The sequence below is a fragment of the Furipterus horrens genome, unplaced genomic scaffold (genome assembly GCF_987537825.1).
Source record: "Furipterus horrens unplaced genomic scaffold, mFurHor1.1.pri manual_scaffold_17, whole genome shotgun sequence".
Lineage (NCBI taxonomy): Eukaryota > Metazoa > Chordata > Mammalia > Chiroptera > Furipteridae > Furipterus > Furipterus horrens.
Genome location: NW_028327187.1, coordinates 11,904,905 through 12,049,083, shown reverse-complemented (window position 1 = coordinate 12,049,083; position 144,179 = coordinate 11,904,905). Strand labels below are relative to the sequence as shown.

The following is a 144,179-nucleotide window of genomic DNA, read 5'->3' as shown; positions in this document are numbered from 1 at the left end:
AAACATATAATGCTGAGCCAAAAAACCCCACATTTTAGACAGTTATTTCATGTAGAATATCACTCATGGCAAATGTTATACAAAAACTATTACATACGATTTATGGACACATAAACCTGGCCTGGACACATATCGTGGTCACGACAATGAACCACAGGACTGGGGGGAGGGGAGCCAGCGCAGGGACATTGGTGGTACCTGTAATGTGTTATTTCGCTAGGAAAAAAGATCTCAGGCAAACAATGCAAGTGTTAACATTTGTTCATTTTTGGTAGAGGGTACATGGGCATTTGCTTGCTATATCACCTTCTCACTTTTTTTTTAGTTTTTTTTTTTTTTTAGTAAAAAAGAAAGAAAGGAGGGGGAAAATGAAAGACAGAGCTGGCCATGACCACGTCTAGCAACTAGAAGCCTACAGACCCCTACCGAAGTGTACCACAGCCACAATAAGTAAAAATAACAGGAAAAATGACCACACAGCTCCCAATAAATGCTACATCACAGAGCCTGGGCTCAGTGCCACTCTTGCCCATACCCAGCCTCACTGGCTTTCAGTCAAGAAAAGAATAAATGAGTCGTGCACAAAAGTGACCCAAGGTGGAGAACAATGATTTGGAGCTTTTGCCAGGCCTGGATGCGAAGGCACTTGGAGAGCGAAATTTACACATGTGTTCCCCACATGAGAAACAGCTCATTACTGCAGGGTGCCCAAGTGCCACAGCCAAAGTGTCAGCTCCAGCCTTTGCGAGGGACCAGGAGGGGGCCTTCCAGAGGAGAGGGAGAGGAGGAGGGCTGCTAGGACATCAGAGCAGGAAAGAAGGACAGTGAAATCAAAGGGAATGTAATCTCACTAGGACGGGAACTTAAGCTCCAGGAGGACTTATTGGGGCCTGCTTTGCTCACTCCTGTGTCCACAGTGCCTACAACAGTGTGTGGCATGTAGTAGGTGCTCACTGTGTGCCAAGTGAAAGGGAGCAGTGAGTGGCAGGGTAGAAGGGAGGAGCTTTGAGTTCCCCCCAGCTCTTCATCATCTAGATTGCTCAAGTGACCAGATTTCCATGTGCCAAAGCAGGCACGCCCAGCATTTCTAGTGAATGTATACTGCAGCCTGAGGTAGGAGATGAGGACTGGAATGGGGATGTTGGCAGAAGAAAAGACAATGCAGGCAGAGAGAAGTAAGGTTTCAGGAAGAGGACAGAGCCAGGAGGCTCAGACAGGAAACATCCCTAAAAAATGAAAATCCAAACAAGTAGATACAAGTGTAGGGAGGGTGTCTTTGGAAGCAAAGTGGACACCAGAGAGAATAAGGAAGGAGGAGGGGTCTCATTCCCGTTGGGCATTGCTAGCTCATAAGGCACCTTTGCACAATTTGAGAAAGGCGCCTCCCCCTGCAGAATGCACACACTGGAGAGTTGCCATGCCTTTGGGAGAATTGGGAAAAATGGCCCTGGGACATAGAGCTTGACTATTGGAGCTGAGGCTGGATTTCAGCCCTCACTCACTTGCGCGCCCTTATGCAGGGCACAATTTTCAGAACAACCAGGTTCTTTCTAGTCTCCCATCATTGTGCCACTGCCACCTGATGAGGACACTGCCTCTACCCTGTTGACATCCCTGCTTCGCAGCCCCTGCCAGTCCACCTTGCCCTGGACGACAGAAGGACCTTCCGGGCAGGAAGTATTCTGCGTGCAAGGACCCTGTTTCCATTATCTGGAACATCTCAACTGCTTCATTAGGGAGGAACACAGAGAGGTACATGGGGAGGGACACGCTTCTCTACACTCCGAACAGAGGTCAAGGAAAGTCCAAGAAGCCAGACTAGAAAGATGTTGTTGCGCCCCCTGGTGTTGCCTAAAGGAAATGCCGATGACGTCTCTTCTGTCACTCTGGAGGAGAAATAAAAGGCCCCCCCAACTGCTATCCCCGGGGTGAGTTATTCAGTCTGTCAGCAAACAGTGGGAATAGAGCATCGGTACTGTCCCCAAGCCCTGGTGGGATCATGTTGCCCCTTCTCAAGCAAAAGAATATAGCTTCGTAATTCTGAGCAAGTGGTGGCTATCAGATGGGAAGTGTCACTCTGCCTCTTCCACCAACACTTATCTGCATTTACTTTCCATGAGCTCTTTGCTCCCCAAGATGAAAGGTCTTTTGTCTTTTCTTGGGGTTACCCCCTTCCCACCCCTCCTCGGCATCGAGTTCCCATCTTATTAACTACCTCTCCTTGAACCCAAGTGTGGGAAAATCAATCTCTTCTCACCTCCACTTCTTCATCTGTATTATGGGGAGAAAATAGTATCCACTTTATGGAGTTGTGAGGATTGAGTGAGCTAATCCACATAGTGTTTAGCTTCGTGCCTGGCATATAGTAGGCACTCAATAAATGTTACCTGTTATTATTGTTGTTATTACCACAAGTGTGAAGGGCACAATTGAGGACAATTAAGTGTTAATGGCACTGAAACAGTCTGTACAACCAGATCTGGGTTGGATAGCTCAGAAACCAGGGTTTGTTTCAGGATGGAGGGTCTACAAAGAAGGCTTTTGGCTGCTGCCAGGCTGTACCCCGGAACCCTCAAGGTGCATTCTTCTGCATAGCAAAGTTGGCCACACTTTCCTCCTGACACTTGCGACTTCCCATCTTGCCTCCTCTTTGCCTTATTTAGACTGCACTCCTGATCTGAACTGATTGAGCAACCCCAAGGGCTGCTAGCACTAGAAGCTGGCCTCCGATGCCATGTTGCATCAAGGTATGAGGCATGCTTTCTCCATGCCCAGCCCAGCACACTGGGCCTCACCATGGTGGGGAGAAGTCTAATGATTCTCATCCTAAGACACTGGGGACATCATGGGACTCAATTTGGGGAGACAACTATTAAACTAAAAATCTTGCAGTTGGGATCAGACTCAATATAGGCAGAAAATATTTAGAGAGCAAACAAAAGACCCCAAAGTGGCTCCTTTGTTGTTCGCCACCATTGCCTACAATTCCACTATTAGAATGTTGCATTCTGCGGCCATAGCCATTGTTCTCAATGAGAATGCAAAGGCCCTGAGAATGGGAACACAGTTGATGGCTTCAATGGAACAGTTTACTAAGCAAAGTGTCTGCAAAACTGAGAAATACAACAGGTGTCAGCTCTTTTCTCCCCCTGCTCAGCCTGCCAACGCCTACTGTGAAATAGAAACTCAAACCCAGGTAAGAGAAGCACACTGCTGGAGAGCCCTTAGGGAAAGCATAAAAGCAACTAGGCTCCTGGATATGGTTTCAGGATGGTGGACAAAAAGAATGATGAACTGAGGTGTGTGTAATGGGGAGGGAACTAAGGGTGCAGCCATGTTTCAACTTCACCATCAAGGTGAACAACAGCTGTAGTATAGGCATATCACACTGCATTTTGAATTAAACCTGGGATCTTAATCCCAACTCTGCCACTTATGAGCTGTGTGACTTTGGAGAAGTCACTTAACCTCTCTGAACCTCAGTCTTCCCATCTGTTCAACCCTGATGATAATAATAATAATAATACCAAATCGGTAAAAGTTGTTTTGGGGTTTAAATGAGAAAAGATACCCAGTGTCTGACCCAGAGGAACTCATTTATTTACATCTGAATTTTCCTCTGGGCCAGCAATAGGGGCTTTGCCAGCAATGTAAAGATACTGATAAGCAGAAACACAGGGCAGATGTGACTCCTGAATCCTCTCTCTGCAGTGTGTGTCCTTGAAATGTCCTTAGAGAAGAGAGAAAATAATCCTCAGCCCAGGATTTGGGAGCCAGAATCCAGATGGCATGGCCCATTTATCAATGCCACCAGACTCTCCTAATAAGCTTTCTGTATTCGTAACCACAGGAAGAGGAGGAAATGGGCCAGATTCCTTAGTGATAATGAGCACTGCCAGCTCACTTTTATACTGGCAAAGTGCATCGGATCACTCCGATTAGTTCATTCTTACATCAGTCCTCAGGAGGCACAGGAGTCGTTTTTTCTTTGTTTAAAGACGTGAGAATTGGGAAGCATGAGCTTTCTGCCATTTCCAATTTCTGGTGTGGTCAAACCCCTCTTCTAAGTAGACAGAGTTTCCCGTGTTGCCGTTAGGATATTAGGGATGACTTTTTAGGGTCTAGCGCCATTTGATGTTTTTCCAGGAAGATAGGCTACCTGGTATCATCTAAGAGACTCTTGTCTTTTACCTATCAGTTGGGGCTGTGGGTCCGCCTAGCAGCAAAGAAACTCCAAACCTTAAAAGGTTAGGAATGCAGGGCCCAGGCAGTGAGGGGAAACTGGCCAATGAAAGCACTTAGCAACATCCAAGGACCAATGAGGGCCGAGCCGCTCTGTTTCCAAGAGGCAGCCTTGATTTTCATTGGCCGTGAACATGAAACCTGCCCCCTGAACTGGGGGATAGTGGGGGAGGGGTCTGGAGCTCTGTTTAGGTGCTTACACCTGTCCATGAAAGGGGGCTTAAGAAAACTGAGGGAGCTCCCACTGAACCTTTTGGCAAGTTTTCAGTCACATCAGAAAAACCAAGGCAGTTTCTGGCAGGCTTTTGCTTTCGCCGGGTTTGCACAAATGCAAGTTATGTGGGCCATAGGCATGTGGGCTCTGCACAAAATAAAAAGGCACACCTGGTCACCCTGGCCAGTGTGGCTCAGGCGTGGCTCAGTTGCTTGGAGTGTCATCCCATACACCAAAAGGTTGAGAATTCAACCGATGGTCAGGGCACATACCTGGGCTGTGTGTTCGATCCCCGATGAGGGCGCTTATGGGAGGCAACAAATCTCTCTCTCTCTCTCTCTCTCTCTCTCTCTCTCTCTGCCCCCCGTCCTCTCTCTCTCTCAAATCAATAAACATTTTTTTAAGGCAGACATGGTCATCTTAAACCCAAGTAAAGGAGAAGCTGTTTATATGTCAGTCCCTGCCTGTCCCAGGCCTGTCCCAGCCACCAAAGATGGTCAATGACCTGCTTGCTCAACCTTGTCTAGCTCAGGAATGGATGTGCTCAAACCTGACAGGGCCTCAGGGTTCTGTCCTTGGCAAGTGGTGTGAGGAGGCGTTGCAAATAGTGTGCGCTGCCCTGGGCGCTACATGTGAGGCTGGCAGTGAACTGAGCCCCTGATGCAGCCGTGTCTCCCGCCTCCCACTGCCCCTTGACCTCCACCCCGAGGGGCTGGTTTTCCTCACCAGCCATTGTGCTTGGGGCCACTCTCCTTGGTCTCTCCACCAGCCCCACACCACGAGGGATGTGACACCCAGTCCTGAGCCTCAGCTGGATGCTGGGGAGCCAGCTGGCAACTGTGGCTCCTGTCAGCCCTTCCCTGCCTTCAATGTTGGAACTCTGCTTGTGTGGGCCTGCGGGCCTGTGGGATAGGCAACTAGATTCCCAACAAACCCTATGTACTGCTATTGCACCCCACTCTCCGCACTCCCTAGGAGGTGCCATCTGTACTAAACTTGCTTTAAGATTTTCCCACACCCTTTACACATTGAACTCAAGACTGCTTCTCGTGCCCTGGCTGGGCTCTTCTTTAATTTTAGCTCCTACTCTGTGCTAGAAACTGGGAAGTTTCCTGAGTCTTAGTTGTCCCTGGCCCCTCTCTCCGGCGCCAGCTTGGATCCTGATGCCCCCTCTTCTCGTGTGAAAGCTTCCAGAATGCTTTACAGCCACCGAAATTTTATAGGCCACTCTCCTTATGCAAGTTCTAGAGTTCTGTGGGGGCCCAAACCATGCCAAGGGGTGGGTGGGAAGGACACCCTTATGACACTGATTGGTGCTCTGGCTGGGGAGGGCTTGAGCTCTTGTTTAGGAAGCAGTACCTTTCCTTCCATTCAACTAGGGAAAGAAAGAGTTCCAAAACTCAGAGGAATCTGAATTCAATTCCCTGTCTTAAATCCTGGTCTCTGGTTGTGTCAGGTGAGCCCCAAGCATGTGAGAATCCAAAAAGCCGTAATGTCTTCCACTGTTACCATACTGGCGGTGGATGTCCGCTTCCATTCTTAGAACTCCTGATTTGTACTTGCTTCCACCCCTGTGCCAGTAGCCATGCCTTGAGCTCCAGGCTGTGGGGCCTGAGATTGACCTGTCTCCCCTGAGCTCCACCTCTTTTCTTCCATGACCACAGCACTGGCTGTGCCCTTCTGGAACTAGCTCCCTGCCACCCTCCCAATGAGCCCGGTAGCTCCTTAAGGACAGGAGCTGGGCCTCATTCATCACTGTGTCCCCTTCACCACACATGGGGTATGTGACATAAAGGAGGGCTTGGTAAATGTTGGCAGAACAAATACACGCACTCAGTCTCGAGTGCAGGACTAAACCGGTTTCCTCACAGCTTCGTCAGTGTATTTTGTACTTGAAGAACCTGAACGCCTTTCTAAGAATGATCCTACCTAAAACTTGCATTTCCATTTGCCTGGAGTAGGGAAAGGACAAGGGGTTAGGAACACAGCCTCAAGGAAAGACAGAGAGTAAATATTTGCCAAAGTGACCAATAACTGGCATAGATTAATAATATCACTGATAACATGTGGTGCGTGATTAATACTGACACACAAAGTTTACCTGGATAATTTTGCATGTTGGAGGAGCATGAAGGAGGGGTGCCATGATGCGAGAGAAATCATGAAGGAGGGGTGCCATGATATAGGAGGTTAATGCAGCAGCCTTGTGGGAGGGAGCAAGCAGCTATGCAGTTTGCAGTCAGGACCCAGCCATGCAGCCTGGGCCAGTAAGAAAGCAGGCTCGCTGCTGCTTGGATCGTGCCCACTCCAGCTGACTCCAAAGCCACCAAGGACTCTGCCTTGCAGACACGGACTGTATCTGGACCCTTGGAACTCGTGACATTATGGAAATGACCTCCTCTTAGGACTCGTGCCTTTCCCGAACTTCACTATGACCCAGTGTAACACGGCATGTGCTTTCCTGGATTATTTACACGGAGGCTGAGGACAACGTACCCCGGATCCTGGAGGACAGAGCTGACAGGTAAGGGATGGGGAACTAGCGGTCATGGTTTTGGTTTACAGCCTTTTGGGGAGTCAGGGAAGTGCTACGTCTCCTGAGAGAGCAGGGCTTTGAGCAGGAGTGCTCCCAGCAACTCCCCGCCCCCGCCCCCACCAAGGTGGGACTATTATAAATAAAGACCGGTTTTTCTCAACACTAACTGTTGGGTCATACACCAAGGTGCCACCTGAGTGGGTCCCGGTTTGTTTGGTAACAGTAGTAAATGAAGTGACAGTGAATTTGCTATATGAAGAGATATTAGCTCTGGCTGCTATGGCTCAGTGGATTGAGCGTCGGCCTGCGAGCCAAATGTCGCTGGTTCAATTTCCAGTCAGGGCACATGACTAGGTTGCACATCAGGTCCCCAGTTGGGGGCGCAAGTGAGAGGCAACCACACAGCGATGTTTCTCTCCCTCTCTTTCTCCTTTCCCCTCTCTCTAAAAATAAAATAAATAAACAAACAAATAAAGAAATAATTTTTTTAAAAAAGAGAGTCATTAGGTTTGGTGGAGTTGAGAAGTACTGAGCAGGGAAATGGCATATCGTGTTTGCATGTTGTGTACACACATCTCCCCTAAGTCAACTGTGGGCACCCTACAGGCAGCACTGAGCCCAACTGCTCTCTCTTCTCTGCTCCACCACTCTGCATACCTAGTCTAGGCCTGGCACAGAGCAGATGCATGAGGGGAGAGGGTGACCACAGAATTCTGAACAGGAGCTATCTGACTTGGGTCTGTGAGAGCCTTGAATGTTATGCCTACATCTGGTTCATTCATTTGCCTATTCATGTTTTCTTTTTTCTCTTTTAAATAAATAAATAAATAAATAATTATTTGTTTGTTTGTTTACTTATTTATTTTTAGAGAGGGGAAAAAGAGGAAGAGAGGGAGAGAAACATCACTGTGTGGTTGCCTCTCACTTGCGCCCCCAACTGGGGACCTGACATGCAGCCTAGTCATGTGTCCTGCCTGGGAATCAAACTGGCGACACTTGGCTCGCAGGCCAACGCTCAATCCACTGAGCCACAGCAGCCAGGGCTCTTTTTTCTTTTTTGCTGCACTTAAGATATGTGGACTTTTTACGATTTTTAAAAAATTTTCAAATTATTTTTTCCATTACCATTTATCCAGCCTGCACCCTTTCCACCTCCACACAACCCAGTGCCCCCACACCATTCACTTTTTTCAGTAAAGCACCTAGAATGCACCAGGCATACAATAAGTCCACCCATGCAACCCAGGCCCAAAGTCTTTGTAGCTCCCCCTTTTTTGGGTCAGGGACTGTCTTCTTGGTTGAACACTCTGCTCAGCTTTGATTTTCAGCCTCTTTCTAAAGTCTGTCTCTTAAATTCTCCCCTTGCTCCTCCCATTTACTGCAAAGAAATAGGTATTATCCAGTTCCCAAACCCATTCCAGCTCCAGAACATCCTACCCCAGCCAGTCTCTAACACCCCAGGCTGCTACTGGACTGAAAAGTGGGTTGGGGGTGACAATCAACTCACAAAGAAAACAGAGCCACTGAGACCCGCTTTCAGGGAGGAAGTAGATGGGGAGCAGAGTAGGGCATGGAGAAACAGCAGGGCCAAGAAGTCAGCTAGTGACAGTCCTCTCCTAGACCCCTATCTGGGGTGAACTGGAACTGCCAATGTCCTACAGAGATCGCAGAGCAGGCCCACCACCCCATCACCATGCAAGCATGGAGTCCGAAGAGTGGAGGGGTTTCAGGCTTTTGTTTCTCACTCTGCGTGACCCTGTGGTTTGTAGATGTTTTCCTGCTGAAATCACAGGAACTAGGGATTAGAGAGATTGGGAAGGAAGGCTATAACACCCAGGGGCAGGGCCTGAGGGGATGGCCTCACCCATGACGCCTGTAAGGGCTTTGTTCCCAGGCAAGGCCTCCAAACTCCTCCAGTCTCCTCCCCAAGTCAGTCTACCTCCTTACCTGGAAGAAAGGACTTGGGATCTGCATCAGCTGTTTCTCTCAGGGCTGGCAGGCCTTGTAGCAAAGCCAGAAGGGAGGGGTGAGGGGGAGAGAGAAGTCAAGCAGTGTCCTTCAGTCCCGCTTGGGCAGCTTCTGAGAGAAGTTCTCCAGCCCCTTCTTGGACTCCCTTTGTTTTTCAACCCATCCCCACCCCTAGCCTGTTGCGAGTTGATAGTTGCGGGCCAGAATCAGATGAGTAAGTAAAGCCAGACACTAAAAGTTTCCACCCAGAAAGGAAAAGAGGGAGGTGACATAAAAGCTCCCCACATGTTTTGCTTCTCCAACATCTTGGACCTTTTCTGTGCTGTGTTCTGTTTGAAAGCCCATTTGGACGGTCAGGTGGATGTACTTCTGCATAACCCAGGAGCCAGGCTTGCACAGGGGAAGGGCAGGGCAACTGGCCCTGCTGTTTCTTTCCTGCTCCTTCTGCTCTCCATATTACCAGAGGCCACAAAGGAGTGGCCAGTAGACAGGTTTTGATGGTGTAGCTTACAAATTTGAAATAGTTGTCAATGTTGAAAAGTTGTAATGGGGTTCCCAAATTCCCCACAGCCTGTGGTTTGGAGGATGGGGGAAGGGGACAGCTTTCAAGGTACTTTGCTAATCTATGGCAGGTAGCTGTTTCTTAGTTATGCCAATAGCTATGGCCAAGCCTCAGTGCCAAGGAGATAGGAGGGGTTTTAACCTTTGAATGGTGACGAAAAAGCTTATGGGCCTGTGCAAGATTTCATGGGTGGCCATGATTGGTCAACCTACCCACTGTGTCACAGGCCACCATCAGGGTTTAAAAATAAGGCAGCAGCCATTTGTAGAGAAAGAGCCATGTAGTCTGAAAGAGGGAAGGAGCAGCTATGCAGTTCATAGGTATAAATCGGCCATGCGGCCTAGGCTAGTAAGAAAGCAGTCTCGCTGTGGCTTTACCTGTGCCAACTTCAGCTGACTCCAAAGCCACCAAGGACTCTGTCTTGCATACCTGGAATTTCTGGACTTTTACATGTGGAGAGGACTCTCTTGGGACTCGTGCCTTTCCTGGACTTCACCATAATCCAGTGTAACACAGCACATGCTTTCCTGGTCTGTTATACGGAGGCTGATGACATCGCACCCCAGATCCTGAAGGAGACAGCTGACAGATGAGGGATGGGGAACTTCTGGGCATGTTTTTGGCTTCTAGCCTTTTGGGGAGCAAGGGAAGTGCTGGGTCCCGTGGGAGAACAGGGCTCTGAGCTGAAGTGCTCACTGCCCTCCCCAGGTTGGAATACTATAAATAAAGGCCTGTTTTCCTCAACACTAGTTGTTGGGTTTTACACCAAGGTGCCATGTGAAAGAACCCCCATTTGCTCGGTAACAAAGTGACAATATTTTACATTAAAAAAAATCTAAATTTCTGGCATCTTGAAAAACTGGAAGATGTGCCAGCACTGGGCCAGTCATTTCATAAGACAATGAGCAGCAGAGCTTAGATGCAGCAGTCCCCTTAGACAGGGCACAGATTGTCCAATTTCCCATAGTCCCCGCACCTCACTGTGGTGCTCCAGATGAGAGAGGCGAGTAAGCCAGGACATGTGGACTAGGGAAACGGAGACAGACAGTTAAATGGCCAAGCAGGTTACAGCCACCTAATAAATTGCAAAATCCTATCTTCCCTGAACCAAGGACACTTACAGTAAATGGTTTACACTTCTCCCCAACCAGAGGATAAATAGCTTACTCTGAGAGCTAGATAACAAAATCCCAGTTAGTGCCATTTGCACCAGCCACACCCAAGGACTGATGAAGTCAGGGGCATAAATCTCATTTGGGTTAATCCACATAAAGTTGATGAATATTCTCTTGAGATCCTCCCCTAAACTTCAGCCTTTAAAACCCTCAAGATGAAGGATGCAGCGCACTCTGCCTCTCAAGAGCACGGCCACACCTTTCCCCTTCTCGCCTTCCGACCCCCACCCCACATGCATTACCTTTGCCTTTCCCTTTCCTAAGCTCAGTGGGCCCTTTTTTCACCTCTGTAACTTGTTTCCTGAGTCTACACAGCCCAGCTGGCTCACTTCTGCCACCTCTGTAACTTTTGAAATAAACTTTCTCTTATATTTTGAGTTCTTGGCTCTGAATTCCTTCTTTGCCAAACTCAAGGATAGACGTCCAACTTCTCTGGTAACAACTCGTGAGTTTCACCACCACCATCTCCCAGTAACACAGGCATGGAGAGCCACTTACCATCCTTGTGTTAGTATTTGTATGCATAGGACCTGCTTCACTCACTTATATGACCTTCCTGAGCCCTCTCAGCATTTCGTTTGAGACTTCCGATTTACATCCAGCTACTTGCATTTTCTAAAACACACCTCCATGCTTGCCTTTATTCTGCCCTCTATGTGCAATGCCACCCCAGAAAACGTCTACCCATTCTTCAGGACCCAAATGCAACCTCATCTACCCTGTGAAGCCTTCCCTAACTCATGCAAGCAGAGTTGGGGGGTTCCTGCCCTGGATTCTGAAGGCATCTAGTCTATGCTCCATCATTATCATTTACTCATTGGATGATAATTACATGTTTATTTGTCTGTTTCTGCTGCTAAACTGTGTGTGCCTCAAGAGCAGGGAGTGGGTTTTTCTAATCCTTGAATTGGTAGCTCCTAGGGTAGGGTCTGGCAGGAGACACTCAGTGCTTGAATAAATGATGGAATGACTGACTGAAGGGATGGAAAGGCAGTTATAAAGTGCTCACCCAATATAGATAGTGACTGTCCCTTGATGGGGACTAGAGGCACATTAGGTGGTATCAGAGCAATTTAGGTTCCCTGAACTCAATCTTATTCAGCATCAAGTGCTTGAAGCAGAGCCTGTCACAATCTAGGGGCTCACAGACTAAAAGAATGGAGCCCATCTAACCAAGGAGAGTGACACTTGAACTTCAGTTTGTAGTCAGAGTGCTCCGGTGGCCACTTCATATCACTCTGGTTTAGAATTCTGCTGCCAGCACATCCTATAGCTCCGGGACCCTGAGCAAGTGACTTAACCTCTCCGGGGCGCAATATCCAAACGAGAAAATAAAACAAAAGTAATACTTCATTACAGAGTATGTATAAGGAGTAAACACCTTGCAGACAGTTAAGTGTTTGGGCCCTTTGTTGGTCTGGGTTAGTAAGAGAGTATGTGTGTGTGAGAGTGAGTGGGTATGTTAAATGGCGTGAGAACTGCATAGATAAGACCTCTGTTTCTAGCCAGCTCTGACTCCCTGGGATACCTTCTCAAGAGAAGATTAAGGCACATGCTTTCAAAAAAGGAATCCTGTTACAGGATGATCAACAAAACCTCCAAAGAAAGAGCTAAGTCCAATTTTTCCATCAAAGGCCGCTTACAGGTGCAGTGGAGCTCTGCCCCACCCCAGCACCCATCCCATAGTGCCCACAACACCCATGGGTATCAGTGCTGCACTTGCTTAACCCAGTTGGCTGCAGTCCCCTCATCTCTATAATGGAAACATAACAGCTTGGAAGTGTGGGTGGGGCCACTAATGAGACCGGGTATCTAAAAGCACTTAACTTTGTCTTAGTGTACAGAGCAGATGCTCGATAAATGTTAAGTCCTTTCCCTTCCTGGGGTCACAAGATGGTAGGCTAATCAAGAACAGCATTGTTGTGTACTGAAGAGGTGGACATGAAAGTGGCAGGGACAGGACAAATTTTCATAGGGCTACAATGACATGAGACCAAGGAATTGAGAATGGGGGAAGGAAGACACATGTGGGGGTCCTAAATGTGTGCAGTCTCTAACTGAGTCCTGAATACCCACAGCTCCATATAGAGCCCAGCCAACCTGATGCTACCAGCTCACAACTAACCAAAAAGGGCCAGATTGTGGTTAACAGATCTTTCTGAGATTTCCCACAGACACCACGTGGGGATTACTGATTGGAAGTATACCTACCACTGAACTTGACTGAACTCAAAGTTAGAGACTTTTTTTTTAATGATTCAAAAGGCTTTTCAAGTGGCATTGTTTATAAACAATGAAAAATGAGAAGAGATCAAAATGTCTAACAACTGGAGAATGGATAAATTGTGATTTAGCCATTATATGAAATAGTATATACAGCAATAAAAAGAAATAAATTATAACTCATGTTGCAACATGAATAAATCTTAAAGGCATAATGTTAAAAAAGAAAGTTGCAGAAGGATATGCATGCACAGTACAATGCCATTTACATGAGATCTGTCCGGAAAAAGTCCAACCATTCTTAATATAACAAAAACAGTTTGCATGACATTGAGGTACCCTGGCAGTCAAGAAAAGTGGACCAGAATGTGCATGCATGAACAATGATGACTTCACTGTACTAGTCAGTGGGAGCAATAGGCGCCGCTGAGTGTGTTTACTGTGTGGCTGTGGTATTCAGAATGACTGAGCGAGTAGAGCAATGCATCTGAATCAAATTTTGTGTGAAGCTTGAACATTCCCCTACTCAAACTATTTGGATGAATCAGAAGGCTGCAGCTATGGGCAACTGGTGACTGGCAGCTTCATCACCACAACGGGCCCTCTCATGCATCACATCTCATGTAGAGTTTTTTGGTGAAATACCAAATCACCCAGGTGACTCGGCCCCACTACAGCCCAGATTTGGCACCCTGTGGCTTCTGGCTTTTCCCAAAATTAAAATCACCTTTGAAAGGGAAGAGATTTCAGACCTTCATTGAAATTCAGGAAAATACAACAAGGCAGCTGATGGCGACTGGGAGAACTGTGTGAGGTTTCAAGGTGCCTGCTTTGAAGGGGACTGAGGTGTCCTTGTCCTATGTATGATGTTTCTTGTATCTTGTATCTTTTTCAATAAATGTTTCCATTTTTCATACTGCGTGGCTAGATATTTTCTAGATAGACCTCATATGAAGTTTAAAAACACGCAAAATAATATGTATTGTTTACAGATACACGCATATGTGGTTAAGTAAAAATACATGCATGGGAATCAGAAACAACCAATTTGGGGTACTGGCTTCCTTTAGGCCAGAATGGGGTGGGGCTCACAGCTAGATCTGTAATGAGCTGTTTCTCAGAAAAGACCTGAAGCAAATGGGGCAAAATCTTGAGATTTGACATTTTTCTTTATACTTTGCTGTATGTTTGAGTTTATAATTTTGAAAATGTGGGGCAAAAAGGTGTTTCAGGCTTCCCTTGCCTCGTCCTTTTACACATATACCTTTGTTGAGGGCCTGCCTCAGCAGGTACGGGGCTGAGGGCCTATCACAGGTCTACCACAGACCATAGATCGTTTAAACCTTCACATAGTCTTGGAAAGGAGGTGCCACTTTTACCTCGCTTTATAGAGGAGACAGTTGTGGCTCAGACAGGTGAAGTGATGTGTGCAAGGACAAGACTTGGGATTAGATTCCAGGCTCTCAGAACCCCTGCTCATAAAGTGCATCTGGAAATACAAGTCCTATGCTGCCAAAGCATACTGGGGTTCTTTGAGTTTTTGGGCCGTTTGGATTGTGTGTTAAAAGGGATTGATCAGCATTTCTTGATCCTCAACCTAGTGGCAGAAGGCAACCCGGATTCAGCATCTCCCAGACCTCCACTCAGTGACAGAAGGTGGCCTACATAGGCCTTTTCTCCCTTGATAACACTAGCAGAGTTTGAGTGGGAGCTCTGTAGCACCACGCTCCCCAGAGAGTTGACTGGGTGAGGCACTCTCTGCTTTGTAGTCTGGTATCTCTTATTGCTTACCAAGAGGAACTCAATGAGAGGCTTGGAGAAGCACCTCTTGCCACTACGGGAGCCATCAGTAGGGATTGAGTGTGAACCTCAAAAGTATGTGACCTGAGGAGGGCCTTTCCTTCTTCACAGGCATGGTGTCTCCCACCCTCACCTAACAGTATCAGTCCTGGGGAAGTACATTCTGCTTCCATAGGAAGCACCAGTAGGGTGAACAGAGCAGATCAAAATAGCACTGCAAAGGCTCTGAAAACTAAATTGTAATTGGAACCACAGCTCACAGAAATAGGCCACGACCTACCTTTTAACCTAAACAGAATGACTGCCTGCTAAAATGTAAGACTGAAATAAGATGCAGAGTCTCCTAACATAATATCCAAAATGTTCAGGATACACTAAAAAAAAAAAAAAAATCACTCATCATACCAAGAAACAGGAAAAGATAATACATGCCAACACCAAGATGAATCAGATGTTGGCATTATTGAGCAAGATTTTTAAAGCAGCCATCATAAAGTGCTTCAACAAATACTCTTAAAAAATTTAAAAAATAGAAAATCTCAACTAAAGCAATAGAAGATATTTAAAAACCCAGTGGAAATTATAGAACTGAAAAATACAACAACAAAAACTCACTGGATAAGCTCAGTAGAAGAAATAATATGAGAGAGGGAAGGATCAGTGAACTTAAAGATAAAACAATAGAAATTATACAACCTGAACAACAGAGAGAAAACAGACTGAAAAAAAAAAAAAACATTAACAGAGTACCAGCAATCTGTGGGACAGTAACAAAAATAAGTTAAGATTTTTATCATCAGAACTCTCAGAAGGAAAAGAGAAATAAAGTGAGACTAGAAATAAAGAATAAAAACATCCCAAATTTGGTGGAAGCCATAAACCTACAGATTCAAGAAGGTGAGCAAACCCAAATAGGATACCCCATAATTAACACCAATATAAGTCATAAATAAACTTCTGAAAACTAAAGACAAAGAAAAAAACCTTGAAAGCAGGCAGAGAAAAATAATCCATTACCCACAATAGGCAAATAATTCAACTGAGAGAAGAAACCCACGAAGTTTATAAAAAAGTAGCACATTTTTCAAGTGCAGAAAGAAGACAGCTGTAAACCTAGAATACTATATCCAATGGAAATATATGTCAGGAATGAAGGAGAAATCAAAACATTATCACAGGAAGGAAAACTAACAGAATTTGTCATAAGGAGACCTAACTTGGAAGAATAGCTAAAGGAAATGCCTTAAACTTAAAGGAAATGGTTTAAAAGGGAACTTTGGAACGTCAGGAAGAAAGTACATGATAAGCAAAAATACGAGTAAATACAATAGAGTTTTCTTCTCTTGGAGTTTCTAAATTATGTCTTATGGTTGAAGCAAAAATTATAATACTGTCTTAAGTGGTTCTAAATGTATGTAGAGGAAACAGTAAAAACAATTATAAACAAAGGGAGGCCAGAGGGACATATAAAGAGGTAAGATATCTACACTTCACTTGAATTGGTAAAATGACAATACCAGCCACCATGATTATACATGTGTGTGTGCGCACATACATACACTTAAAGCAAAACTGTACAAAAAGATACACTCAAAGACACTAGATACATCAGAATGTAATTCTAAAATGTGTTCAAGTAACCCACACGAAAAGAGGAAAAGAAAAACAGAAAGCAAAAGATAAAGAAGCAGACTTAAGCCCTAACATAGCAATAATTACATTAAATGTAAATGGTCTATATACCAAAACTGAAAGATAGGTATTAGCAGAGTAGACTAAAAAATCATGACCCAACTATATTTTGTCCACAAGAAACTTGCTTCAAACATAAGAATATAGGTAAGTGGAAAGTAAGAAGATAGAAAAAGATATGTCATGCAAACATTAATTTTAAAAAGCAGGCAAGGCTATATTGACATCAGATAAAGTAGACCTCAGAGCAAAGAAAATTACTAGGGAAAAAAAGAGACATTACATAATGGCGAATGGATCAAACCACCAGGAAGACATAGCAATCTCAAATGAAGATGCATCAAATGACAGAGCTGCAAAATACAAGAAGGAAAAACTAATAGAGATGAAAGGTGAAATAGATGAATCCATCATTATAGCTGGGTACTTAAATATTCCACTTCCAAAAACTGATAGACTTACTAGACAGAAATTCAGAAGAACTCGGCAATACAATCAATCCATATGATCTAGTTAATATACGCAGAACACTCCCACCAATAAGAGCAGAATACACATTTTTCAAGCATTCACAGATCATTCACTAATGTAAATCTTATCCAAGACTATAAACAAATATCAATAGGTTAAAAATATTTGAAATCATATTGAGTGTACTCTCTGACCATGATGTAATCAAACTACAACTAAATAGAAAAAAATCAACAACAACAGAAAAATCTCCAAACACTTGGAAATTAAACAACACACTTCTAAACAATCCAAAGCCAAAGAGGAAGTCTCAAAGGAAATGTAAAAATACACAATCCACAGATTCAACACAATCCCTATCAAAACACCAGTGGCTTTTTTCACAGAACTGCAGCAAATAATCCAAAAAATTATATGAAATTACAAAAGACCCCAAATTGCTGCAGCAATCTTGAGGAAGAACAAAGTTGGAGGTACCATGCTACTTGATATCAAACTATACTACAAGGCTAGAGTAATCAAAACAGCATGGTACTGACATGAAAACATACATATAGATCAATGGAACAGAACAGAAACCCCAGAAATAAACCCACACTTAAATGGTCAATTAATCTATGACAATGGAGGCAAAAACTAACTACGAGTAAAGACAGTCTATTCAATAAATGATGTTGTGAAAACTGAACAGATACATGAAAAAAAAAAAAAACTAGACCACCTTCTTACACCATATACAAGAATACACTCAAACTGGATCAAAAACTTAACTGTATGATTTGAAACCATAAAACTCTTTGAAAAAACATAGGCAGTAAACTCTGACATTTTTCCTAGCAATATTTTTTTTCTGAAATATCTCCTCAAGCAAGGGAAACAAAAGAAAAAATAAATGGGACTGTATCAAGCTAAAAGAGTTTTGCCCACCAAAGGAAACCATCAACAAATAAAGAAGACAATCTACTGAATGGAAGAAAATATTTGCCAATAATACATCCAATAAGGTGGTTAATATACAAAATTCATAAAGAGCTCATACAACACAACACCAAAACAACAACAACAAAAAATCCAATTTAAAAATGGGCAGTGGACCTGAATAGATACTTCTTCAAAGAAGACCTGCAGATGGTCAATAGACATATGAAAGGATGCTCAATATCACTAGTTGTCAGAGAGATGCAAACTAAAACCACAATGAGATGTTGCCTTACACTTGTCAGAATAGCTATCATCAATGAATCAACAAACAGCAAATGTTGGCAAGAATGTGGAGAAAAGGGAATCCTTATGCAGTGTTGGTGGGAAATCAAACTGGTGCAGCCACTGTGGAAAAATAGTGCAGAGGTTCCTCAAAAAATTAAAAATGTCCCTGGCTGGTGTGTCTCAGTGGATTGAGTACTGGCCTGTGAACCAAAGGGTCACTGGTTCAATTCCCAGTCAGGGCACATGCCTAGGTTGTGGGCCAAGTCCCCAGTTGTGGGCACATGAGAAGCAACCACACATTGATGTTTCTCTCCCTCTCTTTCTCCCTCCCTTCCCCTCTCTCTGAAAAATAAATAAATAAACTCTTTAAAAATTTTTAAATGGAACTGCCTTATAACTTGGCAATTCCTCTTCTGGGTGTATATCTGAAGAAATCCAAAACACTAATTTGAAAAGACATATGCACCTCTATGTTCATTGCAGTGTTATTTACAAGAGCCAAGATATGGAAACAACCCAAGCGCCCATCAATTGATGAGTGGATAAAGATGTGGTACATATACACAGTGAAATATTACTCAGCCATAAAAAACCATACCATTTGTGACAGCATGGATAGACCTAGAGGGTATTATGCCAAGTGAATAAGTCAGTCAGAGAAAGACAAATACCATATAATTCCACGTATATGTAGAATCTAAAGAACAAAATAAATGGACACACAAAACAAAAACAGACTCATAGATGCAGAGAATAAACAGATGGTTGCCAGAGGAAAAGAGGTTTGAGGGGGATGAGTGAAAAAGGCAAAGGGATTAAGAAGTACAAATTGGTAGCTACAAAATAATCATGGGGCTGTAAAGTTCAGCATAAGAGATAGTCAATAATATTGTAATAACTATGTGTGGTATCAGGTGAGTAATTAAATTATCAGGGAATCAATTTGTAAATTATAGAATATTATTGTCTAACCCCTATGCTGTGCACCCAAAACTAACATAAAATAATATTGAATTTCAACTGTAATTGAAAATAAATTTTAATTACCTTGAGCTGAATAAAAATTAAAGTACCATATATCAGAATTTGTGGGATGCAGCTACAGCAGTTCCTAGAGGAAAATTTGTCGTGGTAAATGCTTACATTAAAAAAGAAGAAAGGCCTCAGAGCCATAATATAAGTTCCTACCCCAAAAAGTAGAAGAGAAAAATAGACCCAAAGCAAGAATAATGCAGGAAATAATAAAACTAAGAGCAGAAATCAATAAAATTGAAAATGAGAAAGCAATCAAACAAAACCCATGAAACAAAAAGCTTGTTCTTTTTAAAAAAATAAGAAAACTCTATAAACCTCTTGCAAAACCATCAAAATTCAAAGAGAGAGGAGACTGAAATCACCAATATCAGGAAGGACACAGGGATATCAGTACAGACGCTGACACCATTACGAGGGTAATAAGCAAATATTATAAACAACTTTGCACTTAAAGAGGTTCAACAACTAAGAAAAAATGGACCTCAAAACCACAAACTCTCAAACCTCAACCATGAAATAGATCATCTGACTAGTCCTATAATGATTCAGAAAATTGAATTCAAAATTTTTAAAGTTTCTAGAAAAGAATGTCTCCACTGCCAGATGGTTTCACTGGAGAATTCTTCCAAACATTGAAAGAAAAATTAACACCAATTTTTATAATCTCTTACAGAAAACTGAAAAGTAGAGAACACTACCCTAATTCATTTATGAAGTCAGCATCATACTAATACCAAACTAGGCAAAGACAGTACAAAAATGAAGTCTACAGAAAATGCTTAACAAAATATTAGCAAACAGAATTCAGTAATATATAAAAAGAATTAAACACCATGACCAAGTGGTTATTTTACTCCAGTGAGGGTTTACTCCAGGAATTCAAGGCTTGTTCAATATTTTAAAAAATCAATGTGAACCACCAAATCAACAGGCGAAAGAAGAAGTATATGATCACATCAATTGATGTAGCAAAATCATCTGGCAAAACACAATACCCATTCATGATAGAGACTCAGAAAACTAGGAAGAGATTGAGCCAAAAAGAAAAAAGGAGAAAGAACTCATTGACACAGACAACAGTATGGTGATTATGGGGGAACAGGGGGGTGGGTGGAGGTGAAAGAGGGTATAGGGTGGATAAATGGTAATGGAAAAAATACAATAAAAATAATAATGTAGAGCAGGTACTACTATTATGCTCGTTTTAAAGATGAGGTATCTGAAGTTCAGAGAGGTTAAGCAACTTTCTGAAAGTCACACAGCATGGAAGAGGTAAATCAAAATCCAAGATAGGCATGTATGAGCCTGCTGCTTCTTTCCTCAACTCCAAGGCACTTCCTTAAGTAATGTGGGGTAAAAAATACATTTCAGATTCCAAGGCAGAAATGGACCCTCTTCAGGGCCCTCAATAAATCCCACATAGTCTCCTGCCCCAACCCCTAGAACCATATACAAGGTCTGTCTGGAAAAGGTCCAACCATTGTTAATATAATGAGAATGGTTTGCGAGACATCGATGTCACCCGGCAGCCAAGGAGAGCGAACTGGAATGCGCCTGTGTGAAAAATGACTCCTTCACTGTACTAGTTGGTGGGAGTGGTAGACACCATTGAGTGAGCATGTGTCCTGTGTGGCCATCACATTCAAAATGACTGAGCGAGTGGAGCAATGAATCTGCATCACATTTTACGCAAAGCTTGAACATTCCTCCACGGAAACTATTTGGATAAATCAGAAGGCCGCAGCTGTGGGCAACTGGTGGTTAGCAGCTTCATCATGACAGCGTGCCTGATCATGCAGCACATCTCATGCAAGTCACCAGGTGACTTGGCCCCCCTACACCCCAGATTTGGTGCCCTATGACTTCTGGCTTTTCCCAAAACTAAAATCACCTTTGAAAGGGAAGAGATTTCAGATAGTCGATGAGATTCAGGAAAATATGACGGGGCAGCTGATGGCAACTGGGAGAACTGTGTGAGGTCCCAAGGTGCCTACTTTGAAGGGGACCAAGATGTCATTGTCCTATGTACAATGTTTCTTGCATCTTCTTCAATAATGTCTCTATTTTTCATATTACATAGCTGGATACCTTCTGGACAGACCTTGTACACCTCCACAGGTCTGCCTCTTACTCCAAGTGTTAAATTATGTAAGCTCCTTGAGAGACAGAATCGTGGTTTACTTATATTTGTGACCCTAGACCTTGCCACAAGGTGGGGGCACAACTGATGTCTGGTGAATGGATGACGGAAGTTAGAGATTGCTTTATATATTGTGAACAATTCTCACCTCACTAAGAATCTAGGTCTGGAAGTATTTGAGAGCCCACTCTTACCTGCACTTTTTAAAAAGATTTTATTTGTTTATTTTAAGAGAGAGGGGAAGGGAGGAAGAGAGGAAGAGAAACATCAGTGTGTGTGGTTGCTTCTTGTGCACCCCCAACTGGGAACCAGGCCCGCAACCCAGGCCTGTGCCCTGATTGGGAATTAAACCAGTGACGCTTTGGTTCACAGGCTGGTGCTCAATCCACTGAGCCACAGCAGCCAGGGCTGGGTTGGCTCTGTTTGATCCCACATCACAACCACTAGTGTGTTGGAGTCAGTTTGCTCTGGCCTAACCAGTCAATTGCTACATTTTCAGAATTTTGCAAGCCAGTTGTTAAAGTGTTCATAGCTTGAAATGAGCCATGGCAGGAGGAGTATTTACACCACAAAAAATTGGCCAACCCTGCAAAACAGGGCACCTCCCCTACACACACCAGAACTGGTTGTTAAACATTTACCAACACATCACTAACCACAAACACTCAGCTGCAGCACTTTGGTGCATGTACGTAAAGAACTTCAAGTGAGTCTCTGGAGTACTGAAAATGTTCTATATGTTGAGCTGGGTGGTGGTTACACACAGATGTATACATATGTAAAACTTCACTGAGCTGCACATTTATAACTTGGTGCACTTTATGTAATATAATGTATTATGCTTCCCTCAATAAAAAATAACTCTCAGACTATGCAAAGAGCTGTGGAGTGACCCCAAATGCCCCCTGCAGGGACCCCTCTTACCAAGATGTACCCTAGTTGTATTGATCTGCATCACAGATCATGCAGCCCAGTTCAGCGCATTATCTGTTGCACAGAAGGGGGCAAAGGTGGTCCAAATTGCTGCTGGCATCAGGAATCCGAGTCCCTTCATGTCTTTTCTTCTCCTTGGCTGCTGTCACCTCTCACTTACATTATTCCTGGCTCTGTGGCTAAGGATGGTATTGTCTGCTGAAGGGCAGCATGACTCACTACTCGGCGGATTATTTTTCTAATTAAGTGGAAAGATGGATGGATATTTTCCCATACTTGGGCAGAAGCCTCATTCACTTGGATCTTTTTACTGGCATTACTCAGCTTTACATTTAAGGAGCCATTTTCTCCACTTGAAAAAAATCGTACACAAACCCTGCCTCCCCCCGTCAGACAATCAGACTTGTAGAGAAAATGGAGAGGAAACTAAGCACTTCTGAAAACTATACCTCAGAAGGAGAGGAAACAACATTTTACTGAGCTTCTTCCATGAGTTCCTCTGGATGGGAAGGCCCAGCTCCCTATTTTATCTCTAGGATGTCAGCTGGCATTTAACCTTCCTGACACAACCCCCTATCCTCTGTCCCCTTCTTCCCAGCCATCCAGATGAATAACTTGCTTAGGGCACTTGATTTCTTCTGCGAAGGAGTGATGTGGGCAGAATGCATGATCCTGGGCCGAGTATGTGAGGGGGCAGAGGGCCTCTCTGCTGAAACAGGAGGTCTAGCTCGGTGGTAGCCCTTCCTGGGGAGGCAGGAGCAGCCACAGTGGGATTTGAAGGATGGCCAAAGATAAGTTTGCAGAGCGTTACCATCACAGCATCAGGAAATCACACAGTCTATTCCCCATCTCCTTTCCAAGCTCAGAAATAACCCCCCAGAGAAGCCCAGCACAAGCCCAAATGTCCAGAGTGCAATGTAGACAGATGTTGCTATGACACTTTGTTTTTAAGTTGGTTGGTGGTAGCTTCTGGTGGTCCCGCGCAGCCCCTCCTCAGCTGAAGTCATAAAGCTCATCATCCATTCAGTCCCTTCTCATTTCTTCCCCCAGCAGGGCAATCAGGCCCTGGCTTTGGCCTCACTGCTCTTTCATTGTATTCACTGGGCCCTTCTGCAACCTGCCAGTTAAGAGGCCAGTCCTGAATCCCAAGCCTACTTGGATAGGGTTATACTCTCCTGCCTGGCTTTTACCAGGCTTTTTCTCCTAGAGACTACTTCCTATAATACACACACACACACACACACACACACACACACACACCCCTGGACTAATCTGTGCCATGCCTAAGCCTTCTAAACCCAAAAGCCTCCCAACCTCACCCCTTCCTTAACAGCCTAGGTGGCTGAGATCTCAGCATGCCTCCTGGCCAGATTATGACAACTTGCTTACGTCACAAAGAGCAAAGTTCTCAGACGCTCTTGGCACATCCAACCAACGTTTGGCCCACATATTGAAGCTAAAAGCCCAATCGGGAGCCCAGCTCTACCCCTAATGTTCAAAGAAGGCTCAGACCGCCCTGTCTGTCTAGGAGTGGTTAGGCTGAACTTCTGTGTTCCTGACCTTCAAAGTCCTTCCCAGTGGCTGAGGTCACATTTGGGACCCAGGCCCAAAGTCTCTTTCAAAATGAATTGTTGTCAGGTGAGACGTACCCAGTCTAGTGCCAACAACGTCAGCACTTATCTTGCCCTCATCAGGTCACCTGAGTGCATTAGAAGCAGGTGCTTCTTCCCCTCTTAAACGGGTCAGGATGTGGGTGAGGTAAGGGCGGGGTAGAGACCTGGAGAAGGAGGTCAGGTGGAAGGAGCAGCTGCCATATTGGGGTGCAGTTTTCCCCATACCAGCAGTGGGTGCCACTAGGCATTTACCAGATATCTGTCCAATAAATACATAAATAAATGCATGGGTAAATCCTAAAATGTACAGGGAAAAGGTTCTTGAGCTCACAGCAATCTCTGTCACCAGCCCAAGGTGCTTCCTCTGCCTCTGTCTTTGTGCCTCCCCATTTCTGCCAAGTAGCATTAAGTTCTTTTCCCTGAAATGTAAACTGAAGTCCTTAAAAACTAACAGCCTTACTTTTAGTTACCTGCAAAGTTGAAAACAAGCACTGGAAGGCCTCGCGTGGCGTCTGGCCCACGGCACATGCAACCTGAGCAGCCTGAATCCCATTCACCGCATCTCAGAGGTTACATGCCAGCAAAGTGCCATGGACCGACAGACAGATGACTGGGGCTGAACATGTTCCCATCTGATTTTCTCATGGGTTGCCAGTACCCCTCTGGTGTCAATTTTTCCAGTAGTAGCAGCAAACTCAATACTTCCAAACTCCCACCCATACGGGGTTCAGTAGACAACTCACAAGGGTATGGGGGCTGGCTGAATGGACCAGGCCTCTCTCTGAGCCTACAGATGCCTGAACACAAAGCCCTTGGTGGGGTCACCAAGAAGAATGTGGCCAAAGCCCACCCATCTTCTTCCTGACTCAGTTACTAATGTTCTTAGAGGTCCTGGGGCCCCCCCTCCCAACAGGTCCATGTTGGACACTCCACAGACCTCACTGACAGGGCGAAGGTTAAAACGTCCAGATCACGTACCTATTCATTCCAGCAACTTGCCCAGCAGTCCTCCAGATCGGGTGCTCGGGAGCTGGAGGAGGGACAAGGTGAGAGGACAAGGCTGCTGGGGAAGACCTGGGCTCCGTAACCTCCTGGCCAAGTTAACTGAATTTCCAGACTAAGGCTGGAGGAGGGACGAGCAAAGGAGAGAAAGGAAAGGAGGCAGGACCAAAGCTAACCCCTTCTTTTTTCTTCCTAAACTCAATCCAGATTTGCCTTCTGAGGGCTGCTTGAAACTGATCCCTGTGGCTCTGACTCGTCCTTTCTTAAAGACATAGTCTCCACTTTGGGGGCGGGGGTGGCAGGCAAGAAAAATCTCACCTGGCTGAAATATGTCCCAGAACAAGAGATGAGGGGAAGGCAACACAAGCACAACACCTAAACGCACCACCCCTCCTCTCTTGACCCAGACCCAGAGCGGGAGGTTTATTTGAGATCAGAGCAGCCGACTCCAGACTTCTGCTGGGTGACTGGACAGATCCTGCTGCAGACACAGGGTCATAGTGGGAAATGAGTCTATTTCCCAGGCCTGGAAGATAAGGGGCTAAAGCTGACGTGTCCAGGTGGGTGTGGGAAAAGGATCTCTGGACCAGGAGTCCTGCCTCTAACACCACTCCCTGTGTCACCAGGAGCAAGTCTCTTTCCTCCTTTTGGCCACAGTGTCCCTCCTGGCTACATGAAAAGATAACAGCAGCCCTGCCGAGCTCCCAGCTTGCTGCATGGTCCCGCTACAGCCAAACGCAGCAGCCTTGTGGACCTGGCCTCTGACCTCCAGTGTGTTGCTCTGCTCTGCCATGGAATATTTACACGGAATGGAGCTGGGTGATTCTGCTGGGCTGGGTGGGTGTGAGTAGGTAGACAGGGAGCCATTTTGCATATGTGCCAGGGGAGGAGGAGGAATAGACTGTCTCCTGTGTTCCTTACAAGGTGTTAACGGACCAGTCAGGATCTACCTTTCAAGGTAGAGCGCAGAAAGAGGCTGTGAGCACATCCTCACCTTCTCCTTGCTCCCATATCTCCCATTTTCTTCTGTAGGAAAACCAGCGAGGCCACCAGTCTGGCAGGGTCTGGGACCAGGCTCTGGCCCTGGTGGCTCCCCTGTGGCTCTTTCTGACTGTAGCCTCCAACTCCTCTCCTCCTGAAAGCCGCCTCCTCTCCACACCTGGGCTTCTGTTCCTTTTCATCCTGTCTGCAGAGCAGGGCAGTCTCCAAGTTCCCTCCTCTTTCCTTACTGTCTCCAAAGAAAAGCACACGGCCCCATCATCTTTTGAGGCCACAGTTCTCAGCTGTCTTCACATTAAAATGAGGACTCTGGGCACTAACAGGATCCCACGGATCCCGGTGAGCAGTCAGAGGTGTGAAATACACATTTAGGGATTCCCACTCCTTCCCACATCGGGGAGTCAGAGCGAGGGTGACAAGATAATAGATATGGGGAGGGACAAAGGGTCAGCATCTCCCAATGTTCTTTCAGAAACCTCAGGCCCCCGCCACACAGCACTCTCTTAGGAGAAAATAATGGCAATGGCTCACACCACAGTGCCAGGCACAGTGTCAAGGGCCTTGTGTGTGTTACTCCACCGAAGCCTCGCGACTATGCTATGAGCTCTTACCTTTATTCTTATTTTACAGCTGAGGACACTGAGGCATCAAAGGGTCAGCAATAGGTCCAAGAGTGCACAAGGACAGAGCTGAGACGTGAATTCAGGCCCGCGGCAGTCAGGCATCATGCCACATCCCCCTGGCTGCCAAGCATCGAACCTGGTACTGCTCTCAGGTGCTCCTCTCCTCCCTGGAAGGGCCTTTGCTCCATATCCCAGGTGTGGCCATGCACTGAGACTAAGAAGACCACCTGTATTTGAGGGAACTGCTCCGAGGTGCTGGCACTCATCACCCACGGAAGACAGCTGCAGTGACAAACCTGGATGCATGTCCCAGTGTGGTTACTTACTTGATGGTGACTGTAGACCAGGCTCCCCTCCTCACTAGCCCTGATCTCCTCATGAGTGAAGCCGGGTAACCTCAGCATATTTCCAATACCCTGGGGCTGCAGTGAGAACACGTAAGCAAAGCGCTTGGCCCGGAACACCACTCGGTTTGCATGTTGTAGAGAGTTTCTGCCCGCCCTAGGGCATGCTGTGGACCCCTGTGGTAGTCTGGTGCTGCCTATGGACCCTTTCTCCAGAAAAAAAAAATGCTTTTAATGCATTAAATAAATTACCCAAGATTACAAAGGAAACTGATTACTGTACACTGAGATGCAATTTACAATCTAGTCATATGTGCTCCTTGATGAACACATTCAATATAGTAAGATCTCACAGTGGGTCTAATGACTACCATAATTTTGAGGTAGTGATGAGCATAAATGCCTTTTTTGAGATATTGGCAACAGTGGTAATGTGATATGAAAAGAGCTGTAATTCTAGTGGTGACAGTCACAGATGCTGCTAGTAGCACTGTGGTTCACTGCTCATAAGACAGGTCTGCCTGCTTCTCCACTCATTAGTTGTGTAAGCTGGGTCGGCCTATTTAGTCTCGCTGTTCCTGTCTCCTCATCTGTAAAATGGGGGTTGCATTGAGGATGAAATGAGTGAATGAACTCAGGTAAAGTGCCTGGATCCAGGCCCAGGAGGTAGCAGATGCTCTTTACATGTTACCTCTTATTTGTTATCTACAAATGGACTTCTATAGATCAGGGTGCAGAGTTCATTTATTCAAATCCCAGGGCAAAGTCCTGTGTCCAAGTTCCCCTCCTGTGCAAATATGGCTCAACAGCATGCATAATGCCATGCCATCTGTATGCTAAATGCCTCCTTTAAAACATTGCCAAGGCCAGGTTTTATGAGGCCAAGAAACAAGCTCCTTTTCAGGAACTGCCCGCCTTTGGGCTTCACCTCAGAAGAGTCCCCAAGGCCTCTCCCTATAGCCCCACTCATGACCTCACTTACTGCCCTGCCCCCCAGCTGCCCTAGGCATTTCATGTCTTAAAGGGTCTGCCACAGCCCCGGACTTCCTATCTAAGAATCTGGAATTCGCCTACAAACTTCTAACGAGCCAAAGGGCAATTTGAAAACCTGAAGTACTCCTTAACTTATTGCAGTTGTCATGGGTCAGGGAGAGGGCTCGGGAGGATCAAAATCATCCCCTCACTGTGCAGATGCAGCAGCTGAGGCCAAGAAAGAGTTAAGGACTTGTCTAAGGCCACATGGCAGTTTGCTGGCAGGAGCCTGGGACCAAAGACTGTTCTCGCTCAGTCCTCCTGGGTTAGTGCCAAATCTCTATCTTCTCTCACCTCTCTTTCTTTCCTCCCACCATTTGGTCAGTTGACAGTCCCTGTCTGTTCTATTCCCTCCTAAATATGTCACCAATTCATCAGCCCCTCCCTAGGCCTCATGGCTCCCCAGGGGCCAGGCCCTCTCCCTCTGCACTGCTCACCCGCCTCCCTGGCTTGAGTCTGCTCTGCTGCTTTAGCCTTCTTACTCCGGGCTTGTCTTCCTGTCACATGCCAAGAATGTCAAGAGCTCAGAGGAAGCTCAGCATTCACATCTCCAAGCCCCTCACATACCACCCTGCTCCACATCCTCCCGTGTCAGAGGAGAAGAAACTGAGGCTGCTCTAGAGCACAGAGCCAACCGAAATCTGATAAAGAGCAAGAGGCCCTGAAACCCAGGTCAAAAGGTCATGGAATCTGAGTTCTAGAAAGAAGTTTCGTTCAGTGCTATTCACATTACATCACCCGCTTCTCAGAATTATACCACCAAATCCTATTGTTTCGGGTAACAACTGGAAATACTGTTTTTGTCAAGACCATAATTGCTATTTCCCCTTCTATGTGCTCATTTTGGGAAAAAAAAATCCAGACAATACTCCATCTCTTTCTCCCACTGTTCCCCAAGGCCCCCAAGGTAGGCCTCCAGTATTTACCAGCCAGAATTTCCTCCTTATCTTTTCTAGGCATGGACAGGCCCTGCCTAGTCACCAACCATTTTCACAAATATTTCCACTGGCCTGGGTCCAAAATCAGTTTGCCAGTTTCATGTTATTGAACTCCTCTGTTGCCTCGAATCTCTGAGAATATACTAGACCACCTCTGCCTCCCCTCTGCTGTCTCGGCACCTGGCATCAGACCTACCAAAGAATGGACATCCAGTCATTGAGAAACGAATGAGTGAATAAATGAAGATGCTGGCATCGCAAAGGAGAAAGTGAGGGGGAAAAAGACTCAGAGAGTCCTGCCCTCTAGGAGTTTAGAGTATACTTATTAAGACAAGCTATATAAAGTCATAAGCCTGGCTGGTTTGGCTCAGTGGATTGAGCGTCGGCCTGCGAGCTAAGTGTCGCTGGTTCGATCTTCCAGTCAGGGCACATCAGAGAAGGAAAACTCTGACTCCAAAAAACCTCCACTGCCTTGCGGCATACCTCTTCAGGGGAAAGGCTAAGGGAGTAAACCCCAACAGAAAATCCGGAGCCGGAGTCCCTAAGGCGGTTTGACGTTGTAGTCAACACCGGCAACTCCTGCGGCGCACCTGAAGCCAAGCTGTATTGACTCCGTCTTTCCCTTGGACCCTTCAGCTGCGAAGAGAGGGGGGGTCTGCTGCATGGGCAACAGCAGACCCTCCATATCACCCTGCCCAGGCTCTGTAGCTTCAGCTTCACTGGAGGGGACACTCCAGCGTCATCGCAAGATGTCGATTCAACACGGGAGGAGACAGATACCGTGTCACTCCCGAGTCGGACTGCACAGCCATTCTCGGCGGTGCAGATAGACTCTTAAGAAGCTACACCATTGTCTCTCGAGACGGACGGCTGCCGACGATATAAAGTCATAGAAATATATGAATAGAGAACCAGGCGATAGACTTCCTTGGCAGGCCAGGTAGGGGCTTGGGGCACTGTAACCAGGCTGGAATGCAAAAGCAGGTGGGCACAAGGGTGCGGCAGGCCAGGTTATGGAGGCTGCATCTCGGATCAAAGGGGGCATCATGCTAAGTGAGCTAAGCGGCAGGCTGTAACGGGGCCAGGAGTAGTTGGGAGAACCAGGCAGCGTTTCCAGGACCTAGACACAGTAAAACAGGTTCAGAGTGAGAAAGAAAGATTCTGGAAATATTTCTTCAAGGCTTAGTGTATAGCTGCAGAGGCTCATTAGTAGACTGGAGGGGAGGGGTACCAGAGACATGAAGGCAGGGCTCATAGATAGAAAGTATCTGAATGTCAACAGAAGCAGTGTGAAAGGAAAGACAGAGCCAGGGCAAAAATGGCTAAGGAACCAACTCCATCTGGTAACTGAGAAGCTGATGCTGTTGTCACTGAAATGGGAAAGCCACCGGAGGCGTGGGAGTGTAGCCTTAAGTCTTCTCACTCCTCGATTTCATGTATTCACTCATCAAACATTCACTCAACGCCCAAGACATAGCCCTCAACTGTGTGTGTGTGTGTGCATGTGCACATGCATGTGCATGTGCGTGTCTATACATTCTAACCTCTGGGAACACTCAGGACTTCTCCTGCCCTATCCTCTTCAGTCAGGGAGGACAAGGGAGGGCAAAAGAGGTTTTGACATTTTTGCTGTTCAAAGTGTGGGCCATGATCAGCTGCATCACTAGTACTCAGGAGCTTGCTAGAAAATGAAGAATTTCAGGTTCCATCTGAGACCTTCTGAAATAGGTTTTGCACTTTGCTCCTTAAGCTTTAATATACAAACCATTATTCAGAGGTCCATGACACTGGCTTATGGATCACATATTGAACAGCAAAGAAGACACAAAAACAGGCCACTGTGCTGGGGATGGAGTTCTTAAAAGGAGGGACCAGGAAAACTGAGTACGTTAGGGTCATGGATTTACTTGTGCGATCCCCTTCAGGTAGGTAGGGAAGCAAGTTTCCAAGCAGCTCCTCCCCACGCCCTGCAGAAAGCTGCTCAGCACTATCTTTGATCTGGACCAAAGGAGACCCCTAAGTAATGCAGCTTAATCTAGCCCAATAGGCAGGGCCAAGAGGCCACATAGTGGTTTGGGTCCAGAATTTTGACTCAAAATTAAAAGTCCTCTGAGTAGTATGCTCTTTGAGGATTTAGCATGATGTTCTACAACTGGCTAAAGAATCAGAGTTTTCAGGTCCCAGTCTACATCTCTTCCTATCAGAGACACAACTAAAGGAGGGTAAGCGAGAACTGCCCCCAGCTCATGCTTTCATTGGGAACATAAGACTCACACGTATGACAGCCATCTGTGACCATGTGGTTGTATGAGCTAATGTGTGTGTATTTTAATAAAGACATAACCAGTCTTCAAGGAACTACATCAGGTAATGAAAACTATGGGTGGTTTTTTTCTTCTCTGTACTTTTTCTGTTTTTCCCATAACTAACCTTAGTTTTAAAATTTGCAATGAACAAAAATTTTATTTCAAAAAGCCAAATTAGTACAAAGAAAAATCACAGCAATATACAAATAAGTGCTGACTTTTGTGGTGTCTAATTTATTGTATGGGGATTTGAGGGGGGTTTTCAAGGTGAAAGACAGAGCAAGCAGATGGAAAAGAGGTGCCTAAGATCATCAAGCCTTTATTATTATGAAGCCAGACTGAGTCCAAGGTCAAAACTTGAGTCCAACACTGGTCAGGCCCTAAACTGCGTAACTGAATTCATTGCTAGAATCTGAGAATCTTACAAGTAGAAGAAACCAAGAGATTACAGGGCCAACCTTGTTCTTTTCTTCCTACAAGAGGGAACTCAGGCACAGTAGAGGTGACAACACTTGGCTCTGTACCTTGGCATAGGCTCCTCTTTCTTCCTGCATCACCCTCCCCTCTGGCCCTATATGCCTACCTAACACACACTGTTCCTCAAGGCTTGGTTCAAGCATCACTGCTCCTGGGGGTTAGGTGCCCTCTGTGCTCATGAAACACTCAATGCATTCCTCTATCCTTCGTTTGACAAGTCACTGAGCAGCTACTGTGTGTCAGGTGCTGTTCTAGGCACCTAGGGCGCATCAGTGACCAAAAACCCCTTCTCTAGGGTGTAAGGATTAAATAATAGCATTTATTCATTCAGTACATATTTATGGATCACCTATGTTAAGGGCTCCGTGTGAGGCATTTAAGGTCAAGGTATTTGTTCACAGTTTTGGCCTCCTCCATTTCCCCCCACAGGCAGTGCCTTGTGGACACAGGAAAATATCGTCTTAATGAATAATGAAACAGCCAAAGCTACACAGCAACCTTGAGATGGAGCTTGCCCTGAAACCCTGGTCACCTAATAGCTAGAGCATTTACTCCTGCCCTCCACTGCAGTCAGTCCAAATCTTTGTTACATCCATAAACTCTGCTGGAAAGGGTCAGAGGGAGAAGATCCAGGTCTCCTAGGCAGATCTATTTTGGAAAGAAGAGACCTACCCTATCAGGGACTCTCTCTGCAGAGAGTAGAGAAGTCGCCAGCTTCCTGTCTCCCTGCTCAAAAGCTTGGGGTGAGCAAGAAGAGGCACTCTCCAGTAGAGCCCTGTTGGTCCATCACTCTGTAGAGGAAGCGATCATTTTGAGCTACATATAATTTCTGTCTTAAAAACAAGCATTTTGTTCAAATCAAAGCTACTACTGGGACTGCAGAGACATTCTCCACCCACCCCTACCCTGGGCCCAGGGATCTTTCTCTGTGAGCCAGAAGTAGAGCCCGCCTTTGTCAGCTGGAACGGCTGCACTGCAGCGTCCTCTGCCGGGCGCTGGGTTGGCTGCACCGCGCTGCTGGGCAGGGTGAGGCGCGTGGGCGGGGCCTGTTCCAGTGGTGCCGAGGGACCGTGACTCATCACAAGCTGCGCCAGCACCAGCCACCCGGCAGCCTCGCCGCCTCCGCACGTGCCAGGTGACGCACCAAGTCAGCCGAGCTGCTCCGCGTACAGAAACCAGTCCTCGGGTGGCTCCCTATGGCAGCCGTGCGGCAGCACCTGGTCCCCTGGCCTGGGCCTGAGCCCGCCTGAGCCCCCGCATGGTGGAAGCTTCCGGCGCTGGAAAGCCGGTTCACTTCCACTCTCACTGAGTCTTCACCACACGGAGTGAAGGTTGGACCACATCATAGAGGATCTTGAAAGTCAAGCACTGTCATAAACATTCACCATTTTGGAAAGAAAACAAAAGCTATAAATGGCATTTAAGAAGAAAGTCACGTGGGTATTGGGCTTTATTCTGTAAAGATGCTTTATTATGGAGTAGAGACAAGATCAGAGCTTTGAGTTAGGAAGATGCACCAGAGGAAAATAAATCAGAGGCATGGTGCCTGAGGTAGTCCAGTACCGTTCAGTAAAGTCTACATCAGTCATGAAAATGGGGGAAAAAAATCAAAGGTACAGATCTAAGAGACATTGGGGCGGGAAAAGACTTAATGACAGATTGAACTTTAAAAGACAGGGTAGAGCCTGGCTGCTGTGGCTCAGTGGATTGAGTGTCGGCCTGCGAGCCAAGTGTTGCTGGTTCGATTCCCAGTCAGGGCACATGACTAGGTTGCACATCAGGTCCCCAGTTGAGGGCGCCACTGAGAGGCAACCACACAGTGATGTTTCTCTCCCTCTCTTTCTCCTTTCCCCTCTCTCTAAAAAAACAAATAAGTAAATAAATAAATTATTTTTTAAAAAAGACGGGGTAAGTAAAATGCACATAGCACTTTGAACCTCTCCTACTGCACTCAGTTATGCCTTCTTTATTAGCATGATCTTTTGTTCTCCTTCGTAGACTCTAAGAACCACAGATGGTGCTGGTGGTTCAGGCCCCACTCCTGCCTTGGAAACCATGGCCTCCTGAGAGGAGCAATGTCTGTCCTGGCATCAGGAAGGGAAGAGCTGCTCGCCCAGACAGCATCTGCACATGCCAAAGAATACCTAAACCAGCTCCCACTCCCTTCTTTAGAAAAGTTTAGAGGGCTCTAGCTAAACTCTAAGGCAGCCTAACGTTACCAAATATCCTGGGTTCCCAGTTTGCTGCAGCCCCTGAGTGGGTAGGTTGAGCTGCACTGGCAGCCCAGGGGCAGCCCCACCCCAAAGTCAGGCCTCAGGACCTATGCAGCTGGCAGTGAGTACCTGCTGCCAGTTAGTAACACTGAATGAACACACCACTGGGCAGGCATCATGGCTCTATTGTGATAGAATGGGCCATTTTTATACAAGGGTAAATTATTCAGGCATCAGAACCCTCACTAAGACAGAAACTCCACAGAGCCGGGCAGTGGACCCAAAGGTAGGCAGATCCACCTCCAAACCCACACCGTAGTCTATCCACAGTATCAAGCCCAATAGAATCAGCTACCAACCAGCCCGTCTTCCCCTGCATACCATATATAGAGCACCCTGCTGGGAATGGGTGGTCCCAGAGTTCCTCAGGACCCCAGTCCCTAGACACCAACATGAAATAAGGAACCACCCTTAATTTCTGGTACTTCCCATCCTCCACCATTCATACTTGCTGTCATCCTGTGCTCACCTGGCTGGAAAATCATGACCTCAGTGTCTCCTAATGTTACCATATGCTGCTTTTCAGTTTCATCCACTCCTCGCTGCCCTCTTTGAAGTCCAGCAAAGTATGTTATCAAGCCAGAGTTTTGTTTTGTTTTGTTTGTTTCTTTCCGATCAAGAAAAAAGGTTGCCCTACTTTGGAAGTACCACTGAAACAACAGACTTAGTGCCCACAGCCCATGTTTCTAATAAAAACAGGCGTGGGTCCAATATACAGATGATGTATTATAGAATTGCACACTTGAAACCTACATAATTTTATTAACCAATGTCATTCTAATGGATTCAATAAAAATTTAAATACATACATACATACATACATACAGGGATGGGCCCTGGGTGGTGTGGTTCAGTGGAATGAGTGCTGGCCTGCAAACCAAAGGGTCACCAGTTCGATTCCCAGTCAGGGCACATGCTTGGATTGCAGGCCAGGTCCCCAGTAGGGGGCATGTGAGAGGCAGCCAATCAATGTGTCTTTCCCTCTTTTCCTCCCTTCCCCTCTCTCTAAAAGTAAATAAAGAACATCTTTTTTTAAATAAATAAATACAGGGGTGGGAAAAAGTAGGTTTACAGTTGTGAGTATGCAAAACAGACTTTATTCTTGTACTAGTGCTTATTTATTAATTATTGTATTATTTGTATTATCTATCATTATTATGAGTTTTATTTTCTGTCCTTACTTATGATTTTTATTTTAGGTAATGATGACTGGTAATTTAACCTACTTTTGCCCAGCTCTGGATTTATCCTTGGAGCCTGAAGCACAGGCTTTCACAAATACATAGAAACTAACGTATGTAAGGCGAGGTGGAGCTTGTGTGGGCTCTTTAGCCCCTAAATATATTTCATGTGGGCCACAGTGTTCTTTGTGAAGGAGGATAAATTGTGTGGAGAAAAGGAGAAAATATGTCAATTCTCCCTAAATTAATCCATAAAGTCATTGCCATCCCAATCAAATCTCTGCAGGTATTTTTCATAGAACCTGACAAACTGATTTGACTATCCATATGAAAGAGGATATATACAAGAAGAGCTAAAACAATTTTTGGGAGAAGGACAATGAAGGATTCTTTTTATACAGGGTATCAAATCTATAATAATTAATAGGATGTGATATTGGCACAAAATAGACAAGTATATGAATGAAAGAGAATAGAGAGCCCCCAAACCAGATCATGTAGAGATATTAAATAAATAATATAAGTGGCATTTACAAGCCAGTGGTGAAAAGATGGTTTATTCAATAAATAGTGTTGGAACAATTGGCTTTCCATTTGGAAAAAAACTAACTATATACCTACCTTATACTACATGTGTGTGCGCACGCACACACACACACACCAGATAGCTCAAACAACTAAATATAAAAAATAAAACATATCTGTAACCACAATGAGAAACATGTACATGTATAACACTTGTGACTTTGGTCACAAAACACTTACACAACACAAAAACCATGAAGGAATGGTTGATAAATTTGAATTTACAGCAAAAAAAATTCTTAAACGAAAGACACCATCAGTAAAGTTAAAATAACCCAAATGATATTCTGAAAGAAATATATTATTTGTAATATATATCAGAAAAAATAATATATATAATTTCTGCAGATCAATAAAAAGGTAAAAACTCAAAAGAAATATCACAAAAAAATAGGGTTAGTCATTTCAAAAGGAGAGTTCCAAATGGCCAGTAGACATTTGCAAAAATGTTCAACAGCTAGTAATCAAAGAAAGGCAAATGAAAACAACCATCAGATACCATCTTTTTCACACATCACCTTGGTAATTAAAAGTTTGATTACATCAAGTATTGACACGGAGGTGAACAAAACTGCTACTCTCATACACTGCTGGGTGGGGTATAGCCATTGCTGATAAGAATTTGGCAACATCTATTAGTGTGTAAAATACGCATCCCCATTACCCAGCAACTCCACTTCTTAGCATCTAAAGTATCTGTTGCATATGTACATAAATGTTTATTAGACTACCAAACATCAAAATTTAGAAACAACCTGTGTTCATCAAATAGGAAAACAGTTAAACTCTCTTGAAAGTCATACTGTACAAAATTATGTAATATTTTAAAGGCATAAGTTAGGATTTCTGCTTCTGGGAAGATGGATAGATATACTTCTCCCTGTTCTTCCCACTAAAGAAAATGAAACACTAATTACAACTAAAACCCCTGAACATCATAAATAAAACAAACACAAAACGACTCTGAAAGGTGAAGAAAAAAAAGTGTATCAGCAGAAGACCACGAGACTCAAGAAATGACACAGGGCTAAGTTCCCCGAATTTCTGTTTTGCCTCACACATTCCAAAGTCAAAGCTTAAAAAGCTTGCAACCTGGAAACACCCACAGGTGCAAGACAAGAGACAAAAACAGAAACAAAAAAGCCTGTTTCCCTAACCAAAGGACCAGAAAAGGAGGTAGACTTGCAAGACGGGCCATTTTAAACAACTGCTCCACTACAGCCAAACACCGCAAAAAAAAAAAAAACAAAACAACAAAGTGGCCCCATTCCCAACCTCATCTGCAAAGGAAGGGTTGAAGACATAGACTGGCATTCTTGCTAAACTGTGACCAAGTGCTGCAAACCACCCTGCTAGGGTGACGTCAGAGAAGACTGAGTGGGGAATTCGGATAGACCTACTGCAGAAAATCAGCAATCATATAGAAGAACTCAGTAAGACCCTCAACAAACAGAATCAAATTTGACATTTATAAAACACTCCATCCAACAACAGAAGAATACATATTCTTTTCAAGTGCCCATGGAACACAGACTATGTTAGAACATGTCCTGTGCCATAAAACAAACCATAACAAATTAAAAACAACCGAAATAAAATCAGCTGTGTTCCATTACCACAATAAAATCAAACTAGAAATCAATAATAACAGAAAAATAAGAGGAAAATATCTGAACACTTGAAAATTAAACAGCACACTTCTGAAAAATCCATAGGTCAAAAATTAAGTCTCAAGCAAATTTTTAAAAATACATTGAACTGAACAAAAATGAAAATACAACATGGCAAAATTTGTATGAAGCAATTTTAAAAGGAAATATATAGCACAAAATGATTATCCTAAAAAAGGGGTCTCAAATCAATAATTTAAGTGCCTACTTTAAGAAACTAGAAAAAAGAAGAATAAGTCCAAATAAAATAAACAATAAATAAAGCAAAAGCAAACAGAAAGAAGAAAATTAAAATAAGAGCAGAAATCAATAGCACGGTAAACAGAAAAACAATTAAGAGAAAAATCAATGCGGTTCTTTGAAAAGATCAGTAAAGTTAACAAATTCCACAAAGACTAAGAAAAAACACAAGTTATTAATATCAGGAACAAAATGACTATCACTACAGACCCTTCAGACATCAAAAGGATAATAATGGAATACTAAAAACAACTCTACACACTTTGAGAATTTTGATGGAACTAATCAATTGCTTAACAAACACAAATTCCCAAAACACTCTGTAGGAAATAGATGATGTTAATAACCCTTTAACTATTAGGAAAATTGAATTGAATTGAATTGAATTCAGAACTCCCAAAAAGAAGAGGAACTAGTATAAATGACCCATGGACATGGACTACAGGGTGGGGATTGACTGTGGGAGAGGGGCGGGGATGGGCGGAGCAGGGGAGAGCAATCGGGAGAAAGTGGGACAACTGTAATAGGACAACAATTTTTAAAATGTTACTTAAAAAAAAAAACAAAAAAAAACAAATCTCCAGGTCCCATGCTTTCGCTGGAGAATTTACCAAAAGTTTAAAGAATTAACACCCATTTACACAATCTCTGCCAGAAAATAGAATGGAAGAAGCGACTTCCCAAGTTATTTTATGAAGCTAGTATTATCTTGATGTCAAAACTATATGACAGTAGCCCACAAAAAAGAAAACTACAGACCAATACCCCTCATGAGTATAAAAACAAAACTACTCAAAACATTAGCAAATAGTATTCAGTAATATGTAAGAATTATACACCATTATCAAATGGAGTCTATTCCAGGGATGCAAGACCATTTTAATATCTGAAAATAAACCAGTGCAATTCACTATATTGACAGACTAAAGAACAATCACATGATCATATCAATCAATGCAGAAAAAGCACTTAATAAAAACCAACACCCATTATGATTTTTAAAAAACCGCTCAGAAATAGGAAAAGAAAGGCATTTCCTTAACTTGAAAGATAGCATCTACCAAAAACTTACAGCTAAACACTAAACATAATGGTGAAAGGCTGAATGCTTCCCTCATCAGTTTGGGAACAAGGCAAGGATGTCTGCGCTCATCACTCTAATTCAACATAATGCTGGAAGGTCTAGCCAGTACTACCAGGCAAGAAAAGGAAATGAAAGGCATAAAATTGAAAAGGGAGAAATAAAACTGTTCCTATTTGGAGATGACATGATAGTGTGTATAGAAAATTCCAAGGAACTACAAAACAATTCCTAGAACTAATAAGTGAGTTCAGCTAGGTTGCAGGATACAAGATGAGCATACACGGATAATTGCATTTCTTTATATTAGCAATGAACAAAATTAAATATGCAATGCCATTTTAAATTGCTCAAAATGAAATACTTACATGTAAATATAGCAAAACATGTATATACTCAAAACTACAAGATGCTGATGAAAGAATTCAAAGAAGACCTAAGTAAATTGAGAAATATATCATGTTCATAAATTAGAAAATTCAACATAATAGATGTCAATTCTCCCTTTATTTATATACAGGTTTAGTGCAATTCCTATCTAAATTCCAGGAGGGTATTTTAGACATGGAAAAACTTATTTTAAAATTTATATGGAAAGGCAAAGGAACTAGAATAGCCAAAACAATTTTGAAAAAGAAGAATAAAGTGGGATCACTCTACCCAATTTCAAAACTTAGAATGTAGCTACAATTATCAAGACTGTATGGTCTGCCCTGACAGGCGTGTCTGAATGGGTTGGGCATTGTCCCACAAACCTAAAGGTCTCCAGTTTGATTCCCAGTCCGGGCATGTCTTGGGCTGCGGGCCAGGTCCCCAGTTGGCAGCGTGCGAAAGGCAGCCAATTGATGTTTCTCTCTCGCATCAATGTTTCCCTCTCTCTCCCCCTCCTTTCCCCTCTCTCTAAAGATAAATAAATAAAAATCTTAAAAAAAATACTGTATGGTCCTGCTGGAGGGATAGACACATAGATTAATGGAGCAGAGTAGAGAACCCAGAAACAGATACACACAAATATGCCCAACTGATTTTTAATAAAAGTGCAAAAGCAATCCAATGGAAGAAAGATGGCTTTTCAAATGGTGCTGGAGCAATTACACAGAGGCCAAAAAATGAACCTTGACCTGTGCAGTGGGTTGAATAGTAGCCGCCCCCCACAAAAATATGTCCATGTCCTTATCCCCAGAACCTGTGAATATTACCTTAAGTGGAAAACGGATCTTTGCATATGTAATTAAGTCAGGGATTTTGAGATGTGAAGATTATTCTGGATTATTGAATTGGTCCTAAATCCAACGGCAAATATCTTTGTGAGACCGACACACAGAGAAGATACACACAGAAGAGAAGGTGATGTGAAGATGGAGGCAGATAAATCAAGTGATGTGGCCACAAGACAAGGAAGGCTAGGATTGGTGGCGGTCACCAGAAGCTGGAGGAGGCACGAAAGACTACTCTCCTAGAGCCTCTAGAGAAAGCATGGGCCTGCTACACCTTGGTTTCAGACTTCTGACCTCCAGAACCATGAAAGAATACATTTCTGCTTTTTTAAGCTACCAAGTTTATGGGAATTTGTTGTGGCAGTCTCAAGAAATTAATATAAACGGTCACATACCTTATACAAGAAAATCAACTTAAAATGCATCACAAACTAATCTTATCATAGTAATAATCATTTTGCAACATATGTGTGTATCAAATCATCACACTGTATACCTTAAACTTATACGCTATATGGCAATTATATCTCAATAAAGCTGGAAAACTGCATAACAAACATATGTGTAAAATTTTTAGAAAAAAAGAAAAATGTTTGGAATTTAGAGCAAGGCATGCAAGCTAGATCTCATACCCGACATGAACAGACAAGTCACTGAAAAATATATATGGATGGCAAATAAGCACATGAAAAAGCTGTTCAATCACTTGCCAAGAGGGACATGCAAATCAAAACCATAAGGTATCACTACATCCTTTCCAGAATGGGTAAAATGAAAAAAAAAAAAAAAAAAAGTGACCACACCAAATGCTGGTGAAGATGCAAAGAAGAAATTGGATCCCTCATACACTGCTGGTGGGAATGCACAATGGTTATGGCCATGCTGGAAAACACTTCACGACTTACTTTATTTTTTAAGTGTATTTTATTGATTAGGCTGTTACAGTTGTCCCAATTTTTCCCTTTACCTCTCTCTGCCCAGTACCCTCCTTCCCTCCAACAATCCCTACCCTTAGTTCATGTCCATGGGTCGTGCATGTAAGTTCCTTGGCCTCACTCTTTCCTATACTATTCTTAACATCCCCCTGTCTATTTTGTACCAACCGATTATGCTTCTTAATCCCTGCACCTTCCTCCCATTATCCCCCTTCTCCCTCTCAGCTGATAACCCTCCAAATGATCCCCATACCTATGATTCTGTTCCTGTTCTGGCCCAGCAATTACACTCTTGGACATTTATCCCAGAGAAATGAAAAGGTCTGTCCACATAAAAATCTGTTACATGATTATTTATGGCACCTTTACTTATAATTGCCCCAAACTGTAAACAACCCATATGTCTTTCAACAGGTGACTGGATACACTATTTGTAGTATTGTACATCCAAGCCATGGAAAACCGCTCAGCAATATAAAGGAAAAAACTGTTGATACACACAGCAACCTGGATGAATTGCCAGATAATTCTGCTGATTGAAGAAAACAAACAATACTGTATGATTCTATTAACATAAATTTTTTTTTGAAATAACATAATTTTAGAAAGGAAGACAGATTACTGATTGCCAGAGGTTAAGGAGAAGGGGAAGGTGAGGAGAAAGTGTATGTAGCTAATGAAAGGGTAACTGAAAGGATCCTGCGGTGGTAAAAATCTTTAGTATCTTGACTGTATCAATGTCACTTATCCTGCTTGCGATACTGTACTAGAGTTTTGCAAGAGGCTGCCACCGAGGACAACTGGGTAAAGGATATATCAGATCTCTCTGAATTATTTCTTAAATTGCACGTGACTCTATAATTATTTCAAAATAAAAAGTTTAAGTAAAAAGACCAAGTTAGACCCAAGTGTCCTAACATGGCAAGTTTTCCATGATATATTAGTAAGTGAAAAAAGCAAGTTAGAGATCAGCATATACAGTGTAATACCATTTATTTTTAAATACCCACACACAAACAATCTATGTATACACAGAAGAATGTTTATGCTGATAACAGTGGTTACCTCTGGGGAGTAGAGTTGGGGAGAGAAGAAGATTTTAACTGTAGCTGGATTGTTCAATTTTTTTCCACAATGAGATTTATTCATTTGCTACTTGTGTAGTAAAAACATGATCTTGGACACGGCTGTAGTGCTGTAGGAATTCTAACCTGTTTTTTGCTTGTCCTGATCTGACCTATACATGTTTCACCATCACTGTGGCCAGGGGACCCAGCTCACACCCACCTGCCCTCGAATGCCAAGGAAGTGGCTCCTCAGCCTACCTAAATTGGCCCCTGAGAGTGCATTCATTCATTCATTGTGTATTTATTGAGCACCTACTATGTGTAAGGTACAATTCTAGGCACTGATAGCACCAGTGAATAAAACAAAGTCTCTGCCCTCATCGAGCTCCCATGGTAGTGGGAGAGCAGATAATAGGCCAGATAAATGAATAAACTATATGTTAGGTGGTACTAAGTGCTATGAAAAAAAAAAAAAAAAAACATAGCATGGAAGGAGGATATAAGGTGTTGGTTGCTTGGGGCTGAAATTTTTTAAATGGTGGCCAGAGAAAGCATCCCTGAGAAGGAACAGATGTTTCGGTGGATATACAGAGGTGGACTTAACAGCAGGTGCACCAGGTGCACGCCCTGGGCCCCCGACTTCTGAAGTGCCCCGCAAAACCCAAACTTAATACTTTTTTCTAATGACATCGTTTGGTTTCATATGTGCAATTTTAATTATGTACAAGTTTATGATCGGTGGTAAAACCTGATAGTACATTTATATTCGTTTATTTTCATTATTTCATACTACGCTGCATACTATACACACACGACGCTGCATTACCGCTCATCGGAGGAATAGAATCGTATTTGCTGCTTTGTACTTACAAAGGTTCTCCTGCAGGGCAGACTTACCATGTACGCAGGGATGTAAATTAGTTTGTGGATATGTACTTGTTTCATTTACGGTTTTAAAAATAGTTTTCCGTGCATATAAATAAATATTAAGGTAAATTGAAATTATATTAAAATAAAATTAATTCCTATTGTTGAAATTATATTAAAATAAAATTAATTTCTGTTATTACATCAGCACCTGGATTTTCATAGATTATGAACAATTTTTGAATTTTAATTAATCATTAATTTATTGCACTAAAACGAAAAATCTCTTCTCTAGTATTCTAATCATTCAGACTATTAAATTTTATATTTTTCTTTTCATTGGTAGCTAGAAAAATGAAACAACATCAAAACTTTGTGATTATTATTATGCTATTATTAATATTATACATGTATTATATTCAAATTTTATTGGAAATAAAACATTAATAATACATAATATTTTTATTTATTTAAAAATATGGTTAACATGTATTTTTATTTTCCCTGTCTCTCTCTCTTTTTTTTAGGGGCCCAATATTTTCTTCTGCGCCTGGGGCCTCAACCGACCTTAATCCACCTCTGTGGATATATGAAGGAAGTGAGGGAGCCTGGTAGCTACAAAGCTATCAAGTGATTTTGGACATTTTCCACGCGCCCCTCCAGACCTTCTTCACCCTTCTCCACCCAGCTTTGTGCCCTGGGAGGCTGACCTGTGCAGACTGCACCAACAGGTTCCCTTGCCCTCTGGCTTCGGGTTAGCTTTGACCAGTGGCAGGCACCTGCAAGGAGAGCAGAAGGAAACAGAAGGTGAGATTTTTCGTCAGCTCTGTCTGCGCAGGTTCACCACCACCCCTGTCCAGTGCCCCTTTCCACATGGCAACCCTTCCCCACTTCCCATAATCACTGTCTCCCAGGATCCCTACTGACAGGACACACTGGGGAAAAGCATTCAGGTAGCGGGGAAAAGCATTCAGGTAGCGGGGAAAAGCATTCAGGTAGCAGGAAAAGCAAATACAAAGCATAAATGTGCCTGGAAAGCTTAAGGAACAACCAGGAGACCAATGTGGCTGGAATGCAGGAGGAGACAGAGGGGTTTGTAGGGTATGATGTCAAGGAGGTAAAGGGGGCCAAATTATAAGGGCCTTGCAGGCTACCATCGGACTTTGGCTTTTAATATGACTCAGATGGGAGTAATTGGAGGATGTGGAGCAAAAGACTGACACACTAAGACTGTGTTTTAACAGCATCTCTTTAAGAGATGGATGACAGATAAGAGAGGCTGATGGGTTGGACTAGGGTGGTAGCGATGGAGGTGGTGAGAAGTGGCCAGATTCCATATCGATTTTGAAGGTGCTACAGAAGAATCCTGTTCATTAAAATAACCAGAGCAAACAAAGCCTAGGGCAAGAAGAAGGAATGAAATCATCAAGATCAGAGCAGAACTAAATGACATAGAGACTAAACAAACAATCCAAAAGATCAACAAAACTAGGAGCTGGTTCTTCGAAAAAATCAACAAAATCGACAAGCCTCTAGCCAGTCTAAGCAAGAAAAAAAGAGAGAAGACACAAATAAACAAAATCAGAAATGAAAGAGGAGAAATCACGACTGATACCTCAGAAATACAAATGATAGTTAGAAATTACTTCAGACAACTGTATGACAAGAAATTTGACAATCTAGAAGAAATGGACAAATTTCTAGAAACATACAACCTTCCAAAACTAAATCAAGAAGAAGTGGAAAGTCTCAACAAACCAATAACAAAAAAGGAAATTGAAACAGTAATCCAAAATCTCCCGGCACACAAAAGCCCTGGACCGGATGGATTCACAGGCGAATTCTACAAAACATTCAGGGAAGAACTAACTCCTATCCTCCTCAAACTGTTCCAAAAAATCCAAGAAGAGGGGAAAATCCCAAACTCTTTCTAAAGCCAGTATTATCCTAATCCCCAAACCAGGTCAAGACACAACAAAGAAAGAAAACTACAGGCCAATATCACTGATGAACATCGATGCTAAAATCCTCAATAAAATATTGGCAAACAGGATCCAGCAATACATCAAAAAGATCATACATCATGATCAAGTGGGCTTCATTCCAGGGATGCAAGGATGGTTTAATATTCGCAAATCAATAAATATAATACATCACCTAAACAGAATGAAAGACAAAAATCACATGATCATATCAATAGATGCAGAAAAAGCATTTGATAAAGTACAACACCCATTTATGATGAAAACACTCAGCAAAATGGGAATAAAGGGAGCATATCTTAACATAATTAAGGCTATATATGAGAAGCCTGAGGCCAACATCATACTCAATGGACAAAAACTGAAAGCATTCCCCCTGAACTCAGGAACTAGACAAGGTTGTCCACTCTCTCCACTCCTTTTCAACATAGTGTTGGAAGTCCTAGCCACAGCAATCAGACAAGAAAAAGAAATAAAAGGCATCCAAATTGGGAAAGAGGAAGTGAAACTTTCATTATATGCAGATGACATGATAGTATACCTAGAAAATCCTATAAACTCCACTAAAGGACTACTCAATATAATAAGTGAATTTGGCAAAATCGCAGGGTACAAAATAAATATACAGAAATCTAAGGCATTTCTGTACACCAACAATAAAATAGCAGAGACAGAGACAAAAAAGAAAATACCATTTACTATAGCAACAAGAAAAATAAAGTACCTAGGAGTAAACTTAACCAAAGAGATAAAAGACCTGTACTCTGAAAATTACATAACATTGAAGAAAGAAATTAAGGAAGAAACAAATAAATGGAAGCAAATACCATGTTCTTGGATGGGAAGAATCAACATCATCAAAATGGCCATACTACCCAAAGCAATTTACAAATTCAATGCAATCCCTATTAAAATACCAATGACATATTTCACAGACCTAGAACAAATATTCCATAAATTCATATGGAACCAAAAAAGACCCCGAATAGCAAAAGCAATCTTGAGACAGAAGAACACAGCAGGAGGAATCACAACACCAGATATCAAACAATACTACAAAGCCACTGTAATCAAAACAGTATGGTACTGGCATAAGAACAGACATATTGATCAGTGGAACAGAATAGAGAGTCCAGAAATAAACCCAGGCCTCTATGGTCAACTAATCTTTGATAAAGGAGGAAGGAACATAAAATGGAGTGAGAAGAGCCTCTTTAACAAATGGTGCTGGGAGAACTGGATAGGGACCTGCAAAAAAATGAAACTAGACCACCAACTTACACCACACACAAGAATAAACTCAAGATGGATCAAAGACTTAAATGTAAGCCGTGACACCATAAAAGTCCTAGAGGAAAACATAGGCAAGAAAATATCAGATATCTCACGTAACAATCTCTTCACAGATACATCTCCTAAAGCAAGAGAAATAAAGGAAAAAATAAATAAATGGGATTACATCAAACTGAAGAGTTTCTGCTCAGCAAAAGAAAACATCAGCAAGATGAAAAGGAAACCAACCATATGGGGAAACATATTTGCCAATGACATCACAGACAGGGGACTGATTTCCAAAATATATAAAGAGCTGATACGACTCAACATCAAGAAAACAAACAACCCAATTAAAAAATGGGCAAGGGACCTGAACAAACACTTCTCCGAAGAGGACATACAGAAGGTCCATAGACACATGAAAAAATGCTCAACATCATTAGCCATCAGGGAGATGCAAATAAAAACCACAATGAGATACCATTTTACACCAGTCAGAATGGCCATCATCAACAAATCAACAAGCAACAAGTGCTGGTGAGGATGTGGAGAAACGGGAACCCTACTGCACTGTTGGTGGGAATGCAGACTGGTGCAGCCACTATGGAGAACAGTATGGAATTACCTCAAAAGATTAAAAATGGAACTGCCTTTTGAACCAATGACTCCACTACTAGGATTATACCCGAAGAATCTTGAAACCCCAATTCAAAAGAACTTATGCACCCCTATGTTCATTGCAGCACTGTTTACAATAGCCAAGTGCTGGAAACAACCTAAGTGCCCATCTGTAGATGAGTGGATCAAAAAACTGTGGTACATTTACACAATGGAATACTATGCAGCAGAAAGAAAGAAGGAACTCCTGCCATTTGCAACAACATGGATGGAACTAGAGAGAATTATGCTTAGTGAAATAAGCCAGGCAAAGAAAGAAAAATACCATATGATATCACCTAATACAGGAAACTAAAGAACAACACAAACAAAGGAACTAAATAGAACAAAGAGCAGAATAGCAGTCAATAGGGGGGAGGGGAGAGGGAGAGAAGGGGGATAAGTAAGGGAAGGGTTTAATTAAAGAGCCTGTATGAAAGACTCATGGACATGGACAACGGGGAGGGGTATGATTGTGGGAGAGGGGGTGGGTTGGGTGGGGGAGAGAAATTGGGGGAAAAGGGGACAACTGTAATTGAAAAACCAAAATTAAAAAATTAAAAATATAAAAATAAAAAATAAAAAAAAAATAACCAGAGCAGAAGTCCAAACTAGATTTGTTACCTTGCTTGTCAGTACGCATCACTGAAAGCTGTGTTGTTTAACAAGATTTCAGAAGGCCCTGCATGCAGCATGATGACCCCATTACCCCACAATTTTTGGGACACACAACTCTAGGCCAAGCCCAAAAGCTCCAGAAAAGTTCCAGAAACATATTGTCATTGATTTTTCTAGCCGACCTACCCCACCCCAAAGCCACAACTTTCTGTGGATCATGCTGGGGGTCATTTTGTCCGCTAATTAGCTCCAGCCACTCTACCTCCACTGGTGCCTCCATGAGCTGGCCTAACCATGTTGCATCAGAATTCTGGGAACCAATGTCTGCAACTTCCCTGTTCACCCCTTCTGCCCTCTGCTCACAACCACTCACAGGCTGGCAGCAGACAGATCACATCCATCAACCACTGAGCAGACAGAGAAGGGATACAAGGGCAGTCAGAACACAGTCTGGACAGCATCTCAGAGGCAGCATGATTTTGATAAGGATTTATAAACGTGCCTGGGAAAGCAGGAAACCATCAACCATAGGCAGGTCATTGGGAGAAAAGAGAAAATAGAAAGCTTGGCCCCCTAGGCTAAAAGCCCCCAGCCTAAAGTGCCTTCTGGGAACCAAGGCACCCTAGCATCTCTGGGTAGACACTGTTGACTCTCACGATAGGGCCTGTTGCTTCCTATTTGTGAACTACCAGCACATGCACCCAGCTGGAAACTGGAGAATGGCTCAGGATTCTGAGGGCTCATTCCCAAGCCAGGAAAAACTGATGGTATTTTGTTTATGTTCAAAGAAATCAATCCAAAGAGATCAGCCCCACAGCCAAAGTCAGCAAGAATAGGGAGCAAATTGCTGCCAACCGGAGATGGGATGGACTGCATTGTAATCCTGGATCCAAGACTTTGAAGCTATGTGCTCTTGGGTCAGATTCTTAACCCTCCTAGGACCTCAATTTTCTAATCTGTAAAATCGGGATAATACCTACCTCCCAGAGTTGCATTAATGATCAAATGAACTCATGTGTGTAAAAGGTATCTACATAGCCTCTGGCACACTGGCCGCTCACTACATGTTGGTATTCTTCTCATGTCCACTTTTCTTTGGCAAGGGGCAGGCCAGTGGTTTGGGGAATTATGGGGCTCTAACGGTCTGAGGTGCCCTTAAGAAGAGAGCTCTCTGAGAAATTCTCCAGCTCTCTCATGCCAGTGCTGTTTTCTGCTCCTTACTAAATCGGTGTCCTGGGTAGCTGGCATTTGATCCCAACAGGACATGGTTCCATGCACAGCCTGGCACTGAAGGGCACTAATGCCTATTAATTAACTGTACACTCAGCTGACCTGCCTAAATAGCTGCTTTCGTTTTCAGAATACCAAATTTGTTCTGACTCCACTCCAGGTTATTTGAGTCCCTTATGTATGTAAGCTGTTGATGCAGACCTTTGCTTCTCCCCACCCCCTTTCATCCTTTCAGCCTCTCCTCGCATCTCTGGATTGCTCCCTTTGCCTGTTCCTTGCCTTGCCTCTCCATCTTTTCCCTTCTCTTCCTTAGCTCTTTCACAGACACTCATCTGAAGGCTGCCTATGGGGAGATAGCAGTTAAAAAGTGGACCCACGGTCAGGCTTGAGGGAAACCATTCTACTTCCTCTTTGCCCTGTCCATCCCCAAGACCACTTCCCCACTCGTTCACACTGGTCCAGGTAACAGGAGTACAAACCAAAATGAGACATGGCTACTACCCTCAGAGAACTCCTAGTCTACTGGAAGAGACAGATAGCCCTCGTGATGTATATGAGGAGATTAGGAGTGGGGTACAGATGTGGGAAAACATCTGCTTGCCTCTGAGAGGCCAGGCAAAGCTTTACAAAAGAGAAGAGACTTGCCCTGACCAGTGTGGTTCAGTTGGTTGAACATGTCACAAAGCAAAAAGTTGCTAGTTTACTTCCTAGTCAGAGCACATGCCAGAGTTGTGGGTTCCATCCCTGATTAGGGGCACATTCAACAGGCAACCGATCGATGTCTCTCACATTGATGTTTCTCTCCCTCTCTTTCTCCCTCCCTCCCTCCTCTCAAAAATAAATAAATAGAATCGTAACAAAGAGAGAGAGCCCTGGCTGGTGTGACTCAGTGGATTGAGTGCCGGCCTGTGAACCAAAGGGTCGCCGGTCCTATTCCCAGTCAGGGCACATGCCTGGGTTGCAGGCCAGATCCCCAGCTGGGGGCGTGTGAGAGGCAACCACCCATTGATGTCTCTCTCCCTCTCTTTCTCCCTCCCTTCCCTTCTCTCTAAACACAAATAAATAAAATCTTTATTAGAGAGAGAGAGACAGAGAGACAGAGAGAGGGAGGGAGAGAGAGGGAGGGGGAGGGAGAGAGGGGGGAGAGAGAAAGAAAGAAAGAAAGAAAGAAAGAAAGAAAGAAAGAAAGAAAGAAAGAAAGAAAGAAAGAAAGAAAGAAAGAAAGAAAAAGAAAGAAAGAAAGAAAGAAAGAAAGAAAGAAAGAAAGAAAGAAGAAAGAAAAGAAAGAAAGAAAAGAAAGAAAGAAAGAAAGAAAGAAAGAAAGAAAGAAAGAAAGAAAGAAAGAAAGAAAGAAAGAAAGAAAGAAAGAAAGAAAGAAAGAAAGAAAGAAAGAAAGAAAGGAAAGAAAGAAAAAAGAAAGAAAGAAAGAAAGAAAGAAAGAAAGAAAGAAAGAAAGAAAGAAAGAAAGGAAAGAAAGGAAGGAAGGAAGGAAGGAAGGAAGGAAGGAAGGAAGGAAGGAAGGAAGAAAGAAAGAAAGAGACTTGAACTGGTCCTTGAAGCCTGAGTGTATATTTCCAAGGGGAAGAAGTAGAGAACGGCAGTGTGTGTTTGGGACTCTGTGTAGCCAGATGGTAAGGTCTAGGAAATGAGCAACAGTGAACCTTGAAAGGAGAATCTGATGCCAGCTCCACCAACGGAGTGCCAGGTTGGCAGGGAGCTCCTACAGTGCATGGCTGAGGAGGTTGGACCTGGTGAATGCTGAAAAGGGACACGATGAAAGCTGTGTTTTAAGGAGGTAATTCCAGGAGGGAGAGACACCAGAAGAACGGAAGCCAGTTAGGAGGCTGCTGCAATGGCCTTGGCACAAGCTGAGGTCCTGCACCAGGGTGTTGACGGCTGACGGTCGGGGTGGGGAGTGTGTGGAAATGCAGGGGTGAAAAAGTGACACCACCGGGGCCTACTCCTCTAGCCCTGGCCTTACCCTGGATTCATTCTCCACCTTCCCCCGATACCTTCTTACTAAAGGATCTTAATGGATCCTGAGCCTCAACTCAGATCTTAAGATACGAATTTATCACAAGCCCATATCTTAAGATCTGACCTGTCATCTGCCTTTAGGACCAGATTCTGGCTGCTTTCTGGACATTCTCAAGTAACCATCTCATCAGCACGTCCAAGACCGCCGCGGTGCTGCCTGCGCCTCAGCCATCACCCAGCTCAGGAGAACCGAGTGCCTCAGAAGGCCACATTATGGGCACCTGGTGCCTAGCTCGGCAACCAAAGGGCCAGTTTACATACTTCTGGGGGAATCATAATTTCCCAGCTCTAAACCACCAATTTATATGTGGGCTTAGAGGACTCAACACGTTCACACCTTGGGGTTGGCCTTCCTTCACTCAACTTATTGTCAAATTCCTCAGTGATGGCCCTCAGCCAGGGCTGGATCCTCCCAGCCCCAAGAAGTATTTGGCAACATGTAGAGGCATTTATGGTTATCACAATAACTCCAGGGTACTAGTGTCACTTAGGGCCAGCAGTCAGGGTATTAAATACCCTGCAATGTACAAGTGTGTCCCACACTACAAAGAATCGTCTCACTCTAAGTGCCAATACAGCATTCCCTCACTTATCACGGGTATTACGTTCTAGATCCCCCCGCAATAGGTGAGAATCCGCGAAGTAGGAACCTTACATTTTAGTATTTATATATATTTTAAGGCTTTATAAACCCTTCCCACACACTTAGAAGTCGTTCCCAGTCCCTTATTAACCTTTCCCACTCCCTTATTAACCTTTTCCACACTTTTATAAACACTACTTATGTTCTTAAACATATTCTAAACTCTTAAACCTAAGTAACTTTAACAACATACGTATACAGGACCGCAAAATCCCGTGATATAGTGAAAAATCCGCGATAAATAATTAAATATAATTTTTTAAAAAATCCCATGATACAGTGAGGCCATGATACGTCAACCGCGATATAGAGAGGGACTACTGTACTACTCTCATTGAGAAACACCACGACCACAAGCTCAGTGGGCAGCGACAATGTCTGTTCTGTTTTCTACTGTGTTCCCTGCATGTAGCAGAGTGCACAGTACAGGACAGTATGCAACGAGTACTTGTTACCTTAATAAATCAACTCATCCTTTCATGTAACCAACACCTGCTGAGCACTAACTACCCTTGGTGCTGGGGATAGAAAGATGAACAAGGCTTGGGCACTGCCTTTGCGCCTCAGCCAGCCTTAGCTGGAGTGGGTGAAGATGATCCTGAGATGGAGGTTAGAAGTTACAGAGGCAGCACCTTCCATAACTCCCATGGGGCCCCTTCCAAGCAAGGGGAACATATTGCCAGTTAAATGCTTAATTGAAAATGTATTCATTCATTCAACCAACACTTGAATAGCACATGAAACCTTTCAAAGCGCTTTCTCAGACATGATACACTGGAATTGGACTGGAGGGGAGGAGGGTTGGGGCAGGGGCTAGAAGCAGAGTTGGGGCCTGAGAGGTTCCTGCCAAGCTCAGGCCAGGGCTGGAGCAGACAAGCCCAATCAGACAGTCTCCTGGGATTGGGGGGGGGGGGGGTCTGGTGTGAATGGAAATATGTGCCACATGGCCTGAATTGCAGGGGCTGGCCTAAGGCTCCCACAACCCCAAACACTTCCAGATGGATTTATTTATAACCTCCAAACCAGAGGCAGCACTCAGCTGCTTTTCCTCACTCCCCTCCCCGCTCTTTGGCTGCCCCTTTCCACTCCGGAAACCAGCAGGAGACAGGAATGTGCTATATACCACTCAGCCGCAGTCCAGCACAACAGCAGCTTGGGCTCCTGGTTGCCACCTTTCCCCTAGGTGGCAACAGCAGTTCACGGTGTGGGTGTACTCATGCCTATCTGGCCCACCTAGACTCTTTCTAAATGGGTAGTGCGACCCAGGCACATCCACTCTTGCAAGTTTCTGTTCCAGATCTGCTTCCACTTCATAAAACCACAGTCACACCCATGTCTTCTCATTCCCTGTCTCTGGAAGATACTGAGCTTCCTCGCCTCCACCTTCTCCCACAGGACACTGCTTCTCACTGTACAGGCTGCCAGAGACTTTGGACTCCAACATTTTCCAAATCGGGAAACTGAAACTCAGAGAGATTGAGTAACGTGTCCAAGGTCACACAGCATGTTAAACAGCAGAGCCAGAAGTCTAAAGCCCCAGCCTCTGTCCCTGATGCCAGTGCCTTCAAAACCTCAAATTTCCTCAAGTGTGAAGTGGGGCTAACGTTTGGCAGGTGGTCTGGTGAGAAGTGTCAGCTCCAGAACTGTCCTGCATGGAGCGTGTACTGGTTATGATGGATTTAACTGGTTTAGCATAATGTCTGGCCCCATAATAACCCCTTAATAAATAATAACCAATATGACAGTTTATTGCCTGGTTGCATCATTTATAGAGCTCACAGCTCCCATCTCTTGAAATATGGGCCAGGCCCCATACAAACATCACCTTGAGATGCTTTACACACAGAGAGAAGTAAATTTAGGCAAGCCTAAGGCACACTTGTCAGAACAGAGGAGGGGGCTTGAGCCCAGTTCCAGGTGATTCCAAGGCTACAGATTCCATGCTTCCACTCTGAAGGACAAAAGCCCCCATAAGTGCCCTTAGCTGAGTTTCTGCCCTGCTTCCCTCTCCCACTCCCACCCTGCCCTATTTTGCCTCCTTTAAGACTGTCCCAGGACCATCCTCCTTCCCGGAAGTACCGCCCACCCAGCTGAACTTGAGCTATGGCTGGAGGGGACAGGGCGCAAAGAAGGCATTCAAAGACTCCACAGTCAAGCTACTAGGTGCATCATGTTTGTTTCTTCTACAACCTCTGCCCTCAAAGTTACTCAGAACCAAAGTCTGGCTAATGTACCCTCTCTGCATCCAAGGGTCCAGACACATTTTCCTGCAGCTGTTCAGCGACACATGACACCAGATTTCTGCCCCAGTGGGAGTCTTCGGTATTCACACATTCCTTTCTGCTTGCTGCTACACAACCGGACACACATAATTTCTCCACACTTTCCCATCCCGCGCCACACATCAATACCACCAGTGATGGCCTGAGGGAGTAGCACATCTCCGTGCACATGTGGGCAAGGGAATCAGTAGATGTTTCTCTCAGTTGAACATGATTCATGGAATGAACTCCAAATCCTATCAACAATTAGGTTCAATCTACATACAATATACTCATCTTTTCAGTGGGTTGCCTAGGATGCTCAGAATCCCTGATAGTCCAAGAATAACTACAGTTATTTAATAAATGTCCAGCACAGAAAGGGCATTTAATAAATGCTCCATTTCTACCCAAAGTAACTCTCAGAGTAAGTGGACAAATGTTACCCGAGAGCACCAGGGGCAGCTCCTCTCTGCTTCCAGCACTGGCACTTAGGAAAGCTTCTTCATCAAAGAAAGGCATTTGCCCTTACTTACCCAAGAAGCTACCACACCTACAGCCTCAGCCCTACCATGTAGGCTCTCTGATTCTGGGTCTCCTTCTCTGTTGTGAGGCATCTAACACTGAATCAGGTATATGGTACTTTGCCGACAAATGCTTCATTTATAAAGCTTTACCTTGTAGCACAAGTAAATTTTTATACATTCTAGAATCACCTAGCAGAAATTGTTTAGTCTCTCAATATTTATTGCGCAACTACTATGTGTAAAGGATTATGGGAGAGACCAAAAAAATCAAAATAGTTTCTTTCCTCCAGGAGACTGTTGATATAGATGGACTTTTAGATATATCGGAATTTCAGAATGCCTGTAGGAGCCAGGCAAATACTATAATGAGTGAAGGAGGCTGAAATAGTATGACAATAAGGAGTTGGTGGGGACTGTGGAGATCTGGAGGACACATGCTTCATCTAAAGGGAAAGCTGCCACCCTAATCCAGCTAACTACAATCTTATGGGAATACAGTCAGTGTTACTAGACTTTTCTGTTTTTCAAAGAAGCCAGAAACCCAGATTGTACGGAAAGATTACTAATTCTTACATGTTAGCAAATAATTTTAAAAAAACACACACACATGCAGACCAAATAAAACAATGCTGTGGTCGTTATTTGGCTCACCAGCCACCAGTCTGCAACTTCTTCGTAATGGTAGATGAGGAAGTGTCAAAATCAGTGCTACTGGCAATATGTTCTGGAGGTGCCCAGAGGAGGGCATGAGTCCCTTGGGCTGGCATGATCTGGAAACTCGTCCTCAAGGTGGTTAGGACTCTGACTGAGCCCCGATGTGTGAGTGTGAACCTGATAGGCAGAAGGGAGAGGCAAAGAATGTTTGGCAAGGATGGAATTTGGAAACAAGAAGGTTGTAGTTAGAGCTGGAGGCAGTGAAGAGGTGGGTCTGGCTGCTATGAAGGCTTCCTGAGGGAAGGGGCAACTTCTGGCCATTGGTTGGTCTCAGTGGAGGTGGTTTCTCTGGACAGTGACCAGGATCAGGGAATCTCAGTGTGGAGGAAATGAGGGGAGATGGAGGAAACAAGGAGACTACTACTTAAGAGAGTCTGATTCTGAAAAGCCAGTCACAAAACAATATTAAACACAGACATACAGATGCCTCCTCAGCTGGCATGGCGAAAGGACTTTTCTAGAATACAGCCATGTGAAAGCCTGTGAGAAGAACAAATAAAGAATGCATGATGCTGGCTGGTCACTATAAACAGGTCCAGAAGGTGGAAGTGCATAAACCATAGTACAATGAGGCCTACCATAGAGGAAAGAGGGGTACTGGCCTCATGCAAGCACTGGGGAAAGGGGAAAATGAACAGGAGCTTGATAAAGCCAGCAATCCACAAAAATCCTGGAAACTATTTTAAAAATACCTTAGTAGGAACAAAGATAAAATATATGTCCAGGATTAAAAGTCCCAGGCATAAGAAGCCATTCTCCATCGGGGCTCTCTGGCATGCCAGGAGAGTGACATCTTTTCCCAAAGCAGAGTGCATGGGACATGTGGCACGCAGGTGTCAGGGAGAATGATGTGGGCCCGGCATCAGTGATGTAACTGCTAAAACAAGAGGCAACGTGGTTAAGGGTCATGGAAAAAGCACAAGTGTGGTCGGTAGAATTATGGCTCCCTCAAAGAGGTCAGAACCTGTGAATATGTTAGGTTAAATGGTAAAGTTCAGAAATAGGGTGTGCAGATGGAACTAAGGTTGCGAATTACCTGACGCTGAGATGGGGAGAGCCTCCTGCCCTTTGTGGGTGGGCTCCATGTCATCACAAGTGTTATTATCAAGTGAAAGAAGGAGGCAGGAGAGGCAGAGTTAGAGACGGAGATGTGACAACAGAAGCAGGGTCCGATGGACGGTATCGGAGAAAGAGTCCACTGGCCACTGCTGGTTCTGAAGGTGCAGGAAGGGGATGGAAGCTGAGGAATGCAGGCCCTGTCTAGAAGCTGGAAAGGACAAGGAAACAGATCTCCTGTAAAACCTCCAGAAGGAACATAGCCCTGCCAACACCTTGACACTTCTGCCCTCCCGAATGTAAGATATTATAATACATTTGTGTTGCTGTAAGCCACTAAATTTGTGGTAATTTGTTACAGCAGCCACAGGGAACTGATATAGCTAGCTTTGGACTCGGACAGATGTGGGCTTTAATCCTGGCTCCACTATATGCCCATCAGTTGGCCTTAGTCCAGTCACTCATATCCCCATCTCATCCTCATAAATGGTGTCCACAATTCATACAGTGTAGAGTTGAAAAGCAACTGAGATGAGGAACATAGAGAGACAGCACAGCCTGGCACAAAGAAAGTGCCTGGCAAAGTACTTTTTTTTTTCTGTCAACACATTTGGTGAAATAGTAATTAATACTTAGGATCGGTGGTGTTCTGGTGTTTATCGACCACCCCTCAAAGAAAATGAATGCATGTATACAAGTATACATATACACATAAATTTACTTATATAAGAATGTGAAGCACAGTTTATGAATAATAATGAAATATATAATACTCTTTATTGCAAGTTCCATATAGCCAATTGATTTTCATGTAATGCTTTGGTTGATTTTGCTGAATGTCCATAATCAACCTACAGTTGTAACAGAAGAGCGAGTATAGTTCCTACACGAATGATGGGTGATATTTTCATTTATGTTATGAGTAAGAATAAAGTGAAACAATAAGGAAGTACTGGAACTCGACACTTTCATTAGTGATTCAAACAACTTCTTTGTTGAATCAGATAATAGTTTCCATGTATTGGAAGCATATTTCCTCAATTATTTTGTGCTACTCATAACGTAACAGGTATAAACACGCTTTTAAGCTTACTGTATGTGATCAACATTTTCTCCATCATTTTCTTAAGTCCAGAATAAAATGAGCAAAACAAGAATCCAAGCCCTGATTTGTATCATTCTCAGATTGCTATGATAAAAATATTCCCACTGTGGTCTATTTCAAGCTACCGACGATAGTGACATCGCCGAGCACAGATTGGGACAAGATGCACAGTAGTACATCGTTCAGCTGCAATAAATGTGAATCAGCTCACAAGCATAGTTCACAGTAAAATACTTTGGAAGAGGTGGGTTTTAAGTGTTTATTATTTTTGTTTTTAGTATCATTTCCTAAATTGTAGGTTCACACAATTCAATATTTTTCTTTAACAGTTAATTTCTTATTTTGAGATAATTTCAGACTTACAGAAGAGTTGCAAAAGCAGTACAGAGAGTTTCTCTATACCCGTCAACCAGCTTCCTCTTATGTTGGCATCTTACATAATTATAAAATATTTATCAAAACTGAGAAATTAACCTTGGCACAACATTAACTAAAGTACAAAGTCCATTTTGATTTCACCAGTTTTCCCAGAAAAGTTCTTTTTCTATTGTAGGACCCAATTCAAGATCCCATATAACATTTAGGTGGTAATTTATTTGGTAGAATGTCCCTCAATTTCAGCTTGTCTTGTGTTTTCTCATACACTGAAATTTAATTTTTAACAATGGCTTTGTTTAAAAATTGGCCACAAATTTCCTCAGTATTAAACAATTGGCTGCCATGAGCCACAAAAAGCCAGCTTCAGTGTAGCTCTACCTAGGGACACTAAGCAAAATGACAAGCAAGTTATTGAAAAAAAAAAAAAAAATCAACAAACATTTATTGAGCGCCCTCTAGAGGTCAGTGCTGGGGATTTAGAGATGACCAAAACACAGTTCTTGTCATTGGGAAAATCACAGGTTAGGGGACCTGTCAGAGCAGTAGCAGAAAATACCCCTAGCGTGATTAGGGATCTGATACAGGGAATAGAATGTGCTGGAGCAGCCAGCGGTGGGAGGGACCAATTCTGCCTGGGGAGGTTAAAGAAGGCTCCACAGAAGCAAGTAAAGGATGAGCAAGAGCTCCCCAGGTGGAACACAAGGTGGTAAGATGATGTGTGAGCTGAGTCTCGACGCGTAAGTGGGAATAAGTCAGTCAGTTGAGGAAGCAGGAAAGTCACCCCTTTATTCTTTCTTTCGATAAATGTTTAGTAGGTGTCAATTCTGTACTGGGATCTGGAGATGCCCACACCTGTAATGAATAAGGGCACTTGAGTGTGACAGGGTTGTGAGGGCATGAGATGATACCTGGGTTGTCTTTAAGATGAGGCGGTGTTTGAACATGTGAAGAAGACACCAGGCACGAACCGGGGTCATGAGAGAATGAGCCAGGCACTTCTTCCCTGGGGGTGCAGAAGGACCTCAGGGGAAGCTCTCAGGCCACTACCATTATTTCACCTAGCACAACCAGCAGCTTTTGCCAGGGTACCTATGAAGGTACTGTGGGTTCACAGCCCCCTTCTCTTCAGCCCCTCATACCACCCTGGGAGGTACACCAAGGTCCCTGCCTTGGGCAGACAGAGTATAAGTGGTCACAGGATGAGGTAGTGTTGACCACATACTGAGGACCAACTCAAGGCAGGGGCCCTTGACCTGACACCAACCGCCCCCCCCCCCAGAAGAGCTTCTATGTCACTTCTTCAGCCCCCTCTACATACACAACTCAGCCGCCACTCTCTATCTCATTACACTGCTTTATTTTCTTCATACATTTATTACAATTTGAGATTATTTGTCTTTAGAGTTGACCCTAAGCAACACAGGTTTGAACTGCAAGGGCCCAGTTATAAATGGATTTTTTTCAATAAATACTGTAAATGTATTTTCTCTTCCTTAAGATCTCTTAATAACATTTTGTTTTCTCTAGCTTACTTTACTGTAAGTATACAGTATATAATATATATAACATGCAAAATATATGTTAACTGACTGTTTATGTTATCAGTAAGGCTTCTGCTCAACAGTAGATTATTAGTAGTTAAGTTCAGGGGGAGTCAAAAGTTATATGTAAATTTTCTCTACTGTTGGGAGGATCAGGGCCCCTACCCCTACACCCCCACATTGTTCGAGGTCAAATGTACTTTGCTTGTCTTCTTCTGCTAGAATCTCAGCTCTTCAAACATAGAATCCTTGTCTGATTTGTCATCAATATACCCCCAGTTCTCAGGGCCTGGCCCATAGGGGTATTCATGAAATATTTGTGGGATGGATGAGTGAATGAATGAATGGATGGATGGATGCTATTACTCAAATTTGAGGGCTGCATTCCTAACCCTCTGGGGTCCAAATGGTCTCCTTCAATTGAAAATCTGTTGCCTACCTTCAGTGCCTTGACTCAGAACTCGAACCTTCCATGGAGGAAGAAAACTAACATGCGTAGAATTCAGAGTGCTCCTCTTTGAGCTCTTGTGAGAATGCAAAAGATAGCAACTAACACTTACCGTGCTGGGTCCCATTCTAAGCATTTTATATATATTCAATAGATATTTTCTGAGTCTCTACTAGGTGCCAGGCACTGTTTTAGGCATTAGGGATAGAGCACTTAATAAAAGCCAGAAATATCTGCTTTTATGATAGGAGCTTACATTTGAGCTCATTTAATGTGAAAATAACCTTAAGATGTAGATCCTGTGATCATTCCCATTGTGAAGATGGGGACACAGAGGCACAGAGGCTAAGTAGGTTGCCCAAGATTACACAGCTATGGAATGGCAGAGCCAGGCAGTCTGGGCCCTGAGCCTGTGTTCTTAACTAAGAGGCAACCCTGCTGTTGAAGAGCTATTCTACGGGGAAGTGCTTGGTAAACTTTGAATGACTTTGACAAATTTGAGTTCCTGTTATTCTTGGTAGGAGCATAGTGTGTTTTAGGGGCAGGAAAGAAACTGCACCAGAGGGCTCAAAGGACACATGGAAAGCAGTGGTTCCGGAGGTGCTTTTGGCACTTCTTGGGCCAGGAGAGCCTTAGCTGTGATGTGTCTCTGGGGTCCCCCTGACTGCCTACAGTAGACTGCCTGACTTAGCAGATCCACATGCAGTCAGGCTGCATGAAGGGGGCTGCAAGGCTTCCCTAGCAGCCTGTACTAAGTTTAGCTCTTTGTGTGTGTGTGTGTGTGTGTGTGTGTGTGTGTGTGTCTAGAGTCTTGTCCTGGTCCCCTTTTACTTGCTTGTAGCCCTTATGGGGTCCCTGCACTATCCCCATTGCCGTGGTCCTCCCATTCAGCCTCCCAGTCCATGAGGACAAAGGAAAGTTTGGCCAACCCCCATCAGGATTTTCTGGTTTTCTGTTTCCACTGGAACAAAGGACAACTCACCAAGTGCTCTCTGATCTTTGGAATGAGAAAGGAAAACAGTTTATCACATGGACTACCCGGCACACACTGCCCCCATCAGCACACACGGCCTCCATTGCTCACTGGTGTCAGCCTCCCAGGACACCAGATTCCTGGCAGGGCTAGGCGGGGAAGGCGCCTCCCTTCTGCTCAGCCCTCCTCGGGGAGCTTGCGGGAGAGTGATGACTTCCATCTGGACTGGCCTGTTTTCCACCCCTCGGGCTCCACCTGTGGCCTAGATGGAGCAGATGCTGCCTTGCTTCTGCCTCTATCACAGCTCCAATCACATGATGCACCTCCTAGACCTCAATCAGCAGATTCTCAAGTGATTCCTGCAAAAGGAGGAGAGGTTGTGTGGGACCTTGGGTAAATTCCTTAACCCCTCCAAGACTCAGTGTTCTCCTCTGAAAGATAGGTCTAAGAATGCCTGCTTCACGTTATTATGAGGATTAAAATTTTAAGTGAGAAATGTTTGAAAAGGGGGAGACCCCAACTAGACTAGGTGGAAAAGTTTGGTCTAGGAGAGGAGATGGGCTTGTTCCCGAGATGGGTCCATCCGAATAGTAGGTAGATTGGAAAGTGGATTGGAACAACATCCCACCACTGGTCTCTGTCAGACCTCTGCCCTGCACCAGGCCTTCTGGCCACAGCCACACACACTCCAGGAATCACAGCTGGCTTGGCTGAAAGCAGCCAACAGGCAGCCACCTTCCTCTGCCATCATTATTTCAACAGCTATAATGTGGTGTTTTATAGACATGGGTTGAAAATATGGGATATTGGAAGAGGTCAAAAAATAAAACAGGAGAGAGTGAAGACGGCAGAGAAGTGAGGGGAGGCTGCACTTGCTTGCTCGCTTCTGAGACCTGTCTGTAGTTTGGACTAATTGTGGACAGAGCATCTCAGTTAACATCTGGATACTGGCAGGAGTTGAGCCTTGGTGCTGCTGGCTCAGGGAAGACCGTCCGGGAGCAACCTGTCTGGTGAGGATAGCGGAGGAGAAAGGGAAGAGATGGGATTTCTGGCTGACTTGGCTCCCGGAGCTGTGGTTGGCAGTGCACAAAGATTTTTTAGTGACACTAGGTTTCCCTTGAAAGGAGTTGGTGTTGGAGAACGAGGCTCTGCCCGCTGGCAGAGCCAGGAGTGAGCCAGGTGGCATCTGGCTCTGAGAGGCAAGCAATGGCGTATTTGTGTGTGTGTGTGTGTGTGTGTGTGTGTGTGTGAATGTGTTTTCTTTTCTTTCTCTTTCGATTGTTTTTTGTGGACCAGGGAGGAAGGGCTAGGGGTGGGGTGCGATTCTTGAGGAACGCAGGTGCAGAAGGGCACTCACTCATTGCCCAACTCTCCCCCTGGGGTCACGTGAGCACACACAGGGAAGAGCCCTGGTCTGCCCACCCAGACGCACAACCAACCCACTGGCCGGCGTGCAGAGGCGCCTGCGATCTGCCCGCTTCAGTGTGTAACAAGTCAGCCCACCCCTGGCCTGCAAGAGGGAGCACACTCGTCCCTGGCTGAGGCCAAAGGAGGGTGAAGTGAACTAGAGGCACTTTGTTTTTGTTTTTTTTAAATAATTTATTTATTTGTTTGTTTATTTATTTATTTTTTGAGAGAGGGGAAAGGAGAAAGAGAGGGAGAGAAACATCACTGTGTGGTTGCCTCTCACTCGTGCCCCCAACTGGGGACCTGACGTGCAACCTAGTCGTGTGCCTTGACTGGGAATCGAACCAGCGACACTTGGCTCACAGGCTGACGCTTAATCCACTGAGCCACAGCAGCCAGGGTAGAGGCACTTTGTAAAAAGTTTTGGAGAAAGAGCTAGGAGAGCAGTGTAATAGAGCCCAGTGCTACAGGAGAAATCTCTTAAGCAGACTACTCCCCTCCAAAGGCATCAGTAGGAGGCACCAGGTGAACAACTGTATACAAGAAGGTCACACCATAAAGGCAGAAAATAAAAACAGGTCAATCTAAGAACAGAAACAATAAGAAGAGCCACCCAAAATGGAGAGAAGAAATAACACCCCAACAAAAGGAAAAAAGGAATTCCCAGAAGAAAGGATAGATGAAATACAGGCAAGCAACCTATCAGACATGGAATTCAAAACAATGGTAATGAGGAAGCTCAATGAACTCAACAAACTCAGAGAAAACTACAATGAACTCCAGAGGAACTAAAAAGAACTCCAGAGAAGCTACAAGGAACTTACAGAGAACTACACCAGCATGAAAAAGGACACAGAAACTATCAATAAGAGCCAGGAAGAAGTGAAGAATACAATTCCTGAACTGATGAAAACAGTAGAAGCAATCAAAAACAGGCTAAATGAAGGAGAGGACAAGATCAGTGAGCTAGAGGACAACGTGGAAAAAAATTCCCAGATACTGCAACAAAATGAAAAAAGGCTAAAAAAGAATGAAGAGGGTTTAAGAGAGCTTCAGGACAATTTGAAATGCAACAATATCTGTATCATAGGGATACCAGAGAAGAAGAAGAGGAGCAAGGAATAGAAAACCTGACAGAAAAAGTAATGACAGAAACTCCCAGAATATGAGGAGAGAAAAATTCTCACAAGTACAGGAAGCACAAAGGGTCCCAATGAAGATGAACCCAAGGAGGCCCCCCTCCAAGGCACATCATAATTAAAATGGCAACATTCAAAGACAGAGAGAGAATCCTAAAGGCAGCAAGAGAAAAACAGCAAATAACATAAAAGGGAGCTCCAATAAGGCTATCAGCTGATTTCTCAACAGAAACACTACAAGTCAGAAGAGAATGGCAAAAAATATTTCAAGAGATGAAAAACAAAGGCCTACAACCAAGACTACTCTACCCAGCAAGGCTCTCCTTCAAAATGGAAGGTGAAATAAGGAGTTTCCCAGACAAAGGAAGAGTAAAACAATACATCTCCACCAAATCAGCATTGCAAAAGATGCTAAAGGGAATGCTTTAAGAAAAAGAAGAAAGAGAGAGAGAGAGAGAGAGGGAGAAAGAGAGAGAAACACAGGTATAAAGGGAAATTAATAAATACCTGTCAATAATAACATTAAATGTAAATGGATTAAATGTTTTAATCAAAAGACATAGGGTAGTGGACTAGATATGAAAACATGGCCCACATATATGCTGTCTAGAAGAGACCCACCTCAAAATAAGATCTACACAGACTGAAAGTGAAGGGATGGAAAAAAGTATTCCAAGCAAATGGACATGAAAAAAAGCTGGGGTAGCAATACTTATATCAGACAAAACAGATTTCACAACAAAAGCCATAAAAAAAGACAAAGAAGGACATTTCATAATACTTAAAGGAACAATCCATCAAGAAGACATAACCCTGATAAATATATATGCATCCAATATAGGAACACCCAAATATATAAGGAAAACCCTGGAAGACCAAAAGAAGAATATCAACAGTAACACACTCATAGTAGGGGACTTTAACACCCCATTGTCAACAATGGACAGGTCTTCCAAGCAAAGAAACACCAAGAATATTGAGGCATTGAATAACACTCTAGATCAAATGGACTTAACTGATATATATAGAAATTTTCACCCCAAAGAAGCAAAATATACATTCTTTTCAAGTGCACATGGAATATTTTCAAAGATAGACCACATGATACGACATAATCAAGCCTCAACATATTTAAGAAAATTGAAATTACATGAAGCATCTTCTCAGATCACGAAGCCTAGAAACTGGAAATAAACCTCAAGAAAAAAACTCAAACACATTCAAACTCATGGAGAATGAAAAACATGCTATTAAATAATGAATGGGTTAACAATGACATCAAAGAAGAAATCAAGAAGTTTCTGGAAACAAATTATAATGAACACACAAAAGTCCAATACCTATGGGACACAGAGAAAGCAGTCCTGAGACGGAAGTTCATAGCAATACAGGTCTACCTAAAAAAAGATAGAAGAATCCAAATAAAAAATCTCAACCTACTCCTACAAGAACTAGAAGAACAACAACAAACAAAGCCCAGAAGGAGTAGAAGGAAGGAAATCATCAAGATCAGACAGAATTAAATGACATAGAGATTAAACAAACAATCCAAAAGATCCACAAAACTAGGAGCTGGTTCTTTGAAAAGATAAACAAAATTGACAAGCCTTTAGCCAGGTTCATCAAGAAAAAAAAGAGAGAGGACCCAAATAAACAAAATCAGGAGTGAAAGAGGAGAAATTACAACTGATATCACAGAAATACAAAGGATTGTAAGAAATTACTATGTACAACTGTGTGGCAAGAAACTTGACAACCTAGATGAAATGGACAAATTACTAGAAACATATAATCTTCCAGCACTGAATCAAGAAGAAGCAGAAAGCCTGAATAGAACGATAACAAAGAGTGAAATTGAAGCAGTAATCAAAAAACTCCCAGCACACAAAAGCCTTGGACCGGATGGCTTCACAAGCAAATTTTACAAAACATTTAGGGAAGAACTAATGCCTGCCCTTCTCAAAGTATTCCAAAAAAAACAGGAAGAGGGAAGACTCCCAAACTCTTTCTATGAAGCCAATATTACCCTAATTCCAAAACCAGGTCAAGACACAACAAAGAAAGAAAACTACATGCTAATATCACTGATGAACATAGATGCTAAAATCCTCAACAAAATATTGGAAAACAGGATCCAGCAACACATTAAAAAGATCATACACCACAATCAAGTGGGATTCATCCCAGGGATGCAAGGATGGTTTAATATTCCCAAATCAATCAATGTAATACACCATAAAAACAAAATGAAAGATAAAAAACATGTGATTGTATCAATAGATGCTGAAAAAGCATTTGATAAAGTACAACACCCATTTATGATTAAAATACTCAGCAAAATGGGAATAGAGGGAGCATACCTCAACATAATAAAGGCCATATACAAGAAACCTGAAGCCAACATCAAAGTCAATGGATAAAAACTGAAAGCTTTCCCCCTGAGATCAAGAACAAGACAAAGATGTCCGCTCTCTCCACTCCTATTCAACATAATATTGGAAGTTCTAGCCACAGCAATCAGACAAGAAAAAGAAATAAAAGGCATCCAAATTGGTAAAGAGGAAGTAAAACTGTTACTATTTTCAGATGACATGATAGTGTACATAGAAAACCCTACAAACTCCACAAAAAAAGTACTCAACCTAATAAGTGAATTTGGCAAAATAGCAGGGTACAAAGTCAATATTCAGAATTCAAAGGCATTTCTGTACATGAACAATAAAATATCAGAGATAGAAACTGGAAAAAAAATCCCATTTACTATAGCAACAAGAAAAATAAAGTACCTAGGAATAAACTTAACCAAGGAGGTAAAAGACCTGTACTCAGAAAACTACATAACACTGAAGAAAGAAATTAAGGAATATACAAATAAATGGAAGCATATACCATGTACATGGATGGGAAGAATCAGCATCATTAAAATATCCATACTGCCCTGGCTGCTGTGGCTAATTGGATTAAGAGTCGGCCTGCAAACCAAGTGTCACTGGTTCAATTCCCAATCAGGGCACAGGACGAGGTTGCATGCCAGATCCCCAGTTGGGGATGCGTTTGAGGCAACTGCACATTGATATTTCTCTCCCTCTCTTTCTCCTTTCCCCTCTCTCTAAAAACAGATAAATAAAATAAAATAAAAAAGTAACCCTGTTAAAAATTAATTATTAATTTTTAAAAAAAGTCCATACTACCCAGAGCAATTTATAGATTCAATGCAATCCCTATTAAAATACCACTGACGTATTTCACAGACTTAGAACAAATACTTCAAAAATTTATATGGAACCACAGGAGACCTTGAATAGCCACAGCAACCTTGAGGAAGAAGAACACAGTAGGAGGAACCACAATACCTGACTTCAAACTATACTACAAGGCCACAGTAATTAAAACAGTCTGGTACTGGCATAAGAACAAACATATAGACCAATGGAACAGAATAGAGAGCCCAGAAATAAACCCAGGTCTATATGGTCAACTAATATTTGACAAAGGGGGAAGGAACATAAAATGGAGTGAGAAGAGCCTCTTTAAAAAATGGTGCTGGGAGAACTGGACAGGGACATGCAAAAAAATGAAACTAGACCACCAACTTACACCACATACCAGAATAAACTCAAGATGGATCAAAGACCTAAATGTAAGCCATGACACCATAAAAGTCCTAGAGGAAAACATAGGCAGGAAATTTTCAGATATGCCATGTAGCAATATTTTCACCGATATATCCCCTAAAGCAAGGGAAATAAAGGAAAGAATATACAAATGGGACTGCATCAAACTAAAGCGTTTCTTCTAAGCAAAGAAAACATCAGCAAGATGAAAGGGGAACCAATCATAAGGGAAAACATATTTGCCAATGATACCTCAGACAAGGAATTGATCTCCAAAATATATAAAGAACTTATAAGTCTCAACGCCAAGAAGACAGACAACCCAGTTAAAAAATGGGCAAAGGACCGGAACAAACACTTCTCCAAAGAGGTCATACAGAGGGTCCATGGGCATAGGAAGAATGCTCAACATCACTAGCCATCAGAGCAATGCAAATAAAAACCACAATGAGATACCACTTTACACCAGTCAGAATGGCCATCATCAACAAATCAACAAACAACTTGTGCTGGCGAGGATGGGGAGAAAAGGGAACCCTAGTGCACTGTTGGTGGGAATGCAGACTGGTGCTTCCACTATGGAAACCAGTATGGAATTTCCTCAAAAAACTAAAAATGGGACTGCCTTTTGGACCAGTGATTCTATTGCTAGGATTATACACGAAGAATCCTGAAATACCAATTCAAAAACCTATGCACCCCTATGTTCATAGCAGCACTATTTACAATAGCCGAGGGCTGGAAACAGCCTAAGTGCCCATCAGTAGATGAGTGGATCAAAAAACTGTGGTACATTTACACAATGGAATACTATATAGTGAAAAGAAAGAACTCCTGATATTTGCGACAACATGGATGGAACTAGAGAGAATTATGCTTAGTGAAATAAGCCAGGCAATGAAAGACAAGTACCATATGATTTCACCTAATACAGGAAATTAATGAACAACACAAACAAATGAGCAAAATTGAACCAGAAGCATGTAAACAAGGAACAGATTAATAGTTACTAGGGGAGAGGCGGGGAGGGACAGAAGCGGGGTAAGTAGGGGAGGGGTTTAGTCAAGGAACTAGTATAAATAATCCATGGACACGGACAACAAGGTGGGGACTGACTGTAGGAAAAGGGGTGGGCTGAGTGGGGGTGGGGAGAAATGGTGGGAAAAGTGGGACAACTGTAATAGAAAAACAATAAATAAATCAAAAAAAAATTTACGGTAAGGACTTCTGCCCTCAGGCCCATGGGGCCTGAGAGGCAAGCCCAATTGGGCAGACATTCACCTTGTCCCTTGCAGATCATCACATCAGATCCCTTGCTTTTTGATGAGTAAACTGAGGATCAGTGAGCGGAAGGGACTTGCCCAAGGTCACCCCAGCTAGATGTGCTAATTCCTATGGTCCAGTGAGTTGTCTGCTTCTTCTATATAATCTGCTCCTGAGAATTCCAGGCCATGTGGCCCACAGATGGCCTAGGACAGCCTCATAGATACCCACACTCTGCCTGTTTATTCAATAAGTCCTATTGCTGCCCACTATGTGCCAGGAACTCTTCCAGGTACTAGGCATACAGCAGGGGCAAAAACAGACAAAAAAAATCCTGCTCCTATGAAGCTCTCAGATTCTGATGGAGGGAGACAGACAATAAATATGACACATGAGTAAAACTGTAGTGAGTTAGAAGGCAATGTCTGGTTTGGAGTAAAATGAAACAGTGAAGGGGCTCAGGGGACCAGCAGCCCTGAGAGCACTGTCTTACAACAGGATGCTCAAAGAAGGCTTCATTGAGAAGGTGACATCTGAATAGAGATCTGAATGAAGTGAGGGAGGGAGCTACACAGATATTTGGAGGAGAGGAATTGCAGGCAAAGAGTACAGCAAACATAAAAACCTTGAAGCTGCCTGGGGAACAGCAAGGAGGCCAATGTGGCCAGAGCAGTGACTGACGGGGACAGTGACAGGATGTGATGCCAGACAGGTCGTGGGGGAGAGACCATGCAGGGCCTTGTGGGCCATTGTAAGGGCTTTGGCTTTCAGGTTGAAGTAGAGATCCAATAGAGGGTTTCGAGCAGAGGCAGGATATGACCTAACTTAGATTTCGTCAGGATCACTCTGGCTGCTGTGTTGGGCGTGGACCGCCGAAGACCTGAGACATAGTAATTTGCTCTACCAGGGAGACATGGTAGGAGGCTGTCGCACATATCCAGGAGAGAGAGATGATGGTGGCACAGACCGTGGAGGTAGTTAACAAGTGGTTCGAATCTGGATATTATGAAGGTGGACATGACATGGTACGCTGTTGGGGTGCCCACAGAATGTAAGAGAAAGAGAGGTGTCAAGAATGACTTCAAGGTTTGGGTCCTGAGCAGTTGGAAAGGTGGGAACGCCATCAGTCGAGATGGGAAAACTGGAGCAGCAGGTTTGGAGGAAACGGTGAAGAGTTTTGCTTTGAACCTGGTAAGTCTGAGATGCCCAAGAGATGCCCAAGCAGATGCTGTGCCAGCCAGCCCAGTAGCAGAGGGAGTGGACTTCTCCAGGAGCGGGCGCAGCAGCAGCTCCACACACCCCATCCGCACACCCCATCCTACCAGAATCTCTCACTCAGTGGTTCAGTAAGTAAGCAGTAGCAAGCGAGCCCAGGCACCGGGGATACAGCTACCTGTCATCAGTCCCCTGTCCCTTCTAACACACGTAGGCTCCAGTGTGAGCCTTCCAAAAGATGAGATCAGGCCCATCACTCCCCTGCTCCAGAGCAAAGGCCAAGATCTGTAACCCTGAGGCCCTGATTGATCCTCCCCATTTCCTGCCACTCTTACCCCCCACCCCCACCCCCGACTTCTTTTTTTTTTTCTTTTTTCTTTTTTTTTAAATGTTTTTTATTGATTATATTGTTACAACAGTTCCAATTTTCTCCCCCTTGTTCCCCTCCACCCAGCACCCCCCTCCCTCAGCAATCCCCCCCAAGTCCATATCCCCCCCCTCTCAAATATTAGGACCCTTTGTAATCTTGTAAAGGACAATGGGCGAAAGTCTCAAGCTCCTCTAGCTGCTTCAAGCTGGACATGGTCGTCGTCCTACCTACCCTTGGATCCAGAAAACCCTAATAAGAGTGGGCCCACCCCCGACTTCTTATATCCCAATCGCAGAGCCACTCACCAGAGCCTGAGCAGGCCATCCAGACCCACAATTCCAGGGGCACGTTCATGGGCTTCCCTGGGCCAGGAAAGGCCTGCTCCCTCCTCAGTTTGCTTTACTTGTTTTCTTTCTCCAGTACCTGGTTGAGTCTCCCTCAGGGAGCCTGAGCCTTTACACATTTGAGAGTCACAGTCTGTTGTCCCATCTCTCCCCACACTAGTTGCTCCTTAAAAGCAGGTATTGTTTCTTATTTATTCATTTCTGTAACCCAGTGCAGCCCTTGCTAAAGTATTCAATAAAGGTTTGTTGAATGAATGAATTAATGGATGAACGAATCATCTAATACGCTGTGATAGAGATACTAAGGGATCAGAGAGAGAACTATTATTCATTTGGCCTAAGGAAAGGGATCAGAAAAAGTGTCACAGAGATGCCATTTAAGCTGGGCTTGGAAGATCAGGAAAGATTTTACCAAGCAAAAATAACTGTCAGTGACGTGTGACTAAATTTTGCTTTTAACATGGGTCAGAAACTGGCAACCAGGAGGTTGAATATGGCTTGCAGATGCTTTTGGTCTGGCCATTTGGCGGGGGGTGGGGGGTGGGTCTGAACAGTGTTTTTAAAACTAATGTGAGGAGACACTTGTTCTGTTTGTTCACACTGTGAGTTGTCCTTCCTTTGACCAACTCTCACCCTTCTGTGACCTGCCAGGCTGGGAAGTGTGGCCCTGCATACATGAGTTTGCCTCCCCTGGTCAAGGGCCCCAGTGCCTACTCAGTGGCCAAATTTGTTTTGCTCAGTAATAGGAGAACAACCTTGGTTCATTCAGACAGAGCCCCCATGCCATATAAACCACATGGCCATGCCAGGTCTAGCCACCTGGTTAGTAGCCATGAGGATGAAGACCATGCCTGGCAACTACAGGACCATCCTCTCTATCTCAAACCCTCCATGGCAGGAACTCCCCTCACAACGCTAGGAGGAGGTGCGGGGCTTGGGCAGTCTGCAGCAAGCAGCTCAGTGGCTCCAGTCTCAGCAGAAGATTACATTTCAGCATGAAGCCTTACTGCGTGGTAACCAGGCCTTTAGTTGAACATGGGGCGCAGTACAGGTCTGCAAACAAGGACCCAGCCTTATTTCCTCGCGCTGCAATGTTTCTAGGGCACTGGGGGTGGCTGACAGACTCCCACGGCTTCCAGTTGAAATATTGCAAACCAGTTGGAGAAGGTGCGGAAGCCTTCGAACGCCATCAGGTGCTGCTAGATACAGGCCCCCCTGGCTCCGTGGAAATTCAGCTGACAGCCATTCATTCTTTACCCATCTAGCTGATGTTGGGGCTCTCTGGACTTACCTTCCCTGCTGGTTCCTGTCACTACCAGAACATCCAGGTTTCAATCTGTACGCAACAGATCCACACACGACAACCACAGCCAAGTCCCCCAGTCATGCCACAAGCATGCACACAGCACACACACAGTCACACCACCGACCCCATCACGCTGTCATGTGTGCACAATCTTTGGTACTGGCCACAGCCCAGCCCTGCGCAGCCAACCTCTCCCGCCCTTCATGGCTGGTGTGTGTGTCCATAGCAGGTGTACCCACTTCCCTTTGCGGACTCAAACCAGTGCCTTGCTGACAAGAGTTGGTTGCAGTCATGAAAAGGGAACCAATGACACAAAAAAAATCCAATACTGTTTCTCTAGGGCTTTGAAATGTGTCCGTAAAGTTTCTTTGGAAAGTTTACCTTCTCCATTCTATTTGGCTTTGGCAAACAGTACTAGGAATTTGTGTCCGTGAGTTCATGAGCCACCAGGCAGGAAAGGACAGAAACAGGGAGGTAAAACCACACAGAGTCAATCCCTTTCACCCCAGGAAGCTCTCTAGGGTTGTTCCAAACACATGAAATTACTTAGTTAGAAACACTGTCTTCCTCTCTGCCTCCCTCACCCTCCCAGTCCCCATCCCAGATGCCTGCAACTGCTACTACATAAGGGTGGATTTATCATGTGCATCCCCTAACTGAACAGCCCCTCTACATTCTTCACGTTGAGTTTGGGGGGCAGCCAGGTTATACGTACCCCCAAGTCACTGCAGCCATTTGGCACCACGGACCATCAGCGGTGTCACTTTACCTAGTGGCTGTGCCCAGCGATAGGCACATTCTCTCACACCAGCCCTCCGCCCCGTCTTGGTACCTTTCACCCAGATGCTGCCCACACGTGTGGGACTCAAGTGCTGTCCCGGCTGGGTGAGGACCTTCCATCCGCCGCTGTGCTGGTCTAGCGTGTCCCAGTGAGCAAGGCCTTGCCAGCCTTGGGCCAGGCAGATTTGCAGCTTATATGGCCCTGGGGACCAGCTAATGCAAAGGAGCCCAGAGGTGAGAATGCCGTCCCTGAACTTCCCTTCCCACCCCACAACTCTCTGTGGAGTCTCAGTGCAGACAGGGTCACTGAGAGCCAGGCAGAGAGCGAGAGCGATGCTTGCCAGCATACACTCCACATTCAGCACTCTGTCCTGGAAAGGACCCTGCCAAACAACTTGGGTTCAATTCATACTTTGTGCCTGCAACTAATGCCCCCTGTGTATGCCCAGCTGGCTGCCAGTGGGCAGGCTGTGCTTGGTTCTTTGCAGCCTATAAATGGACCTCACTTGTACTGGGCTATGTGAACACAATCACTTTCAATGGACTAACATCTCCCTCTGCAGCTGACTGCCAAAGTCAGAAAAACTAAGGGCACATACCACCGTTCTTCAGTGACCTGTTGTGGGAGGGCAGAGCCAGTCAGGCCTGGCTGCTGTATAGGAGGTGGCATTGAAACCACTTAAGCAAAGCACTTGCAATTTTGTTTTCAAAGCAGGTCAAACAGAGAATCTCCACCTTGCCAGAATTGAAAGGTGCTAAACACCACATAATCCGAGGGTCACAAATGTAAATGCCTTTAGGCACTAAGCTGCTAATGAAAATGCAAGAGGAGAGGAGGTGTAAGAAAATGGGAGCGGGGCAGGAACTAGAGCTCGCATGCCTTGCAAAAAGGCATTTGAAGTCATTTTGATGTGCCAATCAACAAAGCATGTCTGCAGGCCCTTTGGGCCTAATTGCTTAAGTTTGGGATTGCTGTTGGAGACACGGAGCCCAGAGAGAGGAAAGGACTTATCCGAGGTTACCCAACTGGTCAGTGACAGAGGCCTCTGCACAGCTATTCGGCAAAATGAGTCCTCTGATATCTTCATCTTGTTCATTCCTTCAGCAAACAAGTCGTGATCCCCACGGTGCCCTAGGCATCCTTCTCTGCTGTCAGGGCCCCAGAAGTGAACAAGATATGTCGTCTATCTTCCCGGTGGAGGAGTGGCAAGAAGTGGGCCTTGAAATCGAGGTTAAGAGCAGAGAGCATGGAGCCTTGAATACTGAACCGAGGCATTTGGATTTTATGCTATAAGCAGCAGAGAAGCTTTGGGCAAGCCTGAGCAGGTCTCTGAAAGCTGTTCTGTAGGAAGATCCATCCAGCAGTGGTGACAAGATGGACTGGGCCCAGGCCAGTGGGGTGGGAGGTATAACTGGAGGCCTAGAGAATGGCTGAACAAGTCAATAGTCTAGGCCTGAGGTAATAAGGTTGGGGGTCACTAAGAGATGTGTAAGACGCTGTAAAGAAACAGGGTGGGGCCTCTTTGGCGTGTATGCCTGTGTGTGTGTGTGTGTGTGTGTGTGCGTGCAAGGGTATGGACCTGGGGTGAAGGAGATGAGTTGACAAGAAGCAAAAAAAAAAAGGAAAAATCAAAATGACCCCAAGATGGGGTTGGTGGCAGGAATGCCAACCAAGAGGAAGAACTCAGGGGACCTGGATTGGGGGGAAGAGGATGGGTGGGGTTGTCCAAATGTTTCTCTATGATAGCAACCTCCAGACCAATAGGAAGAATCTGAGATTGTCTGTTTTATGTTGTTGTAGCCTCTCCTTCCTCAGAATGGAAAATTGAGCCAGGCCTCTTGACCTCTTGACTCTTCCATATGCCCTAAAGTGACCCCTGGGGAAATCCCACTCAGTGCCTCTGGCTGAAATGATCCAACGATTTAACAAATACTAATCAAATAAATAACTAAAATACATTCTCCACCCCTGGCCTCTTTCTGTCCCCCCACTCCAAAACAGCTCTGTGGGAAAGTCAATTTGAGAATTTCCCACAAGTGTCTATGACCGCAATGCCAGAGCAATGGTCTGAGTCAGCTACAACCTTCAAAATTTTGTATTTGCTTTTCATATCAAAGGAAGCGTGCTGGCTGGGAGAGCCTGAGTGATGCTATAAAGTAATTCCCAGTGTCACCTCCGGGGTTACCTGGGACTTCTGTGCTGGCTTCCAAAGGCCTGGGCCGCCAGGAAGAGAAAGGACTGCCAGGGCGGCAACCAACCTGTCAAGGCCATCTGGATGATTCACTCCCTCCCCACACCCCACAGGGGTGGTCCATTTGCCTGCCATTCCCTCTCAAGTCACCCTTTTCTCTCAAGTCACCCTTTCCTTTTCCCTCTGGGAAGAGGGTACAGCATTAGTGAACAAGGCCAACCACTGTGGGGTTCCAAAAACAGACAAAGACTTCCAGTCCAAGCTTCCACCACAGGAAGGGAACTTAAACAGCTGCAGATGAAACTGAAGTTGGAGGATGCATGGGGCTCTGGAAAAAGAGTAGGGGCTTTGGAGTCCAACTTTGATTCCAATCTTAGCTTGGCCTCCTACCAGATGCCTGGTCTGGTCATAGTTTTCTCATGTGTAAAATTGAAATTATGATATATCCTGTTCAGGGTTACTATGAGTCTTACTGTAGACGGAGCACCGGGGGAGTCTCCCTCACTGGCCAAGATGGCGTCAGGGGGAGGTTCTTACACTGAGGGCGCCAAAATCTAGAGATATGAATGGATGGGGCCCCAAGGTGCCAAAAGCTAGCAAGATAATTGGATAGGAAAAAAAGTCCTCCCCTCCCTGTCCTTATAAGAACCTGGGCTTGAGCAGGAAGATTAAGATGGTCTTTGTGACGGGAGTCTGCCTTTCTCCCAGGTCACACAGTAGCTGAATAAAACCTCTTTCCTTTTGTACCGACATCTGCCTCACGAGTTTGGCTTTTGTGATGGCAGGCAACTGACCCTCCATTTTGTTCAGTTACATGAGGGTATATAAGCAGTTCCTGGCTCATAACAAATGCTCAGTAAGTTAGTTTCATCTTTCATATCTTCAGCTTTGGAAAACAAGGTATTTTTCAGTAAGGACCAGATGTCATACCAAGATACCACCTGGTGAGAGGGCTGGGTAGGGAGGAGAACTGAGGAAGGGAAAGGGTGTTGAAATCTCATCTTACCAAGAAGGGATTCAAAAGATGCAGCTGAGAGTTGATGGAACAAAAATAAAATAGCCCATATATAGCATAAATTACTAAATTAACCAATAAAGGAATAAAAATGATGACAGAGCTATATAAATGGTGATGAATCCTCAACTATCTTTGCAAGAAGTCAACAGATAACTTTCAAAAATTGGTAAAGAAGGAATAAAAGAAGTGCTTGAGTTAGAAAAATGAAGGTAAGTGCAGGAAGAAAGGAACGGAAATTGGTTGTCTCCCAGAAAGGGGCCTGGGGTTGGAGGTTCCTGCATGGCACTGGGGTTTCTTTCCATGGACATGTTCTACTTTGATTGCCAAAATCCAGCCAGGACTATAAAAAGTCAAGGGTAGCACCCATGTCCACCAGTTTAACCCTTTGAGCGCCATGCGTAATTAGAAATTTGGATCAACATGAGAAAAAATTATATCAATATATAACCTGAGGTACAAAAAAAGGAGCAAAACATAAAATACTAATTATTCCATTGTTATTTACATTTATAGCCATCGGAAAAAAAGAGTCGCTGGGAGAGACGCTGGCACTTTTGGGAAAATTTGTCAGCATTGCTCACAGCGACGTTGGCACTCAAAGGGTTAAGGAAGGGCCCACAGGATCACAGCTACCACAGGCTCCACTTTAACCCACTTCCCTGCATGCTGTGGGTATCCTTCATTTGAGGTGGACAAAGCCTTTAAAGGGGGAGAAACTTGATCAGTCCAGTAGCTCAAATAGGCTCCCTTGGAAGGGAGCAGAGACGGCACACTGAGCAGCACGGGGTACAGGCCTACTTCTGAAGTCCTTTACAGAACCCGTGCTCCACTGGGAGGGGCCTACCTGTCTCACCCCTGCGTCCTCTGGACAATGCGCAGTTCACGTCAGCTGACCACAGATAACATCCTGATGTGCCAGTATATGGTACATATGGCTGCCCAACTCTACCTTTCTGCACCCTTGACCACAGGAGTACAGATAGTAAGATCTATGCTGACTTCCAGCCCAGGAGCCCACCATTTTCCATCCTCCTGCTTGAAACTTCTGCCTGGAGGCTCTTCTCTTCAAAATTCACTCATCCAGAAAGAATCTATGGCCTAATCTGTACACAGCCATAGTTCCCAACAGGAATGTAAAGACTGCTTCAAGGGAACGTTTAAAATGTTCACCTTTAGGCAGACGGAGAATTAAAAAAAAAAAAATTGCCTACGTGACAGTATTTCCCAGGGCCAGCCCAGAACCAGAATACTCTGAAACACTCAAGCACTCATGTGAGCCCACACATGTACACACAGACAGGCACACTCACACAGACACACCAACCGATAATCACCGATAACCCCTTTTTTCTTTGTCAAGTCCACCATGGTGGCTCTGGATAGTTCTTTTCTCAATCCATTTTTTTCCTCATAATTTATTTGAGATATAACTCATATACCATACAATTCAAACAATGAAAGTATATAATTCAATAGTTTTTATGTATTCACAGAGTTGTATGTCCATCACAACAGTCAATTTTAGAACATTTTCATCACTCCCATAAACAAACCCCAATGGTTATCCCCCACAGCCCCTGGCAAATATTAATCTATTTTCTGTCTCTGTGGTTTTGTCTATGGAACCATACAATATGTAGAATTTTGTGACTGGCTTCTTTCACTTATTATAGTATTTTCAAGGTTTGTCCATCTTATAGTATGTATCAGTCAGTACTTTATTCCTTTTTTCTTTTTAAAGATTTGATTTATTTGCTTTTAGAGAGAGGGGAAGGGAGGGGAAAAAAGATGGAGGAAAACCTCAATGTGCAAGAGAAATATCGATCAGTTGCCTCTTGCATGTCCCCAACTGGGGACCTGGTCTACAACCCAGGCATGTGCCCTGACTGGGAATCAAACCTGCAACTTTTTGGTTTGCAAGACAACGCCCACCCCACTGAAGCTACACCAGTCAGAGCTCATTCCTTTTTATGAATGAATAATATTCTATCATGTGGCTCTGGATATACCACAGTTGTTTATCAATTCACACACTGAACAGAGAATTAAAGAGTGAGACATCTTGTTAAAATCCTGTCCATGAATGATGGAGAGAATAAATTAGAGAAGTTCAGAAGTATGGATAACTGAGAGGCCATGGCACTGCAGTGGACATGGTCTCAAAAAATCCATTCCTTAGTGTGCCTAAACTTCCTTTACAAAGGCAAATGGCGGAGTGTCCCCAGGGAACAGATAGATTGGCATCTGCCCCTCCAGCCCTGTGGCCCTGTAGTCAGGGTATGATGTTGCCACCTGTGGGCATAAAGGAGCAATGGCTACCCAGAATCAAGACACAAACAGGCTAAACAAAAGGGGAGAGAAGTGAGAGCTGCTATAGATACTTCTTCTCTTTGGGGTCCTGCATGCCTTTAAAACTCACCATTCCCTTGATTAAGTGCTCAGAATGAGTAGGTCAAGAAGAGACACATTTGGGGAGAAGGTATCGATTTAAAAGAAGCTATCTCTCCTAGGGGCATAGCCTTATCACACTCTCTTCCATTGAGGTAAGAGATTCTCAGCCTGGCTAGTGTTCAGAGATCTAAGCTACAGAGGGAGAAAGCGAGGCAGAGAGAGAAGAGAAATGATCTTTCCCTCACAGCATGGAAGGGATCACCGAAGTAGTTAAAAGTCATAGCAACATCACAATCAGCTTTTCTACAATTTTGGACCCAGGCTGTATGTCTCTAGAGACCAGATGGGGGCTATTTTGTGCTCTTGCCAGTATTTAGTGAAGATAGTTTTTCCTTTTTTCCTACAAAAAATTAAAATGAAATTTTAAAACCATAGCCGTATCAGCAGCAGAGCAGGCCTTACATAACTACAAGTAGTTCCTGGGAATGAGATGCTTTCTGCTGCTCCAGAGCCCAGAACGTTTTACACATAATTACTGCTGTTTCCTCTTCTGATTAACGCCTGAATCTGGAGAACAGCTTTCTTTCTCCCATCAGGAAAAAGACAAGGATGTCTTCTCTTGCCACTTTTACTCAAAGCCGTACTAGACGCTCTAACCAGACCATTAAAGCAAAAACAAACAAACAAACTGAAATAGGAAAGGAGGAAGTAAAACTATTTCTATTCACAGATAACATGATCTTATAAATACAAAATCCTGAAAAAAAAGATTAGGGTTAACAAATGAATTTACAAAAGTTACAGGATACAAGGTCCATATACCAAAATCAGTACACATCAGCAATGAACAACGCAAGAATAAAATGAAGAAAACTATTTCATTTATCCAAAGGAATAAAATACTCAGGGATAGATTTAACCAAGTAGGTGCAAGAATTATACACTGAAAATTGCAAAACACCAAGGAAGAAAATTAAAGAAGGCCAAATAAATGAAAATACATTCTCTATTTATACACTGAAAGACTTAATATTAAGACGTCAATACTACCCAATATGATCTACAAATTCAAAGTGATTCTTATTAAAATCCCAATGGCCTTTTTGTGAATAAATGGAAGAACTAATTCTAAAACTTATATGAACTTCCAAGGGACCCCAAATAGCCAAATCACTCTGCACAAAGAACAGCAAAGTTGGAGGACTCACACTTCTGGATTTCTAATCATAATAAAAGCTACAGTAATCAAAACCATGTGGTACTGGCACAAAGATAGACATATAGACGAGTGGAATAGAATTGAGATTCCAGTAATAAACCCATATGTCTATGGACAACTGATTTTTGACAAGGGTACCGACACCACTCAATGGAAAAGGAATAGTCTTTTTAACAAATGGTGCTGGGCTGTACAAAAATTATCAAAGACCAAAATATATGAGCTAAAATTATAAAGTTCTGAGAAGAAAACATAGGGATAAATCTTGATGATCATGCATTTGGCAATGGATTCTTAGATATGACATCAGACGCATAAGCAACAAAAGAAATAATAGATAAATTAGACTTCATTAAGAACTTAAAACTTGGTGCATCAAAAGACACTATCAAGAGAGTGCAATGACAACTCACAGAATGAGGGAAAATATTTGCAAATCATATATCTGATAAAGGTCTAGTATCCAGAATATATAAAGAATGGTTACAACTCAACAATATAAAAGACAAATCACCCAATTATCAATATAAATGGGCAAATGATTTGAATAGATATTTCTCCAAAGAAAATATACAGTCAACAAATACATGAAAAGATGCTTAACATCATGACTCAACAGGGAGATGCAAATCAGAAGTACCATTAGATACCACTTCATGCCCACCAGGATGGTTATAATCAAAAGGACACCCAATTAACAAGTGTTGATATGGATGTGGAGGAATGATGTAACCACTTTGGAAAAACAGTTTGGCAGTTCCTCAACAGGTTAAATACAGATTTACCATATGACTCAAAAGTTCCACTCCTATGCTCTAAGAGAATTGACATGTATTCACACAAAAATTTGCCATTCAAAGGTTTATCAATTGGTGAATGGATAAACAAAATGTGGCATCCCTGTACAACTGAATGTCTTTTGGCAAAAATAAAGCAATGAGAAATACTGATACATCCTACAGCATAGATGACTTTCAAAACCTTATGCTAAGTGCAAGAAGCCATTTATTAAAGAAGGCATATTGTATAATATCATTTGTTTGAAATGTCCAGAATAGACAAATGCATAGAGGCAGAAATTAGATTAATTGTTGCCTAGTACTGGGGAGTAGAGGAATAGCAGAGGGTGAGGGATTGGGAGTAATGGCAAAAAAGATACAATATTTATTTAGGAGGTTATAAACATGTTCTAAAATTGATTGTTGTGATGGTTGCACAAATCTTTAAAATATAGTAAAAACCTTTGAATTGTACTCTTTAAATGGGGGAATTTTATGGTAATGAATTAATGTCAATTAAAGTTTCAAAAAATTCTTTAAAACCAAGCTACATTTGGGGTATAAATATATATTTAAAATATACTAGCCTTGACTCTTATTCTTGTATAGGCAACAAATATTTCTGGATTAAATTTGTTTAGGGAAAGTGGCCTGTCTCTTGGGGGCCATGCTTGGCCAACTTCTCAATCTTGAGGAAGTAACAGAGCTATGGCTGCACGACAGTGGCCTGATGGGCAGGTGTGAGCCCAGATGGGTGGGTGTCTTTTCCACTCTCTTCCCAATTCTTTGGCATCTTCTAGACTCCTCTCTTCTGGAATTGAAGCCCCCAGTTTTCTTTTCTATCCTCGATCAACTTATTCTCCATGGAGGCACCTTTCTTCTCCTTTGTCCAGTACCTGGATTTTGATATTTTGTAATTAACTTATAACTTCCAGCCTTCAGATTCTCTGCAGTTAAGACAATCTGAAGTTAGGAAACCTGAGCTGAAATTTCACCATCCTAGCTCTGTACCTTTAGCAGGTCACTTAACTCAGTTCCCTCATCTGCAAAGTAAAAATAACAATACCTACTTATAAGGTTGTTTTGAAGATTCAGTGAGATACTATATATGAAAGTGACTGCTGAATTGAATCCAACATCCTGTCCGATGTCAAGTGAAGCCATTCAGTGTACCACTTAATAGCAACTAACTTCCTTTAGAGAGAAATTAGGAAACAGGAAACAAGGCAGAGAGCAGAGAAAGGGCTGAATTGTATTTCCAGGCTCATGCTTATGGATAGTACAACCAGGAATGTTGCTATCCAACTCCTCACAGTGTAGTTTGGGGACAGCCCTATACATATTCCATAAAAAATAATGGTCCCTCTTCCTGCTCCCCCTTAGCCCCACTGCTGCCCAGAAATGGCCCATCTCAGCCACTTGAATGACAGATGAAGTGACCCAGCAACTGCTGTTCCCCACACGGTGTTCTTCCGGAGTCAAGGACCTTTATTGTTTCCAGCAACCCTGATGAGCTGGAAAGGAAGACTTCAGTAAAGAAACTACTATCAGGCCACCATGATTGGCCATCACTTCTGGTTTGCGCTAGGCAGCCCATGAGGCACTAAGGACCTCAGCTAAATCCATTTGGCTACTTGGTGGCTCAGACCAAGGCACCATGGGAAGGAGCTTGAAAACTCTCAGCTATGTTGAGGCTCTGAGATTATCAGTGACTTGCAGTTCTCTGTGCTCCCTGGGGACATCTTCAGGGAGCTTTCTGGCCCTAAGCCTGCTGTTGAGGCCTGGAATGTAGCCTACCCTTGCTCCCCACCCCCACCACATAAACATTCATGATCCACTATAGAAACCCTAGTCCCTATTCAAAATCAGCTCTAAGGTCACCTCAAGCAGGGAGTTTCCTCTGGAGCCCCTTCCCCCACCACTGCCAGATGTGAGCCTCCCGCCTCTGGATCTCTTCACACTTCCTCTCCTAAGGCATTTATCACATTCTGTCACGTGTAATGGCTATTTATGTGTTTGTCTTATCCTTCCTTCTCTACTATAGTCAGGGACTGGGGCCAGTTCATCTCTGTCCCCGCACAGTGCCTGACACAAGTAAGAGCTCATTCATTCAGTCAACAAATACTTACTGACCACGTACTCTTGGGTATTTGCTGCGTACTAGGAGGCAGACACCTTGGGCCTGCACAGAACCCTGCTACCACCTCAAAGTCCCCTTAGCTGAGAATTGTCTCCAAGCTATTCTTTTCTCACCTTTCCCTAGGACACGGCAAGCAGGTGGGGGAGGGGAATCCCTAAAAACAGGGGAGTTACAAAAAAGATGCAGCTGTTAGGGACACATGCTAACTCTTAAATGTTTGTGTGTGGCTCAGCCTACGGCTGCCTCAATACCATCCTATACCAGGTCCCCTTGGAGAGCTGTCTCCCTAGGGTAACCTATGAGGCAGAGTGCCAGACAGAATTCCTTCCTAATCCCAAACTTTGGACTCTTTCCTGCTGACCCTGCACTCCCACCACGGGGGGTTACTTAACATTTGTACATGGTCCCAGGAGACAGACACTGTTGCCACCTTAGTCCAATCAGAGGCCTGCAGAGGTGAGCTATGGCTCTCACATCAGGCCAGGAGGAAAGCAGGACTAACTGTTAGATGCAAGGACGCTACTCATCCCAGAACTAATCCTGCATTCTTGGGTGTATTGTCTTTGAATTGAGTGTGGCCCAATGCCCAGACCACAGGATTACAAGGTTAGGAGGCATGGCTGGATTTGTATCCCAGCTCAGCTACTTACTAACTATGGGCAGATCATCTCTCCTTTCTGAGCCTCACTGTCCTCATCCATAAAATGGAGTTAATAACCCACTCAGAAACCTCAGCACTCCAAGTCATCAGCCAAGGCCCTGCCAGAATTAAATTCAGGGAATGAGAAAACAGAAAAGATAGATTATACACTTTTTTATACTTCTAAAAAATTGTTGTTTCTTTAGAAAAGGTTGTCATAGAAAGGTCCTGTCATCCAGGCTGACAGGAACCATAGAGATCTTCTTGTCCAACTGTCTCATTTTATGGATGGAAAAACTGTGGCCCAGAGAGGGTAAGGTCTGCCTGAGGTCACCCAAACAATACTGTGCCAGAGGAATGTCCCTACAACAAAAGACCACTAAAGCTGGCTTTCACAAAGAACTGACTCTTGGTGCTCTACTGGCCCCAGTGCCCAAAATCCAAGGCCACTGATCCTGAGAGTTTTCTAATATAAGAAGAGCCCATGACCAATAAACCCATGTTCTTTCTTTTGGTTTGGGCTGTCAAGAAATATTAATGGTGACTAATGAGGACATTGGAAGGACAATGGGAATGTTCATTACCTTAATTGTGGTGGTGATTTTACTGGTGCAAGCATGTAATCAAAACTATCAGTCAACCTGTACATTTTAAATATCTGTAATTTTCTGGAAGTCAAATGTGCGTTAAAGACACTATTAGCCCTGGTTGGTGTGGCTCAGTGGATTGAGTGCCAGCCTGTGAATCGAAGGGTCACTGGTTTGATTCCCACTCAGGACACGTGCCTGGGTTGCAGGCCAGGTCCCCAGTTGGGGGCGTGCAAGAGACAACCACACATTGATGTTTCTCTCCTTCTTTCTTCCTCCCTTCCCCTCTCTCTAAAAATAAATAAATAAATAAAATCTTTAAAAATATATTTTAAAAAAGAGTTAGGGAGACCCAAATGTTGAGCTTAGGAAGAGCTTAACAGGGTCTGAATATTGCTAATGTGACCTCAAAGTAGCTTTGTTGTTCAAGATCAGCATTCTTTCTGCTGGGTTTCACAGAGGCACCACAGACAGCTTTCTTCAGAGTTGTTGTATCTGACCTCCCCTCACCCACCCAGAGCCCAGAGGCTCCTCTTGGCTATTCAGCTGGTACAGAGCATGGGGCCCACTGGGCAAGGTCCTCAGGCCATGTTCTGCTCTTTGGCCCATCCTGTGGTACCCTCGGGCAAGTCAGGGACAGATACAGGACTAACTTTTCTGACTTCTTCCTCCCTAAGGATTCATGGGAAACCTGCATCCTGAGTTGAATGAAAACTCAAAAAGTTTACATGACAATGGAACTGGTTAATTTAAGTCATTCAAAAGCTTTCCATCACCTCCCACCCCTGTCATTTTCCCTTGCTTCACAGCAGAGACACATATGTGTTACCTGAAAGTTGTTTCCAAGTCACAGAACTGACTTATTCTTTTTTTTGCTTCCCCAAGTCAACAAATGCTTTTCTGAGAATTTACTATGTGCAAATGTAGGCCCTGTGGGAAACAAGGATGCCTAAGCCAACTCTCTTTCTCTACATAAACTCCCGACCTTGGACACAACTCTCATGCTGGACAAAAAGTGATGCATATTATGAAGAATTCCCAAGTGCTGTAGCACTGCAAAAAGAGAGTGCTCGCTTTCACTCAGGGCGTTGGGGGAGCCTTCATGGAGGAATGGCCCTTAGAGCGGAACCCCAATAGATGAGTCATTGTTCCTTAACAATAAGAAATGGCATTTGAGTGGTATTTTACATTTTATAAAAGGGTTTTTCAGATCATTTTGTCTTATCATCACAACAGCTGGGCTGTTATCATTAGCCCCATTTTATTTTTATTTTTATTTTATTTTTGTTTTTGGAGAGAGGGGAAGGAAGGGAGAAAGAGAGGAAAAGAAACATCAATGGGTGGTTGTCTTCTGTGAGCCCCCAATTGGGGACCCAGCCCGCAGCCCAGGCATGTGCCCTGACTGGGAATTAAACAAGTGACCCTTTGATTCACAGTCCAGCACTCAATCCACTGAGTCACGCCAGCCAGGCATTAGCCCCATTTTAGAGAGAAGTAAACTGAAGCTCACAGAGGATAAGTTTGGTAGGTAAGACCCATAGCTTTAGGGTCTAACTCTTCTTACTACTCCATGAAGCTGCTGAACAGGCAGAGGTGGAAGGTGAAAGAAGGCCAGAAATCCAGGAGGGCCATGGCGGGTATTTCAGTCAGCAGAAAAATGAGGATTGTGTAAGGAAACAGTGAATCACAAGACTGCAAAAGCTGCTTGGGACCCATCTTTGTGTGAATGCTGAGAAAGAGGACATTTACTAAAAAGGACTGCTGGTGGCTAACTGGGCTCAAATTTTTTAAAAACAGCCTAGCATCCAGTTCTACACAGGGGTTCTCACGCAAACTGCACTTCAGAGACAAGCCTGCCCTGAACCACCTGCCTCTGTACTAAACTGCCTGCCTGCGCTGTGTTCCTGCCACCTGAGGCAGCTCTTATAAAGAAGTTCCTGGAATCCTATTTCAACCAATAAGACTGAGGCTTTCCCCATCCAATCAGAACTGCAAAGCTCTGAAGAAGCAGAGTGGTTCTGTTCTGACCAATCAGGACAGTGCCTGTTGGACCAATCAAACTGTGAGAATTTGGAGTCCTCATTTGCATGAGGACAGACCAATCAGGAACCAGGAGCGGGGACTCTTGTCCATATAAGCCAGCTTACCTGTAGCTCTGAAAGTACGCTTTCCTGTTACACAAAACACTGAACGCTGTGATTCCTGGCTGAGCTGAAACACTGAAGATTTTCTGCCAGAGCAGAGTGGAACAGACTAGTGCAGTGCAAAGCAGACTACTGAGGAGCAGAGCACAGTTTTATAGCCGGAGAGGGGCCCGGCCCCAGGGCTGCCTCATAGCCATGCTGTGCTGTTTTCACAGCCCTGCTGTATCAACATTGAGTTGTTTTCCATTGAATAAAGTTTCCTTCTTCACCACAACCCAAATTGGGGATTCATGTTGGCACTGAACTGATGCCAGTGACCATTGGTTGACAGTTGGTAGCTTTAAATGCCAAGCTAAGGGTCTGTATATCTATCCCTTATGTTTTATAAGACTAGGTATAGATGTTAACTAGACTTATTGTAGTGATCATTTTGCAATTTATACAAATATCAGATTATTAGGTCATACACCTGAAATTAATGTTATATGCCAATTATATCTCAATAAAAAAGAATAGGGTTAGAATTAGTACTTGAAAGGGAGGTGGGGACAAAACCACTGATGTACATAAAGATCTACCTTTGCTTTGCTTTTAGGCATCCAACAAAACAAACAACATTAGAGTGACCCCAATCCCCGTGCTTCAGCCATGAGTAGATCTCCAGAGAAGACACATGCGGACACTTATCCAGGTTAAATAATAAAAGCCATTTCCTTCTGAGCAGCTTGCTCCTTAGCTCCCATTGTGGGGGCAATAGGGTCAGGGAGCAGAAGGCAAAGAAAGAGGATAGGAAGATAAAGGGAAGGCCAGGAAGGGAAGTCAGGCTCCAGGCCACATCTAGGCAGACAGCCAGGCCCAGCCGGAGGCTCTCCAGAGATGCTCTGGCCAGTTTCCTACTAGGACAAATTCAACTTTAATTAATCTGTTTTCCCCTGCAGCTCACTGTTGCTGCAGGCAAAAAAGAAAGCCCTGAAAGCCCTTGTGTTCAGAAGTTTGGCTAATCATCCAGGCAGCACGCACGGCACTGGGTAAGAAAAGGCAGGCTCCCTCTGAGGCAATGGAAAGCGCATATTGAGTCAGGGAACCTGGGGCAAGTTACTGAGCTTCTCTGAGCCTCGGTTTCCTCAAGTGTCAAATGATACCTGCAGGGCTGATGGGAGAATTCAAAGAGCTCAATCAGATGGAAGGCCTAATGCAGTGCCCTGCTTGCAGTAGGGACTCAATAAATGCCAGCTGCCTCGGTTCCTTCCCACTCTGCCTAGAACAGCCACCAGGGAATGCTCACAGCACGATGGAGCAAGGAGTCGATTCACAAACAGTAGATGAGCCTAATGTAGATTTCTTTAGGCCAAAGTTTATGAATACACCCCATGTAACACTTTGGGAGGATAAGGGCTGGGACAGTATGAAGTAGAAGGAGAAAAGATGAGGAAAATCCTCTTTCTGGAGGGTCCAGGTAGGAGTTGGTAGGTAAACTATTGAGTGGAAGAGATTCTGCTAAAGCAGAGTAATTTGAGGTTTAGTCTCTATTACTTCTGCCTTGAAATTCAGTAAAAAAAGTATTAGAGGAAGCTAATGAGGAAATCAAACATAGTCAATGGCCCAGTTATCTGTGTTCGCGGAAGAGACTATTAGTAGATATGATAGATTAGTAAATGTATTCTAGGTTTTCCTTGCTCCCACCAGAAATCCAGAAACAGGAAGGCTCCTGAAACTAAATGATGGTAATTCCTGTCACACAGCTCTCCTGGCAACTTTCTGCTTATGGGGCTCTAAGGTGATGTGTCCCAATCTCCAGTCACCAATGGGCCACCTTCCTAATTTTTAACATATCCACTACTAACCCTGAGAAGAATATACCTGCCAGAAAGGACTCTTCACGGTTAATTGGGCTCAAATTCATAACAGGTATCTAGTATCCATTGTTTGCAGAGGTCTCTCCTGCACATTGCATACTAGAGAAAAGCCATAGGCATTGTGTTCCTACTGCCTGAGTCAACTCTTATATGAGAGTTCCTAGGATCATATTTCAACCAATAGGATTGAGACTTTCCCTGTCTGATGTACAGCTATAGCCTCATTTGCATCTTCATTAACCAATCACAGCAGTTCCATTTCAACCAATCAGGGCAGTAGTTTTTGGACCAAACTGCTCTCATAATTTGCATGAGGACAGACCACTCAGGGACCAAGGGTAGGTATTCTTCTCTCTAAAAGCCAACCTCTCCTTTGTCTCTGTGGAGCACACTCAGTCTCCATTGAAGATTGCATTTCTCTGGCTGGAGCTGCAACATCAGGGTGAGAATACAGGGCCACCTCACCCAAGCTGTTTCACAGCTGTGCTGTACCACAATTGAACTGTTTGCACTGAATAGAGTTTCTCTCCCCCTCACCGCACCCCAAATTGGGAACTCCTGTTAGAGTTGAATTGGAGATGATGATCTTTAGTTGACACCACATACCATCTGAACTATTATTTCATTAATATTTTCCTTTAAATTTCTCACTCTTTCACTTAAAGAAACTGTAGCGCTCATGTAAATGGAAAACCACTACTGCATGACTTAAAGAAACCATAAACCAAATGCATTGCTATCAAAATAAGAATATTCACTTATGTTCCATCTAAAAGCAGGAGATGTACCCCCACTCCCAGGAGAATATGGGTCCACTTTGGGAAGCTGGCTCTAGACAAGATCACTGACTTGAGCACTCTCAAGCTTGTGCTGAGAGAGCCCCAGTGGCAAAGCTCCTGCCCGAACAGGAAACCAAGCTAGAGTGGAAGGGCTCTGATGAACAGCTGGTTTGGTACGCGGTCTCTTTAGGATTTGCCCTGGAATCTCCTCTCAGATTATGGAAACTTAGATGGTACCCACCCTACAGACAGGCAGGGAGCTTGGCCAAAAGGCAGACAGGTGAGTGAGCAGCCACAGTGCCCTGGCTCTTGGTGGTTCAGATTGCATTCACTGCTGGATCCAAAACCTGCATTCAGGAAACTTGTCTATTTAATATGTTGTTATTTTTTTTGCAATGATTTCCTCCTTCCACTCTGTATTATTTTATAAATTTCCCATTGGCAAAGCCAGATGTCTCAGGAGCCCAAAGAGAAGGATGTGGGCCTGGTCCCCAGGTGGGTAATGAACAACAGTCCTCAGGCCACCTGGGGTTGTATGGATAGTGGAGTCAGTGAGAGGACTCCAAGAGGAATTTGAAACTGAAAAAAATGTGTCCCTTCTCCACCTGGAAACCCTCCTACTATCCACTTTTGCCTGCCATGAACTGACACGGGGGAGGGGGGCTTCCTCTCTGTTCTTATTTTTGTTTTTCATGAGGGTCACCAGCTCTTTACAGTCACTCAGAGATCAAGTAGCAAAGGAAATTTCTGGGTGACATTTTTAGTGATCAGTTCAGGTGTTTTGATAGTTAAGCTTTCATAGATCCATTTTCTATTCCTCATCTTATGCTAATGAGAACAGGCATGTTTCTAAGAAAGCAGAAAACTGCTTGATAAACAAACAGAAACAGACTTTTGGCATGGAGAGAGGCATTGATTTATCTTCTTTTTTTTTTTTTTTTTTTTTTTTACCAGAAAATGGGTTCAAAGAAATCTGCCTTCTCTTGCCTTTTCCCCTCCTCCCCATTCCCTAAGTCGTTTTCTCTCCCAGGGTAGCTGATTGGCTGTCACAGTATGGTGTGACTATATGGCTCAGATGACCAAAAAAAAAAAAAAAAAAAAACAGAGATTCCAAAAAAATCCTAGGGCTTAGGGAAGGGCCAGGTCTACACGCATGGGCGGAGTGAAAAAGTCAGCAGTACTGACTGGCTGTGGGGTTGCAGCCTTTAAAGTGCATGGGGAGTCCAGAGGAAACAGACTATCCAACAAAGACTTAAATCCAGGTAATTCTAATCTACAATCTACAAAACAATGGGTATTTCCAACTTCCAAGAGAGTCTGGAAAATAAGGCAAAATGCACACCCTCACAGGCAGGCCACAAACTTAACTGTCCAGCACATGAAAAGAGGCTCAATTAATCATTAGGGAAATGCAACTCAAAACCACAGTGAGGTTCCACTTCACATCTATTAGGATGGTTACAATAAACATGATGGATAATAACAAGTATTAGTGAAGATGTAGAGAAATTGAAACCCTTGCAGTGCATTGCTGGTGGGAATGTAAAATGGTGTGGCCACTGTGGAAAACAGTATAGCAGTTCCTCAAAAAAAAAAAAAAAATTCAAAAGGGATTGAAAGCAAGAACTCAAACTGATATTCACACATCCACATTCGTGGTAGCAGAATTCGTAACAGCCAAGAGGTGGAAGCAAACCAAATATCCATCAACAGATAAACAAAATGTGGTCTACACGAACAAAGAAATATTATTCAGCCTTAAAAATAAAGGACAGAGAAACTGTGGGGATTTCCAGACAAGATGGAGGCCTAGACAGACATGCTGGGTCTCCCTCCACAACTAAGAAGGAGCACAACTACCTCAAAACTAGAGACAACCAGAAGTTCCAGAAAATCAAGCTGCATGGAAGCCCAACAAACAAAGATATAAAGAAATACTCATCCAGACAGGCAGGAGGGGCGAAGCCGGGGCAGAGAGGATGCAGTGTGGTGGTGGCAGTAGTGGTGGCAGTGGCAGGTTGCCAGAAAGCACAGTCACATGTTTTACAAAGTCAGGAGGGACACCTGGGGAGCGTTTCCAGCTCCAGACCAGACCACGCAGCTTATGGTCTCAGCTCCAGGAAAAATAAAGCCTCATTGCTTCTGACTGTGTAGACCGGTGGGGTTGGAGCGGAGGAAGAAACAGCTGGTCTCTCAGCAGAGTCCGCTTGTTTAAAGGGCCCCCATAGTCCTAGAACATCCGCAGACCCACTCACTGTGGGAACAACAGCCAGAGCAACCATTAGAGAGATGCCAGTCCCATACAAAGTGGGAGAACTGCCTGCAAAAGGGGTCAGTGCTGAGCAAATGACACTGTTCCCTCTCAGACCTCTCCCCCACATACAGCACCACAACGTGGTGAAACGAGTCACCCTGTACTGACGAATACCTAAGGCTCTGCCCCTTACAACAGAACAGGAACGACAGCTCTACCTACCACACAGAGGCAAACAAACACAGGAGCCTGTCAGATGAGGAGATAGAAGTATGGCCCAAAAGGGGGAACAGATCAAGGTTCCAGTGGGAGAACTAAGCAATGAGGAGGTAGCCAACCTAACAGATGCAGAGTTCAAAACACTGGTGATAAAGATGCTCACAGGTTTGACAGATATGCTTAAGTATGGCAAATTCATGAGGGAAGAAGTGAAGGCTATGCTAAGTGAAACAAAGGAAAATCCACATAAAACCAATGGTGAAGGGAAGGAAACAGGTTCAAATCAATGATTTGGAACATAAGGAGGAAAACAACAGTCAACCAGTACAGAATGAGGAAACAAGAATTGAAAAAAATGAGGAGAGGCTTAGGAACCTCTGGGACAACTTTAAACATGCCAACATCCAAACCATAGGGGTGCCAGAAGGAGAAGAGGAAGAGCAAGAAATTGAAAACCTATGTGAGAAAATAATAAAGGAAAACTCCCCAAATCTAGTGAAGGAAATAGACATACAAGTCCAGGAAGCACAGAGAGTCCCAAACAAGCTAGACCCAAAAAGGACCACACCAAGACACATCATCATTAAAATGCCAAAGATTAAAGATAAAGAGAGAATCTTAAAAGCAGCAAGAGAAAGGCAGAGGGTTATCTACAAAGGGGTGCCTATAAGACTATCAGCTTATTTCTCAAAAGAAACTTTGCAGGCAAGAAGGGACTGACAAGAAGTATTCAAGGTGACGAAAAGCAAGGACCCACAACCAAGATTACTCTATCCAGCAAAGCTATGATTTAGAATGGAGGGTAGATAAAGTGCTTCCCAGACAAGATAAAGCTAAAGGAGCTCATCATCACCAAGCTATTATTATATGAAATGTCAAAAGGACTTACTTAAGAAAAAGACAATCAAAATTATGAACATTAAAACAACAACAAACTCACAAATTTCAACAATTGAATCTAAAAAATAAGAACAAAATCCAACTAAGCAAACCAGAGTAGGAACAGAATCATAGGTATGGGGATCATTGGGAGGGTTATCAGCTGGGAGGTGGAAGGGGGAGAAATGGGGAAGTGGTGCAGGGATTAATAAGAATAATTGGTAAATACAAACTAGACAGGAGGAAGTTAAGAACAATATAGGAAAGGGTGAAGGCAAAGAATGTATATGCACGACTCATCGACATGAACTATGAGGGGTGGGATTGCTGGAGGGAAGGGGGGCACTGGGAAGAGGGGAACACAAGAGAAAAAATTGGAACTACCATAACAACATAATCAATAAAATATACTTTAAAAAAAAGAAGGACATTCTGACTCGTGCTACAACATGGACGAACCTTGAGGTCATCGTGCTAAGTGAAACAAACAAGGTTCAGGAAGACAAATATTATATGATTTTTACTTAAGTAAGGTCCCTAGAACAGTCAAGATGATAGGGTCAGAAAGTGTAATAGTGGCTTATAAGGGGTGGGAGAGGGGGAAATGGGGCATTACTGTTTAGCAGGTGAAGTTTCAGTTTTGGGAGATGAAATGTTCTAGAGATGGCTGCATGACACTGTGGCTGTACTTCATATCAGTGAACTGTGCACTTATCCATGATTACAATGGTAAGTTGTATGTTATATATATTTTATCACACACACGTATCTGTCCAATACTAAAGGCAAATGAAAAGAAAGCACATGAAGTGATCCCAGCCCCCTAAGGCTCTCACCCCTGCTCATAACCCAGAGACACATCTTGGGGAGGAGGATGAACCACTCTAGGTGCTTGTTGGAAAGGGACCTGAAGCAAGGAAGAAAGCGAGGGCCCTTTGGGTGTCTTCTGGAAGCAGGCAGTATTGCACTAGACAGGGAAGGAGTAAGACAAGGAAAAACAAGGGAGCAGCAAGCCAGGAGGGCTGCACGGGGAGGGGCAGTGAGGAGATACTGTGGGTGTTGCTTGCAGATGAGCACTTCTCCCCACTCAGAAATTCTAAGACTTTCAGCAACACCCTCTCCATTCAAGCCAACCCCAACAAGGAAGGAAACCATCAGTTATTCCATGAATGGCTATTTAAGTGCAGGCTCTGTGCTGAAGACTGGTGGTGTCAAGAAGGAACCAGATGACTGTGGGAGCAAGGGGTGGGTGGGACAAGGGAGAGCAATGGGGGAAAAGTTGGGACAACTATAACTAAACAATAATACAATTTTTTTTTTAAAGAAGGAATCAGAGATGAAACATGCTTTCGGAGAACTCAGACTTGTAAGGGAAACAGCCAATACACCAGTGAATATAACCCACAGGAGAAGGCACCAGAGGCCTTCGAACAAATCCGAGTAAACACTGTGAAACAGATAGGAAGGAGGGAGAAATGCTGTCTGGCTGGAAGAGGCTGAGGGGACCTCGGGGAGGAGGGGGCCTTTAAGTTGGGCACTGAGAGACGGGTAGAGAGGGGCTGTGGTTTTTTCCCTTTTGGTTTGTTCTTCTTGAGAAATAAGCTCTTCTTTTTAATGTTTGTTTTTTCGAAGATTTTATTTATTTATTTCTGGAGAGAAGGGGAGGAAGGGAGAGAGGGAGAGAAACATCAATGTGAGAGAGGTATTGATCTGTTGCCTCTTGCATGCCCCCAACTGGAGACCTGTTCTGCAACCCAGGCATGTGCCCTGACTGGGAATCAAACCCGCGACCTTTGGATTCACAGGCTGGCACTCAATCCACTGAGCCACACCAGCCAGGGCTAAGCTCCTCTTCTTATGCTCATAATTTACAATATCCCAGACTGACTTCCTCAACCGATTTCTTACAGCAGAGCTTTATGTCTAAAATCTTAGTGAGAACAAATTAGTTTACATAACCTGTCAGTACAGATAAGACTTGAACATGTGACTGGCATGTGACCACAGAGACATCAATTACTATATCAAATATTGATCATGCAAATATATTTAGACACACAGAGTAGGAAACTGTCAACCTGTAAAGGAAATTTGACACCACACCTCTGTCTGTGATATGTTAAATAAATCAATGCAAAATGAAAACATTTTATCCACTATCTATGTAATTTTTAAACATAATGCCAGGTGCACAAGTATTTGGAAGTATATATATTCATGTTTGGGGCCAAATACATGGCACTGGAATGCTGAGCATTAATAAAAGATGAATTGTTGAAGTCTCTGAATAACAAGCTCAGGAGTTAGGACACAACTCAAACACCACCATCAAAATGAGCATAAGGCCTGGCTGGTGTGGCTCAGTGGATTGAGCGCTGGCCTATCAACCAAAAGGTCGCTGGTTTGATTCCCAGTCAGGGCACATGCCTGGGTTGTGGGCCAGATCCCCAGCTGGGGGTGTGCTAGAGGCAACCAACTGCTGCATCTCTCTCACACTGCTGTTTCTCTCCCTCTCTTTCGCACTCCTTTCCTCCCTCTCTAGAAAATAAATAAATAAAATCTTTTTTAAAATGAGCATTAGATGATATATTCTAGAATTGTACACCTGAAACCTATGCAATTTTATTAACCAATGTCATCCCAATGAATTCAATAAAAAAGAAAAGATAAATAAACAAATGAGCATTAACCCCTCTCTCCATCACAGCTGCTCAACGTCAGGACGCACCAGAAATCAGTAGGGTGTGGTTGATAGCCATTCCACAGACATGGCTGCTCGGCTCAGTGTGCAGGTGATAAACAGAGTTGTTTGAGCCAGGCCACAGCGACGGGGAGAGCTCACAAGCCACAGGAAAGACCCACCATGTCACAGGTGGGACCAGAGCTGTGGCACACATGCTCGGCTCTTAGGAATCTTGTGAGGCATGTGGGACTGCTGGACCTTTGTAGTGGCAGGAGCCCCTGGGGGCATAAGGGCACAAGGGTTTCTCCCTCCAACAGCCTGCCTGCTGCTGACTCAAACTCCAGCTGAAACAGAAGGAGGTGGGGAAAGTCCAACTCTCCTCGGTTTTTAAGCCCCTCCACCTGCAGGCTCACTCACTCCTCTGCTTTTTTTTTTTTTCCAGTCCCATTGCACCAGCAGGCAAAATACCATGACAACCTGCCCTGCATAGGAAACTGGGAATGCTGAGAACTGTTGACTGAGTTGGGTCAGACTGGGCACTGGGACTAGCCGATGCTGCAACTTCTTAGCCTCGCCTTCATGCCTGCCACCATGGGCTTCCTCTTCCTCTGGAAGATGTCCTTTTCCACTTGCCTGGGCCAGCTGGGCAGCTGACAGGCACCTGGCATATGCCCCAGGATGAACAAACTAGTGGCTGCAGCTATTGGCCGAAGGATTCCAGGTGGAAAAAAAAATATGCTGATGGATCGAGCAGAGGTCTAGAGAAATCCAAGAAATGGATAATCCAGACCCACCACTTGGAATGCAAAAGCGCATGCTCAGGTAGTCACACTCTGCCCCTGTGGACCCGCCTGGCCCTCCCCATCGCCTGGGGCCTCCTGCTGCTGGCCTGCTAGCAGTGGTGTGATGTGACGAGGCCAGAGGTCACATAGCAGGCGATGGGGAAGTGCACTGCCCCATCCCCACCCCCAGCCTGCCATGCGGCATTCTAGGATAAAGATCCAGCCCCGCCCCCCACCCCCACCCCCACCCCTGCTCTCCAAGTGTGTGTAAAGGGGAGGGAAGAATTTGAGTTTCTCATGAGCTTGTGTTCAGGCTGTGGTATCTTGGCCTTCCCACCACAGAGCTGAATGACTCTTGCTTTCCCCTAAAGCTGCAGGGGCAACAGAGGGGGCATGTCGAAAGACAAGATGGAGATTTGATGCGGAGTGTGGCAGTGATTGAGCAGACTGCAAGGAGCAGCCACCTTTGGGTTGGGGTGGGGAGCTCGGTTACTGCCTAATGTACGTGGCCTGAAGTTTTTCAGCCCCATGTGTGAGCCAGGTGAGTCTGGGACAATGCGACTCACCCCTCCACTCCAACACTTCTCTGTCCAGGGCAGCTCAGAGGTATTAACCAGCTGAGTGGCGCTCAAATTGTGCAGATTCCCATCCTGCCCTAAATCTCTAGCCTGTCTGTCTTTCCTACCCATCATCACCCAACACATTCTTATTCATCCTTCCTACTCCTCCAGGAAGGCTATCCTTAGGCCAATCCAACCTAAAGGACTCTCTCTCGACAACCTGTACTACCTCTGTCACAGGGGGGCTCTGACAGAGCACTGCTAACATTTTATTTGATCAAGTAAAGGCATTTTTTAAAGAAAAAAAAACTATCATCAAAATTTCACAAACAAGAGAACGTTTTAACATCAAAAAAAGTTGGCATAACAATTTCAGAATTTTAGAAACTGAATCCGTTTGGCTTTATGGAAAAAAAAGCCATATCATCATTATTCTCGTTTTTCACTCAGAAGAGTGAAAACTTTGTGCAGGAGGAGCACTCGTGTGCAGCTGAGGACTACGGGCCTGAAGAGCAGTTAGACAAATGAAAGCCTGCGCTGGAGTCCACGGCAGCGCTTTCCCTGCATTTGGGCTGCACGCTGAAGTTTCCCAAGCCGCCCGGACATGCTCACAACACCCTGTATGGTTAGTCCCATTTTATACATGAGGAAACTGAGGCTCAGAAGAAACGAAATTGCTTGCCCAAAGCCACACAGGTAGTGAAGACCCTAAATCCTTGTTTTCCTCAACACGATGGTGTCTTCAAGTCAATTTAAGAAGCATGTATTGAATACAGACCCCGTGTTCTGTCAGATGCAAAGTTAAAGAGGGCTTGTCCCCTATCCTCGCCGAGCAGCAGGAACACAACAGATAATTTAAGTAGCATCACCCCCCAGTGTTGTTGTGATGAGGAATGATAGAACAGATGAAGGTTCCTGGCATGAGGCCAGGCATCCAGTAGGCGTTCAATAAATATTAGTTTCCTAACGTCCTTCCTTTCCTTTTTCGAAGCATCAGTGAGTGACATGGAAAACAGCCCTGCTGCCCACAAGCACCCATGCCTCCCAGCCTCAGTGCAGTCGGCTGCAGAGCCCAGGAAAACTGCGGGGGTCTTGAATTGTGTCCCTTAACATTTGAAGTGGTTCATCCCCATTCTTTTGGTCCATTACCGGGAGCTGGGGGTAAGTGCGTCTGAGAGACCAGGTTAGGAAGGGAGGGGCCGAGGACCAGCTTGCGTGAGGAGAGGGAAAAGTGTGGTGCGCCAGCTGAGAGGCAGGGATTCTTTACTCTTGGTGTGTGACAAGGCTCAGCATGGGGCAGGAGAGAGTGAAGGAAGGACCCCCATTGCTCGATTTTGCCAGAATGGATGGGAGGGGTGGGAAGGAGCAGGAAATAAGGGAAGTAAAGGAGGTTGGGTGCCCAGGTGAAGGGTCCGAGGCAGAGGATGGAGGTTTGCTGAGTCCTCGAGGTTCCTATCGACACTAGCTACCATATGGGAAGATCCCTGGCAACCTCTCCACTGACAATGCAATCGGAGACACAAAAGGTTGATGATGAGTCAGGCTCTGTGCTGGCCCTTGACCACATCTGCCATTTCTATGGCTGTCATAACTCTGGAGCAGGAAGTCGTATTGGCCCCATTTTACAGATGAAGAAACTGAGGCTCAGAGAGACCAGGAAGCTCGCCCAATGTCACACAGCTAGCGAGTGACAGAATGGGAGTGAATGTTTTAAAATCCACATTCTTCTACATAAGTTCTCTGTTATAATCAGATTATTTTACTCACCCAGTTCCCCAGTTGGCAGAAAAGCTATAAGTGACTTTTGAGGAAGACTTGAGAAATAGATAGTGCTTGCTTTGGCAGCACATATACAAAAATTGGAACAATACAGACAGGATTAGTGTAGAACCCTGCACAAGGATGACACACATATTCGTGAAACATTTCATATTTTAAACACACGAAAAAGAAACAATGAAAGAAACAGGGATAACTTGTGAAGATTATTCGAGTAGTCCAGGTGTAGAACAATATGCCTCCAAGCAAGGCAGTGGGAACAGAGCTGGAAAGGATGAGACACGCATGCCATGGAGCCAGATGACTGCTCCTTTTCAGTCTCCTTTGCACGCTTGTCTTTTTCTACCTAACTCTTGGCATTCCCCGAGGCTTGGTCCTAGGCCTTGTACTCTGTACAACCTCCCCAGAAGATCCAGTCACAACCATGGCCGAGCACCCCCAAATGTGACCTCAGCCACTGGTGTTTTGGTAAACCATCTGGGACAGTGACGGGGAGGGAACACCACTTTGTAGCATTTGCCAACTTCCTTCCTTGCTATAAACACTTTCATCATAAGCAATTTGAAGTAACCAATGGTTTGATAATCAACTTGCAAAATCCCTCAATATTTAAACAATAGCCTTTCAGGAGCCAGTGAGAGTTGGCTCCAGAATAGCACTGAATCTGCCCAGCTGCCTCCTCTAAACCCTGGCTCCATTTATCTGAATAGCCTGCTGCATACGTGACCTCACATGCAAACTAAATGCATGATCTTTCCCCACAAAACCCAGTCGTCTTCTGGGTTCTTTGGAACATAACCACCATATATTTACCTGGATGTACAGGGCAGAAAACCCTAGCAGGCTTTCTTGAAGGCTCATTCTCTGTTTTCTCCTCACATTCAATCCATCACCAAATTCTGCTGATTTTTCCTTCCGCAGTAGCTCTTAAATCCTTCCATAGCCCTCAATATACCACCCAAGCCCAGGCCACCACTCCAGAGTCCTCCACTAACTGGCCCCTGGCTTACTGGTCTCCTGGCTTTCATCCTGGCCTCCTTCGAACCAGCCTCCACACTGAAGCCAGAGTGTGGCCAGAGGGCTCAGTTCAAAATGCAGATGTGAACATGCCATCCCCTTCTTGAAAATATTCAAGAGCAAAACTGACAGTGGCCTACAGACCTCCCCCCGCCTCAGATCTTCTTGTCTCCCTCCTCCAGCCACACTGGCATTCTTTCCGTCCCTTGAATATACCATGTTCTCTGCTGCCACAGGGACTTTGCACATACTATTTCTTCGGAAATGCTCTTCCTTTCCTTCTTTGCCTAATTAACTCCTAATTATCCTTCATATTTCATCTCAATGATTACTTCCTAAGAGAAGCTTCCTCTGACCTCCCTGACTAGGTCAAACCCCAACCCACCCCCATCATGACAGGCTCCTCCAGCATGTATACATTTGTCTGTGTGACTATTTGGCTAGTATCTGCCTCTTCCACTGGACTGTGGACACCACAACGGCAGAGACTGGGTCTGGTTTTGTGGGTCATTCTAGCTTTAGTTCTTAGCACCTATTATACACCCTCAGTAATTACATATTGAATGTGTGAATAAATGAGCGGCTTCATATATGAAGCAGCACAGAATGCTGGAGTGAGACTACCTGAGTTTTAATCCCAGCTCTGCCACTTACTAGCTGTGTGGCCTTGATCAGGTTACTTATCTCTGTGCTTTACAGTCATCCCTTGGCACTCGTCAGCTTTGGAACCCGTCAAACCCTGTACTAGTAGCATTTTGATGAGAAAAAAATGTTTCAGCACTCAGTGCTTGCTCAGGACTTGTAGCACTTGCTAGAACTTATGAGTTACAACACCGCTCCATGAGAGAAAGTGTTTCATCATTCAGTACTTATCAGTTTCGGCACTCGTCATGAGTTCCAGAACAAATTAACGACGAGTAACAAGGTACCACTGTACTTTCTGCCTCTGGAAAACTGAGATAATAAAAGCAGTTGTTATGATAAATAAATAAATAAATAAATAAATAAATAAATAAATATTTGTAAAGCACTTAAACAGTGCTGGGCACATGTATAAGGTGTTCACTTAAATAAAAAAAAAAACATATAAACAAACAAGCAAACAAAGTCTCCTGTCCCACTGACTCAATGGTGAGCATGAAATGCATTTGTTTTCCAGCGGTTCCAGTGCTTCAGGTCTCAAGTCTAGCGGCAGGAAGCCCTCAGCTTCAGCCTCCTTTAGCAGAGAAGGAAAGCTGAGGTCTTTGGGGCCTACCTCGAATCCATCAGAAGTGCCATCAGTTCTCCCAGAAACATAAACCCCAAATCTGTCTCCCTTGGTTCTACCACCCATTGTGCTATCTCCACTTTCAGCCTTGCTTCCTTACAATCCATTATCCACCCAGGGGCCAGATTGCGCCAAGGAGACTGCCAATCAGATCTCATCACTTCTTTGCTCAGAGCTCTCCTGTCACTGCTCATCATACCGAGAGCGCAATTTAAACTCCTGCTCACGGCTCCCAGGGCACGTGACCACGGAGCCCCTGCTTACCTTCTCAGTCTCCTCTCTCAGCTTACCCCAGCCATCCTCAACCCTGCTCAGGGCTTTCTCAAAGCACTATGCGCTCTCTTCATTCTGGCCCTTTGTGACGCTCTGCCATCTACTTGGACCACTTCTTTCCTAATGTGGCCTTCACTTGGCTGACTCCTGCTCCTCCTCTGATTCAACCCAGACACCACTTCTGTGGGAAGCCCTTGCTGACTCTTCACCTCTTGCCCTTGGCTGTGAGGGGTGTCCCTCCTCCATGCTCCCATGGCACCAGTTTCTTCCCTATTTCAGCAGTGCGCCACCCTATACTATCTCTGCCTGTTCAGTTGTTTGTAACACCCCACCCTCATGGCTGTTTTTGTTCACAGCTGTAGGTCCAGCGCCCAGCTCAGGTTTGCCACAGAGTGAATCTTGACTTTACCATTCCCCAGGGAAAATGACCTTGCATAAGTTCTCTCTGAGTCTGTATCCCAAATGTAAAATGGGAGGATGGTAGTTTGCCAAGCTGTTGTGAAGATTGAACGACATAACGTGTATAAAGCGCACAACACAGAGTAGGCGCTCAATAAACAGCAGCTATTGTTGGGTAGCAACTGGTCAGGAAAAGACAGAAAAACAAGTCTCTCCTCCCTGCTATCCCATATACACACCCATCCTGCTTCCCTCCTGTCTTCGGTCCCTTGAATAAAACTGGAAAACCTGACCCAGCAAAAATAATCCCCTTCAGTAAACTCTGGAAGAGAACTATCTTCTGTATCAACAACACACCCTTGGCTCAGCCTCCAGCAGACCAACCCTGAGTTGGAGAGCTGGCTTTTCTTTTCACCCCAGATATTTACAGTGTAAACCTTGGCTGATAGGGAGGGGCATGCAGCCTGTGCCAAGAAACCTCAGGAAGGAACTCACACTGGGCCCCCACACAGCAACGCACACTGTTCTGGATTGGGAGTGGATTCTTCTATCCAAATGCTTTGTCGGCAGTGAGACAGAAGAAAGGGGTCGTTTCTGCAGTGAGCTAGACATACAGAGGCCAAGTAATTCTCTCCAAGCTCTCATTGTAGTCTGCTCTGTCTAGCAGAGAAAAGGCCCAAGATCTAGTTCGAGCTCCATCTTAATCATTCTGTCTTCATGGCAAAAGAAGGGAACTTCAACTGAACTGGAACCTCCAACTGATGACCCCCAATTGCCTCAGAGCTGGCATTCAATTTCAATAAATATGTATTGGTTCCCTAATGCCTCTGACTTAAAATTGGAAAGTTACCTTCTGGTATATGTCATATATACATTTACAAGTGAATATGTACCTATGATTTTACTCTGTCTTTTTCACTTAACATCATTCCATATAAATATTTTCTGGACCAGTAGAGTTCATGCAACTGTCAAATTTGGTGAACATATTATAGCCAAATGTATTAAAACTTGCAGTCTGCTTAGCCAAATCTCTATAATTGGCTGTTAGGGTTGTTTCTATTTGTTGCTGAAATAAATAGCAAATAATAAATAGCACTTTGTATATTTTGCTTTGGGAAATTTCCTCTTCTGGGTGTTTTTCTATGCATGCAAATTCAACCTTAGAAGGGGGGGTTGGAGAGAGAGAAACAGAAGAAAGAAAGAATGAGAGTTCTCAACACAAACAAAGAAATCAAGAAAAGGAGATGAATAGTGTATGTGTTGCTTTTTCCTTTAAAGAAACTGCCTTTAAAAAAAGACAACTTCAACATGGTTCTAAGCAATAATACCCTGAAATCAACAACTTTTATGTGCTAATTATATTTTTCTAAAATATATTAAAATAAATTCATGATTATGGAAGTTAACAAATATTCAGTCACATACCACCTGAGATTGTCATGTACCACCAGTGGCCTGCCTATCATCCTTGGGAAAACTATAGCTCAGACACAAGTCAACAGGGACCTGTTTTATGAGAGTGGCGCATTTCTAGGAGCCCAGTCTCTGAGCAATGGGCCTCTGGAATCCATTCCCTTCCCCTGCATTAGCAATTTACATTCTTTTCTGGGAAAAAAATGTTTAGAGAAATGGAAATTAAAACCACAGCAAGGTATCACCTCATACCTGTCAGACTGGCTATCAAGTATTGGCGAGGATGTGGGGAAAAGGGAACCCTCATGAACTGTTGGTGGGAATGCAGATTGGTGTAGCTACTCCGGAAGACAGTATGGAGATACCTCAAAAAATTAAAAATGGCACTGCAATTCAGTGATTCCACTTTTGAGTATATATCTGAAGAAACCTAAACACTAATTTGAAAGAATATATGCACCCCTACAGACCTGGCTGGTTTGGCTCAGTGGATTGAGCGTCAGCCTGCGAGCTAAGTGTCGCTGGTTCGATCTTCCAGTCAGGGCACATCAGAGAAGGAAAACTCTGACTCCAAAAAACCTCCGCTGCCTTGCGGCATACCTCTTCAGGGGAAAGGCTAAGGGAGTAAACCCCGACAGAAAATCCGGAGCCGGAGTCCCTAAGGCGGTTTGACGTTGTAGTCAACACCGGCAACTCCTGCGGCGCACCTGAAGCCAAGCTGTATTGACTCCGTCTTTCCCTTGGACCCTTCAGCTGCGAAGAGAGGGAGGGTCTGCTGCATGGGCAACAGCAGACCCTCCATATCACCCTGCCCAGGCTCTGTAGCTTCAGCTTCACTGGAGAGGACACTCCAGCGTCATCGCAAGATGTCGATTCAACACGGGAGGAGACAGATACCGTGTCACTCCCGAGTCGGACTGCACAGCCATTCTCGGCGGTGCAGATAGACTCTTAAGAAGCTACACCATCGTCTCTCGAGACGGATGGCTGCCGACGATGCACCCCTATAGTCATTGCAGCATTATTTACAATAGCCAAGATATGGAAGCAATCCAAATACCCATCAACAGACAAGTGGATAAAAAAGCTGTGGTACATATATACAACGGAATATTACTCAGCCATAAAAAAGGATGAGCCTGGGCCGGTGTGGCTCAGTTGGTTGGGCACTGTCCTGCAGAGCGAAAGGTCAGGGGATCAATTCGTGGTCAGAGCACATGCCTCAGTTTCAGATTTGGTCCCCAGTTGAGGCATGTACAGGAGGCAACTGATCAATGGTTTCTCTCCCTCTCCTTCTCCCTCCATTCCCATTTCTGGAATAAAAGAAGAAGAAGAAAGAAAAAGAAAGAAAAGAAAGAAAGGAAAGAAAGAAAGAGAGAGAGAGAGAGAGAGAGAGAGAGAGAGAGAGAGAGAGAGAGAGAGAGAGAGAGAAAGAGAGAAAGAAAGAAAGAGAGAGAGAAAGAGAGAAAGAGAGAAAGAAAGAAAGAAAGAAAGAAAGAAAGAAAGAAAGAAAGAAAGAGAGGCTGAAATACTGACATTTACAAAACAGAAGAAACTAGAGGGTATCATGCTAACTGAAATAAGTGATTCAAAGAATAACAAATACCATACAATTTCACTTATATGTGGAATCTAAAGAGTAAAATAAATGAATAAACTAAAAGAAACAGACTCATAGTTGCAGAGAATATACAGATGGTTGTCAGATGGGGAGGGGGGTTGAGGGACTGGGTGAAATAGGTAAGGGGACTGAGAAAGAAGTACAAATTGGTAGGTATAGAATAGTCACAGGATTGTAAGTACAGCACAGGGAATATAGTCAACAATACTGTAATAACTATGTACATTGCCAAGTGGGTACTTGAAATATCGAGCAGACCACTGTGTGAAGTATATGACTGTCTAACCACTATGCTGTACACCTGAAACTAATACAGAATGATACTGAATGTAAAGTGTAATTGAAAAATAAAATTGAACAAAGAACTTTTTTTTTACCCACTTGGATCAAGCTCTAGGAGATAGAGAGATGGAAAGGAAATGCACTGCCTGTCGGTGCCTGGGGCGGTGTTGCTCACTCAGACCAGGGTTCCTGGGGTTCATGAACTAGGTTAACGGCTCCCTCCGCAGCGGTCTGGATGCAGGGGGGCCTCAAATCCCCTCACTAGAGCTCTAAGGAGAGATTCCTCAGGCTTGAGCTTACCAACAAACTCAGAAAGAGGCTAAGTTGCTGCCTTCCTCCTCCCTTTCCTCCCCTCACCCCACCCCACTCCCTTAGCCCCCTTCCAAATCTGAGCTCGGCTTTAGAGCATAAGAGGAGCATGACTCATACAAACCAAGGACTGGGCGGGGGAGAGATCAGGCTGCCAGGATTCCTCCCTAACTGACAAGGAGCAGACCTGGCCACCTGGTCCTTGACCCATGACAGATTCAGTTGTCCAAAGGCTCTGGGTCTTTAAGAGTCCACAGGGTGACAAACATTCCTTGAGGGAAGGTCAGAGACCAGAAAATAGGAAAGAGCTGGATGCAGGAAAGAAGTTTTGTTCATTCTATTGTAGTGGGATTCATATCTTGTCACTCTCCCCCCAATATCATGTCCAAAAGTCTGTTATGCCCCAGGTGCCTGCCTTCATAGTAAAATAATCACAATAGTAGTAGTAACGTTCGTAGGGACATAACTGTGTGTCAGGTACTGTGCTAAGTCTTGTCATGTATTATCTTGTTCCATTCTCACAAAGACCTAAGGAGGCAAGTTCTCTTATTGAACCCATTTCAAAAATGAGAAAACTGGGATCAGAGCGGTGAAGTAAATTGCCTAAGGCCACACAGTAAGTGGGATGGCCTGGACTCAAGCCTAGGTGTCTGGTTACAGAGCCCAAATTCTTAACCATTCTGAAGCCCAGGACACCTTCTGAAGAATGTTGACATTAACTGGCTGGACCAGAATAAATTCCTGACTCAGGGCAGAAACTCCATCTGTTGGCCAGCAGCCTAGGGGGTGGCCTGAGCTATCTGCCAAACATGGAAGATAATGGCTAATGAAATCACTCAGATAGTCTCTCCTGTGGAACCTGAACATGAAACATGGAGAGGGTCCTCAGTCAGCACTGGGGGCAGAAGCAGACACATACATGCGCACGTGCACACACACACACACACCCATACACATACACACACACGCACGAACACAAGGCAGAAGCCGTGAGACAGTAGAAGAGCCCTGGGTGAAGCAGAAGCTGTGAAATAGAGTGAAGAATAGAGGGAAATTATTGGTGGCAGCAGGAACCAGAGCAAGGGAATTACCAGTCATTCACTCACTTGCCAATATCCTCACCTTTCTAACACCATCATCCATCCATTATATCAATCTTGCGAATCAATCCAAATGTCTACCTTTTTTCTGCTCCTTACCCCAGGACTGCTAAGCACTGCTTGGGGAAAACAGCCAACTGTGCAGTTGGGAAGTGTTATAAATCCATGGTCTCAAGCTGCGCTGGGCTTCCCTGTGGTGGGCAACCCTTCTCTCAGTAAGTCTCTCTTCCATTCTCCAGAGAGGCTCTCTGAGCAACGTTGGCCTCCATTAGCATCCACAAACTTCTGGTCTTGCCACATCCCCCTACCCGATTTCACAGAAAAAGGGAAGCCACCAGGCAGTAACATTCCAAAAGGCAATCTACAAGCTCACTCACCACATCCATACATTCCTTCTTCCCTGTCGGGACTCCTCCTGCCTGAGATTGACTTCCTCCACATCCCATCTCTTCCTGCCATCTCAGGGGCCTCAAGCCTCAATTATTCCCAGTCTCCCTTGTATCTACCATCTCTCCCTCTCTGCTGTCAGCCTCCTACCCATCACTACTGAAGCATGTCCTCCCTTTCCCCATAACCCTCACTCAACTGCTCTCACTTCCCTTTCAGAGATAAACTTCCAGAAAAAGCTGTCTACACTTGCTATTTCCATTTCCTCACTCCTATTCTTCAACCCACCGTTGACTGACAGCCAGTCCTACCACACTCCTGAGGCTATTGTCACCAAGAATCTTCCCACAGCTAAATCCCACTGAAGTTTCTCAGATCTTCTCTTATGTCGGCCTTTCCAAAGCATCGCCACCATTGGCCACTGCTTCCATCTTGATCCATTCTCTCTCATCTGGGCTTCAGTGATGCTGTGCCCTCCCCTGATTTTTCTCCTGCCTCATCGTTAGGCCCTATTACCTCTGTCCATCCCATGAATGTTGAGGGTACTCAGGGCTCACTCCTAAGCCTTCCTTTCTTCTCCATGAATTCTCCCTGCACAATCTCCAAGGTTTCAATTACAACCTAGAAGCTGATGACTCTCAGATATATATCTCTAATTTTTTTATTTTATTGCTTTTTAGAGGGAAGGAGGGAAGGACAGTTGGAGGGAGGGAGGGAGGGAGAGAGAATTATTGTTCCACTTATTTACGCATTCATTGGTTGCTTCTTGTATGTGTCCTAAGGATCGAATATGCAACCTTGGTGTGCCGTGACAATGCCTTAACCAACTGAGCTACCCAGCAAGGTCTTCAAATATATATTTCTAGCCCAGATATCTCCTGAGCCACAGACTCATATAGCTAATTTGCACTTGAGTGTTCCACAGACAACCTAAAGTTGGCATGCCTGGAACTGAACTCAGCATTATTCCTATGAAGCTTATTCCTCTTCCTTCTTGCCTATAATAGCAGCCTACACTTATTGATCACTTGTCATGCTTCAGACATGGTTCAAAGCACTTTATGAATTGCTTACTCAATCATTATAAGGAAGGCCATATCAACAGCCTCAGTTTACAGGTAAGAGAACTGAATGAAGCATAGAAGAGAGGTTAAGGAACTTGTCCAAGGTCACACAGCTCATCAGTGGCAGACCTGGGATTCAAACCCGGGCAGTCTGGCTTCAGAGCCACTGCTTTTAGCTGTCACACTATAGTCCTTTCACAGCTACCCACCTAGGCATCGTTGTTGACTCCTGACTTCTCTTTGCCATCCACATCTGTGTATTTAGACTATCAGTCTAAATGTACTGCAGATTCATCCATTTCTCTCCAGCTCTATTACAGCTATCTTAACCAGGTCAATAGTAGTCACAGACTCCCAGCTTCCAATGTCGTCCCTTCCAAACCCGTCTTCCATGCTGCTTCTACAGTGGTATTGTTGAAAGGCATGTCTGCCCCAAAGGCAAACTAGTCCATAGCTCCTCACCGCCCTTGGGATACTGTACAAGCTCCTCCACATGGCATTCATGCTCCTTAGTCATCTAGTCTCTGCCTTCCTCTCTAGGCTCAGATCTCCCCGCGACCCTCTACCTCTTCACTCTCTACAACTTTCTTCTTTCCCACCTGCCTTCACCTGGTTAACATCTACAAATCCTTCAGTTCTTTGTTTAGATGAGGGACTGACTACTCTTTAAGAAAGCCTACCTTGACTCCCCATATCTGGCTCAGGTGTCATCCTGTTATTACCTTGTACTCACCCTTGTAAAGAGCACTTCTTGGGCCCTGACTTGCTTACTTCTGTGCTCCACGCAAGCCTGGTACAGTTTGGTGAATGCTATGCATGGATAAACTATGCCAGAGCTTCCTCCCTCCCCTCACCTTTCTCCAGGCTACATTCAGCAGCCTGCATAAGCACTCTCAGAAGATCAAGACCTGCCTGAGAGGTCCTGTGCTCAGAGGCCAAGGACGTGTTTCCTGGGGTATCAGGCCTGTCTTTCCTTTTCAGAAGTAGGGCCAAAAGGCAGAGCCCTCCCTTTCCTCCTTTCCTTGGACTTGCTTTGCACTATGAATATCAGTTATCACATGGCATTTAGAACTAGAGTCTAGTTATGTCTAAGACAATGACTCTTAATAGCCTCATGAGATCGATGGGACTGTAACAGAAATAACAATGATGAGTCATCCAGTCTATCTTTTCTTCCCTCACCACTCTGCATAAAATTCAGTCCCACCATTGTCAACTCAAGTGCCACTACAGAGGAGGTAGCAGCAGCTCCATGCGTATTTGAGAAATCATGCATGGGAGAAGAACCTAAAGGGAGACTTCATTGTGAGATGCCAGTCAGACTCTGTGGTCAAATGCCCTGTTGGGCTTTGAGCCCATGAAACACACACAGATGGAAATGAGTAGAACAGAATGGGAACTTCCAAGGAGAAAGGGGATCTGGTTGGGAAATGGGTGCAGATTGGGGGCAGACTGCCCTAACAGTCTAATCTAATGTGAAACAGGGATTGGGTAAAACTCAGGTAGGATTCCTCAACTTTGCTTATGCAGTCTTCTCCTTCCAGAACTTTCTCAGGTAGAGGCAGGTCATGTGCACATGTTACATCACAGTGGGTAAGGGGGCTGTGATGGTCACTAGCACTGGCCTCCCGATATCCCCAGCTCTGTGCCTTTTTGGGTACACGGTTAGACAGCCCATGTGGCCCATATTGATTAAGGGGGACCATATGAGTTCTTCAATGGCAGAGAAGTAAAATATGTCACTTCCAGGTTGAAGGATTTCAATGCTGGTGTGAGACCCTACAGATCTTTCCTTCCCTCTGCCATGGTAACCAGAAAAGTTTGAAATGGTCACTCCTCTGACCACCTGGGTTTTGAGGTAAGTAGACAAAGGGCAGAGCCCCCAGCTAACTCAACAAAGACATGTAGTAAGAGCAAGGAGTAAACCTTTGTTGTTAAGAGCCACTAAGATTCTGCTTGTCTGTTACCACAACCCAACCTAGCCCACCCTGACTGATACATAAACTAAATCTTCTCTTCGGGGTTTATCATTATCAGGGAAGGAAAACCTCAACCACAGACCTGAGAAGACAGATATTCATCAAAAGAAGCACAAAAAATACTTAGCGTACTGGTAAATATAGTTCTTAGCAGTGTTCTAGATCATGGTTTAAGTGGTGGGTTCATGCATGTTTGTTATATTATTAAAGCAAATAAATAAATAAATAAATAAATAAATAAATAAAATAAATAGGTAAATGAGGGTAAGATACTTTGCCACAAGTGTGATGATCCTGGGATGCAACCAGCAATTCTGAAATAAAGAGCGTAGTCCAAGAGCCTAAGTTGATGCAGTGAAGGACACAAGTCCTAAGAAGTTCTAAATCCTTTTGTCCAGGCCCTTCCCGGCCCTTCCTGGACTAGCTCTGACCCTGCCGTCCTGATTTCTCTCCTCATTCTCCATCCATGGATACAGCCCTTTCTCTTGAGTTCCTTAATCCCGAAGAACACAAGTCCTGTTTCCTGGTTCTCCACAAGTGCTCCCAGGTCCTCAGCCTGCTGCCCAAGGAAGGCGTTGTGTGTTCCCGGGGCCTATCCACCTGTAACTCCTTCACCTTCTTCTAGGGGAGGAGCTCCTAACAAGCAAGGTTATGGATTTGAGGGCCTCACAGATGTGGGTTTGAATCCCAACAACACAATTTACTTGCTATATGACCTCAGATAAGTCATTTTGTCTCTGAGCCTCAGTGTCTTCATCTTTAAAATAGGAACAACAATATTTAAAACTCAAGGGGCTGCCATAAGCATTGAATGAGTGAGACCACTAGCAGAAAAACACCAGGACACAGTGGGTACTCAATAGCTGTTGCTTTTCTTTCACTTCCCCAGATTTTTCTCTTTTCAAAATGGCAACTGCCACGTGTAAGGGGCAAAGGAAACTGGTGACTCCCAAACCAGTAGAAAATAATTAGCAGCAAAGGGCAAATGTAATTAGAGGGTCTCTGAGCCAGAGTTAGCAGTATTAGCATATTTACAAATCAGAAAAGGGGCATTCCGCAGCTCAGCACAAATGCTTCTGAGGACAAAGGATGTCTGAGATCAAAGCGGGGGAGATAGTCATCACCAAACTCCGGGAAATGGGAAAATGTAGCTAGACAGCCCAGCAAACAAGATAGAGAAATTTCAAAGAAGAGCTGGAGACAGACCTATAACCAGATCAGCCTGAGTTAATTTTCACCCTTGGTTAATTTAGTTAATCGTGTTAGATTGTAACTCTGGAGTATCCAGCATGGAAAAACAGAGAAGGAGAAGGAGGGGGAGAGGGGAAGTGGGGGGCTTTACTTGTGTTAAGATAAAAACAGCCAGCTCTGACTTTTCCACGTGCACCTTGATTTGGCTTTTAGGCTGCGCCCAGAGCTGCAGATCTGTGAATGAACAACTGCCTCAGTTACTGATAAAGTCCTGTGTCCCAGTGTTTTATTGTGAGCATTTCTCACACACATACTAAAACTCTAATCTCATTTTTTTCTCATTTTTATTTTCTTTCCAGTCCAAACTGCCCCCACCACATACACACACACCACCATTGCCACTATCACTACCAATGGATACCTTTGTTCAAACTCATCTCATTCACCGTCTAGTTCATGGGTTTTATGTTTTTAGCTTGTTCATTTTTATTTGTTTGTTTTTAAAAGCAGCCCCTATTTGCAAACCAAATCACCTGCAGATCCCCACTATATAATACAGAGTCAGAACTGCTCCTGGCAGGCCCTGAAACATCTCTCTTGGGATTCCCTAAGGCTTAATGCATCACACATTGAAAACGGTTGGGCTCTTTGCGCTTCCCAGGTCTGTAGAATGTTCGGGCTGGCAGGCTCCTTAGAGGTCATCTGGATGGGAAACAGGTCCAGGGATTCAGAGACTTGTAGGTTCTCAGGGCTGGAAAGAACCCTGAAGTTCACCTAAGCCCCAGGCTGATGGACAGGTCATCAGTGCAGAGCAGGGACCGAGCTGAGCCAAGCCTCTGGCTTCCATCTGTAGGCTTTGGGAGCACAGCCTGCTTCCCACCATGCCCAAGAAGAAGAGCATCATGTAATCAAGCTTTAAGAACTTGAGGACCCAGGTTCAAAGCCCAGTTCAGACAACTAATACAGGCGGCCTCAGGCAAATACTTCCTGTCTCTGTATTTCTCTTCCTCTCTCTCCATTTTTCCCTCTGTAAAATCGGGTAATGATACTGACCTCACAGGAGCTATATATAACTACAAAGGCTTTATCTCTGTAAAAAAAACTTGCAGTGACACCTAGCTTCAGAATTTCTAGGAGGGACACAGACAATGGTGGTTGGAAGGAAGACAGGCACCTTATGCATTATTCCTTTACCTGGGAGACTCACTTCCACCATAGAACCCTGGCTCCTACTTATGAGAAGCCTCTAGAGCCTCTCACAAATCCCACAGGCTTTTCCTAGCAGGAAGGCGACTTCGCAGTTGAGCCTGAAAGGCTAAGGCTCACCCCTTCCTGCTGCAATTCCCCTTCTGTTCCACTTCCCCTAAAGCACGCAGCCCAGGGGGATGCTTTGTTGGCCTTTTGGGGGAAAAGTTTGGTAACCAGTGACTGAATTGAGCCTATTAGAACCTGTTTGCACCACTGATGCAAACTCCTGCCCTGAGGCCCCGGAAACACTGAGATGTGAAGTACACCTCGGTCAGAACTGACTCTGCCTGGAACCAACTGGTCAGTGGCCAAACTCCAGTTTTCTACAACTCCCCTCCCTTCTAATGAGCTACCCAGGCAACAGGTTGTACATTCAGTTAGCAATTATACTTAGCCACAAACTACTACTTTGGACTGTGTACATTTGGTTTAATAAATGTACTACAGTTATTGTTTGCATATTTCCAAAGTCTGGAAACCACTTTGACAGGGCAAAAGGTCATTCAGACCACCTAGGACACTTGTTTCAGTTGACCTACCAGGAGCAAAACAGAAGAGGGCTGCTATCTAGAATGAAGCCCCAAGATCAAGCAGTTATTGTTATTGTTTTGAACTAAAACTCATTAGGAACATGTTCATTCTTATCAGAAACAAAAATATTGACAAGGACATGTTAGAGAGCCTGAAGAACCCCGGTCCCCTAGGACTACTGCTATGTGTGGTCCAGAAGGAGCTGGCACAGCAGTGTGTACAGTGGGTCATGTGTATGTGTTGGTGAACATGTGGCTGTGTGTGTAGGTGTGTGTGTCCATTATCAAAGAGATCTCCTGCCCTGGCTGGTGTGGCTCAGTGGATAGAGCCTTGGCCTGAGAACCGAACCGTCACCGGTTCAATTCCTGATCAGGGCACATGCCTGGGTTTCAGGCCAGATCCGCAGTTGGGGGTGTGCAAGAGACAACTAATTGATGTTTCTCTCCTTTTCTCTCTTCCTCCCTTCCCCTCTCTCTAAAAGTAAATAAAAAAATAAAATAAAATAAGAGAGCTCTCCTGAAAAAACAAAAGGAGGTCTGGCCAGCTAAATCTTTACCAAACAGCTAGAGGGGTACCTTTAAAGAACTCCAAGTGGAGGCTTCCTTCAGTTGTCACTGAGGTATCTATTACACATCCAAAGAGTCTGTGGTTTCAATACCAGTTAAGAATGGATACCATCCACCCACAGGTTCAAGCCCAAAACCTAGCAGTCATCCTCTTTTCTCCTTACTCTCCCCATCCAATCCATCAGAAAATCTTGTGTGCTTTACTCCAAAATATATCTCAAATCCTTCCATTTCCCATCTCCACTGCCATCAGTGTGTTTCAGTCACTATCTCCTCTGACTCAGAATGAGCCTCCTCAATGATCTCCCTGCCTGTGCCCTTGCTACCCCACAGTCTGTTCTCTACACAGCAGTCAGGACCATTGTTCAAAACTATGGATCATATGCTCCTTTCCCTCCCACAGCTGACCTTATAGAAGCTCGTGTTCGAAATGGAACCCCCACCAACCTGGATCACAGAGTGAGTGTGATGAACAGAGTGCTCTCTACTGGATCCAACGTGGACAGTCCCCATGAGTAAGAATTTTATACTGTTTGTTTTTGCAGCATAACTTAGCCTATCCTGACTGATACACTGTCTCCATGCATACTTTTTTGGGGGGGCAGGCATTATGGCTTTAGCTGATTACTAAAGAAATCTGGAAACCCCAAATGATTCCCTTAAACACTGTTTTAAGAGAGGAGAGTTGGCTGAATGAGGCATAATGCTCTGAGGGTACCATGAACAGGCTTGATTGTTTATGCCTCAGGCAGGGGCATCATATTAATGAAGTAAGTTGAGCAGGCAGACTGCTCTGCAGTCAAGCAATTTGTACCAAGACCAGGATAGAAGACAGGACGGTGGTCCTGGGATCAGGGAAACTACAGTACAAGGCAGGGTGACTGCATAGAATATGGGAGTAGGAATCAATAATGGTGGGTGTCAGAGAAGGAGGATGGAGAGGAAGGGAAGAAGAAACAACTTAGACGCATCATAGATCTGCAAGGGTTGCTCTTAAAGCTGCTTGGATTGCAGATCAAATTGGCAGCAAGAACACCCAGGGACCAATGTAAAACCCCACCAATTGTCCAGGTTCTTCAGTTCCTGGGTCTGCTGAAGCTGATGGAATATTCTTTGCCTCTGCCAGGACTGGCTCCTTGGAGTGGAGGGTGAACCAAGCTGGCCAGAGTGAACCTCCCTGGGAGCAGCTGGGGGAAGTAGAGGCGGGAGAAAAGAAGAGGGGGCTTGTATAATCGTAACAACTGACAGCTATCTAGAGTTTTGAATATGCCAGGCACAGTGGCAAATATATTACACGCACACTCTCTCCATAATCCTTATAAAGTTAGTACCACTGCATCTCCACTTAGAGACATTAAGTAACTTGCCCACAGTCATACAGCTAGTAAATGTCAGAGGCCTGATTTGAAACAGAGGATGTCTCCTCCCCAACCCATACCTTTAACCACTTTATTTTCTCTTTCTCCTACTCCTTGAATTTATGTATTTGCTCTCCTTTCTCCTGGTTTTTCATTCCACCCAATTCCTGCCACCTGTGCGATTTCTTCTCCCCACACTCCTTTACTTGAAATGGAAAAAAAATAAATCTTTTTGACTTGACAGCCATTGTGAATTTTTTGGTTGTCCATCTTCTGGCTCAATGTCTCACCATTTTAGCTTCCCAAATATTGACCACTGAAAGGTGACCCTCGTCTATAACCACAGAGTACAGTGGACACTTCTGGGACCAGCGTATGACAGCAGAGAAGCAGAAAGGCTTTGGGACAGGGTGACCCTCACTGGAAAAAGAGGTAGTACAGCTCTCTGTGCACAGACAGCAAATCTGGGTAGAGGGATCAAGTACTTGGGAGCTCTAAATCCTCCTGGAGGGGGCTTGGTCACAAACATGCGGAGATGCAAGTTTGCAGAAAGGAGTCTAAGGCTTTCCTGGAAGCACAGGCTTTGAGGTTGGGAAACAGTTGGCGTGGGGGCAGAAGTCCTAGCACTAATTTTCTCTGATTATTTGAAACTATCTGGGATGGACCTTTCTAGAGAGTCGGCTCTGGTGTCATAGAAAAGAAAGAGCACAGGGTTGTTCTTAGAATAATGAGATTCTGACCTGGCTTTACCAACTACTGGGCCCAGCATGAGGCAAGCCACAATAACCTCTCTGGTATTCAGTTTCCTCATCTGCGAAATGAGGGCAGGAATTCTATGCTTTCCTCACAGGAATGATTTGAAGTGAAGATTAACTAACTTTATGACATCTACAAGGCACCTCAAACTCAGTAACACTGATTCCCCGTCTCTGAAGGTGCCCATGCTCCACTGTCCTTTACCTTGACGAAGTCCATCCCTCCTAACACTGTCACTTAGGCCAGAGACGCTGTGACCTCCCTAACTGAAGGCTGTCTCTAAAACCTCCTCAATTTCTTCGGCACCTGGGAACCTGTCCACCTCCTCTCCAGAGGGCACCACCCTCCTCCAAAACACCCTCAGGCTACAGTAATACTCTGCTCACCTGCTCTGCTCTGGCCCACCCCCCTCCAGTCCATTCTCTCTGTATAGCAGTCAGCTGAGCATTTTGGAATCAAAATCAGATCTCGTGTTACTTCTCTGCTGTGATGGCTTCCTGTTCTTAGGATAAAATCTGAGGACTTCTTCCACAGCCCACCAGACCCTTGGGGTTTGGTCACCCTCACACAGCTCTCCCTCACCTATTGCTGCTCTTTCTCTTGTTCCCTGTGCTTCACCACACTTGCCTCCTCGCACTTCCTAGAATGCACCATGCTCCCTCCTGCTGTAGAGCCTTCGCACAGCATGTCCTCGCAGTCTGGACTAACTTTCCCAAACCCCTGTAGCTCCAGACACCTTCTTGGTAGTTAATTTCTCCAGGAAAGATTTCCACAGTCTGCCAAGACTAGGTCAATCCTTTCTATTGTGTATTTTTTGTATATTAACATGTTAAATTTTACATTCTTATATGGTTATCCAGATTTACAGTACTGAACTGGTTAAATGGAAATTCTTTAAAACATGAATGAAGTCCTGTTGTGAGTTTTATTCCATGTGTTATGGTGCCTTTGGTCAGTACCATGGCTCTATTTCTGCCTAAGCCCCAAGTGGCCACACTAGCAGCCGTCCACTATCGATTTCCTGTGACTGATGCCATGCCTGATATTTTCACCTGTTTCCATTATAGGGTTGGGACTACAAGAGCTCGATGCCACCTCGGCCACACACCTCGCCCTTATGATTGACAGTTCACACTGGAATCAAAGGTGAATTCATGGTAGTAGAAGTGAGACACCATTAGGTAAGTCTTCTTGTAAGGAGCCCCAAGCATTGCTTCAATATCAATATCATCTGCCATTTTCTCAAACTGCCTGTGTGACTTACTGGGCCCCTCTGAGGCTAGCATTTGGTGCCACCGCTGTTGCTACAGTTCTCTATTTTTCATTTTAAATTAATTTTTGTGATTATTTGATTAATGTCTGCCTCTCCTACTAAATTCTTAGCTCCCTGAAGGTAAGGGCCATGGCTATTTTTGCTCACCATGTCACCTCCAAGCACCTGACACAGTGCCTGGCACATAGGAAGTGTTCAACCAATATTTGTTGAATGAATAAATGAATGCAGACATACTTGATAAAGAGTAAAGAGCTATGCAAAACTAAGTCAGTGCTGCAGAAATGGACAAGCTGATCTTAAAATTCATGTGGAAATCCAAAGGACCCAGTATAGCCAAAACAATCTTGAAAATGAAAAATGAAGTTGGAGGAATAATACTTCGCAATTCCAAAACTTACTACAAAGTATACTGATCAAAACAGTGCAGTACTGGCATAAAGACACACATATAGATCAATGGAATAGAACCTTGAGTCCAGAAATAAACCCATACATCTGTGGCCAATTGATTTTTGACAAGGGTGCCAATAACATTCAATGGGGAGAGAGTAATCTCTTCAACAGAAGATACTGGGACAACTGGATTTCCACATGCAAAAGAATTAAATTGTACCATTACCTCACCATATAAAAAAGATAACTCAAAATGGATCAAAGACCTAAATGTAAGAGTTCAACTATAAAACTCTTAGAAGGAAGCACAGATGTAAATCCAAGTGTCTTTGGATTACACGTTTCTCCTATATGATACCAAAAGGATAAGCAATCAAAGAAAGAATAGATAAATTGGACATCATCAAAATTAAAAACTTTTGTGCATCAAAGGACAGTATCAAGGAAATAAAAAAGTAACCTATAGAATGAGAGAAAATATTTACAAACCATATGTCTGACAAGGGAATAATATCCAAAATACATAAAGAACTCAACTCCACAAGAAAATAACAAGCAATCCAATTCAGAAATAAGAAGGATGTAGAGAAACCGGATGCAGAGAAATATCAAAAATTTAGAGAAATTGGAACCCTCATACACCACTGGTGGGTATGTAAAATGGTGTATCCTCTGAGAAAAACAGCCTGACAGTTCCTTCAAAGGCGAAACATAGAGTTCCCACATGACCCAGCATTCCACTCCTAGGTTTAGTCTCAAGACAAATGAAAGCACGTTTACACAAAATTTTTAAAATAAATGTTCATAGCAGCAATATTCACAACAGCCAAAAGATAGAAACAACCCAAATGTCTTTCAGTGTATGGGTGGGTAAACTGTGGACAAGCCATACCATGAAATGAAGCTCTGATCCATGCTACAATATGCATGAACATTGGAAACATCACGCTAAGTGAAGGAAGCCAGACACAAAAGACCACATGCTGTATGGTTCCCTTTATATGAAACACTCAGAATAGAAAGACCTATAGAAGCAGAAAGTAGATTAGTAGTTATCATGGGCTGGCTGGAGGATGGGGAATTAGGAAGTTATGGCTAGGGGGAGCAGGGTTTCTCTTTGGGGCAATAAAATGTTCTAAAATTGCTTGTGGTAGTGGTTGCACGACTCCATGAATACGCTAAAAGCCACTGAACTGTACACTTTAAATAGGGGAATTGCATGGTATGCGAATTATATTTCAATAAAGCTAAAGGTCTTAAAATGGAAGGTGAGGTTTAAAGGTAAAAAAGGAGCCAGTCATACTCAGATTTGAGGAATGAGTGTTCCATCCAGAAGGAACAGCATGTGCAGGGACCCTGAGGCATGAAATGAGACCGGCGGCGCAGCTTAAGTGGGCCAGGGTGGAAGTAGAATCTATCCTGAGCATGGTGAGGAGTCACAAGAGGCTTTGGAGCAGGACAGTGCCATATTTCACTGCCCCAGGCAAGTCACATGGCCACACCTAACTGCAAAGGGGTGAGGAGGTAGTCTTGTCATGTACCTGGAAGAAGGAAAGCCAGACTGTTTGGAGAGTAGCATTAGTGACATCCGCCTACGTGTGCATATGCACACATGTAGGATCTTAAATGTAGTTTCAGGGTGATCAAGTCTCTCCTCAGAGTTAGTTCCTAAAGCAAAATTGTGATCCCAGACTGGGCTGGTTCTCCAGCACCTGCTTTGCCTTAAGGCAGGGATTCTTTATCCTGGGGTCAGAGGCCAGTGGAAAAAATTGCCTCTTTATTTTCACAAACCTCTAATTAAAATGATGAGTGTAGGCAACAAATGACAGAAGTGTTAATAGTACCTGTGATTTTATCAGCAACAGAAATCACAGATCTGCATTCCATATGACAGTCGTCACATATATCTGGAAATTTCACTTACATTCATTCAAAATTACAATTATCATTAGACCCACTGTTAAGATCTTGTAATTTAAAATGTTATCAAAGAAGCACACATATTACCATATCACATTTTAAAAAATATTTCAATAACTGTGTTTCAGTACAATTATTTCCCTTTTTAAGTCTACCTACTTTGTCTAATGCATTTAAAAACAATATTCTGAAAAAGTTTAAGAATGCCAACGTCTCACATTTGGTCCCTGCCCCGTCTTCCTCTCAAAACACACTGTGTGGCCTCCGTGGTACGTCTGCCAAGCCTCATGTTCAAGTCTTAATCTATGACAGGATGGGAAAATAAATAAAGCCAAAAACTTGGAAGCAAGTTCTGATGACAAATTCTGGGTATAGAGGAGCAGACTTCAGTGTTACCAAATCGTATCTCCAGTGAATGGCCCTGGCTCTCTTCTGCATCACCGCATGGCAGAAATATTGGCCCAACAAAGCCTACCAGTTTGTTGCTGGCTTTCTGGAACTGATCCTTGTACCTCTCTGGGCTTCAGTTTCCCCATCTGTGCTGTAAAGTATTTGGACTGGAAGGTCCTTACGGCCTGTGCAGCTATGACAGACTAAGATTGTGCTTCTGTTCCATCTGCTCCCATGACATCCCCAGATAGAGTGGCCCAGCAACACGAGGCACCCCGTCACTTTGGCATTGAGTTTGAGGGCCCTCCCAAAGATTTCCTACAATATTGTAGAGAAGATTGGTGCTTTCCCCAGCACCCTGCCCCCACCCCCGCAAATGCCACCCACAGCCTTACCCTCTTGCCTTTGCTCATACAGCGCCCTCTTTCCAGAACACCATGCCTGTATCTATCACTGACCCAGTTCAAAGCCAGGCACCATAACAAAGTTGTCTCTGGCTACTGTCCGAACTCCCTTGGCATCAAGCGTCATGCACCTCTGATTGCAATCTTCTTATACATGTGTCTGCTGTCCCTTACTACAGTGTAAACTCCCCTAGGCAGGACCCAGGTTTCATCCTTTTCAGCCTCCTCAGGGCCCAATTCAGTTCCTTTATCAGTCGTCGGCAGCCGTCTGTCTCGAGAGACGATGGTGTAGCTTCTTAAGAGTCTATCTGCACCGCCAAGAATGGCTGTGCAGTCCGACTCGGGAGTGACACGGTATCTGTCTCCTCCCGTGTTAAATCCACATCTTGCAATGACGCTGGAGTGTCCTCTCCAGTGAAGCTGAAGCTACAGAGCCTGGGCAGGGTGATATGGAGGGTCTGCTGTTGCCCATGCAGCAGACCCCCCCCCCCTCTTCGCAGCTGAAGGATCCAAGGGAAAGACGGAGTCAATCCAGCTTGGCTTCAGGTGCGCCGCAGGAGTTGCCGGTGTTGACTACAACGTCAAACCGCCTTAGGGACTCCGGCTCCGGATTTTCTGTCGGGGTTTACTCCCTTAGCCTTTCCCCTGGAGAGGTATGCCGCAAGGCAGCGGAGGTTTTTTGGAGTCAGAGTTTTCCTTCTCTGATGTGCCCTGACTGGAAGATCGAACCAGCGACACTTAGCTCGCAGGCCGACGCTCAATCCACTGAGCCAAACCAGCCAGGGGCTCCTTTATCAGTAGGCCTCAAGATAAAGATAATCGCTTGCATTGTTACATTGCATAGTGTTGTGATTGAGAAACTATGTGGAAGAAACAGGTGCTCTGTAATTAATCTGAGCAAAAGTAACCTCACAGGGTGATGTGATCATAAATGCCTAGCTGGGAAGGTCATGGTAGATATAGTCATGGCCCAGGCATACAAAAAGGGGTGTCTTTGCCTTCAGCAAGCCTTGTCCACCTCCATGTAATCTTCCTTATGTTTCCTCCTGCCTTCCAAATGCATAAAAGACACTGCAAAACTGGAGCTTTTGAGATCTTGTTCCTCGGAATGTCATCAGTTGGGCTCAAATAAACTAGTATAAAAATTCTCTGTAGGTCTGGATGTTTCTTACATCAACAGTTGGTGCTAAGGGATCAGTTTCCTGGGGTCAAATCCTGGCTCTGCAACTTACTAACTAGGTCACTCTTTCCAGGTGACAACATCTCTGAGACTTGATTTCTTCATCTATAAAATTGGGAAAATAGTGCCTACTCCATGGAAACTATAGATTAAGAAGCAAATACAAGCAGAATGCTGGACACTTACTCAAAATCAGTATAATTTTTGTGTAAAACCACTTATTGGGCGCCAAACTTATAATCTTCATGACATACCTACGAAGCAGGTATTAAAAAGAGCCCCAGTTTACAGTTAGGGAAACTAATGCAAAGAGCTGTCAGGCTACTTGTCCAGGGTCATAAAGAAAGCAAACAGCACAGCAAGGATTCAAAACTAAGATGAGTGGCCCCAGGGTTCATGAGCTTAACCAATATGCTAACTACTCTGCCTCTCAACAGCTACGATTACCATCTCTTTTCTGCCAGCGCAGGCCAATTATAGGTGCAAAGAGAACTAGGCCAAGTGGTAAGGTGTCTTTCTGTAGCTAGCTTTATGCTGCTCCCAGTTGCTTTGGGTCTGCAAGGCACACATTTTTGTTTCCTCTTCCCTCCTGCTGACTTTCACAGCCTGACCCTGATGAGTCCTCCCCTCTGAGCTCGCCGTTGTGTGTCCATCTGTGTTGCCTACCCTGTGGCCAGCAAAATGGTGAATGAGATGAAGGAAGAAGAGTCCATATGCTCCTTGTGCATAGACTGCTCAATGTGAAAAGAAGACTCACCCACACATTATTTGATTTTCATTAATTTCTCTCTCTCAGTTGCAACATGCAGTACTGTCAAAAGGATGTATAGTTTAACCAAGGTCTGAGTGAGTCCTCTGAGCCATTAGCAATCCTAGGCCAAATCGCCCTTGCAAAATTATAGACTGTTTGAGCTGCAATAAGCTTAGAGATGATCAAGTTTGTCATACAGAGGGGGAATCAGAACCTGAGGAAAGGAAGGGACTCACCAGCAGTATAGTAGGTGTTCAATAAATATGCCTTGCAAGAATTAAAAATCAATGATCCATAAGCTTGAGAGATGAGGAGAACTGTCTGAGATCATGGGACCAAGTTGTTCTTTGTCCCAAATGGTTATGTGAACCCCAGTCTCTTAACTCAGCAGCACTGTTTGAAGGTTCACATTTTAAACTACAAATGTCTGGATACAACAGTAGAGATTCTAATGTAATTCATCTCAGTGGTGAAGCCCAGACATTGATGTATATATATTTTTAAGTTCTCAAGGTGATTGTAATGAGCAGCCAAGGTTGAGAACCACTGCTCTAAACCAATGCTTCTCAAGCCTGACTGCACACTAAAACCCCTAAAACCCTTTGGAGCAAGTTTAAAGTGCACACACACACACACACACACACACACGAGTGCCTGAACTTTATCCCCAGAGATCTAATTTAACTGATCGGAAGCAGGATCCAAACATCAGTGTTTTTTCAAAGTGTGACAGATGATTCTAAAATATAGCCAACACTGAAAACCAAAGCCAATATCCATTACGTGACAGAGTAATTGAAGAGAAATAAATCACAGTTTATCTACTTTATAAGCTTCATGACAACAAAGGGTTTTGTCTGTCTTGTTCACTGCTGCATCCCTAGCACCTAAAACAGTACATGGCACAAAGTAGGTGCTAAATAACTATTTATTGAATGAATGAATGGTTTCTTGGTCTTTATAACCTTCCCACTTACTACCATGGGCAAGTCAGGTCTAATCGGTCTGAGCCAATTTGTTTTTTTCTTCTCAAACAGAGTAACTCACGGGGCTGTCTTGGGAACTACATGAGATAACGCAGGGAAAAGTGCTAAATTTGAAAGAAATGCAAACTTGTTAATTAATTTCATAGAGAAAAATTCCATTTTCGGTTTTTTCCCTAGTTGCCCCCTTCCAAATTTGACTTCTCTTTTCCATCTCACCAGGTATAGTCCTACTGAATCTCCTATGTCCCGCTAGGAAGCCCTCCATCTGACTCAACCTCAACCTAGGCTCCTCCATGATGGTGATAGGAACACTTTCCTGCTCCTCGCTTTCAGTGCCACTTACTCCCTATTCACTGTGAGTGAGAGAATGCATCAGGGGTTCAAATTCTGGATCCTCAACTTCACAACTCTTAATAAAATTATTCTTCTCTGAGCCTGTTTCCTCATCAAGGAGATGGGGATAATAACAGTAACTATCTAATGGAACTGCTGTGAGGAATAAATGAGGTAATGATTCCCATGCTGCCAGGCTTTTAAAAATAATAATAAAAGCCATGGCTTTTTTGTCCAAAGGTTCTTTAATTTTAAGGGGGGAGTCACCTCTGTGCAAAAGTAGGTGGGGTAATGCAGTGGTGATATTTGTCACTTTCCGATATTTGTACTTGATTTGGCTGGCCAAGTAGATATGCAAAAACATGCTACTCTCTCTCCCTATTAGTAATTCAGCAAGTATGTATTAAGCACTTGCTGCATAGCAGGGCACTGGGGAGCACAGATATGGATAGGATACAGCCCCCACCCTTGAGGAGTCTGATGGGAGACCTGAGCTCTTCAGGAAAAGGTCATGTTCATTTGGCAGTGGTATATCCTGATTGCAGGCAAAAATACCTAGGAGTCAATAAACCATCTCTTGGGTGCTGGGAGCTTGAGAGCACTGGCAATAGCAGAACTTACAAAACAGCTAAGGGTAAGGATTAACTAATATGGCATATTTGTTAGATAATATGGAAAGGTTAAAGAAATACAAAATGTCTATCTCCTACTAGAACACTTAGTCATTTGACAAACATTTGTAGTGTGCCTACTTCCAAATTAGAGATAAAGGGATGATTTAGCCACTATCTTTCTTCTCAAGGACGATAATACTTAACATTTTGGGGGTGATTGTTTTTGTTTATGAAGCCTTTTCCATTCTGGATTTCATTTGATCCTGCTGGCAAATAGAAAACAGAGGCTGAGCACTGAAATTACTCCCATTAGCAAACATTGGAATTGGGTTTATCTCTTGGGCAAAATAAGTAAAGTGAGCTGGGCTCATTACCAGGATCTCTTCTTCTTCTTCTTCTTCTTTTTTTTTTTTTTTTAGATTTTATTTATTTACTTTTAGAGAGAGGGGAAGGGAGGGAGGAAGAGAGGGAGAGAAACAGCAATGTGTGGTTGCCTCTAGCACACCCCAACCGGCAACCTGGCCCCAACCTAGGCACATGCCCTGACTGGGAATCGAACTGGTGACCCTTTGGTTTGCAGGTCGGCACTCAGTCTACTGAGTTACACCCACCAGGGCACCAGAGCTTATTCCTACCACTAAAGGATGTTGCTAGCCCACAACCACCTAATGTAACTGTGATTTCCCCTGAGGTTGAGGAAACCCCTCAAACTCATTGAAACATATCAGGACCTGAAGGCCGCAATAGTTCTATCCTGTTTGCGAATCCCCACAACCTTTAAAACAGGCTTTCTCTTCTAGGGACAGAATGTTAACTTCTGGGTTCCAGTTCATCTTAGGCCCAGGCATAGCCAGACTGTTCTTCTGAGTATCAAAAAAGAGGGTCATGTTACTTTCAAGAGGTGATAAAGGAAAGAGAAATGAAAAATGAATTCAAGAAGTGGTCAATACACATTTGGTAGTCTCTTCCTCAATTATCCCCTCCCAAGCTGGGCCACCTGGAGAAACTACGGGTTGCAAAAGTTAACAAAGCACAGCAGGAACATAGCAGAGGGAGTCAGAGGAGGCTGTACAGAGGCGGGAATGTCGAGGTGAAAGTCTTGATGGGGAATAGGAGTTTTCAGGAAGAAAAGAAAGGAAAAGCTCAAGGAAACCTTCCCTGCCTCTGTGCTCTATGCTTTTCACATGGGACCCAGGAGTGTGCAGTGGGCTTGTCTCCTTCCATGCTTTCTTCCCTACTATCGAGACTCAAGAGCAAATAAACAAATGGGGCTACATCAAACTAAGAAGTTTCTGCTCAGCTAAAGAAAACATCAGCAAAATGAAAAGGGAACCAACCACATGGGAAAACATATTTGCCAATGATACCTCGGGCAAGGGTTTGGTCTCCAAAATATATAAAGAACTCATATGACTCAAGACCAGGAATCCAGACAATCCAGTTTCAAAAATGGGCAAAGCACCTGAACAGACACTTCACCAAGGAGGACATACAGATGGCCCATAGGCACATGAAAGGATGCTCAACATCACTAGCCAGCAGAGAGATGCAAATAAAAACCACAATGAGATACCACTTTACACCAGTCAGAATGGCCATCATCAACAAATCAACAAACAACAAGTGCTGGCAGGGTGTGGAGAAATGGGAACCCTCGTGCACTGTTGGTGGGAATGCAGACTGGGGCAGCCACTATGGAAAACAGTATGGAATTTCCTCAAAAAACTAAAAATGGAACTACCTTTTGATACAGTGATTCCACTGCTGGATTATACCTGAAGAATCCTGAAACGCCAAATCAAAAGAACCTCTGCACCCCTATGTTCACAGTAGTGTTATTTACGAAAGCCAAGTGCTGGAAACAGCCTAAGTGCCCATCTGTAGATGAGTGGATCAAAAAACTGTGGTACATTTACACAATGGAGTACTATGTAGCAGAAAGAAAGAAGGAACTCTTACCTTTTTGCAAGAGCATGGATGGAACTAGAGAGAATTATGCTTAGTGAAATAAGCCAGGTAGCGAAAGACAAATGCCATATGATCTCACCTAATACAGGAGACTAATGAACAACACAAGCAAATGAGCAAAACAGAACCAGAGGCATGTAAACCAGGAACAGACTGACAGTGACCAGAGGGGAAGGGGGGAGGAGGAAAAGAGGGGAAAGAAGGGGAAGGGACTAGTCAATAAACTAGTATGAATGACCCATGGACATGAACAATAGGGTGGGGATTGACTGTGGGAGAGGGAATGGGGTGGGTGGGTAAAAATGGGACAACTGTAATAAAACAACAATAAATTTTTTTTAAAGACTCAGCAAAAGGCAAGTCTTATGAATTCAGCGTCAACACTACCTGGCACAGTGCATGGCATAGTTTTAGTACTGTACAAGGAGCTAGGTAGGAATTAGCCCTTTAAGCTGGCTGTAAATCACCAGATTAGAGATAAACTGCTTTCCTTTATTCGTCGCCGGCAGCCGTCCGTCTCGAGAGACGATGGTGTAGCTTCTTAAGAGTCTATCTGCACCGCCGAGAATGGCTGCGCAGTCCGACTCGGGAGTGACACGGTATCTGTCTCCTCCCGTGTTGAATCGACATCTTGCGATGACGCTGGAGTGTCCTCTCCAGTGAAGTTGAAGCTACAGAGCCTGGGCAGGGTGATATGGAGGGTCTGCTGTTGCCCATGCAGCAGACCCCCCCTCTCTTCGCAGCTGAAGGGTCCAAGGGAAAGACGGAGTCAATACAGCTTGGCTTCAGGTGAGCCGCAGGAGTTGCCGGTGTTGACTACAATGTCAAACCGCCTTAGGGACTCCAGCTCCGGATTTTCTGTCGGGGTTTACTCCCTTAGCCTTTCCTCTGAAGAGGTATGCCGCAAGGCAGCGGAGGTTTTTTGGAGTCAGAGTTTTCCTTCTCTGATGTGCCCTGACTGGAAGATCGAACCAGCGACACTTAGCTCGCAGGCCGACGCTCAATCCACTGAGCCAAACCAGCCAGGAATTTCCTTTATTAAAGAACATGAAAATTGAGGGAGAAAAAATATTGCAGCTATGCCCAAACTCACCACTGAAAAGCACATTGAAACAGAACACAACGTTGTCAAACAGATACTGAAGTGTGAAGTGATGTCCATATTTCCCCATCTAGAATCCATAAGCAATGAGCCCTCACAATGAACAATCGGCCCTAGTTGCTCATTGTAGAGAGTGGATGAGCAGCCTGGAGTCGAAGATAGGAGCAGCACAGCCCCTTCGAAAGCAGACAGCAGACAGCAGCCGTGCATCTGGAGGGTAGACGTTTTGTCACCGTAAAGAGCAGCTCTGCCGGGAGGGATGCAGTATGGGTGGAGCTGGCAGCACATGGGGTGAGTTAGAGGGCGGTGGTTAGAAGGAGGAGTTCTATAAATTCCTTAAGAATAAGGTCTAGCTCTTATATATATTTGTGTGCCTGGTGCCTGACCCAGCGCCAGGTACTACAGGACCTCCTGCACTATTGTGCAAGTTGTATTCCTACAAGGGTACCCTGCCAAGGAGTCTAGGGTTGGCGATAAAATCCAGCCAAATCCATTGCCCTATCTGACTGCACGTGAAGAAAGGGGCACCCTTATTTAATTATTATGCCCAGAGAGGGTGACTTTTAAAAATTGGTCTACCCAGAGGAATTTTTAATAGTTATGAACAAAGAGGTGTTTTTTCTAATTGCTAATGCTCAGAGGTGGCGCCTTTGTCTAAAGGGTCCACCAAAAAGGATAGGTTTTCCTCACTGGTCCATCCAGAGGAGGCTCCCTTTTGCCACCCCTCTACATGAAGGGGACACCTATTTGCCATATACATGTATGCTACCAACTTGCGCCGGCATCTAACAGGGATCCAGTATATGTTTAGTGTAATGAACAGGGTCGTCATGTTCACTGTTTCTTCCCCCTGCCTCACCATCTCCTCCCCATGTGCAGTGGCTTTGAAAGTACAGGCACAAGTCTGTGCATGTCAATAACATTTGTTTCCTAAATCTACCATTTTCATTAACTTGGAATTAGGGTAAAAAAAAAGTTTTTTTCACAATAAGGAGTCAACTTATGCAAGTCATTAGTCCCAGAGGGAATGCAGGCTAGAAATTGGAATGCTGTGGGACTTAGCTATCCAGAACCTTCAAGACCTGAGTCTCTCTTGGCCAAGTGTTTCGGGAGCTGGACTCTTCCTCAATTTTTAGTACTAAATCTTTTCTTTAATTTTCACCATTTTGAGTGGAACAATTGCCGAAAACACACTTCTCAGCTTTCCAGAAATGTTTCCAGAAAATCAAAGTACATGGAAGTCCAGCAAACAAAGATATAAAGAAGAAATACTCATCCAGACAGGTAGGAGGGGCAGAGCCAGGGAGGAGAGGCCACAATATGGTGGTGGCAGCAGCAGTGGCAGCAGCAGCGGAAAGCACAGTCACACGTTTAAAAAAAGTCAAGAGGGACACCTGGAGAGCACTCCTGGCACCAGACCAGAACGCGCAGCTCACGGTCCCAGCGCCAGGGAAAATAAAGCCTCATTGCTTTTGACTGTGTAAACCAGTGCGGGCTGGGACGGAGAAAGAAACTGCCTATTTCTTAGCAGAATCAGCTTGTTTAAAGGGCCCCCACTGTCCTAGAATATCCGCAGACCCACCCACTCTGGAAACGACAGCCAAGGCAACAGTTAGAGAGGCTCCAGTTCCATACAAAGTGAGAGAAGTGCCTGGAACAGGGGCGAGTGCTGAGCAAGTGGCATTGTTCCCTCTCAGACCCCTCCCCCCCACACAGGGCCACAATGTGGTAAAACAGGTCGCCCTCTACTGACGAATACCTAAGGCTCTGCCCCTTACAAGGTAACAGGAGCAACAGCTCTACCTAAGACACAGAGGCAAACAAACACAGGAACCTATCAAGATGAGGACACAGAGAAGTATGGCCCAAAAGAGGGAACAGATCAAGGTCCTAGTGGGAGAATTAAGCGACGAGGATAGCCAACCTAACAAATGAGGAGGTAACCAACCTAACAGATGCAGAGTTCAAAACACTGGTGATAAAGATGCTCACAGGCTTGACAGATATGCTTAAGTACGGCAAACAAATAAGGGAAGAAGTGAAGGCTATGCTAAATGAAACAAAGGAAAATCCACACAAAACCAATGAAGGGAAGGAAACTGGGGTTCATATCAATGATTTGTAACATAAGGAATAAAACAACAGTCAACCAGTACAGAATGAGGAAACAACAATTGAAAACAATGAGGAGAGGCTTAGGAACCTCTGGGACAACTTTAAATGTGCCAACATCCGAACCATGGGGGTGCCAGAGGGAGAAAAGGAGGAGCAAGAAATTGAAAACTTATGTGAGAAAATAATGAAGGAAAACTCCCCAGATTTGGTGAAGGAAATAGACATACAAATCTGGAAGGCAGGGAGAGTCCCAAACAAGCTAGACCCAAAAAGGATCACACCAAGACACATCATAATTAAAATGCCAAAGGTTCAAGATAAAGAGAGAATCTTAAAAGCAGAAAGAGAAAAGCAGAGAGTTTCCTACAAAGGGGTGCCTATAAGACAATTAGCTGATTTCTCAAAAGGAACTTTGCAGGCAAGAAGGAACTGGCAAGAAGTATTCAAGGTGATGAAAGGCAAGGACTTACAACCAAGATTACTCTATCCAGCAAAGCTATCATTTAGAATGGAAGGGCAGATGAAGTGCTTCCCAGACAAGGGAAAGCTAAAGGAGTTCATCATCACAAAGCTATTATTATATGAAATGTCAAAGGGACTTACTTAAGAAAAAGATCAAAATTATGAACATTAAAATGACAACAAACCCACAACTATCAACAACTGAATCTAAAAAATAAAAACAAAATCTAACTAAGGAAACCAGAATAGGAACAGAATCATAGGTATGGGGATCATTTGGAGGGTTATCAGCTGGGAGGGGGAAGAGGTAGAGATGGGGAAACGGTACAGGGATTAAGAAGCATAATTGGTAAGAACAGAATAGACAGGGGGGAGTTAAAAATAGTATAGGAAAGGGAGAAGCCAAAGAACTTATATGCACGACCCATGGACATGAACTAAGGGGGGTGAGATTGCTGGAGGGAAGGGGGGTACTGGGCAGAGGGAGCAAAGCAAAGAAATTGGGACTACTGTAACAACATAATCAATACAATATACTTAAAACAAAAGATTCTTTACCTTAACATATATTTATTTTTTATTAATGAAATGGCTTCATTTTTATAATTGCCTTTGTTCTTTTATAAAGTTATAAGGCATATTATCTAACCTGGTACTATTGTACCTCACAATAAATTCATCTGTGAAACCATTTCTTGTCACATACTTTATTATTTTATACTTTTAAAAACACTATTTTATTTATAATCGTGTCTTTAAAAAGTGGCTGTACTATCATGTTTACATATATACCAATACTAGAAACAGAGTTTGATAATGAATCACATCTAAATTTTATAAAGAACTTACAAACATTAAAAGCCCGATTCTTTAATCAGAAGAGTGGGGAACACTATTAGCTATCATTTTCATTAAAGAATAGCACCCTCTGAGAAGAATGAAATCAATTAGTAATATTCATCTATACTGCAAAATAATATACACACAGGGAAGTCATTTTATTATCTTTACTTAGCCATTTTATCTTCCCCACACTCAATACAAAGAAATAAAACAATATGAAAAAATATGGCCTCGTTATTATTCACAATAACAGGGGTCTGCTTCACTCTGCAGGCCTGGCCGTATTGTCCAAGAGGGAGCATTTCGTGGCTCAAGTGGATCAAAGTACCATTTTGATTCTGACCCACAGAACAGAATCTCATATAGATTTGGTGACTGGCCTAACTACATGAGAAGCCATGATAGACTGAACCATTTCTGTGGTATCCCCAGATTTCAATAAATAAAAGAAGACCTATCAAGAAAAGGCAACAACCAATCTGTCCACAAATTATATCTATACAACTCCTTCTTTAGTATAAGTTGGAAAAGGGGACCTTTTCTTGAGTACATGGATACAAGTATTGTAGTGTAAAGATTGCTGAATTGATATCGTGTGTGTTATAACGAAGATAAAGTAGAGATCAAAACCACTGTCAGTTTAAGAAACTTCCACAACTCGTCTCAATTCTTCAAAGTGTGGAGTAAGTTCTTTTTCTAGGCTGACAATTAGCTCTGTATTGGCACTGCTGCTAGCTATGAAACTCACCACCAAAGGTAAATTAACAATCCACCTATTTTGTAACAGATGATACTTTGATTTTTTGATTGCTGGCCAACCTCAAGGTGTTGTCTTCCCAAACCCATAGTCTTTGGACATCCCACCTGCATCCCTAGGGGATAAGTTCAAGTTCAGTGGTTCCTAAGCCTCTGCTTAACCAGAACCCACAACATATACTGGGGATGAGGTGAGGGGGAGGAGATAGACAAAGTCATAACTGCTGGTGTCACCAATGCAGAGTCCGAGGTTCCAGACTTCAGGAGGAAACGAGGGTGCCAGGTCACCAACAACAGTCCAGCTGCCCTAAGCCTCAGTACAGTCAACCAGTGTCCTAGGAGCATAGGGTAGTTTGCAACGATGGCCTGCAGGCCTCCTAGGCTGGCAGGGGCCGGAGAGTCCCACAGGCCACAAGCGGACCTGATTTTTTGAAAGTTCGAGTTTGCTCCCTTGGTTTGTTGTAAGGGCAAAAGTAGAGAAAGAAACTAGGTCTCAAAGCATGTACTGAGCCCTGACCAGTGTGACTTATTTGCTTGGGCGTTGTCCCACAAAGGGAAAGGTCACCGGTTTAATTCCCTGTCAGGGCACATTCCTGGACTGCAGGTTTGGTCCTGGTCAGGGCAGGCAGAGAAGGCAGCCAATCAATGTCTCTCTCACATCGATCAATGTTTCTCTCCGTCTCTTTCTCCCTCCCTTCACCTCTCTAAAAATAAATAAATAAAATCTTAAAAACAAGAAAGCTTGCTCTGAGCATTATCATTGGCCACTTTAATAAGAGGCACTCCATCTCTATCTGACAGAACAATAGCACAGAGCTCTTCAACACTTGGTAACTTTTTATACAGTAATCACTGTAGGTCATCAGCCATGATGAACCCCTTTCTCCCTCAGGTTCAATATCTACACCTGGCTTTCTGGCCTGCCTGGTTCTCTGGCCAGCAGGGTTCAGGGCTGCCTGCTACCACTTCAGGGACAACTTCAAAGGCAGATTCCTCTAAAAACCACTGTCACATGATTTGTGACGACCTCTGTGCTCCAGGAAGCACTCCCTAAGCCTTGGATGCCTGGTAGCATGGCTCATGTCACTTTAGTCTAAGCCTGAATTATCATTCATGCTCATTATCCACAATTACATTATAAATTTTCAAGGATTATGTGGTCAAATAAGTTTGGGAAACTAGACTGCTCTCTTCGAGCTTTATCCTTCTATACCTTAACAGTGGTTCTGATCCTTGGCTGCGCATTAGGATCACCTGGGGATCTTTTTAATATCCTGATTCCTGGGCCTCATCCCCCAGAAATCATGGTTCTGTTGGTATGGGGTGGGGCCACAGCATTAGTAATTTTTTTAAGTTAGGATTTGCAGCCAGGGTCTCTATTTTTGGCTGTAAGTAATTTAAAAAGTGAAAAATGCGATCAGACAAGCAGTGTGGAGGATTCTACCCTGGGAGATGACTGAATTGCCTGGTGGTTTGGGCATGTGTTAGATACTACTGAGGGGTTCCCATGACCTTGAGGCTGCCTGGTTTTGAGAACAGGGCTTACTCCATATCCCTACTGGTGAGGGTTAGGCCCATTGGACCCTCAGGCAAACTGCCAAATGTGTCCCTGAAACAGCCTTAGGCCCTGTAAGTTTCATGAGATGAAGGTGTTTCTTCATCCCAGAACCAAGCTAGTTCTGTAAAACTGGTGAGCGAAGCCAGGAGCCACGCAGACAACCTGAGGGAAGAGGTGAACAGAGAGCCAGCAGGATACTTGGACAAAAGCTCTGCCCGAAGGCAGGGGACGCTGCCTAGCTGTGCGGCCTGCATCTCTCCCGTGCTGCTTCATTAAAGCCCCTCCATGGCGTCCCAGCATGGCGGGTGCTGTGGTCAGCCAGCACCACATATTCCCTGTGACAATAAACATCTCATAGCTGCCAGGACTCCCGGTAGTGCCGCGGCTTCAGTTCCAAAGAATGTTTTCCCCCTTGGTTGGCGAGGCAGTGAACAGATGTCGGTGGTGGAGAATGAAGGGCGGAGTCAAAGGAAAGAAAAATCCTCGGGTTGGGAGAGATGAGATGACAGCCTCTAAAGGTAGATGCTGGTCCTCTGCGGGTATGCAGGCATTCTTTACATGTTCTGGAGAAGGGAACAGTGCCTGCAATTCAGAGATGTCTAGGAAACATTCTTATTATAACTTCACCTTTACAGAACCCTTATCTAGAGATTTCTAAAGGCTTCGTGGAATTTCATCTTCTCAGTATTTAGTGATTGTGTGCATGACCATATGGGCCAGGCATTTTACATACATTATTTTGGATCTTCTCAACAGCCCTCTGAACTGGATAGCATTAACCTAACCCCTTTTTACAGGAAAGGGACTGCAGCTCAGAGACATGAGGCCACCAATAAATGCTGGGCAAGTGAGACTTCAACCACAGCTTCTTCTTCTAATTCACAAAATGTTCCTCCTTAACATATTATTCATTGTTTTTTTTTGTTTATTTATTAAAAGTAATACATGTTCAAACTCACAACTATCAACAACCGAATCTAAAAAAAATAAAATAAAACAAAAACAAACTAAGCAAACAACCAGAATAAGAACAGAATCATAGGTCTGGGGATCATTTGGAGGGTTATCAGCTGGGACGGGAAAGGAGGGAAGGCGGAAAAGGTACAGGGATCAAGAAGCATAATTGGTAGGTACAAAATAGACAGGGGGATGTTAAGAATAATAAAGGAAATGGAGAAGCCAAAGAACTTATATTCATGACCCATGGGCATGAACTGGCGGGGGGCTGTTGGAGGAAAGGGGGGTACTGGGCGGAGTGGGACAGAGGGGAAAAAATTGGGACATCTGTAATAGTGTAATCAATAAAATACAGTTAAAAAAGAAAAAAGTAATACATGTTCATTTAGGAAATTTTGAAAAATACAGAAAGGTATAAGAAAGAAAACCCACTCACATAATCCCATAAAGATAACTATTGTTATCCTAGTTATCTTTGCTATCAATTGTTACCATTGTTATTGCCCTGAGAGAACCATTGTTAATATCTGGACATACACCCCTCCAGGGTTTTGTTTTATGTGTGTGTGCTTTATTTTGGATAATATTGTATTACATGCAGTGTTATACCCTCGTTTTTCACTTAGCATTATTTTGTGCATTTCCACACATCCTTATATATTTGTTTGGAGCATGAATTTTCTTATCTGTATAGTATTCTATCACACAGACCTGTCAAAATTTATATAGCCACACCCCTATTATTGAGTGTTTAGGTTATTTTCATTTTTTGGTTAATATAAATAACAAAAAATGCAGTGAGCATCCTCAAACATTTCCCCCCACAATAGATGATATTTCTTTAGCATAAGATCCTGGAAGTGGAATTACTGGGTCATGGTGAACAATATATAACAACACCACTGTTGCTGACAACTGTGACACACAGCCTCTTGCAGGAGCAGAGAAAGCCAAGGCCTGTTTATGAAGACCTCACTCCCCTAAGGGCTTGATCGTTGGGAAAGATAATATGAGTTTGGCTATTTTGCAGATCCTGGGAATCAGACTATAAATTGCCAGGCAGTTAATTACCCTGTTCTCAGAAGCAAGTGATTTCAGTTAAAACAAAACAGCTGAATCATTTTTAAAACTCATCTCTTCTTTGAGTCCATTTTCCAAAGAAAAAATATTTTTCTGATTTTCCCCTAGATGAATTACAGACCATTCTTAAGAATCTATGCTATGCAGAAAGAAAAAAATAAAAGAGACAGGCAAATATCCCCACTCATAAAAGAGCAGGGGCATGAATAATATATTTAGCTTTGCAGTACAACTGGATCCACACGGCCAGGGACATACAGGCAGGTAGACTCTTGCTTTCTTTCCCTCTTTCTTTCTCATTGTGGGGCTTAGAGGCCCTCCTGGCCTGGACTTCTTGGAAGGGCCCAGGACCTGGCTCTGCAAAGCAGGGAGGGGCCGAGGTCACCCAGGTTTCATCTGACCAAGGATAATGAAAACTTGAATGTGGATCAAGAAAATATGAAGTTACTATTACGACTTCATTTTAACCTTTCCAAGGCTCTCCAGTATCCACCTCTTTAGCCAGCAAACAGGATGTAAAGGCCTCCCCACCCCACGTCCACCCGGAGGGCTCATTCTGAGTCAGAAGGCCCTTGCGCCCTCTCCTCCTCAATCACTTGAGTTAGTTCCTCCCCCACACTAGTCAGGCCTTGTACAGGCTACTTCCTGAGCCAGGAATTCCTTCCCCCTCCTTCTTCAACTGGTCGGCTCAAGACCATCCTTCAAAACTCAGACAACACATGCTCCTGGAAGTTTTTCCAAGCCTCCAGGCTGAGTCAGGTATACCCCCTCTGCCTTCCCCTTGACTCCCAGGCTTGCCTCCACAGCAGTACAATGATTCGATGCTCTCCTCACTGGACTGTCTATATCCCCAGAAACCAGCACAGGGCCAGGCCCAGAGTCAGATGCTCAATAAATGTATGATGGCTAGTAAGAAGGGAGGAATTTCACTTAATAAGCATTTACTAAGTGCCTGTTAGGTGCCAAGCACTATTTTAGGGGCTGGAGATACAGTAGTAAAATAGAAAAAGTCTCTGCCCTTAAGAAGCTTACATTCAATTGAGGAGCTTACATTTTAGAAAGAGACAGAGGGAGGAAGAGAAGAAGAACAGAAGGGACAGAATGCTGTCCAATGGCTCAACCCTTCCAAGTTAAAGGACAGAGGTCTAGTGGTATTGCACACGATCAGACCCCCTGCCTCACACACAAAGCACTTTGCAGCAAGCCTGCTTGTGCAAATGCTTAGTCAATACAACTCCTATTTGTTGTATTATTAACATAGCCTTGTCCATTAAGACTCTAACTTAAAATATTTAGTGAAGGCTCATCTAAGTGAAATCATGGAATTCTGCGGAGCAGGGAAGAGATGATAACTGAAATCAAGAAAGTAAGGCTAGTGGTTCCCACTGAAAGTAGAGGATTCCAGAGGACCATGGAGTTATCACAAGAAGTCTGTGAGTCTGCAGATCCACCAAGCACTGTCCATCTACTAAGCACTACCCTACCTATGTGTGAAGATAAGGTCATCAATTTCAAATCTACAAATTCATGTAATCACATCACTGAATTCACAGTAGCATTCTGTCACTGTTCGTATTTCTGTTTTTACTATAGAGGATTCTAAAAGTCCAAATCCTATCCACAGAACCCAAACCAGACTGAATGGAAAAGCCTCTAGGGTCTGGACCGAGGGCCTGGTTCTGGTTATCAGCTCTCCCCCACCACTGTAGACTGTGAGCCCTTTGAGGAAAGAGATTAGGTCTTATTTACCTCTGGTCTCTAGTATCCAGCACAAGGGTGAGAGGGTGTAAAGAGACAGAGTCCAGACAAAGTTTTACCCTCTCTTCAACGCTAGAAAGTAATGATCTGAAAATAAGGTAATTTGAGGCCCTAAGTAAGGCTATACAGCATTCCCTCACTTATCACGGGTATTACGTTGTAGACCCCCCCACCCCCACCCCGCGATAGGTGAAAATCCGCGAAGTAGGAACTTTATATTTATTTTAGTATTTATATATATTTTAAGGCTTTATAAACCACACACTTATAAACCATTCTCAGTCCCTTATTAACCTTTCCCACTCCCTTATTAACCTTTTCCACACTTTTATATACACTACTTATGTTCTTAAACATATTCTACACTCTTAAACCTATGTAACTTTAACAACATATGTATACAGTACCACAAAATCCCGCAACATAGTGAAAAATCAGCGATAAATAATTAAATATAGTGTTTTTTAAAATCCCGCGATATAGTGAGGCCGCGATAAGTGAACTGCGATATAGCAAGGGACTGCTGTATAGAGCAACAAAGCTTGGAAGCCAGTTAAGTTACTTAAGCTTTGAATAATAAATCCATACTTTGAAATGTATATGCAAAGCAGATTTTTGGTAATAATTTTACTTTCTCATTCTCCTTGATTTTTTTAATTAAAAGTGCCTCTGAAAACACCAACCAGGCTCTGCTATAACAGAAAACGGCCAGAGTGTGGTTGTGTGACAAGGCATGTCCACAATTGAATTAAAAGCTATGAGGCTAGACAAGCAGATACGAGGTCTGTCCAGAAAATACCCAGCCATGTAATACTAAAAAAATAAACATTTATTGAAAAAGATACAAGATACAAGAAACATCATACAGAGGACAATGATGCCTCAGTCCCCTTCAAAGTAGGCACCTTTAGATCTCACATAGTTCTCCCAATCACCATCAGCTACCCCATTGTATTTTCCTAAATTTCATCAACTGTCTGAAGTCTTTTCCCTTTCAAAGGTGATTTTAGTTTTGGGAAAAGCCAGAAGTCGCAGGGCTCCTAATCTTGGCTGTAGGGAGGCTGAGTCACCTGGGTGGTTTGATGTTTTACCAAAAATCTCTGCACAAGATGTGATGCATGAGAGAGTGTTGTCGTGATGAAGCTGCCAATCGCCAGTTGCCCATAGCTGTAGCCTTCTGAATCATCCATAAGTTCCCGTGGAGGAATGTTCAAGTTTAACACAAAGTTTGATGCAGATTTGTTGCTCTACTAGCTCAGTCATTTTGAATGCAACGGTCACACAGTACACATGCTCACTCAGTGGCATCTACCACCCCCACTGATTAGTACAGTGAAGGTGTCATTGTTCACGCATGCGCATTCCAGTCCACTCTCCTTGGCTACCACATTACATCAATGTCGTGCAAACTATTCCTGTTATATTAACAATAGCTGGGTTTTTTTCTGGACAGACCTTGTATAAAGATGACAGAAGGATTATGACTGAAATACTCCAGTGGAAAGGTAACCTCCAGAGAATGAACTCATTTGCCCAGCCACCCCTTCCCACCTGAAGATTATTTTCTCAAAACTAGTTCCCACTAAATACTTAAAGGAGATTGTGTTTTGTTTTAATAAGGGAGCTTGTTGCCTCACATCTATTCTCTATGGTTGATCTTCCTTCTTCCCCTCCACCTCCAGCTCACTCCCCAAGTCCCAGCTGCAGAAATCACAGTGACCCTGTACTTCAGAGCATCCCACAGTTCCCAAAAGTAGCAGGAATCATTTCTCATCTTGGATAAGTCCCAGCTAGAAAAACATGCCAGGGCACTGACTCTCAATGAATACCTGACTTTGAACATAGCATCACTGCAGAGGGCAGAGCACCACTGTGGATGTCAGAAGGCCTGATTTCTAGTTCAAGGCCTCCTGCCACTGACCTGCTATGTGACCTAGCCAGTGCCACATTCCCCAACAGACATATTGAGTATTCACCTAGTCTACCAAAAACAGGAGTACAAAACAGAGAGACAATTAAAGAATCTAGTAAGAAGCGATTTTAATTTCAATGTACATGTGGAACTTTGAGTAATTCAAAAAAAAATAACATTTTATTTGAAGGTTTAATATTGCTTTCATTTGCAATTACGTATGGAAAGGCACTATAATCTTTGTAGCCCTCGGGGCTACTAAAGATCTTTATCCAGCTGTGTGCCTTTGGACAAGTCCCTTCCTTTTTCTGGGACTCATTAGTCAAGAGTTTTGGCCAAGCCACAGAAATACAGGGACAGATTATTTAAATTCATCACTCTCCTCTTGACAGCTAATCAACTTCATAAAGGTCAAAGTTGAGCCAACTAACCAAACTTGAATCTTTTCCTATTACTCTACTATTCTGTCATCCTGACACTTTTATCATTTTAGCCATTCATGTGTCTAAAAAAGAAGATTAGCCCTGGCTGCTGTGGCTCAGTGGATTGAGTGCCAGACTGCAAACCAAAGGGTCACCAGTTCGATTCCTAGTCAGGGCACATGCCTGGGTTGCAGGCCAGTTCCCTAGCTGGAGGTGTGCGAGAGGCAACTACACATTGATGTTTCTCTCCCTCTCTTTCTCCCTCTCTTCCCCTCTCTCTAAAAAATAAATAAATATAACCTTTTTAAAAAAGATTAAATTTCTTGTTTCTAAAGTGGAGGATATTCTAGTGGACATTTTGGTGTCCAAATTTCCTGGGAATATGTTTCAACACATGGAACTACCACGAAACAGACCTGGAATTTCAATGGTATTTGAAAGAAAATGGGCCTGCTCCCCCTCCCCATTCTGTCAAGCCACTGCCTCAAGGGTCTCTAGCGTAAGACAGAGATAAAGTGAGCCCTGACATAGTATAGTGCCTGTTCCAAGTCCCCCAAATTCCTCCTGCTCCATCCAATTCAAGCAGGCCATGTCCCCTCCTCAGGAGCAATGATGGTCGGATTTAGGGTCTAGGACACTTCATCTAAAATGGTAAACTGGTCGCAGTCTAGAGGTGCAGCTTTCATTTTTTCACCTCCATGTAGATTTACAATAGTCTCCCCTTTCACTGGAGTTATGATTTAAACATAAATAAACCAGATGTCCTTTAAGATTTGGAGCCAGAGTTGCCACAAAGTTGGAAAATCAAGAGACAGGAATTTGACATAAAGATGAAGAAGGAGTTTCCACCATTGATCCCAACTGGATGTTTTCAAGCCAAAATAATTGCAAGAGGAACAGAGCATCTTTCCCACAGCAAATTCATGGGCTAAGGTAGCATGATCATTCCCCAGTGTTATTAAACATACCTAGAGTTGTCTAGTGCTTCATTGACTTCCTTGCTCATACAGGAGATATTATACCTGTAGGCCAATGGTCTGATTGCATTTGTAATTATCATCTAAGCACCTACAAACATTAAATAGATCTCCAAGGGAGAAATTGGAAAGCTTGGATTGACTCAGCATATGGATTCAGGTGGGGAGCTATTTCCCACTGGTTTTGACCATGCTACTCTTGAGTTGATGAGTACAAAGTACAGGACACAAATGCAATAAAACGGGTCACATGCAAAGCCAAATATTAGAAAACTTCAAGTTATAAGAAGGGCCATGACAAGGATTTGGCAACTGCCACAGATCTACAACCAGAGGAATACAATGCAGTCCTGTCGCACAACCTCTCCTCCTACCACCCCACCCCCACCCCATACCAGTTATGATCTTCTAGGGCAGCCTCAAAGGGGTTCAAGATACCAAAGAATAGCCTTCTGTGGAGGAGAGGATGTTGCCAGGCAACTAGCCCAGCCCAAGTCCTACCTCTGGTAACTTTGAAGATGGTGGGGGCATGAACCCTGATTGTGTAGAGGGGCACTTTGGACTCCTTTAGGATCAACTTTCTCTTCCTCTGTCTCTCTCCTTCTCCTCTCCTTGTCATCCCCTTCTGTCTGTCAGGGCCCCAGGCCAGCCTGCAGTCTGGTCATCAGAAGCCTGAAGGCTATGGGCCAGCCTGACTTGCCATTACTCAGTCTGTAGGTGGCAACCAAGCTGTCCCTGCAGGGATGCTACAAGCTGCTGGCCTGTCAGGTGTCATAAACTCTGGCCACGTTGCTTCCAAACCTTCCTCTCTCCTTCTCAGGTTTTTTTCTACATCCATGGTTGAAGAATTAGGTACAGAAAGAATTTGAGGGACATCAGCCAGATAGAGGATGATATATATAGGGTAAAATGCTGGCTGGGAGTGCTGACTACCAGCAAAACAGTCATTAAAGGAGCAGGGGTGCTAGGAGGGAAAGACACAGGGAAGAAAAAAGGACAAGACCTGACAATGGTTTAAAAAATTTGGGTATTTATTTGGGGTCCAATATAATATACAGCCTGCTGAAAACCTTGTTGAAGCTTATGCCGGAGTGACAAAGTAGTGGCCAGATGGTACACTGATTATGTTCCCAACTCTCTGCATTTGGCATTTATGCTCAGATCATTGCTACACACTCAAAGATCCTGAGGAGAAAAGTGTGCAGTGGAAACCTCAAGGGGAGTCTGGGGTAGGGCGTTAGACCAGAAAATGGAAAAACAGAACTTCTGGCCAAATTAAGGTAGCCATGTTCCATGTATGCAGCAGACCGCTCAGTGCCTCTGAGCCCAGAGACAAGTACATTCTCAAAGGCAAGTGTCCATACCAGAGATGAGAGGTGGCTGCTCTCTCAGTTCTTGCAAACTTCAAAGAAATCAAACCAATGCAATTTATCCTAAGAATTGCTCTTTTCCTTTAAAATATAACTACTGCATAAAGCTATCTCTTTTCTATCCCAGCAGATCACTGGAAAGGGTTAGATCCCAAGGTGACTAGGAGAAGCCAGGCCTTCACTCGTGTGGAAAAGGCTGTCCAGTTAGCGGGCAGAAAGGTACAAGTTGGAAGGACAGAGCCTCCTCCCTGTCCTTAACTTAACCTGCTAAACTCAGTAGGTGGCTCTCTGCAAGCTGTGTGGGGATTTTGAAAACTACGCCCCAAGCTGACTTATCAGATTTCTCCTAAACTAATCCTGGTAGTCAGTGGGACCCCAGCAAAAAAAAAAAAAATCAACAATGACCTTCTTACCCTCTTTGTTAACTGAAAACTAACCAGACCTAGGGCCCCAGCTTTCTTGGTCCCCTGCCATGCAGAGGTTTCTGGTCCCATGTCTACATTCCATCTGGCAGTCATCTGTATCTTCCACCTTCTTTTTCCCACAGGACCTGGTTCTTTTTTCAACACCAGTGCCCTCCTCCCTCTACCTCAGAGGTCAGATACCTTTTTGAAGAGGAGTGCCAGGGCCTCTGACTCTTGTCTTACTGGAAGGTGCAAGGACCAGATGGAGTCTGAAATGGACAGGGAATGACCCAGGCAATTCTTTCCTAAGACAGCTAGAGGCTTGCACTCAAAAGTCAGTCAGTAGCCATCTTCTGCACCACCCCCCCATTTGAAACTTTCTGGCCACACTACTCTTCTCCCCTAACTTTCTAGTGGCGCCAGTTGGCCCGGATACTTGGCATGCCCAGCTGTGTGGTCAGCATTTCCAGTACATTCAGTCCCCTTGCTTTCAGCAAAAGGCCACACTCTAAGGGATCTCGGCATTTCCATGGAGAGAAGATTCCTCATACAAAGTGTTAGGGTCCAAAACAGTAAAGGACAAGGACTAGCATTGCTCTCCTTTCCTCTCAGAGGTCCTGCGCACTCAGCCAGGGTACCACTCGATTTCTCAGGCATGGCTGATTCCTAAAACACTCATGAAACTGATGACAGTTGCTTTAAACGGTTCTGTCAAGAAAACCTGTGGGTAGGGGATCAGCGAAACCAGGGCCAGTCTCTCCTCCCACCCTTTTTTCGCCACTCCTGGTGCAGCAACCCAAACTCGCAGGGAGAAGAAGGCGGGTGGGTGCTCAAGACACTCCTCTGAGTGCGAGCCACGATCACACTCAGGCGCGAAGTTGCACAGGTTTAAAACTGGTAGGCAGAGCCGCCAGTCTCCTGCGGTCGCGTAAGTGGCCGGCGACAGGGGCGCGCTTTCGGAAGTAGCTGGGCTCCTGGACTGAGGCAGACGCCAGCAGCGCGGCCATTTGGTTCACGACGCCACGAAGAGGAGGGCGCCTCGGGCCTGGGGGCGGCGCTGAAGCTGTCCAGGACCCACTGACTCCCACCTCCGCCTTCCTCCCCCACTTCCCTAGGAGGCGGCGGCCAACCCCAGGGCCGGGAGCCCCGAGGGCACAAGTCCACTCAGGACGGCGCGGCAGGGTCCAAGAGCAGGAAGTTCCAGCGGGAGAGCAGCGGGTGGGGAGTCAGAGAAACAGGATCCCCTCACTCCCTGAGGGGAAGGGAAAGGAGGGAAGGGGTGGAGCGGAGAGGGAGGGGGAGGGGTGAGCGCTGAGCGGGTGCTCACGGGCGCCCCCAAAGGCGGGGTAGTCGCGGGGCCGATAGCTGCCCGAGCGCTGTTACCTAGCTGGTCCTGGTCGTCCTCAGGGCCAAGCAGGCGGCAGGGAAGGCGGCGACGGAGGCGCACGGTGCGCAGGACTAGGCTGTCGGTGCGGCGCCCCAGGGCCAGCAGGTGCCCCTCGAGGTCCTCGAGCAGAGCCAGAGAGTGGCCACAGAGGTCAGCAAGCTGCCGGAGGAGGCTGAGTGCGGCCAGGTGGCTCACGTCTCGGAGCTCCGTCAGCGGCTGCGGCGGGTTGCGCGGGCACAGGCGCCTGGGCACCACCGTGCGCCTGTAGAACGGCATCCCGGGAGTTGGGGACCAGCCTGGCGGCGCGTCGGGCTCACCACAAGTGGCGCCCCTGGCCCTAGCTACCCTGAGCGGCGGCCCCAGCTCAGGGTGTAGCAGGCCCCTGGGCGCGGGCCGGCAAATCGGGCTGGCGCGGGAGACGCTGGGCGGGGGCTGGGGTGGGGAGGTGGGGGACAGGCTGATGGGTTCCCAGCCTAGAGCGGCTGCTCCCCCCAGGGCTGTACACTCGCTGGAGCCACCAGTCCCTCTGACTGGTTCGCTGGGCTCCTCCTCCTCCTCCCCGCCTTTCTCCACCTCCTCCTCCTTCACTCTGCTACTTCGGGATCCCCCCACCCACCTATTTTTTTTTTTTTTTTCGGTCAGAGATTCGCAGATTAACGCTTGATCCGGGAGAGGAGGGAAAGGGAAGTAGGAGTAAAAAGAACGAGCTGGAGCGTGAAAGAAGGAATGTCCGCGTGAGTTGTGTGTGTGTGTGTGTGTGTGTGTGTGTGTGAGATGTTCGGTGCAGTATGTGTGCCCGCGTCCTCCTGCGGAGCTCGATTCCTGGGACTGATAAAGTTTTGTGCTTGGGTTTTTGTTGTTGTTGTTGCTTTTTTACTTAAACTTTTTCTTCGTAAATAACAAAAATTCAGGCACACCAGGAGCTCACGGCGGCGAGTAACCAGGGGAGACTGGCCCAAAGTCTGACTTCATTCATTTAGCTTTCCTTCTCCAAAAGTGTACTCGGTGCCACGCACAGGCTTAGATTAGTCTGAGTACAGCCTTCTAAGCGCCCAGGAGCTTGGAAATGAGGGAGAAAGAAGTAAATATCTCACTCCATTATTCAGGAGGGTAGTGTCTCTGGGGAGTCCCAAAGTACCTGGACTGCTGTGAAGGCTCTGGAATGAATGAATGAATGAATGAATGAATACAAACCCGTTCTCAGGAACAATACACTCATGTCGGATTTAAAGACTCCACTACGTATTTTAGGCAAAAGAGAGCCCAGAGCCTGGCCAAACTGGGCTCTTGGGATGCCTGCGGAGGAGGCAGTGCCAGAGCCAGGGTGTGCTTTGTTGCTGGCAGCCCTGTGGTGGTGTCCTGATTTCTCTCCATTGTAGAAGGTAGAAGAGAAGGGGGACACTAGTGTCCTCAGAAAGCCAGAGTGCCTAATTGTGTGTATGTCTCTGTGCACTTGGGGAGTTTCCACTCAGAACACTTATTTCCAACACACTGAACTCACATTTGATTCTCTTCTAACCCACTTTGTTGACTTCCCTGTGGTTCCATTTCTTCTTTTTGGTAATTCTCTCCTCATCTTTCCTCCTAAAATTATTGCCATCCTTGTAATCCCGTATAATCTATTAGTATAACACCTTGAACAAGATATATGTGTCTGCATTAATGAGCCTGAGTGTGGCCTGATTTCATTCATTCATTCCTTTGTAGACTTGTCCCTTAAACAACTCAAGAGGGCACCACAACTAGTTAAGAGTAATCTGATTACTTTTTGCAGTAAATAGATGTTCCTTGTTCAGTGAATTGGGACATGAATACTGGAAAAGTTGGGTTCTAACTAAAAATAAGAATAAGCAAGTGGGCAAAAGTCAACCCCTTTTCTGAACTATAAATTTCAGTTGCAGAATGAGGACCCGAAATTCTGTATTTGGCAAACTCAAACCTGAGCCAAGAGAGTAACTGGCAGGAAGTAGGAATTTAGCTGGATTCTCCAGGGATACTTTTTCTTGACCTATGGACTGTTTAGACTGATCTTTGTTCCGGAAAAAAAAAAATAAAGAAATGAGGTATGAGCAGATTGAAGGAGACTGTGTGGGCAGCTTCCCTGCCTGAGGATGGCAGGCCTGGGCTGGGCCTGGTATCTGAGCTACCCTCGCTACTCTAATTCTTGAAGCTGATGAATCTTTCAGGGCTCTCTAATAACAAGCTCAACTACAAGCAAATCTGCCTTGGCCTCACACCCTTCCCCCCAGCCAAGTCTGCTCACTGCAGCCTCTTCAATGCCCTGGCCCTGGCTTTCATCAAGGAAACATCAAGGACTTGCAATGGAGCCATCTCAGACCAGAGCCCCTCCTCCCTTCCTCAGACCGGATCAGGACTGCATAGCATGTACCATGGTGGAACTCAAGGGAATTTAAGTTTTTGCTTTCCTTCTTATCTCCAGTCTCTTCCCACCAAGAAAAGTGAGACTACAAGTGAGAGGCAGGCCTAGATGTAGAGAGCCTCTGGGGAGGAAGTACAGGGGCCTGGTTCTGGTCTGTGGCAGGAGAGTTCGGGTTCTAGAAGTGCTATACTCCAGCCAAGCTGCCTGGGGCAGGCAAGCAGCCAAGGTGATGAGTCCTGTCTTGTGCTCCCACATCACCCTCCGGCACAGCTTCCACACAATTATCTTTGTTTAATGCTAAAAATTATTTGTTTATAATAATATTGTCTCTCCCACTAGACTGTTAGTTCCATGAGGGCAGGAAACATTCCTGTCTTGCTCACTTCTGTATGCCCAGTGTCAAGCCCAGCACCTGGCACTGGCACACAGTAGGTGCTCAGAAAATGTATGTAGATGAATGACTAAATAAAGCTGGTTTATAAGCAGAGACTGATATGAAGAATCTTACTAGACAGGATTCTGGAGCAGAACACTGCCTGAGTCAGGGAAGGAGAGCTCTTGTCCTTTACTCATTTTCTTGTGGAGGCAGTGGGAAGAAGCAAATGTGAAGGGCAAGGCTACTGTGCACCCACATCCTGAGTGCCAAGTGGCTAGAAAGTGCTCTGTAAATTAAACATTTGCTTTGATTTTCCTATAAACCTTGACACTACTCATTCAGAAGGAGAAAGAGGGAAGGTGCAAAAGGAAGAAAAGTGAGTCCCTTAACAACCAAGCCACCTTGAAAATGCTGAGTTCTTCCTACCCACCCACAAACTCCCAGACTCCAGGCCTATAACAGTTCATCTGTCACTGTGCTAAAGGGTTGTGATCCGAGCCTAAGCTGGCCCACCGGTGGAATGGGATATGGGTCTAGCCTAGAAGCAGAGACTAGGAGAGTGGCCAGAGAAGTGGGAGGAAAATCGGAGAGTTGACCACTCACAATCAACAAGGCCTCTGCTTTCCTTCCCACCTCCAGTCTTGTATAGCTGCTGCAAAGAACCAAGAATTTCAATAAAAACTGAATTGGAAAGAATAAATAAGTAACATAAGATATGACATTTCTCTTCCTCCAAGCTGGCAGTTTCCATAGCTGCAAAATGAAAATTGATGAGCAAACCTCATGCAACTTACCCAGCTTCCCAGTACAGCCCTCAGTCTTATTTTAAAAAGCTGCCTGCATGGAAGCAGGTGCCTCTTCCTCTCCTATCTTGCCCTGTCATGGCTCCTCCTGCCCTTAAGCCATCCAA

At 44.3% G+C, this 144,179-nt stretch overlaps 1 protein-coding gene, 1 non-coding gene and 1 pseudogene across 2 annotated transcripts; 1 reads left to right on the top strand and 2 right to left on the bottom strand.

Moving 5' to 3' along the window:
• Positions 1-43,133: 43,133 nt before the first annotated feature.
• On the bottom strand, positions 43,134-141,026 carry LOC149990528 (NHS-like protein 2). The gene is made up of 2 exons (XM_090264707.1): positions 140,510-141,026; positions 43,134-43,426 (listed from the first exon to the last, which is right to left on the bottom strand). The coding sequence occupies exons 1-2, from the start codon at positions 140,787-140,789 to the stop codon at positions 43,263-43,265; spliced, it is 444 nt and encodes a 147-aa protein (XP_090120833.1). The 5' UTR covers positions 140,790-141,026; the 3' UTR covers positions 43,134-43,262.
• LOC149990530 (U6 spliceosomal RNA) lies at positions 96,482-96,589 on the top strand. Its single transcript, XR_016508733.1, has one exon. It is a non-coding gene; the product is annotated as a U6 spliceosomal RNA (small nuclear RNA).
• On the bottom strand, positions 128,573-129,558 carry LOC149990529 (ragulator complex protein LAMTOR3-like; annotated as a pseudogene).
• Positions 141,027-144,179: the final 3,153 nt, after the last annotated feature.

Excerpts from the sequence above, each read along its gene's own strand:
- LOC149990528 (XM_090264707.1), bottom strand. The coding sequence starts at position 140,789 with ATGCCGTTCTACAGGCGCACGGTGGTGCCCAGGCGCCTGTGCCCGCGC. Across the intron at positions 43,427-140,509 it reads GGACGACCAGGACCAGCTAG|GTGCCTGCCACTGGTCAAAG; the intron begins GTAACAGCGCTC and ends CTCTCCTTGCAG.